This window comes from Piliocolobus tephrosceles, chromosome X (genome assembly GCF_002776525.5).
Source record: "Piliocolobus tephrosceles isolate RC106 chromosome X, ASM277652v3, whole genome shotgun sequence".
Taxonomy (NCBI): domain Eukaryota; kingdom Metazoa; phylum Chordata; class Mammalia; order Primates; family Cercopithecidae; genus Piliocolobus; species Piliocolobus tephrosceles.
In genome coordinates this window covers 21,278,608-21,422,786 of record NC_045455.1, presented here as the reverse complement: position 1 = coordinate 21,422,786, position 144,179 = coordinate 21,278,608, and the positions used below count along the sequence as shown (strand labels likewise).

General features: G+C 39.5%; 2 protein-coding genes, 1 non-coding gene and 1 pseudogene across 5 annotated transcripts; 2 read left to right on the top strand and 2 right to left on the bottom strand.

Annotated features, from left to right (window-relative positions):
- Nucleotides 1-41,044: 41,044 nt before the first annotated feature.
- GPR180 (G protein-coupled receptor 180) lies at nt 41,045-75,766 on the bottom strand. The gene is made up of 9 exons (XM_023218054.1): nt 75,300-75,766; nt 71,172-71,330; nt 64,480-64,680; nt 57,286-57,466; nt 57,099-57,148; nt 55,395-55,552; nt 52,164-52,355; nt 49,665-49,742; nt 41,045-48,676 (listed from the first exon to the last, which is right to left on the bottom strand). The coding sequence occupies exons 1-9, from the start codon at nt 75,442-75,444 to the stop codon at nt 48,518-48,520; spliced, it is 1,323 nt and encodes a 440-aa protein (XP_023073822.1). The 5' UTR covers nt 75,445-75,766; the 3' UTR covers nt 41,045-48,517.
- LOC113219614 lies at nt 64,861-65,294 on the bottom strand (annotated as a pseudogene).
- A 5,291-nt stretch (nt 75,767-81,057) lies between the features above and the next one.
- On the top strand, nt 81,058-103,268 carry LOC111546587 (dTDP-D-glucose 4,6-dehydratase). 3 transcript variants are annotated; one of them, XM_023218058.1, is made up of 12 exons: nt 81,058-81,282; nt 83,385-83,451; nt 84,985-85,053; nt 86,346-86,436; nt 93,529-93,671; nt 95,538-95,636; nt 97,062-97,121; nt 98,518-98,561; nt 99,143-99,308; nt 99,877-99,935; nt 100,900-100,997; nt 102,440-103,268. In XM_023218058.1, exons 1-12 carry the CDS (start codon nt 81,197-81,199, stop codon nt 102,508-102,510), a joined length of 1,053 nt encoding a protein of 350 aa, XP_023073826.1. In that variant the 5' UTR covers nt 81,058-81,196; the 3' UTR covers nt 102,511-103,268. The 3 variants fall into 3 exon arrangements, with proteins under 3 accessions (XP_023073826.1, XP_023073824.1, XP_023073825.1); XM_023218056.1 differs by lacking the exon at nt 102,440-103,268 and having other exon boundaries at nt 100,900-101,561; XM_023218057.1 differs by lacking the exon at nt 102,440-103,268 and having other exon boundaries at nt 81,171-81,286; nt 100,900-101,561.
- A 24,716-nt stretch (nt 103,269-127,984) lies between these two features.
- On the top strand, nt 127,985-128,057 carry TRNAF-GAA. Its single transcript has one exon. It is a non-coding gene; the product is annotated as a tRNA-Phe (tRNA).
- Nucleotides 128,058-144,179: the final 16,122 nt, after the last annotated feature.

Below are 144,179 nucleotides of genomic sequence, written 5' to 3'. Positions count from 1 at the left end.
GTTTTTGGCAGCTAAATCTGTACACCCAAGGGTGCTTTCTGTTTTATTAATTAATTTATTATTTAAGTCCAAAGCTGTTTTATTTTCACTGCGTCACATTTTGATCTATAACATTTCACTTTTTGAAGGGAAGTGCCAGTTAGCATTTAGTCTAGTGGGATTCCAAGTGGCCGTGAGCCACTGGTTATGCGGCAGACACTAAAGACGTGTGGGCCTCTTCTTGCTGATTCCTTTTGCTAGAAGAATGCAATTTCCTGATAAATGAAATCTGGAAACTCTCTTCTTTTTAATTTGCATGAGGGAATTAGGCAGAGGGCCTATGAGGATTAGGAGGACTCTTGTACCATTCATCTGGAGTCGCACAGCAGTCACAGAGCGCTGTGGAGACAGCGCCATCTCCACCATATTCAACATGGAAATGACTCTGTAATCGAACTCCATTAGACACTAAGGCTGAGCTTCCCTCAAGGAAGAAATTTAAATATTTGGGAATATTATCTGGGAAACGTGGCTTTGAAAAACACTCACCTGAAATATTCGGGTGATTCATTAAAAAGTCATTCTCCAGAAATTTAAAATATTCAAAGAATGACCTGGATTCCTCCTTCCTGTTGATATGTAAGGACATATTCTAAAATACACACATTGTATTCTAATTGCTCAGCCACTGAATTTCAATTCTTTCTCTGGAAAGAGGTCAGATTGACTTAGAGAAAAGAGAGGTCTAGGTCTCGTGCCTGGCCATTCTCCGAAGCCTTGGTCTTGCATCTCTACCCACCTGCTGGACATTTGAACATGGATGTCTAGTAGTCATCCCAAAGCCCAGCTAGCTCTCAGCTCCAATCTCCCCCTTTCCCCACAACTGGCCTTCACCTGATTCCCCTCACTGTCTGTCGCACCAACTCTGTCTGCTGCCTTCTTTTCTTTTGTCCTGCATAGCCATGAGTCCCCAAGGCTTGCTGGGCATTCCCTTGCACTATCTCTCACACCCCACCCTTCCTTTCTATTCCCTTTGCCTCCAGACCCCTGCCGCTTCAAGCCTGGATGATTATAATAGCATCCTAACTAATCGCTTGCTTGTTTCTCCCCCTCCAATTCACGGCTGCCACAGTAATCTCCCTAAAACACCATTTAATCATGCCAAACCCTTAATTAAAAATCTTCATTATCTCTTCATTACCACCAGGATAAAGTCCAAGCGCCTTAGTTTCCTTCCACTATCTGGCCTCAATCCACATTTCCAGCTTACTGCCCACTATTTCCCCACAGTTTTCGCAGACTCCATGAAAACCAGTCTAACCACACCATTCACCCACGTGGAATGGTTTCTCCAGGTCTGCTGAGATTTGTGTTTATTCCTTGAGGCCCATGTGAACTCCTTCCGCCTTTTGCGAGGCTTATTCCCTGGGCAACTGTATCCTCCTTAGAGCTCCCAGAATACTCAGTGTTCTTTACCACAGTCTGTCATTATTTAGTTTTTGAAGTACTTGTGTTTTCTGCCTACTAAACTGTGTAAGATCAGATACATCTTTATATCTCCCTGTCATTATAATCACCACTACCACACCCTGACAACCATCCCAATAAATTACAATTATGATGTGATCTGGTTATATGATGTTTGGGGTTTGATAGCCAAAGAAAATAACTGTTGTAATGTGTCCATTGTGATTCTTTTTATTTGGGACAACTGATACGGGCAATTGGAATGCTATATTATAAAGGGAATTTATTTGGTGAGTGCACGCTCAGAATTCAGCCAATCCCAAAGAAATATAATTAAAGAAGGAGAAGTGCTGGGGAAAATCATTTGTAGGGGAAGATTGCACTACTCTACACTCCTAAGGACTATGGAATACAATGGAGAAAACCCTTGAGCACAGCTGTAGAATAGTAGAGAGGTTAAAGGGAAAGTGGGCACAATTGTGTTACTAAGTTATCATTTCCACTTAAATGTTCAGAAATGTGTAGCTCTGCCCTCTTTGCATTTATGCTAGACCCACATTGGAGTAAGGCATACAACACCAGGATGGAGAAGAAACATTATACAGCTGTCATGACTCTCTTTTGCCTTTTGGTTCTGATTAGACATAGGTACCTCAAATTGAAGAGGATTTAGTGGCTTAAGAACAAAACCAAACCAGCTAGTGTCTTCCCTTATCTGTGCTAGCCAAGAGTGCATTTCACTTCAAGGGCTTTGGCCCTTATAGTGCAATTCAACTCATGTATCCCTGCATCTCTAAGATCCTGCAGGATTTAAGTGCTCTCCTGGTCCCCATGGCGTCCTGAGATCAGGCACCCATAATCTCATGTGCTCTGACCATGGGAGTAAGAATCTTCCTTAGGGTCATTTGCATACAGAATGCCTCCTTTCTTCACTTTCCTCCCTCTTACTGGGGAAGAATCATCAGGAAAAAGACTTCATAAGAAAGCAACATCCAGTGGCTAGAGGTGCTGGATTTTTTTTTTCCTTTTCCTTTTTTTTTTTTTTTTTTTGATCTTAAAACACATTTTCCCCCACTGGGAAACAGGAATCTGGGCCACGTGTGCATTGGCATTGTCTCTGGAAGTCAGAGGTACAAACAACCGTATCTACAGTTGCCATGCCCCTGGGCACCAACTTCTCATGTTATCCATGTCCCTACTGCACAGCTGTCATCTGAGGAGTCCCCAAGAACTAGCTGATGCTCTCCCACCTGCTTGTATCGTCTTTCCCAAAGGGTCCTCTGCAACAGGTTTTTCTTTGTTTCTCCCAGTAAAACATTACAACAGTATTTCAGTCAATGAGATCTGAGGACACACTACGTGTGCAAGACACCCAAAAGACATCATTTTTAAAAACTCAGATTCGTTTGGAGCCACTGAACTCACATTCGCATGACTTGAGGTTGTCTTTAGGTTAAGGTGACATATAGACACATATGAATTACAAAGTATTAATATATTACAGTATGTTACTGAAGGAAGTAATCTGAGTTCAAAGTTGCCCTAAAAGTGGTAAAGTTGAAGAAAATATTGATACAGATGAAAGAAAATGGAGAAACATGATACATAAAAACACATAGAGTTGAGTTGGAGTAATTTCTTCAGTAAGGATGGGAGTTTAACTAAGAGAATTCTGAATAGAAGTTCCTTTTCCCATCAGGCTTGAAACACAAATTTAGTCTAATGCATCGTTGCATCCATGTCAAGCAGCTTAGTGCCAGGCACAGAGTAGGTGTGCAATAAATGTCTCACCTACAATTGGTGCATGAAAAATTAAGTGTCACAAGATCAAATATATCAAATAAAAATTTTAGTGTATTTCTAACCTTCCTCTATTTTGGTTTAAAATGTTTAATCTTCTTGACTCTTTGACAGGGCTAAGTGGCCAAATGAAAAGGCCCACCTGTGTTATTATTTAATGCACACCCGTAATGGTCTACTTGGCACATGAGGGTTGTGAGAATCAGATGAGAGGCCATGTTATTGCCTAAGAAAGATAATACAACAAAGCATGTTTAAAAGCTTTTTGCTATTGGATGAATGCTAAGGTCTTCAGAGAAAGGATAAAGGCATCTTCTAAATCACTCATGTGCTGTAGGCAACGTCTTTATTTAAAAAGTTCAATTTTTCCAAGGTTTTTCCCCCGGGTCAAAATAACAGTTGCCCTTTCTGGCCTGGATACCTTGCACAACGTATCTTCCAGGCTAAAGAGGTAACTGTGATAATTTCCCTCCCCTTGGAAGGGCATATATAGCACAGACCAGAGATATGAGTTGGACAACCATTCTTTAGAGAGGAGAAAATATGGAGGCCTTGCTCTTTGTGTGATGCTGGAGGTCTCCACAGCAGCTGCGTGCTAATTGGTGAACTGTGCACCTGCAGATGACCGGGCAACCCTCTTTATGACCTCTAGGCACAGGAGCGCCACCTAGTGAAGAAATCCCACTTCAAAACTTTCCAAACAAAACCACCCCAACTTGATTCATTTCACTTTTCCTTGAAAAAAAATTCTTTTAAGTTCACACAGACTGATTTGTTTTTCTAAGACCACCAGAGTGGGCACAAAAGAACCAGCGAGTAGGCAAGGCTAAAAGCAAAACTGCAAATTTATTCTTTGGTCATCTAGCTTCAGGGACTGGAGCTGGGGAGGGGGGGGAGTTTCTAATACAGTCCCGACAAGAGTGGGGGCTGAGAAAGCCCACCCCCGGCGCATCTGCTGGGAGCGACTTTTCTAGGAGTGGAAGGGCAATAGGCGGGGCACGGGCATGTCGGGGGAGGGGGGCCGCTCCGCAGGTGCCACCAGGTAAATCTTGGTCTCCTCGGATTGACATCACCTGGTGCATGCCTGATTAATCTGCACCTTCCCGGGCGTCAGCTGCATTCTCGCACACATGGGAAGAGTTGGTGGTGAAGAAGAACCCTGAAGTGCACCATCCTGCCTCCGTTCTTCCAAACACAGACGTACTTATAATTTTAAATATTTTAATGAAGAACCCTAACTTCAGAGTAAAAATACTAGAGCTAGTCAAATACATTGTGAAACAGGAAATTCACTTTGTATTACTAACAATTTCTTTCAAATTTCTTTTTATCCGTGTGCATTTTCAAAAATGCTGATAGGACAGTTTTCAAATATAAAGAAAGCCTTCAAAACTCTGGAAGAAAATAAAAGAAGCATGGAAGAGGGGTTGGGAATAGACTGGAGAGAAACAGAAACAAGACTTCATTATATATCATATATTGCTTATCTTTGAACTGTGTGAATGCACTGATAATAAAAAAAAATTAAGTTAAAAAAGAGAAGACAGCATGTATTCATGTTGCAAGCAGTCATTCCATTTCAGCAAAAACAATATCACCAGTCACATTAAATTTATCTGATAGTTTGCAAAGAAAACGCATCCTCCCCATGGGATTCAAGAATTATCTCCAATTACTTATCTGCTAAATGTAGATGGGTACATATAGAAAGTTGATCTCTCTCTCATGTCTCTCTCTACTTTGTCTCTCTCTTTCTCTCTCTCTCTCCCACACACACACACACACACACACACACACACACACATACACACTTCCTCTGAGTTTCTTACATCTGACATAGGCAGACATCTCAGCTATTGATTTTTTTAAAAAAAACACTTAAGTCAATGGTACTCAACTTCCTTGGACAAGCTCTGTCAAGTGTTTTACCTAATTTTACTCTTGGACATACTAACTAAAAAAAAAAAAAAAAAAAGTGGATGTTAAAAGTTACAAAGCGAAGTTCAAAGGACATGTCTTTCAGGTTGCCCACAATTGCTGAAGGTTGGCTCCTATTTATCTTCTGCTACTTAGAACTTGTGCAAAATGTGGTTTATTTTCATGACAAAGACACAAACTCAGAAACTGTCAGGCCAGGCCTTGTTGGCGTTCCTGAGATGCCAGGCCAGCCGTCAGTGTGTGTGGGAGGGCCAGACCACTGTCATGCCTTCCAGCACACCTCACAAGGTATGAGAATTTGCTTTGAGGTTATTTTATAAAAAGCCAAACTGTCTACTTAAAAATGTGAAAATGAACATGTTGTCTTGAAGATGTTTTTGCCTCTATTTGTGGTTAAATTTTTTTTGTCCAGAGATCATTTCATGATTAGCTAAAAGACGCTAAAGACTCCAAAATTGTTTTTATAAAATGGGAAGAAAGCAATATACAAGAAATTAGACAACTTTTGCTAAGTAAGTAGATGCAATTTTTTCAAGTTTGTATTGGACTTTTGAATCAGATTGCCAGTGAATGAAAGCCGTACTGTCACCGTGTTTTACTGTGATTTGCTTTTTGTATGAGTATTTGGAAAAACATTGCCTTTGCGCCACATTTAAAGCATAATAATGGAAAATAAAAGAACAGGTTTGGAATTTTGCATATAAACAGCAGATTGTGGCCTGAACATAATCTAATCTTAATAGTATATGTTGCTGTACCTACTGCCAAGTATAAGTACCATCAACTGTTATATATATATAAATAAAAACTATAGAGAATAGTAAACAAATAACTTCAGCAATTATTATATGACATGTATCAACAATTTTTCTTTACTAATATTCCCTTAAAGTATTAGATTAAATAGAGGCTGATAGCTAAAAACAAGAGAATTGAAGTAAAAGTGTTTTGAGATTTTTTAGATACATACATTTCTATCTTTTGCTGTATAAGCTTGTGGTTTTAGTTAAATGCTATAAAATAGAGTAGAATCAATGACAAGGCCATTATTCTGTAAAAATGGACTAGATTTGACAGTGTTATGTATCTGACAGTTGGTTTTGACATTATTAAAAAAGGGGGAAGTATGTACTATTACAACTGTTTATTAATATCTGGATTATAACACTAGTCACATAGTTGCAAAGCTAAAAAGAGGTGAAACTGAACCATTCTCTAGTAAACTGATGCCAATATCTCATCTAAACTGTTGTTCAATCATCCTCTTTATTTCATATCTGACTGTTCTGAAATTGTTCTCAGAGCAACGACTGTGATCCAACATTTAGTAATGGATCACTTAAGTAGAACATGTCACTCCCCCACAAATCAGTCAGAATTTGATACTGGATTCTTAACTAGAAACTACTCATTGCTAGAGCTATAAGCAATATGAAAAAAATCTTCTGTTTTTGTATATATATGATTCTCAAGTTATTATTTTCTCTAAAAATATTAGCCAGTTTGGTTGCTTAGTTCTTTACAGCTGAGAAAGAGTGTAGCATTCTTTCGGGGATTTTTGAGACACTGTTGTCCAGGCTGGAGTGCAGTCGTACCACCTCAGTACAACCTGCAGCCTCAACTTCCTGGGTTCAAGCAATCCTCCCACTTCAGCATCCCAAGTAGTTGGAACTACAGGTGTGCAATACCATGTCCAGCTAATTTTTAATTTTTTGTAGAGACGAGATCTCCTATGTTGTCTTGGCTGGTGCTGAACTGCTGAGCTCAAGCGATTTCCCCTCCTCGGCCTCCCAAAGTGCTAGGATTACAAGCATGAGCCACGGCGCCCGGCCTAGCATTCTTTATAAAATATTACAACTATTTTTTAAACAATTACTGCATGTTATAAGACATTTTATCATGTACTAGGTGGGTTTATATGGGATAAATTTTGTGTAGCTCATTCTTCAATTAATAAATAGAAATGCTGGTTGTTTCAGTTTGAGCATTTTTAACAACTGAATTGGAGCTAATTCATAAACTTTCCATTCAGAATTCTACCTAGAACTAAACAGCAGATATATTAGCAAAATTAGACAAAACTACGATTAATATATAATTCTTATAAACACATGATTGATTACATACTGCATGACCTAAAGCACTACAACACTACTCTTAACATATTCTGTGAAAATTTCACTAACTTCCTAAGGAATTCCGTTTTTCTTTGTAAATCTGTTTAAATCACTAGCTAGCCCAGGAAGTACATTAGCTGGAAAGTTAAACATGAAATATTTCTCAATAAGACTTTCCTTTCTTCATTCATTCAGTCATCCACAAATCCTCTGTCTTCACATGACCTTCTCCCTGTCTTCCCTCTATGCATGTTTTCTCCTTTTTATAAAAACGACACAGTCATATTGGGCGAGGGACCACCCTAACAACCTCATCTTAACTTGATCCCCTGCAAACACCCGATTTCCAAATAGGTCACATTAACAGGTACTAGGGGTCAGGACTTCAACATCTTTTTGGGGAAGATAGTTTGTATTATTCCATTTTCATGCTGCTGATAAGGACATACCCAAGACTGGGTAATTTATAAAGAAAAAGAGGTTTGATGAACTCACAGTTCCACACGGCTGGGGAGGCCTCAGAATCACGGCGGAAGGCAAAAGGCATGTCTTATACAGTGGCAGGCAAGACAGAATGAGAGCCCAGCCAAAGGGGAAACTCCTTATGAAACCATCAGATCTCGTGAGACTTATTCACTACCACGAGAGGAATATGGGGGAAATAACCCCCATGATTCAATTAGGTCCCTCCCACAACACGTGGGAATTATGGGAACTACAATTCAAGATGAGATTTAGCTGGGGACACAGCCAAATCATATCACAAATCAACCCATACTGGGCAATTGAACAATAATGGAAAACCTCTGGGTTAAAACAAAACAAAAAAAAAGAGTCAAATCATGCTCAGCTGGTACTATTCACTTAACCTCAGTTTTGATTACTAAGGAGTCTATGTTTGAGTCCAAAAGCATCTTAATCTATGCAGTCACAGGAAGACAAGTTTTATACTAGATGGTATGACACAAGATGCTGTTTCAGCAGACAGTCACGGGGCAGCCAATTACAACTCACTCTCCTGACCCACTAACCAAAAATCAATGATCAAAAGCGTGAAAGGACCCATTTCAAAAGCTAGTGGTAGCCTGATTTTGACAAATCAACATTCCCTAGAAAGATAGATTGCTTAGTTATGCAGTGAAAAGGGACAAAAGATTAGGTAGGAAGCAGGAGCTCTGGCTTCCTGGTTTCCCCAGATAACTGATGGCTTTGGCTTTGGGTAGATATTTAACTTTTCTTTTTTTCTTTTTCTTTTCTTTTTTAATTGAGACAGGGTCTTGCTGTGTTGCCCAGGTTGGAGTGCAGTGGTGCAACCCTGGCTCACTGCAGTCTTGGCCTCCTGGTTCAAGCAATCTTCCCGCCTTAGTCTCCCTAGTAGGTGGGGACTATAGGCATCTGCCACTACACCCAGCTAATTTTTCTTTTATTTTTAGAGACAAGGTCTCCCTATGTTGCCCAGGCTGGTCTCAAACTCTTGGGCTCAAGTAATTGTCCTACCTCAGACTCCCAATGTGTTGGGATTACAGGCATGAGCCACTGCATCCTTTTCTGTCTCAGTCTCCTCATGAGAGAAGTAGACAATGACCCCTAAGTTCCTTCTCAGACCTATGTACCAGTCGCCCCTGAATACTGAAAGCCCTGATGTGATGTGTTCATGCACACCCGAGAGAGGGGAAGAAGTAGCTCTGTCTCATACTCCAGAGTAAGATCTTCAGGCCCTCATCCATGCCTGCACCCTGTATGTTCTGACTTAACAGGTGCTTGTCAATAAATGTGATATTAACTCCTACACAGTGGTCATGTGCAGGATTTGTGGATATATCAATGCACTAATTACAGGAAATGGAAAAACTTAGAGAAACTCTTACTAGGCAGCACATCTCTGTGCTCCCCTTTCCCTGTATAACTTCCTCTTCACTCACTCAGAGACATGGGGGAGTCACTGTGAATGGTGTTACAAAAAAAATAGGGAGCAAGGCCTTTGCCTTTGAGTAATTTGTTGGTCCCTGTAGAAGGTTTACCAAACAAAGGCATAAATGAACTAAAAGGAACATGAACACTGAGAAGTAGCCATATAAGTATACAGGAAGAACCTTTCTAAGTGGAGCGGCAAGGCCTGGGACACTAGCCACATTCAGAATGTGGACACTAGCCACACTCAGAAATGCCTAACGGCAGGGTTGAGAGACTGTCTTTTGTCTTTTCAGAGCAAGGATCTTACAAAGTGCTTCATAACACAAACATTTGTGTGTGTGTGTGTGAATATGAACACACCAATGGCAGTCAGTAGTGGAACTACTTCTTTAACATGTTTTCACAAGAATTTCAGCTCACAGAGTGTGCAAAGTGTCTTGAGAGTCTCAGAAACGTACCCGAAATATGGCTCCTTTTTATTCTTCAATATGTCCTCGAAAGATAGAAGATCCAACTGGACCCATGTACATCTGTGGATGAAGATTTGGCAAGACCCTCTTTGTTTCATCTTGGCTGGGTCAGTGCTAGGATTTTTGTAAACCTGTCTAGAAAACTGTCTTTTCACCTCCATTTGGCTACACATTATGGCAGAGGAAGGGTAAATCAGATTTCTTGATGGTGATTGCTCTAGAAGGGTGGGGATGAAGGTGGGCTTGGTTTGGTAGACTTCTTTGTGTTTCCAAGAGGTCATGTAAGATTGTGTTTCCAAGAGGTCATGTAAGACTTGCTTTCCTTCTGGCAATGACTATTGGAAGACAGACTCCTTTCCTCTGAGAAGCAGTAACTGCTGTTTCCCTATCCAGTACCACATTTGAAGGGGCTTCTCTTTGGGCAACAGTCATGAAGCTTCCAGCATTCCCTAAAGGGAAGTAACTCTTTTGTGGCTGGATGTTTGAAATGGCTCCCTGGGTACTCACATGAGCAGACATTTTTCTCTGAGAACAAGTTGCTATTTTCTGCTGAGTGAGGAAGTTGGAATGAGCTACCTCGTGTCACTACTTGAATCAGTAAGGCTGAGATTGACAAATGATTTGCCCCCGTCACTAGGATAGCACGTTGATGCTGTTGGTGAGAATTTTCTGGCATGGGACATGCTGCACAAATCAGCGTTGAGCGTATGTGTACTTGTGCCTGTTTTATAATTTGGCTCTTTTGGGACATATCATTATATCAATAGAAAGGCTCATAGTGTGGGGAAACAATCTGCTAAGGGATTTGTTGCAACTTCTTCCTCGTTGGACATCTTTATCAAGTGCTGAGCAAAGCTGTGTCAGGTGTATTTTGGTGTTTTCAAGGGGGCTTTAGGCTTAATATCCAAAGAAACAGGCCACACCAATAGACACAGGAATCCTTTATGAATCTCTGCATATATAAATCCTGAGTACCCTATTCAAAACAAGCTGGTGATGTGTTTTTTATTTTGTCAGTTGCCATAAACTAATTCCAGCTGCAAGTGTGTGCAACTTATCCCCGTTTCTTCCTCTGTCACTCAGCTTACCACAGCAATGACAGCCACTGATTACAGATGCACTTCAGGGATGGTTTATGCATAGAGGTAGCAGCATACTAAATGTTGCTTTAGGGAGGAGGAACTCATGATCATTAATGGCAAGGATAACAACAGTGGGTGTAAGGCAAAGTTGGAGTTTATCGTATTTCCTAGTGAAAGAGGAAATAGTGCTTTATCACCAGCTCATCTGTCCTGTCAAAGACAAAGGGAATCCTTTGGACAGGAAAGTTCAATGGGTTGTCATCTTGGCCGCATCTCACCCCATGCATGGTTCCGTTTATCTTTTCTCCTCACATTGTCTGTAACTTAAAGACTCTCATCCACAATAGAGACTTCAAATGGGTAGGGAGGAGAATTAAGAGCTTATCAGATATCTGATGATAGGCAACTTGGGTTTAGGCTTAGACGTTATAGGATCTCCATTTAGAAACATCAAAATATTCATTTTGTGCCAGTTTGAAATGTGACTTTCAAAGATGACCCTAATCTTAGGGGAGTAGATAGTCTGTCTGACAGATGTGAATTTCACTAGACAGCCTGGTTTTGCTTCCCTGTGAGGAATTAAAGTAGATATGCTAAAAGGTTGTACCTCTTTCAAAGCCGATTCTCCGCGTAAGAAAGTGTTAAACCGCAGTTGGCGATGGAAATGGCTGATAAGGCGTCTAGTCGGTGCCACTGCCTCCGTGGGTGGCTGCTCTTTTGACTTATCTGAATTCGAAGTGAGCGGCTGTTTGTAACAAAGTCTTATGGACCAAAATGTACATGGTCAGAAAGGTTTATAATATAACGAACACCCTTATCATCACAGAATCTTTACGACAGCTTGGATGACTTTTTAATTGTGGCTTAATATAGTTAATTATGGTAACCCTTCCCCATTTTCCAGGATGATGAATTAATATTACAGATCATTAACGTTACTAAATTGGCATAATGATATAGTAGATTTAACGTCCCAGTTACGTTAAGACCTGCTTTATAATTTGGCTCTTTTGTTATTTGCCTTAAACAAGAGAAGCATGCAATGTGCTTGCCTCTTACAGTAGGCTGCATGTAACCACTTGTACTATTTTCCTTAATAAATTATTGATATAGAAAATCCCAAATGGAAGACTTCTTCATCTTCAGACTCCATATGAAGCCAACATTTTCTTTCTAATATCCACTTCATCAGTAATAAAAGTTAGAAAGCTCTGGCTCTTCAGCCAGGTTTCATAATTAGACAAGACCGTATTTTACATCTGCAAAATACTCATGCTTAGTGGGAAAAAAATGAGAAATGCGATATGTTCCATTCTGTTGCAATGGTTATACCATTTTAATCTCTTAAGTTCAATACATATCCTCTAGCAGGCTATACTTCTAGGATTTCATTTTTAGATCCTTAAGGCTGCATATATCTGTCAAACCGACATAATGAATTTAAAGTGCTAATGCCTAGAAGACCAGAAAAACATTGAAATATATCCTTGGTTGATTAAATTACCACCTCCAGCTACTTTACATCCTCATGTCCAAATAGATTTTCTTTTTACCTACCAAGTGCCGGATCTGGAAGATGTGGAAGATGTAATTTTATGGTAAAAACATGCACATGTCTTTAGACAAGAGCATTTTATTTAAGCATCTGTTTAAAGTCTGTACAGTACTTCTGTGATAGGACTTTCCATTTGATTATGGTCCTTTCAATTATGCTCAACCTGCAGGTTAACCTTAGGATCTAACATGCACCTTACAAGTGTATACTTAGAATGAGATTTATGTTAAAAATCTGGGTACTAATATTCAAATGTTCATGATAACAATATTGAAAATATGTCAGCTTGTTTTGTAAAAATAAAAAAGCAATGATGAATCCTAATCTTTATATTAAAAGTTATTTGTTCAGGAACTGCTTAGATTGACAGACTGGCAACTCAAGGCAGCAAAAATGACTGAGAGGCATTCCTTGCTCCCAAATGGGGTTGCCTGGTCATCTAACTAGTCTGTCACAAAAGGGAGATCTGGTGGAAAGTCTTATCCCTGCCTGTAAAAGTAGCAGTCAAAATAATGCTAAAATAAAAATGCTATGGACCCGAGTGGGGAGAAAATACTGGTTTTCCATTCAACTTTTACTTCTGGAACTTAGGGTAGAATCAAAGCTGAAAGATAATCATGTCTTTCTATATGCCTGTATTCACAGACCTACACTGCCTTAAATAACTCAGCACAGCTATGCACACTGTCACGTAGTCTAATTCATACACACGTACAAACACACACATGTATACTCAAGCAAACCATTACAAAACTCATATATACACATTGTAGTATCAGTAATCACTCTCTCACCATATTTAACAGGAAAAGTAACAGCAAACTCAGCAGCAGTTTTGGGGGCTCATTTTCTATTGGAAGATGACTCATTATAAGTATCAACTACATGACACCCTGTCCTGACCATGAGCCACTGGAAGGACCAATTCTGACCCATTGGTATGTTCACTGTCCATACCAGTCCGAACTTGACTAAGGGTGGAAGAGAATGGTTCTGCCATTTTAAGGTTAAGTTTCTAGAACCTTGTAGTGCCAACATACAATGCAAAGACAGTGAGTATCAGTGGTTAGATATCAGGGTACTGTGATGTCTGGGGTGAAACTAAAGACCACAATGAACGTGAAATAAAATGACAAGTATCAGAGGAAATGGGGGAAGGTACCGAAAGCAAGAGAGCAGATTTGTAGTGCTTTCAAATGAAACGTTATAATCCCTTTGACAATCCTGTTGACTATGAGCTATAGCACTAGGAGTACAACACAGAAAAAAAGATACATTGTGGGATAAACAGCTTCTTATAAGGTAAAACTGAATGGCCAAAATAGATTAATAAGGAGACACAATGGAGAGAAAAAAAGAAATGAGTCAGTGGCAATATAAGAAAAAGGTAAAAGTGAACAGAGGACAGAAAGGCAGGAAAGAAAAAAAATGTAAATGAGTGAGACAAAAAAGCCAAAAGACGAAAAAGAAAAAGAGAACAAGAGGGGGAAAGAAGTAATATTTTCGTTGATAAAAATGCACAAAAGGGAAGATGAACTTTGTTCTTTTTCTCTTTCTACTCTCCTCTCTTTTTCTGCTTTTCGCCTCGCAGCACGCCAGCCTAAGCTGAGAGCTGTAATGTCATTAAATTGCAAATGCTTTTTCATTTCCGACACACACTGTTTACTTATCTGGCAAAAACATATGTTGGAAGGAATCCGTTAAATTCTGCCCATTGCCTTGGGTAAAAGTGCAATGGAAACGGCCTCACCGAGCGTCCTCTTTCTTCTTCTTTAGCACTCCCCTTATCTACAAGACGGCTTCGCAGAAAACTGGCTAGTTCAATGAAAAATGAAGATACAGCGGGAGATTAGGGAAGAACACTGAGCACAAAATTCCTGGAGAGAGGGTCACTCCATTGCAAATGATTTCACTCCTCTAGATCTGCATAAATTACTATTTTTAAGGCATCTCCAAAGTCTGTATATTTTTCTCACTCTGTCAAACATTTAATTTCACGCCCCGTGTTCTGAATATGCTAAAATGCATATCTCTGATGCACCTTTAAGCCAGAAAAACGAATGCAAAATTGAAGATAAAATGATGTGATTTGCACTACAAGCCTATTACTTGAGGTATTTACATATAGTTTACCTCTGCAGTTCTGAGGATGATTTATTAAAAAAAATCTGGATTAAGCTCATATAAATATGTATAAATCTTTGTTTAGAAAATAGATTTTGCAGCTGTTGTGTCAAAAAAGTTCTTTAAGATTCTGTGAAGAATTTTCCTTTTAGCACGCTTTAAGAGGGGAAAAAAGGGGGACAGAATTTGACATTCTGCTTGGCGGGGAGAAAAAAGCCTATTCCACCATTCGGCAGTTATAAAGATTCCTTTTATTGCCCTTCTTTGCCCAAAGCAGCTGGTTCCTCCTTGCTCTTTTATTATACTCATTTCATTTTCTTCCCCCCCACTCCCTGCTTTTTGCTTGGGACCAAATAATAGTGTCCTGGATTACAAAGCTCAAATTAAATATCAGTGTTTAATGACTGAAACAATCGGGAGTTTCTGAGATGTGCCCCCAGTTCCTCCTCTCCGTTTTCCAAACAGACTGCTTTCTGCTGCTTCCCACACACAGCCTCTGCACTGACACCAAGCCTTGGGACTGCTGAAGGAGCCGACTTCTAGCTACTGATTTGAAAATGATTATTAACGTAGGGCAAGCAAGATACCTGATCCGCTGGAGAAGCAATTCTAAAAACACTGGAGTTCTGTTTAAACAATCTCCACATATGCATTTCAACCCGTCTCATTTTTTTTTTTTAATCTACACTTTTTCCCCCTTTGTCTGAAAAAAAAAAAAAAAAAAAAAAAAAAAAAGCTTCATTTAGTCCGGCCTCTCACATCCTCCCTGATCCCCATCCCTCTGTAATTATTATGGGGGAATTACTCTTTGCTATTTTCTTGTTAGGCTTTGGGTTTAGGAGAATTTAGATAACAAAGTTGGCTAATTCAGGACTGAACACACGTTGGACTCTGCAAATATACCGCCCGCTACATGATAAGGGCAGGGCCCAGCTTCTGGGCTGCACCTGCCGTGATGCTGTGGGAACAGCTGCTTCTGGAAGCAGGTAGTGGGAACAGCTATTACTTCAAAGCCCACATTAATCCTTTCGCAATTAAAACAAGAAAGGGATGTTTACAGGCATTTGATCGCTTTAGGTGGAGATATGAGTTTGCTTACAAAGATTGAATTCCAGTTCTGGTGTGCTGTGCCTACTTAAAGTTGACTAATGACGATTTAAAATAATGAAACTGCAGTCATTTCCAAAAGTTAAGTCATTCTTTTTGCACAAAACGGCTTAACGATCCCCCCTAGTGGTCTGATTCTTGTGACTATGATTTGTGAATACTCTCCTTTCCAAAACTGCCCTCTTGGTTTGTTTATAAGTTCATAGCAAAGAAATTGCAGATCAAACCAAAGTCAGATCATTTAGAATTGAACTAAGCTTCCACTAAATTCCTCCTTTTTGCTCCTAGACAGTGGTTATTGCTCTTAGAGCAATCAGACTAAAGCTTCCCACAGAGCCAGCTTTATATCTTGAGGGTTTTCTTAAAACTAATGAATAAACTCAGGTTTCCCACGTTCACACTTTCATCGCTGGCAGCAGTGAAGAGCGGGCTGTAACGCACTCTATCATTTCAATATTGCTGGTGGTAGATTGGAGTTTCTGAAGGGAAAATGAGTAAATCATAGAAATGGTCTATGTCTTGTTAAGGTTTGGCCCAAACTGGATTATTTCAATCCTTTAGGATAGAATTATCTTTAAATGATTGAAAAACCCTATATGTTTTTCAAGTGTAACCTCCATGAAAATACCTGGTCGTCGTTGCTGCGCCAGTGTTTAATCCTTTTTCTTTGCTCTGCATACAAAGGGCGGGCCACCCACTTCCTTCAGTGTTTACAGCTGAGATGAACTCGCTTCTGCTTCCTTCAAGGCCCCTGTGGACACCCAAGGGAGGCTGTAACTGAGCTGAAGTCACCTGAATATTTTAAGCTAAGAATATGGAGACAGGGAGAGATTTCCAAACCCAAAGGCTAATTTCCTTTCCTCTGACCATGTTCCAGTCACATTCCTCTTCTGGAGTATGTATATTTGGCATCTAGCACTTCCATTCATCATGGAAGAGGCTATACAGTTTTCCCCCTTAACAGCTCACATGGAAACAGTATCAAGATTTCTTACATTACTGGAATATTAGAGAAGAATATTAGATATGTACTAAATGTGCCTCTACAAAAAATAGTGCAAAATAATCCTAAAACCCTAAATCCTGACCCGCAAGAAGCTTAGGATGTTAGGGAAAAGTAACATCAAAATGAATCCACTGCCAACCTCTGCACTTCAGCCTTGAAAACTTGCAGACCTTTCAGTCCTGTTTTCTTCCACATATTTAGACTATTTCCTTCAAAATCACTTGGACATGACTTCATTTCCTTCCTTTCAGTTTCTGCAGTCTCCATCCTGGTCCACAAAATCATCATTTTTTGCTACAAATATCTCTAGGAGCCCTAGTACCTACTTTTATTTATGTATTAATTAATCTTAAATCCAGGGCAAGAAATTTTTCCCTAACCATGCAACTTTTCCTCTTGAAATCTGCTCTAGTTCCCAATTACATAATCATGAAACTTTATCTCCTTAGCTTTTAGGACCCATAAAATGACCAGCCTTTTCAATCAATCTGTTAGTAATGTAATTGTCATTTCCTCTATCTGCTAGCTTTCCTTTCCCACCCTAGTTAAACTTGTTTGTACTTCCTTGAACCACCACTTAGGATTTTGTACATACTCAGACCTCTCCTGCATAGGCAGATCAACCCTGAAGCTAACAAATCTTAAGCTTCAGGGCCTTGCTTGCTCTGGCTAAGACCTTATGCCTAACTTTGTATTGTTTTCTTAAAGAGGACCCTCATATAAATTGTATAAGCTTCACTTCCCACAAAATCAAGATCTACTCCAGCCTTTCTCCTTTATTATTTCACTTAGCTGTGGACATCTACCCAGTTCAGAATGTTCTTGGGATATACACACATGCCTGTTCATTCTCTCTCTCTCTCTCTCTCAGAACTATGTATTGCACTTGTGTGTGTGTTATCAGTTTTAGAAGCCTGAGGGTTTTCCTCCCTCCAATTGTGCTATCTTTCCCATTAGATGATATCATAAGCCATTCTAAAATAGGGACTATTTCTTATTTATATTCTGTAAGAGTACTGAGTATAAGAATATAAGAGCATTGGTTTAATATTTTAACATATTGAACAAACATCTTTACCAACTGCTTCTTGAGGAAGCTTGAAAATTGTTTACTTATAAGTGTCTATATTAAAAATTATTAGAGGCTAAACCTATAATTTCACAATAGCAAGATCATTCAAATAGAAATCAAAACAAACATTCATAGAACATGTTCATTGCTGTATCTTTAACCCTAGCATGGGCGGGTAATAAATACTTTTTGAGGCCACATGCAGTGATTCATGCCTGTTATTCCAGCATTTTGGGAGGCCAAGGTGGGAAGATTGCTTGAGCCCAGGAGTTTGAGACATGCCTGGCCAACAAGGTGAAATCCCATCTCCACTAAAAAAAATACAAAAATTAGCAGGGCATGGTGGCAGATGCCTATAATCCCAGCTACCTGGGAGGCTGAGGCAGGAGAATCGCTTGAACCTGGGAGGCAGAGGTTACAGCGAGCCCAGATCACGCCACTGCACTCCAGCCTGGGCTGGAGTGAGACTTCTTGAAAGACAACAAACCAACCAACCAAACAAACTTTTTGAATAAATTATACATAAATCAGGACTTGGAGTGAGAACAGAGAGACTTTTTCATTGGTTTATGTAACTGAAAGCCGGGGGCTTTCACTGGCTCCTGGCACAGCTGAATCCAGAAATCAGTCTCTTCGCCCATTTGGTGCTTCTTTCTTCTGCATTGAATTCACTCTTAGGCAGGTCTGTTTTATGCAGTTGCATGATGAGCTTCAGCACCTCTAAGCATACATCCTATTGGTTCAGAAGCCACAGAATAAAAAATCAAAATGAAACTTTCCCAAAATTTCCAACAAAAGTTGCAAAATTGAGTCTCATTGGGCAGACCTTAGGCACAACCTAAGTCATGTGTCCCTGCTGACCTGTGCTTAGAATAGACATGCACCTTTGGGGATGGGGAGGGGAGTGAACCCCATCGAGACTATGGATTGAGAGAGTGGTTAGAGGTGATTCTCTAAAGGGAAATTGAGGTGCTGTTACCAAAAGAAGAGAACAGATGCTGGGTAGGCAAAAATGACCATACCTGCCTCCTGGCCCTCATGTAGTTTTTGATCTAGTTGGAGAGGAAAAGACAAACACCTGAAAAACTAAATAACAATATAAATAGGTAGGTAATAGCTATGTAAGTACTATTGCACAGCAAACAAATGATGTACTTACGTGTGAGTAGGAATGAGATCATCCTGAAGAAGTCCTTAAAAACGAATTCTAAAAGGCACCTATATAAAGTATCTTTGTCATTCTAGGCCACTTCCATTTCTTTACAGAAAAATATGACAAATACTTACAAAGCAACAAAAAATCTATAAATTGAAGGTTGGGGTAAAATTTGGTAGAACCACTGTAGAAAATAGTTGGGGATTATCTTGTAAGGTTGAATATATGTGTCCTCTGTGACCCAGTGGTCCCACCCTTCAGTGTATGTCTTAGAGAATTGCTTTCATAAGTGTACAAGAATATCCAACATCTTTACCATCAGCACCGAACATAGTCACAAGCCAGAGACTGCGCCAGACATGCACAGCTGTGTCTTCAGCTACTGTGTTCCATGCATTGGCAACAGGATATATAGCATCCTTCACACTAAACTCCTTTTGAAAATCTTCCACACCCACTTCTTTTCACTGCTCCTGGCTTGCTATTCAATAAAGTGTTTTTATATTTACTCCTCATTCACCTAAGCATACCCTGGTTTCATGGCTGAATTAATGAAGTCACATATGGGGGAAAGTACATGGCATAGACATTATTTCTGAGAATTTCAGTTGGAGAATGAGATTATTTGTCAAGGAACAACAAAATCTTGCAGTCATCACCCAGTCCACCCTCCCTGCAGTGAGCACAAGCTACTGGTAAAAAATGTTTGTGAAATGAACAAACAAACAAACAAAAAATGTCCCTGGTGACTCATATCTTTCTGTAATCATACTAGTGGACTGGTAAGAAATTCACTCCTTGAAAACAGCAAGGATGCAAGGATTTTACTATCACAGCAAGTTTACATTTATGCTGTGATATGCATGCCTGCTGCATTAACACATCCCAGCACATTTGTTCTGTCCTTGGCCTTCTTAATCCTGTAAGGGCTGTCTCATCAACTGTAGTCAGTCTCTTTCTGGGGCAATAAAATTGAAACAGTGATGTTTCATCAGCATTATAGACTTGTTCAGCATCAGGTTTTCATCAGTGATGACCCTGGCAAACCCAACAATGAATTTCTTATTTTTATTTATTATTATTTATTATTTTTTATTTATTTCTCACTCTGTCATCCAGGCTGGAGTACATTGGCATGAATACAGCTCGCTGCAGCCTCAGCCCTCTGGGCTCAAGTGATCCTCCCAACACAGCCTTCCAGTTAGCTAGAAGATGGGTGCATGCCACCATGCCCAGCTGATTTTTTAAAATTAATTTTTATAGAGACAGGTTCTTGCCATGTTGCCTAGGCTGGTCTCGAACTCCTAGGCTCAAGCAATCTTCCCACCTTGGCCTCCCAAAGTTCTGGAATTACAGGCCCCCCAACGTTCTGGAATCTGGAGCCACAATACCCAGCCCATGCATCAATGAATATATTTGCTACTTCATCAGCAGCAGATGATTTATCACCAGAAATATTTAAACATTTAATGCTATGTCTTTTCTTAAGTACTTGCAACCAGCCTGTTGAATATTCACAAATCCCTTCAATTTTCCGTTCATCATGATAGATGTTTGCTTGTTTCATGATCAGCATACCAATAAGTGGCATGTGTCTACCATCATGCAGACAGATCCACACTTTCAATACACCATCAAGATCTTCATTTTTAGTTTTATGCAGCATTTCTTGATTTTTCAATTTCTGTTCATCACTTTCAACATAGAACTTTCAACAGTTCATCCTTCTGTATCTTCAGGTCCTATATGGTAGTCACTCCAATATCATACTCTCCTGTAAGATGCTTCTCACTTACACAGCTGTCTAGTTTCTCCAACATCTTGACAGTCTGTGCTACAGATAAATATAAATGCATTTTCTTATCACTGTTACCCAGAGGGACATCTGCAGGCCTTTTTTTTTTTTTTTTTTTTTTTTTTTAGCACTTTCAACAATATCTTCACACTGTAGAGCAGAGAATAAGTTAAAAAACAGGCCGGGCATGGTGGCTCACACCTGTAATCCCAGCACTTTGGGAGGCCAAGGAGGGCAGATCACCTGAGGTAAGGAGTTCAAGACCAGCCTGATTAACATGGAGAATCCCATCTCTACTAAAAATAAAAAATCAGCTGGGCATCGTAGTACATGCCACTAATCTCAGCTACTCAGGAGGCTGAGGCAGGAGAGTCACTTGAACCTAGGAGGCAGAGGTTGCAGTGAGCTGAGATTGCACCACTGCACTCCAGCCTGGGCAACAAGAATGAAACTCTGCCTTGAAAAAAATAAAATAAAATAAAATAAAATAAAACAAAACAAAACAAAACAAAAACAGAGTAAGTGGTGCCCATAGGTCTTGGCCCTTCGTGGGGCATCATGGGGAACCTGCCAGTGGAGCATCCACCTGCACATATACCATTTTATTACCCTTTGTGGATGTGTTTGCATGGGGGAATTTCAGTGTGTGTTAAAAATGTACATCGCAGCTGAAAGAGGGTGGGAGGGTCTTTTTCCCTTAGGGACACTGAAGAAATTCTATGTGTGGCCTTTGTTTTGACTGCAACCTGTCACATGAGGTCCAGTGTGGAATTTTTTTACTTGTGGTGTCACATTGGCACACAAAAAGTTTTGGATTTTGGAGCATTTGGGATTTTGGGTTTTTGGATTAGGGATGCTCAACTTGTAGTATATTCACACAATAAAATACTATACAGTGGTGAAAAATGAAAGAACTACAGAGACACACAACAAAATGTATCTTGAAAATCTGACTGAAGAAGTCACATCCAGTATAACACCATTTTTACAAAGCTCAAAACCATGAAAAATGAAACAATATGTTGTGTAGGGGTATTATTGTCTCTATATAAAGTATTATACAATAAAAGGTTTCAAGTGCCTTCAGTCATAGCTTCAGGAGTCAAAAAAAGTAAAAAGAAAAAAGAAAAAAATCCATAAACTCTTATATTTGTGCTTCCTGAAAAATCTGTTTATGGATTATTTTCTTTGAAAGGAAAAAATCCTCTCAGTTTCTGTTAGCCATTTAATATATTTTTTTATAAAATGATTGCAGAGAATTTTTAATCTATAATAGTAGACAAAGTAGAACAGCAAAGCCCCAAGTATTTATCAACTAGCTCTAGCAGATATTAACCCTTGGTAGTTCTTCCCCATCTACACCTCTATCAACTATCCCTACTCTGTGTATTAAGTTGAAGCAAATATCCATGCATCATCATTTCATAATGGCATTCATCCATACATATTTCATTATGTAGCTCCAAAAGTGACACTCTTAAGAAACCCACAATATCATTCTTACACTTTTTAAAAGCCACAATTCCTGGCTGGGCGCGGTCGCTCACGCCTGTTATCCCAGCACTTTCTCAGGCTGAGGAGAGCGGATCACCTGAGGTTGGGAGTTCGAGATCAGCCTGGCCAACATGGTAAAACCCATTCTCTACTAAAAATACAAAAGTTAGCCAGGTGTGACGGCACTCGCCTGTAGTCCCAGCTACTCATGAGGCCGAAGCAGGAGAATCACTTGAATCTGGGAGGTGGAGGTTTCAGTGAGCCAAGATCGAACTGCTGTACTTCAGCCTGGGCGATAGAGTAAGAGTCTGTCTAAAAACAAACAAACAAAAAAAGCCACAATTCCTTAACATCAGAAAATACCTAGAATTCAAATTTCCAATTATCTCTTTTATGTCAAAAAGTTGTTTTGGTAGGGTTTTTTGTTTTTTGTTTTTTTTGTTTGTTTTTGTTTTTGAGACAGGGTCTCACTCTGTCGCCCAGGCTGGAGTGCAGTAGCACAGTCTTGGCTCATTGGGCTACCTCCGCCTCCCGGGTTCAAGCGATTCTCCTGCCTCAGCCTCTGGAGTACCTGGGACTACAAGCATGCCCCACCACGTCTGGCTAATTTCTGTATTTTTAGCAGAGACAGGATTTCACCACGTTGGCCAGGCTGGTCTCAAACTCCTGACCTCAAGTGAGGTCAAAGTGCTGGGATTACAGGCGTGAGCCACCGCATCCAGGTGTTTTGGTAGTTTTTTAAAAGCAAGATTCAAATAAGGGACACTTTTTCTTTTCTTTCTCCTTTTTTTTTTTTTTTTTTTTTGGTCTAGTTTATATGTCTGTTGAGTCTTTATTGTTTTATTTTGTTTTTCTGTAGTCATCTTCCATTTCTTTTTTCTTTGCAATTTTTTAAAATTGAACAATCTACGTTGTTTTGTCCTGTAGAGTTTCTCTTCTTCTGCATTTTGTTGATCGCATCTTGTGATAAGTCTATCCTGTTCCTTTGTCTTCTGTTTTTCTAGGAAATTGAACATTGGATCTGGAGACTTGATCAAGTTCAGGCTGTATTCTTTGACAAGTCCACTTTGTTGGGTGGTTGTATCCTTGTATCAAAAAGCACGTGATCTTTGGTTATTTTTGTGATGTTAGCAGGCATTGATGCTCAATGCACAGATCCATTCATTATTTGGAGTTGCAAAACAGGAATAGTTTCTTGTCCCATCCCTTCTTTATTTATTAGCAGAAATACTTGTATAAAGAGTAAGGTCTGCTCATTAACTAGTACAGTTTATACAGGGAAGACATGGTGGTAAACGTTTGATTTTTTTTCACTTTATCAATCTTCAAAATTATGATTTGGTTTCCTTCAGTGATGATCATTTTTTGGTATTATTATGAACTAATGTATGTAATCATGTTTGATGCATTTCAATTCATTGCAGTTACAATTCTTGTCCTTCATTCCTTCTTTTTCTGTATTATTGTTTATCCAGTGGAAGCAGTTACTATTTTTACTGATGCTGAAGCTCTCGCATCTTTGGTTATTGGGAGCCTTTTCAAACTGACCCCTAAGTCCATTAGACAAGATCCCAGTAATCTTTGATTATGTCCTTTCTTTCTGGTTTGACAAGATTTTCTGGCATCATCTTAAAATTTCCTGCCCCAAACCTGTGATACACACAGTTGGCATCTTGGGTGCTAGAGGTGCTCACTGTTACTAGGCTCACCATTGTTTCTTGGTTTTTGCAGTGGACGGCACTAGGAAAGTATACATATTAAAAATACACTACATGTAGAGTTCATAGCAATACTTCTATTTTAAATTCAGAGCTACAGGGTTTTACTCAGTCTTGGCTGTCTTTTATTGGTAAGTTTATTTTTCCTTGTTAAGAATGGTCATTCTCGCCGGGCATGGTGGCTCACACCTGTAATCCCAGCACTTTGGGAGGCCAAGACGGGCTGATCACAAGGTTGGCAGATCGAGACCACCCTGGCTAACATAGTGAAACCCTGTCTCTACTAAAAATACAAAAATTAGCCGGGCGTGGTGGCGGGTGCCTGTAGTCACGGCTACTCAGGAGGCTGAGGCAGGAGAATTGTGTGAACCCGGGAGGCGGAGCTTGCAGTGAGCTGAGATCGCGCCACCGCACTCCAGTCTCAAAAAAAAAAAAGAATGGTGGTTCTCAAAACATTTAATATTTAGTTTAAAAACTTGCTTTAGTAGTTGATCATTTTTACTAATTAATAAATTTAATTGGCAATGTTTCATTTTTTCTCACAGTTCTAATTAAACTCACTCAAAGAAAAGTATCATAAATATAGGATTATTTTCCTAAAGAAAATTTTAAATTATAATATTTTATATCTAACTAGTTCAAAACATTTTATGTCTTTTCTAGTAGTGTTAGTAATCTGTAATGTTGGTTAAGTTAGTATTTTCCAGTTTGGGGTCTGAAAGTCCAAAAAATGATTTTTGACTTTTGAATAGTCAAATAGTCATCCAGCTTGCTTTGTTTAAACACCCCATGTTTTGTTCATGTAAAACATGTGATACTAAATCAGAAAAGTTATCTAGTCTTGCATTTTAAAAAGTGTCTTGTAAGAGAGCTTAGTGATGGCTTACAATGGCATCATCATGTGAAAAGATAGGCCCAAACATTCAGTTGCTTCCCGTAAGACAAAGATATTATCAACCCTAACTAGCAGGCTAGTGGGGAGTTAGGATTAAATACCAATCTAGGATTAAATGCTTGAAGGGTGCTTCCCAAGTAGGCTCTTCTCACTTCTCTCTTCATAAGAAATATAGAAATTGAACAACTCGTCCAAAGTCACACCATTACTTAATAGAACTGGAGAGATCCTCGACTATAAAAGGCCAGTGTCCATGAGTGTTCTCTCCACCAAGACAAACTGTTGTGACTTTAAAGTATGTGAACTATACTCTTGCCTAGATCTCTACATACTTATCCTTTATCTTATTTGTGTACATATGTATATACATATCTACATGTGTGTATGTGCATAAACATATATATACATATATACATATGCACACACATATATAAAAAACATGGGGGATGAGTATGTAGAAGGCTAAGCATGTATATTACTCACAGGTATAACCAATACATAAACATGGCTGACACAGCTTTTTCAGATGAGTTCTATATATTTACTATAGGTTTTAACAACTTGTCTTTGAAGTACATGCTTAATTTGGATCATAAATCCAAGGACTGAGTTTACTTTCCAGTCTTGACCTTGTTTAATTCTCAGCTTGTGCTCAAGAAATATTAAATTGTGGCCATACCATACCGTGCCACCCTGAATGCATCCATGATCAGACAACATTGTCTGGGAATACCAGGTGCTGTAGATTAAAAAAAAAAAAAAAAAAAAATGTGGCCATGGCCGGGTGTGGTGGCTCATGCCTGTAATCCCAGCACTTTGGGAGGCCGAGACAGGTGGATCACTTGAGGTCAGGAGTTCGAGACCAGCCTGGCCAACATAGTGAAACCCTATCTCTACTAAAAATACAAAAATTAGCCGGGCATGGTGGCACATGCCTGTAATCCCAGCTACTCAGAAGGCTGAGGCAGAAGAATCGCTTGAACCCGGGAGGCGGAGGTTGCAGTGAGCCGAGATTGTGCCACTGCACTCCAGCCTGGGCAACAGAGTGAGACCCTGTCTCAAAAAAAAAAATAAATAAAATAAATAAATAAAATAAAATAAAAAGTAGCCAAAATGCTACAAGAAACAAAGTGAACATTTCAAAATCAAAAGTCATATCAAGGGAAAAATTCAATAGGTCATTTATGGAAAAGTAAGCCAATAGTCATTCTGATCTCAGCTTTTCCAAGCAAAATAGATTGTAAGAAAAAGAACAATGTTCCAAGTAGGACATTGTTAAACATCCTACAGCAAATGTTCTGATTTCTATAATCTGTACTTACATAGCTGTCTAATAGAGCAAAATCTGGCCCTTGTACTATATATTCCTGAGGCAAGGTGGGCAACTCAATTCTAGCATTTCAGCCATTAACTTTAAATTTCTTACAACTCTAATATCTACTGGATGTACTTGTTGGCAAACCTGTTAGCTTTTCAAATATATTACACATCATACCTAGTAACTATGAGGACTCATTTGTCACAATCTGGCTAAAGAAACTGGTGCTAAATTTTGTGTTTCTGGGTAGAAGAAAGGAAAGTGAGCTAAAGTGTACACTTCCAACACCATTCCACAAATGTGGAAGCCAACGGGTGAATACTAAAGAAAATGAAATGAGACATATCTGAAAAGTAGCTGCTGTACTTATGAGCTAATCGCACCTCAAAGCATAACATTGTTTTTAAAAAAAATAACAGAAGCAATAAAATCCTATTATGGATTAATCTTGTGCCAAATTTTGTTTTTTAATCAAATCTATTTTGAGCTAAAGAAAATACAAAAATGCAAATGAGGGCCCTGATCCTCCAGATCTTGTGAACATGTAAGGGCTGATACACTTCAAAGATTTTTTTTTTTTTAAACTCATAAATTTAAATCATTATACCACACAGCAAAACATACTTATTTGTAAACCTTTTAATTTTGTATTCCAGGTAAAGTTTCAGCCTAATAGAGGTCTTTAGGAGAGAGAGTTTTAAAAATCCTAAAATTAGATGTTTGCTCAATACATACTGATTTAATTTCTCAACAATGTCCTATGCTCCTAGAATGTGAGTGAGAATTCAGTTGTTTCACAAGGCAAGCAAAGCTAAATGACAACAGCAAAACCACGTTTGAAAAGAGTCGGTGCCATCAAATATGCAGCCCCATCCTCTTCAGATACACACACCACTTGAACACAAAGGGTGAGCAAGTTCATGGACTGGTTGTTTGTGCAATATTCCCCTGTGTGCTTTCTCCATCTGGGATGAAATATTCATTAGTAGACCTAAACAAACTCTTCAGAACATTTTTATCTCAAAGTGAGAAAATGCTATTCAAACAGGCTGCTAATGAAGCCATCCACCATCTTGTTTGATGTTGTTCTTGTAGTTAAAGAGTGTCTCAAAGGCTTCAGGCAGTGCCGCCTCTCATTTGGCAACTGTTTTAACCTTTATAGGGCAATTGTGTAGCTTGAACACAGGCTTTTCCTATAAAATGCCAACCCATGTGCTGTAAATGTAAATATGGCAATATTCACCAGCATCAACTGTGTAGTATCAGGCATCACATAAACTATATTTTACTGCATGAGATTACACTCTGTAGAAGTACACAATAACATATCATTATAAAGACACTTTTTCTTCAAATTCAAAGCATAAGAAAGAATGTGTTTTAGTTTCTGTCCTGAAGCCAGAGAATCCGTTAGTATTGGGGAATAAATGTATACTGTTGGTAAAATATGTAAAAGAAGCATTTTGTATATATAGCTTTCACAAGAATATCTCATACTACCTATAGGCAAATATATAATGTGAAATAATTTTATATTATTTCAAGATGTGTGTGTATATGTGTGTCATAGACATGAAACTATAAGTCAAGTAAAAACATATAAGATGAAATGTTTACATTAAGATTGTAATGATGCAAAGACGTTTTAAGATGCTCTTGTCATCCATGCAATTACTACTTTTGTTCCATTGGGTGACTACGGTGATCAGGAAGATTTTGTAGGATTTGAGCTGACACAAAATGTATGCCAGAGCCCATAGGTACTATGTAGAAAGTCACCAAATACCCAAATACAGTATTCTGTGCCACATGACACAGATAGTTCAAACAATATTCATTTGAAGACAAAACTTAATATTTAACCCCAATGAAATTGCCCTTCTTCATGTACTTTCTGTTTTAATTCATGACACACTCTGTGGTAGGCAGAATTCTAAGAACCCCCCAGGGACCCACACTTTTGAGTATAAGCAGGACCATGGATGTGATGAAAGAGCCCTCCAGTGATACCCCACGTGGCAAAAGTGAAGGGATCCTGCAGATGTCATTCAAGTCAAGTCCCTCCCCGGCTGGCCTTGAGTTAATCAAAAGAATGCTAAGCCTGGGTGGGCCTGATGTAATCAGGTGAGCCCTTTAAAGAGGGCCTAGAAATAAATTAAACTCTACAAGTCAGAGAGATCCTCCTGCCACCCCTGAAGAAGTGAACTGCTATGCTGAGAGAGGACCTGTGAGAGGGCCACGTGGTAAGGAACTGGGAGCAGCCTCTGGATACTAAGAGTGGCTGTGGCTGACAGCCAGTAAGAGAACAGGGACTGGATTCTGCTATCAACCACACAGGCTTGGAAGAACATTATGGACTGCAGAAAAGAACACAGCCACTCAGACATCTTTGTTGAAGCTTTGTAAGACCCAGGGCAGAGGACGCAGCTCACCTGAGCCCAGGAGTTCGAGAGCAGCCTACACAACATAGTGAGACCTCATCTCCACAAAAAATTTTTTTAAATGAGGTGGGAAGCTCGTATGAGCCCGGGAGGTTGAAGCTGTAGTGAGTTGTGATTGTGCCACACCACTTTTACCTGGGTAACAGAGCGAGATCCTGCCTCAAAAATAAATAAGTAAATAAGAAATAAATAGGCCAGGCAGGGTGGCTTATGCCTGTAATCTCAGCACTTTCAGAGGCCGAGGCAGGCGGATGGCTTGAGCCCAGGAGTTCAAGACCAGCCTGGCCAACATGGTGAAACCCTGTCTTTACCAAAAACACAAAAATTAGCCAGGTATGGTGGCAGGCACCTAAAGTCCCAGCTACTCCAGAGGCTGAAGCACAAGAATCACTTGAACCCAGGAGGCAGAGGCTGCAGTGAGCCAAGACTGCAGCACTGCACTCCAGCCTGGGTGACAGAGCGAAACCCTATCTCAAAAATAAACACATAAATACATGAATAAAATTTGTATTCCTTAGTCTGTTATTCAAAAGGCTTTTTGATTGGTCACCTTGCTAGCCTCTTCTGGTACTCTCCAACTTGTACCTTGCCCTCTGGACTTACCAAACAACATGTATTTCCCCAAATAAGCTCATTCAAACCTTTGCTTTGCATGGGTCATTTAGTTTGCTTAGAATGTCCTTCTTTCCTTGGGCCTTCTGGTAAACTTCCTGGCTCATTCCTCAAGATTCCAATATCTTCACCTTGCCTTTCATCACCATGAAGCCCTCCCTGTCCACCATCAAAACCCTGCAGTTGCTTTCTCCAGTCTTTCCATTCAACTGTGTGCAGAACTCCTCTGGTACTTGCTCACTGTAATGCCTGTATCTGATTCCGTGCCTATCTGTTACCTGTAAGAGCTTCCTGAGGACAGAGCCTCCATCCCCTTTCTCATTCCTTTGTATCTTCACCTCTACTCTAACACACCCCTTGGGACATAGCAGGCAGTGAGTAAAACTTCACAAATGAAAGAAGATACAGTAGGAACTCAATAACATCATCACATGCTGTTTATGAAACTTCCACAAATGCTTGGCATTGTACAATGTGCTATGTAAAGTTTAAAAGGTACAATGAACTGAGATCATAAACTAATATTGCTGATAAAGATAAACCATGAAAACACTACAAGTAGGAAGGAAATTAAAACTAAAATTGACAGCAGAAATACTATTACATTTGTGCTATGAATAAATTAACTGCAAACTAAAAAAGTTAATTTGGGCATGAAATAGAAACCCAGAATTGAATAAGAAGTGAATTTCACTATAGAGGGGAAAGGCTACTATCATGGAATCCTGCGCTTTCTCTCCTTTGCTGTCCTATAAAACTCACCTAGCGCCTCCCACGCGCCAGATGGAGTGCCCGATAAAACAGGTCCACTCCAGCCTAGCGGAACTTTTAGTGAAGATGCATTTCTGTTATGGTACCTTCCCCTTTGATGAAAGAGGCTACTTGCCTTTACAAATATTTAAGAAACGATTTAGCATTGTTTATAAAAATGGAAAATCCACATGTTTAGGGATTCGTTAAATAAGTTATGTTCACACAGTGGAATAGTGTTCAGGAATTTTAACTGGTGCTAAAAATTAATATATCCTGAACATGATGAAATAATATTATAGAATTATCCATTTAATATGTACATGATATTTATATTATACTTAACCGTAAGGGGGAAAATCTGCAAGAATATACACAAATGTATTAACAGTGGTGTCTAGCTAGTAGGGATAGGTTTTTCTGTTTTTTGCTTATAATATTCTTTGCTTGATTATACTTTCTAATCTTCCCCTATTAAATTCCTCTAATTTTCCTATGTATTTAGTTTTACAATGGAGTATGAGAAAAAAGGAATTTTCAATTAAAACGAAAAAATACTTCTTTTTTCTTTTGAGACAGGGTCTCTGTCACCCAGAGTGGAGTACAATGGTATGATCATGGCTCATTGCAGCCTCGACCTCCTGGGCTCAGGTGATCCTCCCGCCTCAGTCTCCCAAACAGCTGGGACTAAATTTTTTAAATTTTTGTATACTTCATACTCGCCCAGGTAATTTTCATAGTTTTTGGTGAGATGGGATCTCACTATGTTGCTCAGGCTGGTCTCAGAAACTCCTGGGCTTAAGCAATCCTCCCACCTCAGCCTCTCAAAGTGCTGCAGGTAGTCATTAGGAAGTCATTTTTCCCATCAGCAAACTTATTTAGGCTAGTGGTCATCTTTCAACAAATATCTATTGAGTACCTATTATGTGTTAGTCTTCCTGCTAAGTTTTGAGAATAGACTAGTGATACAGTTCTTGCCCTCAAGGAGTTCAAAGTGTGGAGAAGAGGAAGAAGATGGAAAATTGAAGGGCAGTATGGCAAGGCGAGAACCACAGGAGCATAAGGGAAGGGTATCTAACCCACCTGGGAGCCAGGGGAGCCAGAGAGGCTTCCCAGAGGAGCTTGTACCTAAGTTGAGCCCTGAAGATCAAAAGCCAGGGGATTCTTATAAATCGTTTTCTTAAAAATTAACAAACAGCTTCCTTCTTTCAATAGCTGATGAGAGCCAAAATGGATGAGGATGTGTATTGACTTAGCGTTTTCCTTTCATGGAGTCCGTTAACTAATACTCTCAGATGTCCTGTGGTCCCCAACTCAGGGCTGAGAGAGGCTCTCAGTGGCCAGTTGTCCTTTCCTTTGCTTCCAGGCAGCACCACCAGCATTGGACGATGGCGACTGACTTTTGGCAGTGGGGAGCGTGCCCAATCGCTAAGTTCTTTCTAAAAGTCTAACCCAAATTGCTTTTACCGTAGTTTTGAATTATTGCATATAATTCTGTTATCTGTGAAATATAACAGAGCTATGTCCTCCACATCGTACACTTCCCCTTCATTTACTTAAAAAAAAAAAAAAAAAGAATCAAAGTCCTGCTCTGTTGCTCAGGCTGGAGTGCAGTGGGGTGATATCATAGCTCACAGCAGCTCTAACTCCTGGGCTCAAGTGATCCTCTCACCTCAGCCTCCTGAGTAGCTGGAACCCAGGCGCTTACCACCATGCCCAGATATATATATGATGTTGCTTACATGGATGTATACATCTATCAAAATTCACCAAATACACCAAAATGTATACTTAAGATACATGCATTTTACTCTATGTAAATTTTACCCAAAAATACTTCTTTTTTTTTTTTTTTTTTTTTTTTTTTGAGGTGGAGTCTTGCTCTGTCGCCGGGACTGGAGTGCAGTGGCCGGATCTCAGCTCACTGCAAGCTCCGCCTCCCGGGTTTACGCCATTCTCCTGCCTCAGCCTCCCGAGTAGCTGAGACTACAGGCACCCGCCACCTCGCCCAGCTAGTTTTTTTTGTATTTTTAGTAGAGACGGGGTTTCACCATGTTAGCCAGGATGGTCTCGATCTCCTGACCTCGTGATCCGCCCGTCTCGGCCTCCCAAAGTGCTGGGATTACAGGCTTGAGCCACCGCGCCCGGCCTCCAAAAATACTTCTTAAAGATAGCATTGTAATCACAGCTATGAAGGGGGCTGACAAATGAAGTTGTTCCACATAAGATGGGGGCTTAACTAACTACGCACAAGGCATAGAAGCAAAATTCACATTGGACTTAAAATCCAATGACTAAGCTATAGACTAGTGATACAGTATATCACTAGTGTATACTAGTACAGACTATACTAGTGTCCTTGTGTGTGTGTGTGTGTACATATATATATATTTGTAGAGAGGGTGTCTCACTATGTTGCCAGTCTGGTCTCGAACTCCTGGGCTCAAGCGATCCTCCCACCCCAGCCTTCCAAAGTGCTGGGATTATAGGTATGAGCCACCTAGCCCAGCCTCATTCAAATTTTTATTTTTAATAAGTCCCCTCAGCCTTTTCTTTAACCCTTGTAACTATCTGTCATTTTACATTTCCTCATAGGATCTACTTGACATTGTTTTAGCTAATTGTCTTCTACTCTCTTCAATAGTCCTCTCAAAATATTAAAATCCAATTTAATCTAACATTCCACTGAGTTTAGCCTAGCTAGACTAAGTAAAACAAAATAATAAATTTCCAGTTCTCCATGTAATGCTTCCATTTAACATATTCAGGTCTTATAGAGTAAAATCTACTCTATAACTTAGTCATTGGATTTTAAGTCCAATGTGAATTTTGCTTCTATGCCTTGTGCCTAGTTAGTTAAGCCCCCATCTTATGTGGAACAACTTTATTTGTTAGCTCCCTTCATAGCTGTGATTACAATGGCATCTTTAAAAAAATTTTTTAGGTAAAATTTACATAGAGTAAAATGCATGGATCTTAAGTGTACATTTTGGTGAATTTTGCTAAGTGTATACATCCATGTAACCAATATCCAATCAAAATAAGAATATTTCTAGCACCCCAGAAAGTTCTCTTGTGTCCCCTTCTAATCAGCTCTTACTCTTCTTATTTCTATCACCATAGATCAGTTTTGCCTGTTCTGGTCTTCGTTCTACTTCTATGTGACCACATATTCTTCAGCAAATGTTTATCCCTGGAGGCTTTAGATTCCTGGCCAGTAAAATGGGGGGATTATTTTAATAGAATCTCTAAGACTGCTTTTCAGATCTAAGATTTTTTTTCTTTTTTTTTTAAAGACAGAGTCTCACTCTGCCATCCAGGCTGGACTGCAGTGGTGTGATCTCAGCTCACTGCAACCTCCGCTGCCTGGGTTCAAGTGATTCTTCTGCCTCACCCTCCGGAGTAGCTGGGACTACAGGCGCACGCCACCACACCTGGCTAATTTTTGTATTTTTAGTAGAGACAGGGTTCCACCATATAGGCCAGGCTGGTCTTAAACTCCTGACCTCGTAATCTGCCCGCCTCGGCCGCCCAAAGTGCTGGGATTACAGGCAAGAGCCACTGCGCCCGGCCCAGATCTAAGATTTTAAGAATTGCCACTCTGCTCTGATCAAAATAGTCAAATGTTTAGGATAAAATGTTTCACATCCCCTTGCTGCACTCTAGCACTTAGGGAAGATGCTAGGGCTGTCAAAGTACTCTTCCATGTACATTTTTTAAAAAATCACTAGAAAAGAAAAAATAAAAGTAGGCCAGGCACGGTGGCTCACACCTGTAATCCCAGTACTTTGGGAGGCTGAAGCGGGTAGATCACCTGAGGTCAGGAGTTCGGGGCCAGCCTGACCAACATGGTGAAACGCTGTCTCTATTAAAAATACAAAATTAGCCAGGTGTAGTGGTGCACGCATATAATACCAGCTACTTGGGAGGCTGAGGCAGGAGAATCACTTGAACCTGGGAGGCGGAGGTTGCAGTGAGCTGAGATTTCACCATTGCACTCCAGCCTGGGCAACAAGAGTGAAACTCCATTTCTAAATAAATAAATAACTAGATATTCTTTGATTTTTAAATATTAAAGTTCTTGTACAATTTTTCTCATTACAAAGAGTAAAACATGATCTTTGTAGAGTACTTGGAAAACGAAGAAAAGGATAAATAAGAAAATCTAAATTCTACCACCCTGAGATAATCATCAAGATTTGGTTGTATTTTTTCAGTTCTTATATAATAGTATATAAAGTAGTGCAAAGTTAGAATTGCAGAATATTGGCATATAGGAAGTTTTCCTTTTTTAAACAACATTTACTTTATCATGACAATTTGTACATCAGTATTCTTTAAAAATGTCTTTGCAGGATGGATTGGAACAATTTAGGAAAAGAAAATGTTGGATCCCTACCTGACCCTTTACACAGTAGTTCTTGGGTCTGGTTGTACATCTCAAGTCACCTGCAGAAATTCAGAAATAATACAGTGACCACACCCACACTCAGAGATTCTTGATGAATTAGTCTGGGATGGAATCTAGGTAAGAATATTTTTTTCCTCATATGATTCTAATGCATAGCCTGGATGAGAACTATTGTTTTATATAAAAATAAATTCCAAGTAGATTAAAGACTGATTGTAACAATTGAAGCCACGGCATTAGCGTATACAGAGGCCAGTGAAGATGGAATCTCAGGTACTGAAGAAAACCAAACACGGGAACCCCAGAGGAAAATCCTCACACACTTGATTACATGAAAACTTTACATTTCTGTATGCCAAAGCAATTATATAAAACAACTGAAAAGCAAATCACAAAGCAGGAAAAATATTTTCCATATGCATTGCAGGCACAGTTCTTAGAAAGTGTAAAGAAAAAGATGAAGAGCTAACAGAAAAGGCCAAGCATAGGCAAATAACCCAGAAAAAAGTCATTATATATATGGAGATAAAAAGCATTTCCTTTTCAAATAAAAAATCATCTGCACTTCAGAATCTATTCCTCCCTTTCTGACTCCTCCACGACCACTCTCTCTGCCCTACCACTTAAAACCCAGGGGCTGTACAGCAGTGTTTACATTCCTGCCCAGAATCTCCTTAAAAAAAATCAAACTCAAAGCAGATATATTAAAACTAAAACATGAATATATAAAGAGGAAAGTCACACTGGACACATAAAGATCTCATAAAACCAGATGCAAAGGAATGTAGCATCATGTTATTACTGCCTGAGTCCAGCTCTGCACAGGTTCAACTTGCAATAAAAGGAAGTCTTTTCAATCTGCTCTAGTGACTTTACCCTTATTAGAATGCATACTCATTATTTTCTGATTACTCCTCTACATAAAACATATCATTTTGTACCTCGGTTTCCCACACCCCTAGTATGGTATTTATATTTTATCTCTAAAGATTGTAATAAATCACTTCAAACACAATAACCCATTTAAGAATGGATTTCAGAGGCAAAAAGGTGCACCTTTAGTGATGTGATTGCAATCATCAGACGATCCAATTCTCCTCAAGCATGTATTATACAGTGTGTACACAAATGATGCAGCAGTGTAGAAGAGGCTATTACAGGCTGAGTGAGTCAACTCAACTCAGTGTGTACTTCCTAGTTTCAGGATGTATCCATAGGAACCCTTTGAAATGTTTTGTTTTATTAATTTGGCTCCTTTCTAGTTTTCACTAGAGCCAACGCTTTCAAGATAATGCAGTTTAGACATGTCACAGCTGTTGAAATTCAGCATAAGCTTGAGCTGACAGTGGTGTATCATCAAGAATCAGAAAAACCAAAACAACATTATGATAAAGAGAAGAAGTATGAAAAATACGGAGGAGACAAAGGCAAGAAATATTGCCTTACCGACTTAAAGCAGAGCCCTTGAGGGAAACATCTGGTTTGGAGCAAACGGTGATTCCTTTTTTTTTTTTTGAGCCGGAGTCTCGCTCAGTCGCCCAGGCTGGAGTGCAGTGGCACAATCTTGGCTCACTGCAAGCTCCGCCTCCCGGGTTCACACCATTCTCCTGCCTCAGCCTCCTGAGTAGCTGGGACTACAGGTGCCCGCCACCACGCCTGGCTAATTTTTTCTATTTTTTAGTAGAGACAGGGTTTCACCGTGTTAGCCAGGATGGTCTCGATCTCCTGACCTTGTGATCCGCCCGCTTCTGCCTCCCAAGGTGCTGGGATTACACGCGTGAGCCACCGCGCCCGGTCTCCATGATTCTTTTAGCACACTGAAGAGTTCTCACTGTATAGAGTAAGGAGTGGCCAGATCTGAGAGAGGGGCTCCTGGAAGTTGAAGGACAGACAGGGAAATGTTGCTCTCTGGAAGGGAATTCATATTTTAAAAGGTGAAAGACCTATGACCTTGAAATCTAGGCAGAAGCCATCATCTGCAATTTTTGCTATGTGTTTAAAACCCAACCTTCCTCTGCCAGGATGTTTTCCATCTTGAATTCTCAGGTTAACTCTATGAACCACTCTACATTCTTTGAAGAACAATCAAAGATATAATTCACAGGGATTTAAAAGGATTGTTAGTTTGGAAATATTAAAATTTAACAACTATCAGGTATTACTTATTTCCACAAAAGCTGCTGTCTTTACAAAATGAAATAAAACATAGTCTACTAATTTGATGAGGAACATAAGTTAGAGCAATCTGTGGTGTATCCAGAAAGAAACCACTTTGCACTGAAACAATCCGTCTCTTACTTGCCCAGGCCCCCTGGCCACAAAAAAAAAAAAAAAGCCTTTACAAACTTTGACTTCTGAGTAAGTCTTAAAAACTAATCTTCTGAAAGATCTATAAGGCTCACAGGCTAGGCAAGAGATTTAAAAGTTTATTTTGTGTGGGAGTAAGTTGGAATGCAGTCATGTGTGAATTAGATAGAATCTTGAACATATCCCAAACACACCTACTTTCTGTTCTAACCACATATGTATGATTGTTTAAAACAAACATTTCATCTCATGGACATTTAAATATTATCTCCACGAATAGACAGATTAAGAAGAACATCAGGCTCACTGCAAATTTTACACACAACCTTCAGGTCTATAAACAATGAGCATTGCACTGAGTGGGAACAAGCACCATACATAATCTTTACAACAATCCCATGAGCTCCTAATATTATAACTCATCTCTCAGATTTGGCCACTTCTCACTCTATCTTGTAGGACATATTTCTGTACTAAAAGAGTCACTGTTTGCTCTGAACCAGATTACAAATGAGAAAATTGTTGAAAAATGGCAGAGCCAGGATTTGAATTCAGATCTGTCTTGCCACAAAGGCCACGCTCTTTTCCAGTATATCATAATACCATCTAATCGTGGAAGGTTTCAACATAATTTATACCTAACCAGCCATATTCTAAAGCACCTAGTGGCAATAAACCTGAAATATAAGTGATGTATAAAGCAAAAATGGAAACAGTACAACTGGTCAGGCGTGGTGGCTTATGCCTGTAATCCCAGCACTTTGGGAGGCTGAGGCGGGTGAATCACTTGAGGCCGGGAGTTTGAGACCAGCCTGGCCAACATGGTGAAACCCCATCTCTACTAAAATTACAAAAATTAGCAGGGCATGGTGGTGGGAGCCTATAATCCCACCTACTCGGGAGGCTGAAGCAGGAGAATTGCTTGAACCCAGGAGGCGGAGGTTGCAGTGAGCTGAGATTGTACCACTGCACTCCAGCCTGGGCAACAGAGCAAGACTCTTGTCTCAAAAACAAACAACAAAAAAATACAGCTGATTTTAAATAGACTTTTCAGAGCAAACAGATATGACTTGAGAGTGAATCTGAATGTTCTCATTCTTCATACTGCTAGAGTTTAAACCCTATTAAGTACCCAGACTTTTTTTTTTTTTAAACAGTCTTGCTCTGTCGCCCAGGCAGGAGTGCAGTGGCACGATCTCAGCTCACTGCAACCTCTGCCTCCTGGGTTCGAGTGATTTTCCTGCCTCAGCCTCCCAAGTAGCTAGAATTACAGATTACAGCCACCATTCCCGGCTAATTTTTGAAATTTTAGTAGAGACGGGTTTTCACCATGTTGGCCAGGTTGGTTTTGAACTCCTGACATCAAGTGATCCACCCACCTCGGCCTCCCAAAGTTCTGGGATTACAGGTGTGAGCCAGCGCATCCGGGCTTTTTAAAAAAAATCTCATCAATTTGGGATAAAACTTCCCAAAATGTATTGAATGATGGTTCTACATCAGGAAATCTATTACTACAGTTCACCATATTAATAGAACAAAAGAGAATAATTATGTCATCGTATTCTTGGATGATGAAAAGGCATTAAACATCCAACATTCATTTTTTATTTAAAAAACATGATACTGTAAAACTGACTTATTTGATGTACAATTCTTTGAATTTTAACACACACCTAGACTAAGAGAACCACTACACAGTCAAGACAAAGAGCAGTTTCATCATCTCCCTCCCTCCCTCACCTCCATCATTTTGAAGTCAAATTTGGTGTTACCCCTTTGTACTCATACCCTGCCCTCACCTGTAACTCCTGGCAACCACTGATCTTTTCCCCATTACTGTAGCTTTGTCTGTGTAAGAATGCCATCTAAGTTGAATCATACATGTAACTTTTTAAGACTAGCTTCTTTCATCCAACATAAGGCCTTTGATTCTCATACAAGTTGTGTGAATCAATAGTTTCCTTTCATTACTAACAGTATTCCTTTGTAGGGATACATCATACTTTATCAATTAAGGACATCTGGGTCATTAACAGTTTTTTTATAATTATGAATAGAGCTACTAAAACACTATGCACAGGTTTTTGTATGAGCCATTCATTTCTCTAGGGTTAATAACAAGGAGTGGAATTGCAGGGTCATATGGTAATTTAACTTTATAAGAAACTGCAAAACTGTTTTTCAGAATGGCTCTCCAATTTTGCATTCCCACAAGCAATGCAGCAGAGTTCTAGTTGCTACACATCCTTGCCAGGACTTGGTAATTTCAGTATTTTTGTTTTAGCTATTTTAATAGATGTGTAGTAGTATCTCTCCATCCTTTTAATTTGCATTTCCCTAATGAGTAATTATATTGAATATCTTCTCATGTTAATTTGCCAACTGTATATTCTGTTTGGTGAAATGTCTGTTCAAGATTTTGGCTCATTTTTTAATTGGGTTGTCTTCTCACTGTAGAGTTTTAAGAGTTCTTTACACATTCTTTACATGGAATCCTTTATTAAACTTTATCGTATTCACAAATATTCTCCCAAACTATTGCCTGTCTATTCATTCTCTTGACAGTGTCTTTTGCAGAATAAGTTTTTCATTTTGAAGTCAAATTTGCCATTTTTTATCTTCTGTGGATTATGTTTAAGGTGTCTAATTCTTTGCATAACCTCATCACAAAGACTTTCTCCTGTGTTCTAAAAGTTTTATAGTTTTATGTTTTACTTTTAGATTTATGATTCATTTTATGTTAATATTTGTATGAGGTGTGATATGGTTTGGCTGTGTCCCCACCCAAATCTCATCTTGAATTGTAGCTCCCATAATTCCCACATGTTGTGGGAGGGACCAGTGGGAGCTAACTGAATCATGGGGGTGGTTTCCCTTATACTGTCCTCCTGGTATTGAATAGGTCTCACAAGAGCTGATGGTTTTATAAGGGGAATCCCATTTCACTTGGCTCTCATTCTCTTGTCTGCTGACATGTAAGACATGCCTTTTGCGTTCCGCCATGATCGTGAAGCCTCCCCAGCTACATGGAATTGTAGGTCCATTAAATCTCTTTTTCACTGGCTGGACGCGGTGGCTCATGCCTGTAATCCCAGCACTTTGGGAGGCCGAGGTGGGCAGATCACGAGGTCAAGAGATCGAGACCAGTCTGGCCAACATGGTGAAACTCCATCTCTACTAAAAATACAAAAATTAGTTGGGCGTGGTGGCACATGCCTGTAGTCCCAGCTACTTGGGAGACTGAGGCAGGAGAATCACTTGAACCCAGGAGGCGGAGGTTGCAGTGAGCTGAGATCATGGCATTGCACTCCAGCCTGGACGACAGAGCAAGAATCCATCTCAAAACACAACACCCTCTTTTTCGTTATAAATTACCCAGTCTCGGGTATGTCTTTAAAACGGACTAATACAAGGTGAGAGAATTAGGTTGAGGCTCATTTATTTTGCATATGGATGTTCCATAGTTTCAACATCATTTGTTGCAAAAGCATCAAATGCATTCCTTTCTTCACAAACTTGCCTTTGCACCTTACGCTCCCACCTCTTCTATTTTTCTGGAATAGATTGCGTAGAATCAGTGTTATTTCTTTTAATGTTTGGTGGAATTTACCCATGAAACCATCTGTGACTAGAGATTTCTATTTCAAAAGTTACTTAAATAAGAGTTTAATTTAAGTTATAGGACTATTTGGGATATTTATTTCTTGAGTGGGTTTTGGTAGTTTGTGATGTTGGGAGAGGCAATCCATCATTCTTTTGCATCCCTGCATGTTCCTAATGGGTAGACCAAGAATAAAAGGCTCTAACTACTCTTTATCTAGGCCATGTCTCAAGGTTGTATATATAGTGAGCAGGATGAGGAAATGTTTCCACCTTGACAAAGAGCCAGTTATAAAGGTGATAAACTGTCTAGGTTCAGTGTCCCTTTGGTGCAACACAAATCCATTGAATGTGGAATATTCATGTAGTCCTGCCTGTATTGCCTCCATAAACTTCAGATTATATGATAACCAGTGTAAACCAACATGAAGCTCATGGTGCTTGCTGTAACAGTTTTAACTAGTTAGCTTGTAAGTATGGTAAAATCTCAGACCTTTTATAGTTCTTGCCATATAGTCTTCAGAGAATTGGTTATTTCATCTAAATTGCCATATTTATGCTAGTAGAGAATTTTTTTTGTAGTATTTTCTTACTGTTCTGTTAATGTCTGCAGTCTGGTATCTCCTTTTATTCCTGATATTAGTAATTTGTGTCTTTTTTCTTTTGTCAGTCTTGCTAGAGGCTTGTAAATTTTACTAATATTTTCAAAGAATGAGCTTTTGGTTTTGTTAATTTTTCTCTATGGCTTTTCTGTAATCAAATTCATTGATACCTGCTCTTTATTATTTCCTTGTTTCTGCTTGCTTTGGAGTTTTCATTTTTAAGTTGAAGGGGCAACAATTAGAGGTAAAAAAATGGAATAGAAAAGATAAAAATGATGATTGTTTGCAGATAATATGGTTGTTTACCTAGAAAACACAACAGAACCAACCAGAAATTTATTATAACTGTTAGAAGAATTCAGTTAGGTGACTGGGAACAAAATTAGAATACAGAAATCAACAGTTTTCATGCATAAAACAAAAGCCATATGCAACATATAATGAAAGAAAACACTAACATATTCATGAGTATCAAGAAATGTACAAGAGCTATATAAAGAAGTCTTTAAAAGGTGATTGAGAAACACATACTTCTGATTACTTAATAAATAAGTATATATACTATGTATTATACATGTATCAAATTATAAGTATTAAAAAATCAAAAAGGCATTTCATACTAGTTTCTTGGATCACTATGGGAAAACCCAGTTTCAGACAGTTGATATTGATAATACGCTTGGCTGAGGAGTCAATGGCATGCTACCACCTGTGGGTTCAACACTCAACATGTTAAGAAAGTCAAATTTCCCTAAATTGCTATGGAAATTTAATTCATTCCACTAAGAATACTAAACCGGACGTTTTTCTTTTAAAAATCAGAAAAATTGACTTCAAAGTTTATATAAAAAATGAGCAAGACTAATTGGAAAATTATAAAAAACAAAAACATTTAACAGAAAATTATCCCTACCAGAGAGTACAGCAATTTTAAGACTATAATACTTGAAACAGTGTGGTACCAGATCAACAGTTCATCACATAGCCTTAAAAGTCCAGAAATCAATTAGCAACAAATCAGTAAATAAAAGATGGATTATATAACATATGATATCGCAGTAAGTGAGCAACTATCTGAAAAAAATTAAGTTGGATCTCTAGTTCATATTTTAACAGCAAAATAAATTCCAGGTGGATGAAAAAACTTAAACATAAAAAATAAATCCATAAAACCACTAGATGAAAATACAAGGCATTTAAACATAATCTCAAAGAGCTAAGGCTTTTCTACCTGTGAAACAGGTAGAACACAGAAGAAAAAAAGTAAAAGACTGATAATTCCACCTGCATTAAGAAAATCTACAAGAAAAAGATACCATTAAAAAAGGAAAAAGAAAAATGACAAATTGAGAAACACAGTTTAAACTCATATCACAAATGACCAATTTCTGTTATAAAGAGTTTTAATAAATCAGTAAGAAAAAGACAACCAAACCAATAGAAAAGTGGGAAAAATATGTTAACAGATCATAGAACTGGAAAGAAAATGGTTTTAAAACATATAAATTAATAACAGAAATGCAAATTAAAACTATAATGAATAAAAGTTATTCATCAGATTGGTATCTAGTACAATCCATGGAAAACAAAAACATTTAACAGAAAATTACATTGTATTCTCTGGTTAAGGGATAATTTTCTGTTAAGTGTTTTTGTTTTGCATGGATAATCAGGATATTTGCAATGGCTTGTGACACGAACTGCCTAAAGTTAAGCCAAACTTCACAGGTTAAGGGCCCAGTCCTCCATATGACTGCCCTCACTTCAGAAACTAGCAACTTTGGGCATTCTCAGGGCCATCATTACTTCTGACCAACTGGCTGAAAGTTCAGGGGTTCCCACAATACCTTCAGGTTAGATAATTAAATAGAACAACTCACAGAACTCAGCAAAGTGCTATGCATACAATTATAGTTTATTATAGCAAAAGGATACAGATCAGAACAGCCAAAAGAAGACATATATAGAGCAAGGAGTAGGAGAATCCCAAATACAGTTTCTGTATTCTCGGGGACCTGTCACCCTCCCAGAACACACCAGAGTATTGCCGACTGGGAAAGTTCACTTGAGTGTCACTGACCAGAGCTTCTCTCGGGGTTTCATTACAGGCATGATTGATTGACTCAATCTCTATACAAAGCTGAACTCAATCTCTAACCCCTCTCTCCACCTCAGATGTTGGGCTAATATCATACAACTCTAAACTCCAATCCTCTAATCCGATGGTTGGTCTTCTGGTGTGGCCAGCCCCTATCTGAGTCATCTTGTTAGAATAACTATCAGAGAGCTTACTATGAATAACATAGATACTTCTATCACCTAGAAAATCCCAAGGATCTAGACCTAGAACCTGGAGTGGAGGCGGCATTTTGGGAGCAGGGGAGGAAGCCTTGGCAAATACTTGATTACAGTCTTAATTTCAGCCTTGTCTCTATTAGCAAAAGACTGGAAACCAGCAATGTGCAGTAACAGAACTGGTTCTCTGCAAAAATCAAAGTACATCCATATAATGGAGTTCTATGCAATCGGTGAAAAAAATGGGACAACTGTAGGTAGGACTACAGAATAAATTGCTGAATGTGCAAAATTCTGAATGGTATGCTGTAATTTGTGTTTCATATATGTTTATATGTGCATGGGGCCATTTCTAGAAAGATAACTGGTAACAGAGATTGGATCCAGGGAAGGGAAATGAATGAGAGAACTTCTTTTTCCCACCTTTTTCAACTTTCTGATTTTTGTACAATGTGTATATTACCTGTTTAACAAGAAGAAAACATTACAAGATTTTCGCATACTTCTTCGAGGCTACTGAACATAATTTATAACTTAATATCTTCTTGATTACGATCAGTCACTGTCATGAATATATTGAACAACAAATCTCTTAAGAGTCTACTGAGATACACAACACAGGGCTTGATTTCACTTACACTAAATGACCCCAGGCTGCTGCAATTTGAGTGTTATTGTCATTTCTAGTTTTCCTATCTTTTCCCAGCTGCTTCTGACTACTGTCAACATTCCCTCCTCTAGAAATTTCTCTTTTCAATTCGTGCTTCTAGTTGTGGTAGGCCAAGAAACCAGACACATGGTCCTATTACAGGACTACATAAAATAAAGAGAAACTGCCTCTGTGAGAACTTGAGAAATACTCTCATAATTGATGTTTTATAACAACTACTTGACTAGTCAAGATTTTTACACACTACCAAGTTCCATACAATTGAATAAAGAATAGGCAAGGCATTATTGAAGTCACTATAGGTGCTTCTATTATATAATTAATACTACACTGGTAAGCACAGATTTGGAACTTTTCAGCATTGCCTTCATTCATTCACTCAAAAATATTTTTGAGCATCTAGTATGTACCAGGGAGTGTCCTAGTATTAGGCGCATAGCAATGAACAATAGAGACAAACTCACTTAAAATTTATATTCTAATTTGAGAGATGACAAAGATAAACCAGCTAAGTACAAGAAACAAAAAAAGGTATAATATGATAGAACTAGGATGGGGGAATAGCATTAGATAGGATTGCATGTTTATCAGGGTCTGATCAGAAAAGAACCACTAGGATCTAATACACATACCTATCTTAATATTCAAAATAAGGGACTTATTATAAGGATTATAGGAGGCGGTTTCTTTTGTGTCTGGCAGTTGAAAAGGGAAGACAAGGGAAATGGGGTAAGCAAGGAACTTGCTAGGATTGAGTGGAACTTATGAGGATGGACGGGAAGCCATACAGGTCTCTCACTGCCTCCAATCCTCCAGTGTGAATGATGGAGTTGTCCAGCAGAAGCTGGCACCCTTCGTCAGAGTAAAGGGCACACCTGGCCCAGGAACCAGAGAAACTGAAGGAGGCGTTCCAGCAGGAACTGGAGTTCCTGTGGGCCTGGCTGTTGTCCCACAGGCCAAGATGAGCCAACAGATAAGCAATAATGTGGATAACCTGCAACACTGCCTTGTGCCTTGTCTGGTCCTTCCACTTATAAAAAGAATCCAGATCTGGCTGCTACTTTATTTCTGCCTTCTGTATCTTGTATCAAACATTTCTCATGGCCTACATTGTCCTGAAATTATGCATGGAAGAGAATTCTGCGGAACCTATCTCCAGGTTGACTAAACTGTACCATATAAATCCACCACAGATGATGTGAGTTCTCTAAAAGACATCTGAGCTGAGAACCTGAAGGATGAGGATTCAGCCATCCAACCATGCCAAGATTTGGAAGAGAATGTCCCCGGCAGAGAAGATGGCTAGTGCCAAGTATCTGAGGCTGTGATATAAGCTAGATCTTTTTTTGATGAAGGACAATGAGGTTGGGATATGCGTGTAAGAGTGGTACAAATTAAGAGATAACCAGATCATATGGGCCTTGCAGAACATAGTAATGAGCGAGGACTTCTTTTCCTATGTGCAATGAGAGGCACGTGGGGGGTTTTTGTCAGGGAAGTAGTAGTTTGATCTGATTTATACGATTTTTAAACTTTTTGAAATAATTTCAAACTTACAAAAAAGTTATAAGATTAGCACAAAGAATTTCTATATGCTCATCATCCAGATTATTTCCATTTTTAAGAGATTGTTTTGGCTACATTGTGGAGAATGGCCCTAGTGGGCAGGACCACTTCTTTCCTACCCCTCCAGGCTTCATGGCACTCCTATAGCACAACACATATGATGCCTCTGGAGCGGTGCAGAAGGCTGCCCAAGTGTGGAGGTCGTAGTATTACTTAGAGAGCTATTGCAAGAGATCAAGCTACGGTGCTTCTACCACACTACTTTCAGATCACAGAGGAAAACCAATCTCATTATTTTAGTCTCAATTCACAAATACACATTGGAATAAAAACCGGTATTACCTCTTCAGATCTGGCTACTTCTAACAATCATATCAATTCTCAAAACAAACAAAAAACAACTTCAATGATTTGATACCACAGAAGCTATTTAAGAAAATGTTTCACAGATAATTCCAGATTTCCAAATTCCAAAGAACGTGCAGTCTCCTAGAAGAAACATGCTGAAGGAGCCCATGTTCATGTTGATAGATAGGTTCTAGTCTCATTATTTTAGAGATGATCTCAGATTTGTGTATCTCCTATGCTCATCAGATGTGACTGACTTTACTGGAGATCATAAATAATTACCCTAAAGCAAGCTCTTCTGCCTAGATTAACTCTCCTGCTAGTAATACTGTCTAGCTAAAAGCCAGGTTCAAATACTGAAGTGTGCTGAGGTCTTAACAGATATTCAAGCTCATGTTCTGATTTTAGCACAATTCTAGTTTTAACATTCAAATCAACAGTGAAAATTATGGATAGCAATTCATTCTCACTAAAACACAGCTAATACGTGTTCCTTAAATCATGAAGGTAAAATGGAAAAACTAAATAGTTTGGTGACCTTTGAGAAATCATTTATTCTCCCTTATACTCAGTTAAATGGGAGTTTGGTTATTACAATAGAGATTAGTAATAATTAAGGTAAAATGCTTGGTAAAATGCATCACAGTAGGCACCCATCTTATTATACACACATCAATAAAAATAAACATCTATTTTTTAAGGGAAGAAAAGAAATGCTTCTTAATAAAGCTCTGCATGAACCATTTATCTTCTTTCAAAAAACATAAAAAAGCATTATCTGACAAAGAAAAGTAGAAAAGATTTTTATCTTTAATTAGAGGTTGCAGTATACACTTAAATTCTGTAATCTGCAGTGATGAATCTCTGTGTAAACATTCAGAAAGAGGGGACACTGTGTCATGACTTATGAACTATAAATTCTGTCCCTGATTACTAGTCAAGAACAGTTTTACGCATTTATTAACAACTACTTTCCTCCGCTTAACAACGGCTCTTGAATAACAAAATAAATTATCAGCAATTCCAACCACAAAATTTAAGAATTAAAGTTTAAAAACCTGGTTAGTTTCATAAATGCAAGCAGACTAATAAATTTCATATATGTTAATTGCAGTTACTTATGTTGAGTGAAATAACACAAAGATTTTTCCCTTCCCCTTTTGGCAAGTTCACAAAATTTATGAAAAGGCTTCACCTTTTTCTTTTTTGCTTAATTTCTTTTTTGCATCTCAGCTGAACACAACAGACAATAGCTGGGGTTATTAGGGAGACATGATAAAAGAAAAGGTTATGACCACTCAGACGATCATGTATACCTAACACATAACTCAGACTTTCTAGTCTTAACCTGTAGCTCTAATTTACTAAATGATTTACAAAGAATTAAAAGAGATATGATTTAATGAGCAGGTTGAATTTTGTAACTTTGTCACTTTGGGTCACAAACACATATTCTGTCCTGAAAATGAGGCAGAATACTAGTCATTTCCAATGAGACTAGGTACAAGGGAAAAAACAAAAACAAAGCCATAGATATTTTTCAGTTGCACTATATTAACTATTTAATTGAAAAATTTAACTACCAGATCAGTGCACTGTTTCTTGCTTAAACATACAGTAAGTAGATAAAAAGTATTTTTAAAATAAGCCAGAAGTAAAAAGGAAAAGGCCTGAACAGCTTGACAAACAGCAACAGAATAATTTCCAATCAGTGACTATTAATGGGAATACTCATTTTATACAGCGATTATCGACAACCATTTAGCAATTCTTTAATCAGGCACTTGATATTTTTTTAGCTAGCATACTCAATACTGGGGCATCACACACACACACACACACACACACGGCTTTATTACAAAGGATTCAAGATGGCAACTACTTACAATCCAGTGCCAACACGGATTATAACAAATCCAGTGAGTGTTTTGTTTTTCAATTATTCATAGAAAATTTAATCCTGATTAAGTATCCTTGGGCAGGAATTCATGGGTAGTTGATGACTGAAACCAACATTTATATGAAATGCTTCTGTTAATTTAATCTGTGTATACGGCTTAATTATGATTGGGGATGCAATGTAAGAGAAATCAATTCCATTGGGATCAAAATTTCAGTACCGTATCACATAGCAACTTTTCCCTTCTTCCTTCTTTCTTTTTAACCACATAAACCTGCTTGTCCCTTCACCTAAGTGCTCAGATTTTAAAATCCTTTGTCTTTACAACCCGTGTAATGTATTTAAGTTTTATTTTTTCATAAACTGTTTGTCAAAAACCTTTGCTAATCAAGCTAAAACCTGAACTAGAGCCAAAAATAGCAGAAAAAAATTGGAGAATAACTCCACCCACAAATAAACAAAAGCTTAGATATTTAACTGTGAACATATTTTATATTCATTTCCTGAAGTAATTTCAATTCCTTTAAACTCAAATATGAAATGCATTTCCTTAAAGCATAAAAAGCAGCAGTTTTTAAAATCAATGTATTACACTGATTTCATAACTGGACTAGTTTAGATATTTATAAGCAAGTAATCATTTAACTGATTACTTTTTATAAGACTATTAAACCTGAGTTAGCTATTAAGATGAGGCATTATAAGTGGTGAATATTTTACCAAAATAGCATATAGTTATTTTTCACATTTATTTCCATATAGAAATTGCTTCAATCATTTTATAACAACACTTTCTTCAAAGTTTGTTGTTTAAGTATATTTCAAAACATTTCATTTATTACCTTTTTTTCAGTCTTGGTACTGCTTAAATGCAGTTATATAAATAACGTGCTCTGCTTTCGCTGTTCAAGTTTTCATACTAAATGTATGAAAAAAAAGTAACTGTATTTGGATCCTTATTGCACTCTTTTAAACCAGTTCACTTTTCCTCTCAACAAAAATCAAGTATCAGAAATGAGGGCGACTTTTGTGTCCAGATGATATGGTCAGTGGTAGTGTTACTGAAGAAAGTGAAGAAACTTCCCAATATAGACTGTGAGATAGAAAGAGTCTGTAGAGAATAACCATGGAAACAGACTGGCAAAGGATAACACCTATTGTAATAACCTGAAAAGAAAAAGAAAGGAATGCTTTTACTGCATGCAGAAACAGAGAAATAATATTCAATTTCTCATGAATCTATATATGCTTTCTATATAAATACAATATTCTATCTTTCATCTTTACCATAGGTACATTTTATCAAAAAAAATTTCTGACTAATGCTCTAATTCTTTAAGGATAAAAAATCCCTTTAACAGTTATTTTGTAGATGAAAAAGTAAGGCACAAAAGAATAACTTGCTAAACCATTCTCTCCCAAGGGTATGCACTACAGACAAGAGTTTCAGTAAATAAGAAAAATCAGGTTCCTAGCTAATTTAGTAATAGAAATAAAGCATGCTCCTACCTGAACTTTAAAGAGTACTCTAAAAGCCCTTTCAAAAATTCTCAAGTTGCTTCTTTATTTTTGTAGACTACTGTCCTATCTATTCACCCTTTGTAAATACCTCAGGCTCAATAAACATTTGTGCATTCAGGCACATACTGCATTGCTTGTAAAGGGCTCCTGGCAGACCTCTATTTTGAAATGATGGAGCCATTCACCTAAGAAGGTAGGTATCAACACAATCAAAATGCATCATACTTCAGCATGGCACTCTGGTTTGTAGTCTGTTAAAGCAACTAGACTGATTTTTACAAATCTTGATTTTTACTATTATGTAACAAGAAATTTTAATCATTTTTTAAAAGATGTATTATAAATTATCTAATTTATAAAACAAAATTTCTATTTTAAAATTCTCTATTGTCATTTCTAAAATAAGCTAAAATAGAATCAAGAAAAGCTATTTCCACCATTTTGCTTATAAATATTTTAAAAATATTTTAAACTTTAAATTTATCTACTTACTGGTTTACTATTTTGTTTCAAAGTTTTAAATAACCCAGAAAATGTCTTAAAAAATAAACAGGCCCCTCCTATTTAAATATTCTCCCAATTAAGACAATATTTTCATTAAAAAAAAACTACTTTCATCATGTATATTTCTTACCTTGTCTCTTTGGTAGTCGCTAAAAATGACAGAAATGCATGCAAGAACCGGATGGCATAAAAACCACAAGATACAGCCCTGAAACAAATGAAAAAGTGAAATAAGTACAGCTGTGTATTTTTTTTTCCAGAATGTACCATATAAAAAATGTTACTAGCATATTTAGGTCCTGATTAACCTCAACAGGCCTTTAGAGTAGAGCTTGCAATAAAATGTAGAAATAAATTTACTGTTGCTGTGACATTCATATTTTGTTTCTAACCAAATGAGTATTTTTGGAGTACTTATAATCTTATGTTTATAAATCTGTTGCATACACATTTTGATATACTACAAATTATTAATATAACAAATTATTAAGTGACAAAATCAAGGCACAAATGTGTAATATTCCTGTAAAAAGAAAAAAGAATGTACATTCATATTTGCATGCTGATACACAAAGAAATTCTGTAAAAATACACAAAAAACATTAATAGTTGTTACCTGTTTGAGGGGTAGAACAGAGGAGGGGGAGCTGGGCAGGTAAGAATGGGTAACTGTTTATACTTTTCAAATATTTTTCTATTTTTCCTTGAACCATGGCAATGTATTCTCTTTTCCAAAATTAAATTTGAAATAAAAAAATAAGTTAATAAATAGTAGGTGTTGAAATGTTTGGTACATTGAAGATATAGGGAGAAAAAAACAAGATATAGAAAAACGTTTCGTATGTGACTATTTGTATAAAAATGAAGGGAAATATATATAGGCATATATACTTAAAACTCTCTAGAAGGATAAATTAAGAACTAATAGCAGCAATTGTGTGAGGAGGTGAGAATAACTTTTTGCTACTCCTTACTTTTGGATGTTTGACCCTATTCAGAAAGTTCAATTAAAACATAAAATACTTTAAAATTTGCACTGCTTTAAGCATAAAGCAAAATAAGAGGCCGGGTATGGTGGCTCATGCCTGTAATCCCAGCACTTTGGGAGGCCAAGGAAGAAGGTTCACAACGTCAGGAGATCGAGACCATCCTGGCTAACACAGTGAAACCCCGTCTCTACTAAAAATACAAAAACTTAGCCGGGCGTGGCGGCATGCACCTATAGTCCCAGCTACTTGGGAGGCTGAGGCAGGAGAACGGCATGAACCCGGGAGGCAGAGCTTGCAGTGAGACGAGATGGCACCACTGCACTCCAGCCTGGATGATAGAGCGAGACTCCGTCTCAAAAACAACAGCAACAATGACAAAAAGCAAAATAAAAAAACTTAATGCCTAAACACCTCAAATATATATTGACTTATCAAACAATAAGCACTACTGTCCCTGTGAAAAACTGAAAAGCAGGATGACATCTTCTTGTCTTGTGCTCAGAAGCCTGAAGTTGGTTCCTAGGGCTGCAGCAGCAGCTTTGCAATGCTCAACACTAGCAATAAAGCAGGAATCTGGCTCTCCTTCCATAGCTGCCTTAGAATAACGGTCAATAACTCTGGACAAGGTGGGCTGACTGAACAGAATCAGTCTGATCAGAATGCTGGTTTGAGGTGCTAAAATGAAGGGGTACGGATTCTCTCAATCTGACAGAAAAATGAAACCTTCTAGGGAGGGAGGGTTCTATAATGTTACTGCTCTAACCCTTCTCCTGTATAGAAAAAAACCGAATTTGCTTTTAGATCTCACTAGCAGAAGAAGGACAAGAAAGGAGGAATAAAGTGACAGGATCTCATGTGGATGGAGTGAGGTTGGCTGAAATATGAACTCAGCCTCCTGGCTCCAGCTGCTTATGCTGAAGGATAGCTCCTAACAGTCTGTTATAAAACACTGTATAACTCTGAAAATAGCAGTTTATAGTCAATTAATAACTGTTGAGAAATCCAAAGCATATTTGATTTTAAAAATTTAAAATTATGATATTACAGAAAAAAATGCAAAATCCCTATTGATGAAAATATGAACCAGGCAAAACTGACCTGCAAAGAGTATAGGGAAAGTACTGTCTCACAGGTCTTGTAAAATGGGGATAATACCTACATCACATAAGTTGCTAAGGTTAAATGAGTTGAACCACATAGAGAACTTATGGTAGTGCTGTCACATAACAGATTTTTTTTTTTTTACAAAAAAAAAAAACAAAAAACAAGGTCTCGCCCTGTCACCCAGGCTGGAGTGCAGTGGCCCAATCTTGGCTCACTGAAGCCTTCAACCCACAGGCTCAAGCAATTCTCCCATCTCAGCCTCTCGAGTAGCTGAGACAACAGGTGCTCACCACAAAGCCTGGCTAATATTAATTTTCTGTAGAGATGGGATCTGTGTTGCCCAGGCTGGTTTCCAACTTGGGGGCTCAAGCGATCCGCCTGTCTCGGCCTCCCAAAGCACTGGGATTACAGGAGTGAGCCACCATGCTCGGCCCAGAAGTTTAATAAAAGTTAGCATGTAGTTGTTTATTAACTTCCCAAAGAAACCAGAATGAAGTGGATAATCAGAATAAACCATTTTCTTTCCAAACCCATACTTTGGCAAATGTGATGTAGAACTCCCTTTTGAGTGTACTTCTCTCCACTGTGATGATCTGATAGAGTCCACAGCCTAATGACAACGCTAGGCAAATTCTTAGAATGATTAGCAGGATCCCTGCTAAGTTGTGGTGTGAATGGTAGCTATGATGACTGGTATCTTCAAACTGTTCCCAAAGTAGCAAAACACTCTGCAAAAGAAAAACAATATTACGTTTAGGAAAAAAAAGATTATACCTAATGAAATATTTTTTTCAACTCTTTAATAAACATCCCTTTAAATGTTATATAAACATTCCTATCAGACCATAGAGGTTGTTAATGAATAAAGTACACTCTTTTCATCACTCTAATACCCTAAGCTAGAAAAAACGAATTTTTATGAAGTGAGACCACAGTTAAGAGATTTTAAAAAAATTCTATTGCTGCTGGGAGCGGTGGCTCACGCCTGTAATCCCAGCACTTTGGTCAGGAATTTGAGACCAGCCTGGACATTATGAAATCCCATCTCTACTAAAAATACAAAAAATTAGCTGGGCGTGGTGGCGGGCGCCTGTAATCCCAGCTACTCAGGAGGCTGAGGCAGGAGAATCACTTGAACCCAGGAGGTGGAGGTTGCAGTGAGCTGAGATTGTGCCATTGCACTCCAGCCTGGGCAATAAGAGTGAAACTCCATCTCGAAAAAATAGGAAAAAAAAAAAATTCTATTGCTGTCATGATTCAAATAAGATCATCTCTAAGGATGAAAACGAACTGAAAAGGTTAAAAGAACAAACTTTCTTCTACATCCATTTCCTTTTTACTTCAACAACATCTTTGAATGTAAACCGTTCTGCATTCAAACTGGCTATCTCAGGGTAACTTTCAAACATTTCAGTGTTTTTTGTGCAACTCAAAAATTAAAAAGTCAGAATTGTTGATTTCAGACTTTATTCATTTTCACGGTAACATCCCTTAGTAAAGGACAGCATATTTTTATTATTCACTATAAATCTTCAGGGCACTGTTATTCATCACTGTTTACTTACCCTTTCTCCCGTGTTGCTAACAGTAAAAAGCTCAGCTAGTTCCTCATTAAGCTATTCTGTTTATTACTATTCAAAATAAATTATTGTCCATGTTGCCTCCATCTTTACTAAACATCAATCACTTAACTTACTCTAATATTTTAACCATTGCAACACATGTCTGCAGCTCTCTGCACTTCTTTCCTTTGTCAATTCAGCCAGCCCTCACTCAGAATTGAGTCTTTGGTGACTTACAAGAACTTTTAGAATACATCAAAACTCAATATCAAATCCAATTATTAGGTTTTATGGGGTTTATCAGCAACCTCTTGCTTTCCTCCTTCTCACATCCTCTACACTAATTTTACTCCTGCTACCATTCTTGTTAGGTAAACTCCTTTGTCACTATAATATGTGAAATTCCTTCTTGGGCTCAATATTTGCTCTGTTACTGAAAGTGTTATTCTTCCAAACCGCCAAATTATACCCATCTGATTTCTCTCTTTTTTTTTTTTTTTAGACAAAGTCTCACTCTGTTGCCCAGGCTGGAGTGCAGTGGCACGATCTCAGCTCACTGAAACCTCCACCTCCCAAGTTCAAGTGATTCTCCTGCCTCAGCCTCCTGAGTAGCTGGGATCACAGGCATACACCAGCTAGTTTTTGTATTTTTAGTAGAGATGGGGTTTCACCATGTTGGCCAGGCTGGTCTCAAATTCCTGACCTCAGGTGATCTGCCCACCTTGGCCTCCCAAAGTGTTGGGATTACAGGCATGAGCCACCGCGCCCAGTCTCCCATCTGATTTCTTAACCTACATTTCTAAACTTCACTTTTGCAACACAGAAGTGCTACCACAGAGCTACCACAGCCCATGGTTCATATTTTTACATATTCAAACTTCCCTGTTTTCATATACATATGCTAATATGTGATCTGTATAAAATATGTACGTATTTGTATAGTCTCTGACTGCCTGTCTGATCTGCCTTGTCTGGGTTGTTGCTGAAGATCAGAGCTATGTTTAATGTATTCTTCATAAATTCTCATATAAACTCTAGTGTAATATCATCTTAGTTCTCAACTCATATTTGTCTATGACAGTAAATTAAAATTACAATGAAATAATAAAAATGTAATTTTTAAAAAGAAATAAAAAGTGAGAATTTAACCTGACATTGACACTACTCTCCATAAGTCCTGGCTCAAAAACATTAAGTTGGTAGAATCTTAACTTTATTTTAATCAATTCTTCTAATTCAATTCTTTCTCATCATCCCCTTTCCTGGCACTATCTCCTTTCTAAATATCACTACCTGTGATATGGTCTCTTTCCCAAATCATGCATGTAAATTCAATACTCCTATTCCACTCAAAACCTACTATATTAAATAAATACTACTAGGGATAGAAAGATGAGTAAAGCACTGGCCCCATCCTTCATTAAAACATTTTTCAATTTATTTAATGCATTAAACTTACATTATAATGTCCTTTACAGAGCCTAAGTATATAGTTCATTTTCATCTACAGCTAATGCTCATCAAAAACTTAGTACAAATTTTATTTTTATACCTGTCTTCTTAATTTTTACAAATCCATTGAACACAGGCATATGGATATCTTAGAATGTCAATACTATTAATACAGACGTAAAGAAAAAAAAAGGCATGCAGGACCTTTATTTTAAGACCGGTTTTGTTTTTACATTTGCTTTCAAAAACAAGATCCCATTCTTTTTTAGTCTATATTTTGCCTTTTAATTAATCTTAGTTAATCACCTGAATTCTTTTATGTACAAAGTAGCCAATCCTAGAGATTCTTGACAATGGATAAATCTCAAATTCACTGAATCACTCATTCAATGTTAAGTACTTACCATGTGCTAGAGAAATATGAAAGAAAGCTATTATTAAGTAGGAAATAAGACTCTAACCTAGTATTAAACATATGGTGCTTAAATAAGCTGATAGGAAGCTCAAATTCAGGTAAATTATAATTAAATTCTGCAGTCTACATATAGTAGCATCCAGATAATTAAGATTATTTGATCTAACGCTCTTCAAATTCATACTTTAAATGACACAAATTGTAGAAGCTCAGACATTTCAAGAAAAAAAAAAATGACACAAATTCCTCATGGGTCCCAGGTTTCAATTCTGAAATGAGGTATGCTCCAGTTTGCATTTCTGAGGATTACTAAGCAGAAACAGAGTATCAGCACTCACCTGTGTCATGACAATGAATACTGCAATGCCAGTGGATGCAGGCGTAGAATCCCACTGGAGAGGTCTGCTTTGAGACTTCTTCATTCTGACTATCGTCCAACCCATGCATAGACTCAAAAGCAAGTATAACATCTGAATTTGGGAAGCGATGTCAAAAACTAATGGGACATGAAAACCAATGTCAACCAAGTTTTCACAATATAAAAAAATTTAGAGCTTCTTGCGTTATGATGAGAACATCTTTTTTTTTTTTTTTAACCACAAAAAGACAGCCATTTTCAAAGAGAAGCTAAGGAAATTCATTAAGAGATATTCGCATGTAATAATTCTAAAGATTTAAAAATTGTCATAAATTTTGTATATATTTATAAAAATAGTTAAAACAGCAGCAATACTATTTAAAAATACATATATATGCCCATCCCATATGTCCAGTAAGTCCAACCTTAACTCTCTTCATATCCCATTTTTCTTAGCTTTTCTAACTACATAATCTTGTTCTCTATAACTCACTGCTTGTTAAATTCTAAATATGATTTCTGCAATGTGGAGAATGTACCTTCATTTCCGAGTTATTTTTTTTTTTGATGGCTGAACTATAAAGAAAAGAGTATTTTCTAAAACTATTAACAAGAAACAATACAATGAAATGCATAGCTCCCATAGCATCCAAACATTGGCTTTACTTTCAGAATCCTGAAGACAAATGAGAAGCTCCATACATTAGTGTGATGTGCCACCAGGTGGCCATCACCTACACTGCAGGGGAAGCCTGCTACTTCAAATAGAAAAACCACCTGTATCTACGTCAACACTACAAGAAAACAACAAAAATCTATAAATGCTTCAAGTTCCATATATATTTATTTTATGAGGTAGTATTTAATGATATTTTAAGAAAGCTTATTACTTTTCTTCATAGTGCATTTTGATGTGAGTTTTAGGCTTTGGGTCAGAAATAGAAAAGTCAGTGTAACAGGGAATGGAATTAAAATAGGAAGAAAACCTTCAGCTTTGAGGTAAGAAAATTTAGGTCTGAGTCTAGTCTCTACCACTCAACAGCTGACTGACATTTGGAAATATGTTTCACATCACTAAGCCCAGATCCTTTATCTGCAAAATAAGGATATGCAGACCTGCTCTTCTATTGAGCATAAGATGAGAGAATGTATATAAATATGCCTAAAAACAATGAAGAGGCAGAGTGTGGTGACTCATGCCTGTAATTCCAGGACTTTGGGAGGGCCAAGGCAGACGGATCCCTTAAGCCCAAGAGTATAAGGCCAGCCTGGGCAACACAGTGAGACCCCATCTACAGAAAAAGAAATTTAAAAATTAGCCAGGCATGATGGTATGTGCCTGTACTCCCAGCTACTGGGGAGGCTGAGGCAGGAGGATCACCTGAGCCTAGGAGTTTGAGGCTGCAGTGAGCCGTGACTGCACCACTGCACTCCAGCCTGGGCTACAGAGTAAGAACTCTGCCTCAAACAAACCAAAAAAACAATGAGGATCTGTACACATTACCTATTATTAAGAAGAAACTAAGTAGGACATATGGGAACTTAAACGGTAATCCTGTTCTCAGTCAAGCTGATTTCTAAACAATTTTTGACAGAAAATTTATACTATGACAAGAAATAGTTTTTTAAGTAAAGCAGATAGCAAGTCTAAAAGCTTTTTAAAAATGCTCAGAAAGATACTCACATTCTGCCAAACTTCCCATAAATGGTACCCCTATTCCATCTTTGGAGTAACTGAGGAATTGAAGAAGATTAGTGTAAATGACAAATGTGAAAAAAACTGTTCATAATCAAAGCAAGCATAATTTTGGTGGACTAATTAGGATTAATTAGATGTAATGATGAACACAGTTTTAGTGGTTTTGAGTTACCTGGAGAAATGAATGTAATTAGCTAAAGCTGAACCAGCTTGTAACAGCAAGGCAGTTGTCAGAACCTTTAAAATCATGTGCATGGGTCCTCCTTTCTTAATAGCCTGCCACAATGATTGAGCATAAATGCAAGCAATCACAAAGTACACTAGGACTAGGAGGAAAAAGAACTCATGTAACCCTGTGAAGAGAAGAAAGGGAGTTTGCTTCAGTAAAACAAAGCCAGTTATCGTATTGGGTTGCTTTCAAATCTCCCTGTCAGTATATGTCTAGAACTTGTTTTTTAACTGGAGTCATAGCATTCACCTTTGTAAGAGAAAAAAAAAACTATTAAAACTTGAACGTTTTTGTGCCTTGGGGCAAAATTTTAACTACAAGAAAGCAGATTAAACCAAACTAGTTAAGGTCAATCTGTAAGAAAGCATAATGGTCAGGGAAACCCAAAGACTCATCATAAAATCACAGTTTTGTTTGAAAACAGTAAATGAAAATAGGGATTTTAGCATTCAGTTAAATATACGTTTTACCCCCAAAGTGAATTTCTTTTGTAAAAAGTTTAGAAATAGATTAGCTCAGTCAATAATAGTTTAAAATACCCTGACAATGTATCTCAAAGTGTGTTCTCTTGCCCAGCAGCAACACCAGGGAACTTGTTATAAATGCAAATTCTTGAGTTCCATCCAGTTTTTGATCTACTGAATCAGAAACTCTTGACTAGAGCCCAGCAATCTGTGCTTTAGTAAGCCCTAAGCATGATTCTGATATAGCTAACACATGAGAACCACAGCTCGGGAATGTCCCAATACCTTGAATTTCCATTTGGACAAACCTTCAAAATATCTGTCATGTCCAGAGATCTCTTCTGAGATGAACTGTCTGCAGCTCTTGCCAAAAAAAAAAAAAAAAAAACCTGTGGAGATCATGCAACTCCATGCCAGGGTTGGCTGAAAATTGTAACAGCTAACCAAATAGCTACCAATGCAAGAGGCCAACAACATAACAATTTTCAGTTAGGCTAATCATCTTCTCTTAGTAGATCAAACTATAAAGCAGAAAGAAAAGAGGCCACAGAAATTGAAGTTGAAAGGAGCTGATGTTGGAACAGGCCAGAGGAATCAAACCGAGCCATGATAAAAACCAAAGTTTTGAGGGAGTAGAAATTACAAGTGAGGAAAGAGAGATTGCTGGCAAAGAACAAAGAATGTGCAGACTTTATAAAAAATGAAACCAGTCATTACAGCAGCCTCTAGTGCCTACTAGCAGCGTTTTAGTACAGTTTTCATGTAACCTTATTATAAATGTCACTTTTTCTGTGTTAACTTGAAATTTTTTGACTGAGTCTCCATTTTTCAGAAATTTCAGAAAATTTTTATAATAAAGCACCAGGCTAGCTTTCAGTTTAACGGCTAACATTTACTTGGTTACGTGTCAAGACAGTCCCTAATACTAAAACTTTTACATTCTATCTAACACCAGACTGCTCTAACCGTGGTGTGAATAGAGCTGTCTTAATTAAGTCTATGGATGAACTTTCATTCAAATGGTGAACTAGTTTCCCATTTGGGTAAACTCCAATTAACAGTCAGAGAAGAAAATATTTCTAATATGTGGAAAATAATTTTGTAAAAGCAATCAGAAGACACAAATCATAAGAATCAATAAGTAGCTCATCATGCTTTTGGCCTGGTTAGCGGGGAAAAAGCAGCAAAAAGTATTTCTGCCACTGGGTGTCTCTCCTGCTCTATGAATATAAATGTGGACGGTTAACTTTTCTAGTGCAGGTGAAAAAGCATGTTTAGACTTCAGGAAGGGAAGATCAAGTAAAATAGCATATTTTCTTTTTAAACTCCTTACACAGAAAAGCACTCCAGCCTTAGAAATAATGGCAACATAATCCTGGGGTTATTATAGTACTGGAACAAGACAGAAAATACAAATGCTAAATATATTATAACAACTGTGGACAGTAAAGTTCCTTATGCTATCCTGTGTTTTGAATCTTAGTTTTTATCTTTCCTTCTTCGTATTAAAGAAATAAACATGGCATTCAATTTAAAGTTTTATTTATTTATAATATTTTACAGAATATCTTTAAAGTTTCTGACTTATAGGATGAAGTTTCCGACTCCACTAAGTTACAACCCTACCATGAAAAGAAAATCCTCAGACTATTTACTGAGGAATCGGAATAATGTAGAAGGAAGGGACTCTGGAAAATAAGATATACATTACAGTAAAAAATGTTTTAGGATTATTCACAGTTAATAATCTTCCAGCAAAAGCTAACATTATAATGAACACAAAAATTATTTCATTGACATAACATATTAAATAAATTGAACTGGGTCATGCCCACACTTTATTCACTGAATTTTAGATGATTCTTACCTTGAACCTTTCCATAAAATACTTCAAAGATAAAATGCTAGCTCTGCACTCAATGTTCTTTTAAACAAATCATCTCTTTAAAAAAGTCTGTTTTTTTGGTCAGGCGCAATGGCTCAGACCTGTAATCCCAGCACTTTGGGAGGCTGAGGTGGGTGGATCACAAGATCAGAAGACTGAGGCCATCTTGGCTAACGCGGTGAAACCCCGTCTCTACTAAAAAAAAAAAAAAAAAAAAATACAAAAAATCAGCCAGGCATGGTGGCACATACCTGTAATCCCAGCTAGGAGAATCGCTTGAACCTGGGAGGCAGAGGTTGCAAGTGAGCCGAGATGGCGCCAATGTACTAGGGGGGACAATGTCCAGCCTAGGGGACAGAGTGAGACTCCCTCTTAAAAAAAAAAAAGTCTGTTTTTTTCTCTCTTCAGCTACCAATTTTTTGTTTTGCTACAAGCAAAAATTGTTTGTTCACTTTGAAATTAAACTCAATTTGTGTTCACGTTGCTTGTTCAGTTTGAAATTAAAACCTAATTTTAAAACAGGTGGGTACTAATTGTTAAATCTTATTATACTTAAGAGTTAATATACACTAAAAGAGTATACACTAAAGAAGAAAAATACTCTTAATGAGCATACAACAGGTGGTGAACACTTGTAAGGGAATGTGTAAGGTTTAAGGCAAGCTTAAAGGAAGCAGCATGGGCAAAATAAAGTAGCAAGAAAACTTAGAGGACAGCTTCAATAAATTCAGCCCCAGCTAAATGATGGTAAATCAGAAAGGAGGAGAGCCTAGGGGGAAAGGGTCCTTGGGTTCTGGGGCAGCACCTGGAACAGACATTCCTGCCTACCCATGATCCTTGTCTCAGAGCCCCAGTGGTCTCCCACACTTAAGTGTGTCAAGATATATCCTGATTAGTCTAAATCAATCAGAAATTCCCATTTGTCTACTTTTATTTTCTTTCTTTCATGTCAACTTACATTTCTCTTATGATGCTATGACCCAGTTCTGAAAAAGGAAATGTGATAGGAAGCTTCTGGGAAAAATTTCCTTCCTCCTAAAAAGCGATACTGAATATTGCAATCATCTAGACATGATGCTCAGAACTGCCACAGCTAACTTTGAACTTGAGGCAGCTAGCTTAAGAACACTGAATAGTCTGAGGACAGCAGGGTAGACAGATGCTAAATAAACCACCCTGGAGAAGCCTCAAAACTTCTTGTTGCATAAGATAATTCATTTCATTACTGTCTACACCACCTGCATTAGGGTTTTCTGTTACTTTAAGCCAAAAACATTCCAACATGTTACCAGTAACACATTACTGAAGCTAAATAGAAGATCCAACCCACTGTCTTTTGGGACATGGAGGAAAAAAGGGATAACGCTAAAGAATGAACACAGCTGCTAGAATTTTAAAAACAGTGAGATGGCAGATGTGGCAGAGCCTGTAGTATTATTCCAGTGAAAACCAGTCTACATGCCTTTAGGTAATAAGGCTCTCAGGATTCTGGGTACTTCTTGGTCTCTAATTAGATACAAACATAGTTAACAACGATTCTAATATTTTAAAGAAGCAGTTTTATTTTATTTTACCTTAAAGTATTATAATCCTATTTAGTACTTTGTCAAGTGGCATCACACTTGCCTTACTTTCTTTGTTTAATCTAGACCAACTCTGCAAAATAGAGGATTAACCAAAGTCTGGTAGATAGAAAATACATAATTGGTTTGAAAGAGAACAAATTACAAAATTTAACCAGAATAACATGTAACATTAATTGCAACTATTAGCACCAGGTTATTCTAATTCAAACCTCTGAGACATGTGGTAATAATCAATTTTCTGTAAAAAGCATAGCAAATCAATTTTTCCTACTTGGAGCAGATAATTAGACAAACTAGCAGAAGTTTCTAAAATGAACTGAAGATTTTCCCTGTAAACAAATTCCATACCTGAGGCTACAAAGTAGGAAGAATCCCTCTTAAGGCTCTATTTTAAAACACACGACTAAAACAATGTGAAATACGGACTTTTAGATCAGTGGTTCTGTACATAAGAATCAACTTTACAGCTTTAACTGGCTTCCACTCCAAACCAAATCTATCTGAGTCTCTGGGTGTGAATATCTGAATTTTTGTTTTAAACCTCATAACCTTAAACTAGATGCATACAGTGATGGGTTAAAAACCACTCACTGATACTTCAATGTAGAGTTATTCACAAAAGTTTTTAGGTATTTTAATCAATAAAATGATGTGATGTTTAGAGGAAGCCACAAAACAAGGCTGGATGCTTTTGGATACTTCTAGCACTTTTTAATGAATAATTTCCGCAGGTTAGCCTTGCATAGAATGTCATGCTTAATGAAAATACATACAATTATAGTGAGGTTTTGCCCCTTGTTTAAATATTGTTGCTGACATACTCAATGTAACTTACCCATTGTAGTATAAGACAGCTTTTAGACACAAGAGTAAGCATAAAATCAAAATCAGTCACATAATCAGGAAAAGGTAGGTCAGAAGGAGTCAGAACTAAGAACTGAATCACAATGGTTAGTATGGATCATAAAGAAAAGGTTGCCACAACTCAAGATGTTGAGGAAAACACTGGAAGATATAGGCAAGGTTCAGGACAAGGCAAGGTATGACTGGCATTCAGTGGTCCAAGCATGGCACAGGGCACAAATGTGATCACTTTATAGCCTGGGATAAAAGTTTACATGCCCAAATCGGTGATAAAGAAAAAGACCAAAAATGGAGGCCTGGATAAGGAGGCAAGTAAAAGCATATTCAGATCCAGAAAAGTCTCATGGATCCACTCAATACATAAAACCACCTTTTGAGCCAAAGGGCTACAGCCTGGAAGGCAGGAGAGGAAGTGCTAATTCATCTGGACTCCACTAGAGGCAGCAGGGTTTACACATGCAGCAACTGCAGCAGAACATTACTTCCTAGTGAGCCTTGACCAGTCCTAAAAACAAGTGTCATGTGAAATAACGAAGTCTTACAGTTAAAAAGGACCGGAAGGCTGCGTGCAGTAGCTCATGCCCGTAATCCCAGCACTTTGGGAGGCCAAGGCAAGCCTGCCTTGGCCTGAGGTCAGGAGTTCTGGTCAACATGGCGAAACCTCGTCTCTACTAAAAATACAAAAATTAGACAGGTGTAGTGGTGGGCGCCTGTAGTCCCAGCTACTCAGGAGGCTGAGGCAGGAGAATCGCTTGAACCCGAGAGGCAGAGGTTGCAGTGGGCCGAGACTGCACCATTGCGCTCCAGCCTGGGTGACAGAGCAAGGCTCCATTTCAAAAAATTAAATTAAAAAAAGAAAGAAAAGGACCTGAAGAGCAATTCAGTCCAACCATCCATTCAATGCTCTTAGTAGACCTGGGTTCCATCAATGCCTTTCCAAAATACAGAAAAATGTTGGCATCTTTTACAAAGATTAAGGAAATGGAAGGACTAAATTAACTTCCAATAATGATCTATACTAGTCAAAGGTATCATTAATGAAATTTAACCTTTACATTCATTTGCATTCAGAAACAACTTGAGAAGTTTACACTATATCATTTCTTTCACAGAAAGAACTTTAAAATTAACCACTTTAAAACATTTAGGGCCAGGTGCAGCGGTTCACACCCGCAATCCCAACACCTTGGGAGGCCAAGGTGGGAGGATCACTTGAACCCAGTAGTTTGAGACAATCTGGGCAACATGGTGAGACCCCATCTCTAAAAAATAAAAATAAAAATAAATTAGCACACCATTCTGTCACTAGATACACATTTTTCCTAAACAAAGGATATTTTTAAAAAGTTTATCCCTTAAAACATTATTTGTGATCCACTGTCACAAATCTCAAGCTGCTTTTTTAGCTGTGACGAATTTTCACTTTGAACTAAACAATCGGTTTAAGCTAATGTGGCCTCACTCCTGCCTCACCTCCACCCACCCCACTCTATGGTCAACAGGATACAATGGAATTAAATTTTTCTCTTAAGCAGATTGACTTTTTCAAACAGCCAACGAACTCATGAAGAGGTAAACCATTAACGCTTTTGACAGATGGCGTACAAATCCTTACTCCTACATGTTAATTTACAAATCAGTTATACTTCATAGTATGTTTATCATGATCGTAAGAAGTCATTCACTTCTGCTGGGGCTAGGAATCTTACCTCGGTAGGCCAGGACACAGTTACCTAACATTTTGATGAAATATTTTATATGAGTAAATCTGATTCTGGGAAGTATTATAGACTCTGATCATCCCTAAATTGTTGTAAGCTTCAATGAAGGCAATCCCTAAATCTGTTCAAACAACCTAGTAAAGAGTTAACCATACAAAGTAGTTCAGTTTCTAATCTCATTTAATCATTAACAACTGAAATTGTTCAATTTATTACCATTTTTCTGTTTATAAAAATAATGCAAAGTTATCATAAAAACAAAAATATTTAGAATTATAGAGGAAACTAAAAACTGCACAAATCATTTCCTGTCAGGAGCCCAAACAAGCAAACAAACAAAACTACACAACTCTACCAACTCAGAGTATCAAAATAATCTGTTAATAGTTTTGTACTTCTGTTTTATTCTCTGCAGGTTTTAATATACTCAAATAATACTCTGCTTTTAAAAATTAGTATTATGGTTATCAAAATGCTATAAGAAGATTCATTTAACCATTTCTCTACTTTTGGACATACAGGTTGCTTTCATTTTTTTATTTTAAAAATACAACATGAATATATTTGTGCATAAATCTTTTCCAGAATTTAGGATATATTCAAATACATATTCTTACCAGATTCTCCAGCACTAAAATGATCAAATGGATTCCCTTCAGCATCTGGGTTTAGTAACACCATTTCAAATGGGATATCTTCCACCTGAGAATTCTCCTTGTCATCTTGGCACGTATACTTGTCTGCATAAAACACATGCCACGTTTGTGGAGATGGAATCTGGGACACTGTCAGATTATGTTCGGTCTGGTTCATGGTCACTTTAAAAAGAAAGAAAACAACACCTTTCGTAACAAAACTCTCAAACGTGTTCCATTATTTTATCATATAATCAATTTGAGGTTAGGACACTCTTTTGTTTAATTTTTATTGCCTCAGAAATCCAAGACCTTGTGAAGTATTTGGAATAAGTCTTGTAAACCAGATATTTACAGAATAAATCAGAATTTATCTGCAAAGGAGATAAAAATGATGTTTTTAACCAAGGAATCACTATAAAAGTATGACTTAAACACCACGAGTAGAATGGCTTCACTGAAACTCGGAATTTTTTTTTTTTCTGGTTCTCACATTCGTATTGGGAGCCATGGGAGGGGCCTCCTCTGTGAGTGGAGGTGCTCAGTTTCTTCAGCCACTCCAAGCTGGGGCTCTGGGGATCCTGGGGATGGCTGGGCACATCGGGCATGTTCCCATCATTGTGGATGGGCATTGGGTAGTCGTAGGGCGTGACCTCGTTGATCATGATGAAGTACTTGGTGTAGGGGCTGAGTGGGGGCAGAATTACAGCTAGGCTCCTGATGATGAAGGACACGACCAGCACCGGCTCCTTGGCCCAGGCATTCTTGAGGAAGGCGCTGAGTCTCGCCACCATCTTGGTCTCCACAGCTGAAATTTTGAATTTTAATTTTCGATATTTTCACAGTTTCCAGGTGGGTTAATGACATTCAAAAAAATTATTGTGGTAAAATATACACAATGCTAAATGTATCATTTTAACCATTTTTAAGTGTACAGTCTATGGCATTAAGCACATCCACAACGCTGTGCAACAATCACAGTGACATTTTTGAAGATTACTCGAGTTAAATTTAAAATGGAGCACTCAACTTACGAAATCATTGTATCTAAAAACTCTGTATTTTGAAAAGATTTTCCAAAATCTTTTTCTGATTGGTTGTTCTTTAAAAGGGTACAAAAAGCAGAAAAAACAGAAATTACAGAAATGTAGAAGTTATTATACTGGATCAGGTCCCTATGAAGTAGTATGATATAGTCAGGGGTGGGGGTGTGTGGCATCATTCAGATGTATGTTTCAATCCTGGCTTCAATACTTACCTGTTGTGTGACCTTGGGTAAGTTACATAAGCAATGACGCTCATTTTCTTCATCTGTAAAATGAAGATACTACGTACAGCAAAGAGCTGATGTAAGCACTAACTTACATGAGTCACCTAGCATGGTATGTCACAGAGCGGTTGCTAAATGTCAATTCTGCTTTTCCTTTCTTTAAAACAAGGTGGTTATATTAGTAAGTGGTTCTCAATCCAGGGTAATCTCCTTTCATCCAGGGCCTTTGAAAATATGAGGGGATCGATTTTTGTCACAATAGCTGGTTAGATACTTGGAGGGGGGCTGTGTTGAACCTCATGCGAAGAATTTTTCCCCTAAAATGCCAATGGCACTCCCCTCTGAGAAACACAAAATGATGTCTAAGATTCTTTCTGGATCTAAAACTATTAGGTTGGTGCCAAAGTAATTGCAGTTTCTGAATATGACCTGACCTAAGAGGCACTGACTAACACTAACATGAAGCTGCCTAGGAGAGGAGTGTCTCAAGTTCGTTACTAAATGAGTGTAACGAAAAGAGTAGAGTTAGAAGAGTGAGTCTTGGCCTTGTGACTCAGCAAATAAATTTACAACCTCTCTAAATTTGTTTCTTCAATAGTAAAATAAAGATACCTTCCCTGTTAGCTCAGAGTTCTTGTGAGGGGCAAAGGAAAAGCATATGGAATGTTATGTAAAGAGCATGATTCTACACAAAGTATTTTTAAAACAGTATTATGATGGGCCCAATTCCCAACTCTAGTTTGCCCCCAAAACATGTCAATGTTTAAGGACAAATTAGTCTTAATCTCTTTCTTAATTGTAGATTTTTTTAAATAAATAAAAGACATTTCTTGAGGTAACCCGAAATTTGTGTATGGAATAGATTTCAGAGGACATTATAAAATTACTAATTTTCTTAGGTGTATGACAGTTAAACAGATGAATTTCTTTACTCTTAGAAGCTGTATGCTTAGGTATGGAGGGGCAAACTGTGATACCTACTGCTTATTTTCACAAGGTTCAATTAAAACAAAAGTCACATACATATAGACATAAAGCAAATTTAATAAAATATTAACAATTATTGAGTCTAAGCAGAGGATATACAGATGCTGGTTGTATTATAATTTCATCTTTTCTGTATGTTGGGAAATTTTCCTGGTGGAAAGTTGGAAAAATGTTATTTATAGGTTGTCTTTATGAATGAAATACAGATGTAGTCAGGATTTGAATTTTGAGGACTTGGACTGTACAACTGGGAATTTCATTCATTGGTAGTTAAATTGAACAAGAGGATTTGATTAACACCATTATGACATTGCTTTTTTGGCTACTGTAAGTTAGCTGACATTTAAACGACCTTTTTTAAAAACAAACAAACGAAAACCATAGAGCTTCCGGAAAAATGTAGCAAAGACTCTAGTTTCTGTTAAATATTGGAAGACTTTTAGTAAGAATTTAATAAATGCTCAATAAATGATTCAGAAATAAGACTTTTAAATGTGCAATTTGCAATTATATAATCTGGACCTCATTATATAAGGGCTCTGCTGTGTTGCTGTTTTTATCCTTTGCACTTTTTCTCTTAGATAAAATATTTAAAAACCACACTTTTACCAATATACTTTTGATGTTTCATTTTAAATTATGTGGGTTTACTTCAAGCAGAAATAAAAGTGTGCTTCATAAAGTGACACTGGCCTTTAGTTTTTGTCTTGCTGTCTTTTCAGCAAGCCTGGGAAACAAGCCTCTTGACAAAACCGTGTGTTCATTGTTTCCGAGACAAAAGACTACAGCACAGCATGCATATTCTATGCTGGTGTAATTAGTACCTCAAATATTAACAAAACTTGAACTGCTGAGAATGGTGCTGAATAGCTAAATTGTCCAATCATATTATAAAAGGAAATGAATACTGTTAACCAAAACACACAATAAAATACTAACACCTTTAAATGATTTACAAAATATACCAAACTACAAAAGGAATCATATGCATAACATGTAAAAAGACAACACTGAAATGTTTTCTAAACAATATTATATTCAGCTCCTATAATTTGAAAGAAAATGCCTCCGAATCTCCTTGTTTAGATAGAAATATATAAACTCATCATTTTCAGTGCTTTTAAATGTCTTGTTTTATCGCTTTAAAAATCTACAAAGTAGTTTTTAGTATTTTTTAAATCAGATTTTTATGACAGAACAAAGAGATGATTGAAAAATAATTTCTCAAACATTAATTTGGGAGAGTCAAGCAACATTCAACGTTGAGATTTTTCAAATCTGCTAGTCCTTTCATGGCACACAGCAGTGGCAGGGTTTTACGTAGGAGCTGGGCAGAGTTACTGAGTTCATTACCAAATAGGTGAAAGGCTGTTAACTCTTAAGTCTCATTAATAGCTATGAAAAGCACTTGCTATAAGGAATTATTCTTAAATATGTGTTACTATTACATCATGAATTTAAGGATATGCTTTTTGTTTAAATGTATCTAAGCTCCTAAATAACATACCATAAATATGACAACTAATATATAAAAGAGACTTCAGATTTGGATTTTGTTATTGGAAAAAAAACTGGTGAAGTATATATACGTAGAAATCAGTATTAAATTTATTTTAGGCCCCAAAATTTGACAAAACAACCTTCACTCCTCTAAAATTCCTGTTTCCTGATATCTTCCATTCCATAATTCCAAAGAATACCTCTGCACTCAACAGAACAGGGAAAAGAAAGAGAAAACAGAAAAAGAACAGCAGAAGGTTTTGTTAAGTTGTAGTCCTATACATAAGTAACTCCATCCTTAACAGTTACAATGAGGATGGCAGCATTTTGGAACTATCATGAACCTTAGGGAAACCTAGTCCAACTTGCTTATTGTACAGATAAGTAAAATGAGGTTCAAAGATAATGAGTTCTTGTTCTAAATCACTAGCAGTGATTCTTAGTTTTGTGGTCTTCCCATTGCACCACACTGTCTCCCTGCATACAGAAGTTCTGGGAATACAGGAATATGACTCATACAGAAATGATGTTTTTAAGTGTATAAAGTATATAGTATAATACTGCCTATGTGATACAAGAGAACAAATCAATATTTCTATAGCTGAAAGCTTTAAACTGCCTAATAAGTTTTTGTTGGAGACAGAAAAAGTCTTTGAGATGCCAAACGCAAAAAGCAAAAAACCTACCTAACAAAAAGCCCTTAAGCACTAAGGTCTACGACTATTCATTCTACAAATACTTAGTAAAAACTTAAGTAAGCACCAGGGTATGATAAATTCTCATTCTCATAGTGCCATATAATTGGTATTCATAGTACTTATCAAAATAGCAATTTTACATTTATTCACATTGATCTGATTCATTCTGGTAACCTCCACCAGCCTTAACAACATTTTGGTCACTAATCTATCACCAGTACCTAGCATAGTACATGAAACAGTGGAAGCACTCAGTGAATGAACACACCAAAAGAGCCCTACTGCTCTCATTGACTGATTTTATAACAAATAAATATAATGGAAAGTGGTAACTATAGTAAGTGCTAGGTAGGAAAGCAAGAGGCTATAAAAACTTAGGTGTTAACTTAATTGAGGGAGGAGCCAGCGGGGAGGCTGAAGAGGAAAAAGCTTATGCAAAGGCTCAGGGTAGCACTGAAATAAAATGCAGTGAGTGGGGCAATGCCCTGAGATAAAATGGAGAGGTAAGCAGCAGCCAGTCTACAAAGGCTTTGCTGGTAGGTTAAGGAGGCCTGGTCAGGTTAAGGGAAACGGCTTTGCTGGTCAGGTTAAGGGAAACCATTTATTTTCAGGGTGTTTTGAGGAAGTGACTGTAAAATAACCATATCTGCTATTTAGAAAGATCTAGTTACAGAAGGGGGACCAGCATGGCTATAGAATAGCCAGGTAGGAGACTGCTGAAATAGCAAAGGCAAGATGAATTCAAGATATATTTAAAAGTAAAACCTCAAGACTTAACTGATGATGGATGGGGAGGAAGAAAGGTCAAAGAGGGGAGTATTAGAAGACACCTTGGTTTCTCAATCTGCATATATTTCCCAGGTAAGTTTTGAATTCAGGGTCAAAGTAAATAATTGTATGTAATTGTCTCTTTTATAGCTGAATCCAATCATTCATCTCCAGATACTATCTTCTCACAATGTCATCTCACAAATCTACATTAAAGATCCCCACAATGGGTGGCAAGGATTGGGGACCTCTGCTTTGTTCACTCTTCTAACTAGTTGCCTTATGAGGGAATCAGACAGCTGATAAGATAAAGACAGGACGTTTAGAAATGAATCGTCCGCTAGACTAGGCTAAGAGGAGACTACCATGTTCATATATGGACGAGTCCCTGAATAATAATGGGAAAGAGGGAAGAATAATTCCCGTTTTTCCTCATGGATGCTTCAAATTTCTAATGTCTCCTACACCTAATTAACTTGCAAGGTGCAAAATAGAAACAATGGCACATGTTCTTCATTTCCATATTAAAAAAACTTTCACTCACTCTGGATGGCTAGCACCCTAATGCACAGGACAATGCTGATGAGAATGAATGGGATCACGGATTTAAGTCACTAGATTAGGATTTAAAAAGTACAGCCTCTCTAGAGGCAAACCCAGAAGTATACAAATGATGTGGTGCTGGTACATCTCAAAGAGACTTCTTTTTTTTTTTTTTTTGAGACAAAGTCTCACTCTGTCACCCAGGCTGGAGTGCAGTGGTGCGATCTCGGCTCACTGCGACCTCTGCCTCCCAGGTTTAAGCAATTCTCATGCCTCAGCCTGCCAAGTAGCTGGGATTACAGGCATGTGCCATCACACCTGTCTAATTTTGTTTTGTATTTTCAGTAGAGACGGGGTTTCACCATGTTGGCCAGGCTGGTCTCAAGCTCCCAACCTCAGGTGACCCGCCCACCTTGGCCTCCCCAAGTGCTGAGATTACAGGTGTGAGCCACCGTGCCTAGCTGTCAAAGTGACATATTTTATCACCATGTAACTAAGTCTATGTTCAAATGACATGTCGGGAAACAGCATCACTCGAGCTAAATTATCCAATTAACTAAGATAATACATGTTTGGCATTTAGCTCAATGCTGGCAGATAATGAGCATTCAACAAATGTTATCATTCATTCCATGCTGCCACTGGGTCAAAATATATTTTCCATATTGGCATAAATTATGCAAACTGTAAAGAGTCTGAATGAAAGAAAGGACTCCTATATAAATTATCTGGATTTTCATTTTTCAAAAATGATAAAGAAGGGAAAGGCATTGTTAAAACTCAGCTTAAAACATACTAGACAAAGTGTCATCACCGTGGGATGTAACATATGTACATATGGTACTGTATTTCAACATTAGGAGGAAAAAAACTGTATCTAATGATCAAAGAAAAAAGGATATACTCACTTGTCAACTGAGCTTTGGATAATTTTTCACTACAGCTATAACCATGACTGCTTTGCTGTAGCTTTAGCCACTCCTGGGCTTGGAACAGGTAGAGTTTAGCTTCTTTTCCAACAGCTACTGCTATGTTGTTGATTCTGACACACAGAAGAGCATGGTCACCTTGACATTAAAACAAAAATTATCAACTAGTTTGGTCTTATATGAAACTGAGACATGAGAACAACTCAACACTTCTACTTACCAAAATGGAAATTTAAAAAGCACAATTCTTCTTAAATCTCACTTAACTAGGTAAATCACATCAGAATGAACACCACATTTAGAAGCAAGAGATTATTCAAATGAACGTGTGGTATTTCCTTGAAATTCAGCTGATAACTGATAATATTTCACTCAATAAACAGCAAATATCTAGGGTATTTGGACAATTCACTGTATTACAATTTTTGCCTCACTTTACAACCACTTGTTTTACATTTTATTCATAATCTATAGAAATGTCCCACCAGGACTGTAAACTAGTTCAACCATTGTGGAAGACAGTGGGCAATTCCTCAAGGATCTAGAACTAGAAATACCATTTGACCCAGCCATCCCATTACTGAGTATATACCCAAAGGATTATAAATCATGCTGCTATAAAGACACAAGCTTATTGTGTCTTTATTATTGCAGCACTGTTCACAATAGCAACGACTTGGAACCAACCCATATGTCTATCAGTGATAGACTGGATTAAGAAAATGTGGCACATATACACCATAGAATACTATGCAGCCATAAGAAAAGGATGAGTTCATGTCCTTTGTAGGGACATAGATGAAGCTGGAAACCATCATTCTGAGCAAACTATCGCAAGGACAGAAAACCAAACACCACATGTTCTCACTCATAGGTGGGAACTGAACAACGAGAACACTTGGACACAGGGTGGGGAATACCACACACCGGGGCCTGTCGTGGGGTGAGGGGAGAGGGGAGGCATAGCATTAGGAGATATACCCAATGTAAATGACAAGTTAATGGGTGCAGCACACCAAAATGGCACATGTATACATATGTAGCAAATCTGCACATTGTGCACATGTACCCTAGAACTTAAAGTATAATAATAAACGAAGAAAAAAATAAAAATTTTAAAAAGTCCCACCAAAGTTTCTGTTTTTCAATATGACATAGGTGTCAATGTTTAATTATACTCTTAATATAAAAAATAAACATAGCTAATAGCAGGAAAGTTTAAATGTATGTGTTCTGGAGTAGACACATTATATCTAAAACAAAATTTGGTATCTATGACTTTTACAAAAGAACTTTCAAGGGCTGGGCACAGTGGCCACACCCATAATCCCGGCACTTTAGGAGGCCAAGGTGGGAAGATCACCAGTCCTAGAGTTTGAGACCAGCCTGGAAAACAAAGTGAGATCCTGTTGCTATTAAAAAAAAAAAAAAAATTATCTGGGCTTGGTGGCTGAGCCTGTAGTCTCAGCTACTCGGAAGGCTGAGATGGAAGGATCGTTTTAGCCTGGGAATCTGAGGCTGCAGTAAGCTTTGATTACACCACTGTGCTCCAGTCTGGGTGACAGAACAACACTCTTTTTTGAGCCAGTGTTACTCTGTCACTCAGGCTGGAGTGCAGTGGTGCAATCTCCGCTCACTGCAATCTCTACCTCCCAGGTTCAAGCAATTCTCCTGCCTCAGCTTCCTGAGTAGGAGTAGCTGGGATTACAGGCATGTGCCACCACACCCGGCATCACCACATCCAGCTAATTTTTGTATTTTTAGTAGAGACAGGGTTTCACCATGTTGGCCAGGTTGGTCTTTTTTTTTTTTTTTTTTTTTTTAATTTTTTCAGACAAAGTCTCGCTCTATTGCCCAGGATGGAGTGCAATCACACGATCTCAGCTCACTGCAACCTCCATCTCCCCGGTTCAAGCGATTCTCCTACCTCAGCCTCCCAAGTAGCTGGGATTACAGACACCTGCCATCATGCCCGACTAATTTTTCTATTTTTGTAGAGAAGGGGTTTCACCATGATGACCAGGCTGGTCTTTAACTCCTGACCTCAGGTGATCCGCCCGCCTCAGACTCCCAAAGTGCTGGGATTACAGGCATGAGCCACCATGCCTGGCTGCCAGGTTGGTATTGAACTCCTGATCTCAAGTGATCTGCCCACCTCTGCCTCCCAAAGTGCTGGGATTACAGGCATGAGCTACCCACCGAGTCTGGCTTCTTTTTTTAAAAAAAGAACTTTCAGAATAATATATGTTGTAAGATGAATAACAGAATGAAACTGGTTGCACACATCAATTACATTTAAGGCCCAGAACAGAAATGGCAATAAGTTAGTGCCTCTAGGGAAAGGGATTCTGGGTGAAAAGAGCTAAGACAGGAGACCATTTTTCATTTTAAGATCTTCTGTTCTCCTGGAAATTTTTTTTTCTATGCTTTTGTTACTCTAATTACCACTTTTATCAAACATTTTAAATATATTTAAATATACAGTATATATGTCAAATAATGTGCAAATCTCTTACATAAATTGATTACATATTTTGAACAGTTTTAAAAGTGACTCTGAGGCCCAATTAACACTGTAAATTGCATTCTGAGTTACAGTTCATTATTTCAGTATAGTTTTTGCATTATTATTTTACTGAATTGGGATTCATGAAAATTGGTAATAACTATATATGATTTTATACATATGAAAGAGAATGAATGTACTTGAAACACCTTATCCCCAATCTGTCTTGTGAAATCCGAATTTAGTACATTTTTCTCCTCCACGTTTACCAGATGATCATCATGAACTATGAGGTCGTCCAAGTCTCTCTGCTGGTCCTAAGTAATAACCCATGTCTTCCATACATCCCAGATTTTCCAACACTGTCTACATTGTGCCATTTAAGACAGTGGCTGTCAATACTCAAAGTATGGTTACAGTCCGTTGATTGAGAAACTCCAAATGTGACCAAAAAATAATAAAATTGTTTCTAGTGTTTCTTCTTCATTCACCCAAAATATATTCCACATTGGATTATGAAAAACCGGGTTGCTGAAACTCCTTTTCTTAGGTATCTTAAAAACTTCAAAAAAAAAAAAAAAAAAAATCAGGATCCCTTCCCTTTATTCCGTCAATTCTGTAATTTCCCAATACTTTAAATTCCTTTTCTCACCAAAGTAATTCCTAGTTTCTATTATCTTCTCTTAAGAACATTTTCTAGGTCAATATTCTGATGTTCAACGTTGCATCTTTTAATGCTTAAGACTGTACAAATCAAAGTTCCTAATGTCGTCCAGGCAAATAATTATTTGAAATACAGCACTAGTCAAATTGACAGTACCAAGAAAAACACTTAAATTGTGAGGGTGCAAATGAGACCAAAATTAGAATGAATTGCAAATTCATTTATTGAAGGAATAATTACTGACATCTGAGGAAGATCAAAAGGTAATAATCAAATGCAGCTCTGATTTCAGAAGAGCCACACAGAACACAAAGTAGGGAGCTTCCAGGGCGCTACTTACATGCGTTTTCATCAGCTTAGTTCTAGGCCTTACTGCCCACAGTAAATCTACTGCACTAGTAGCCAATTAACCAAACTGTTAAATATGACAACTACATTATTAAGTGTTTTACTTGGTTTCCAAAACCACTCTGCTGCAAGCAGGTCTCAGCAAATTGGTCTTAAAAAAAAAAAAGGAAATTTAAGTTCCTAGGCTTAAATTCTCCCATATGTCAGTGTATAGTGTGCGGCCGAGACAGGAAGGAGCAAACGTGCTTCTCTGGGGGAAGGATCTGGAAGAGATGCGGCCGACCAGTCATTTGCACATTCGCTTGCAACGGGAGGGTTGGGGAAATGGAAACCGGCTTTCAGGTGCGGAACACGATCACTAGTGGCGAGAGGCCGCTGCCTTGGGCTGGGAAGCCGCACCAGCGGGGTTGGCAAGGAATGCATCCCACTATTACCGGCAGCTGCGGTGACGCAGGAGGTCCAGGTGAGGCTAGGGAAGTCGCCGGCCTCGCCCAACGTGGCGGGGAGGGGCCGGGGAGGAGCGGCCCGCGGACCCCGCCGGCGGGATGGGCCAGTGCGCCTTCATCCCTCTCCCCGCCCCCAGACCTACCATGGAACTCGAAGTGGCCGATGCGCTGGCCCTGGGCGTCCTGGGCCGCGGTGCTGCTGAAGCTGCCCCGCAGGGTCTTACCGTGGCTGCCCTGCGGCCACCAGCAGCACGTGAGGGCCACCGCCAGCAGCCGCAGCCCCCCCATCCCCGTCTCCCGCTCCGCACCGACGCCTCGGCACCCAACTACCGGCGGCTGCCCGCCCCACGTCGGCAGCTGGGGGAGGCGGGGTCGGCGCCGGAGACCTGCGGCTCTAGAGCCTGAGAACCAATGAGGCGGGCTCCTCTGCCACGGGCCAAAGACATTCACCAATCAGAGGCCGAAGTGGGCGGGACGCGCAGATCCGAGTGTCCCATCACTCCCCGGCTTTTGACTAGTTCCCGCCTTTTTCTTTAATGAGAAATCGGGAGGATGTTGCTTCAGGTTACGGAAAACTCATCTCCCTCATCGCCTAGCACGTCTTGCTACTGAGCATGCGCGGGCGCGCTGGCACGAGTCAGCGTGGCCTTCGAGGGGCATGTGAGGGTCGGAAGAAACTTAAGATAACACAGGACAGGACTGCCTCTGGTCGAGAGAGGAAAATTCTCCCGCAAAGAAAAAATCGTGTTCTTACGCAGATTTTCTTCCTCGGCGCCTGTATAACCGACAGGACGTGTCCGACTTAATGCCTCAAAGACACTTAGGTCCGCAAGACCACAGTTCAACGCATGATTTCTCTTGGCATCTCCAGTCGATTTTTCCCTCCTAGGTTCTCTGGCTTCCCGACTTTAATTATTTCCCCCCCGCCCCCCCGTCCGCCCCCGTTCCCCCCCGTCCCCCCTTACCCTCACCCCAGCCCACCCCACCCAACCCCCGCAGACCAGACCGCTGGGAATTGTAGCCGCCCCCAGCCCCCATTCAGTCAATTCAATTACAAGTGTGGAGTAGCCCGTCTTCTGGTGAGGGTGGGAAGCAGCCACCACAGTCCTACTCGGTTAATCACTTTCTTGGCCTATGGCAAAGACCGTCTTTACAGTCTTCGTTCTAATTGGCTACAGTCCATCTCTATCCTACAGGCACAGAAAGCTGTAGGAAACAATTTGCTGCAAAAGATTCTCATGACTCTCCAGCCTCTCAAATGTCCATTTTTTTTCTCATCTCCATCCTTACCGCCGTCGGTTTCCTGAACACTCCCAAGTTCTCCCTTCTAGGCCTATATCACTCCCTGATCCTTCTGGCTGGAATACTTCTGCTTATTCCAATACTGGACCTCCTCACCTTCCTTTTCCTCCTTTACTCCTCCTTCCCAAGGCACTTTAAGAAGCCTTTCTCAAACCCCTAAGTCTGTAGTAGATGCCCCTGGCACCAGAATCCCTTACTTCCCTACCAGAGCGCTCAGGCACTGTACTGTAAGTATCCATTCATGTGTCTGAAATCTCCGCCTCTACTGTCAGCTCCAGCTGATCAGCGATTATACTTTTTTTTTTTTTTTTTGAGACAGAGTTTCGCTCTTGTTGCTCAGACTGGAGTGCAATGGCTTGATCTTGGCTCACCGCAACCTCTGACTCCCAGGTTCAAGCAATTCTCCCGCCTTAGCCTCCCGAGTAGCTGGGATTGCAGTCATGCGCCACCACACCCGGCTAATTTTGTATTTTTAGTAGAGATGAGATTTCTCCCTATTCATCAGACTGGTCTCGAACTCCCAAACTCAGGTGATCTGCCCGCCTTGGCCTCCCAAAGTGCTGGGATTACAGGCGTGAGCCACCGTACCCTACCTGTCTTAATGAAAGTGAGGCAGGAGAACAGGGCCTGGGGGCAGGGAACCTAAGGCCTTTTCAAACCTAGAACTAAATTTAAAGAAAAAATCTAACTTTCCACCCTAAGTAACAAAAGGACCATAGGCTATATGCCCTTTGCAAATCCCCACCTTTTCTGGAGGCAGATAAGAAATTGGCTGTCCCTACCCAATCAGACTGATTGCCAGCTGAGTCTTCGTTTGCATAGAAGTACAACTTTGTAACTCTGTAACATTGCTTTTTGCAACCAATCAGATGTTTGCACAGGAGTGTGACCTTTGTAACTCCAGTCCTTGACTTGTTGCTTTTCCCAAGGAATCAGACCTATTGGGGGCCACCACTTCATTTACATGAGGTGAGCTCCAAGTGGCCAGTGGGAAACCTCTAGAGGGTATTTGGATCCAAGATGATTATGTATTCAGGTCCTTCTGCGCTGCTCGGGAGGCTCCCATACTGTGGAGTGTACTTTCATTTTCTTTTTTTGAGACAGAGTCTCATTCTGTCGCCCAGGCTGGAGTGCAGTGGCACAATCTCGGCTCACTGCAACCTCCGCCTCCCAGGTTCAAGTGATTCTCCTGCCTCAGCCTCCAGCTGGGATTACAGGTGCTCACCACCACACCCGGCTAATTTTGGATTTTTAGTAGAGACCGGGTTTCACTGTGTCTACCAGGCTGATCTCCAACTCCTGACCTCAAGAGATCCTCCCGTCTCGGCCTCCCAAAGCGCTGGGATTACAGGTGTGAGCCACGGCGCCCGGCCATGTACTTTCATTTTCAATAAATTTCTGCTTTCGTTCTTTTTTTGCGTCATTCTTTCCTTGCTTTGCTGTGCCTTTTGTCCAGTTCTTTGGTCAAAATGCCAAGAACCTGGACAACTTGCAGTCAAGACCCTCCACAGGTAACAAAAGCAGGAACTCAAAATTATTTCATGAATAAATGTATATAAATGATTTTCATTTAACAAAAAGCTTCTATAACATATAAGCAAGTTCTCATAACAGACTTCACCATTTAGAAAAAAAAAATATTGAGGGACCACCTCCTACCATATAACCAGCATTTTCAGTATTTCTGGCTGAATATGCTGGAAGTATTAATATTTTGGGATTAAAAAAAACTGCAAGGGTTCTTTATTATAAAAGTAATCCATGTGTCTCAGAAAAAAATTCACAGTCAAAAGTATATAAAGTGGGCTGGGTGCGGTGGCTCACACCTGTAATCCCAACACTTTGGGAAGTGAGGTGGGTGGATCACTTGAGGTCAGGAGTTCAAGACCAGCCTGGCCAACATGGTGAAAACTCATCTCTACTAAAAATACAAAAATTAGCCAGGTGTGGTAGCATGCACCTGTAATCCCAGCTACTTGGAGGCTGAGATGGGAGAATCGCTTGAACCTGGGAGGCAGAGGGTGCAGTGAGCCAAGATCGTGGCACTGCACTCCAGGCCGGGCAACAGAGCGAGACTCTGTCTCAAGAAAACAAAAGTATATAAAGTAAAAATTAAACTCCCCATTTCCTCCTTTCCCTGCCCATATCTCATCCCCAAAGTTAACTTATTTTAAGAGTTTAGGGTGAATCCTTTCAAGTAAGTCACAAATACCACAAAAATATGTGGTATTTGTAAACCAAGGAAAGGAATAAAATTGGTCCTGAAGAAAAATCATAACATAGGCCTTGAATGCTATTAGGCCTCTCCTATCTTTTCTTTCTTCTCAATCAACTTGGTTTTTCTCACTGTGAAGATAGGCTTTTTGGCTCCTCAGTTACTTTGAAAGAACATGGCCACCAAAAAGTTCCAGCTTTGTAGCACCTCAGAGTTCAAGTAGAGTAACCAGACTATACTAGCACCTTAGTCGAATTCTAAATCCCAAGAAGAGGCTTCAGCTGGCCTAGAGTCAGCCAGATTCCATTCTGTGGCCTGCCTGGGTCAACTTGGGGAGATCATAAAGGATGGTAGGGGGAGGAGTCTGGTCAGAAAAAAACTGTATGTATTGACTGCAGTATATTTTGGTCTTCATTCCATGTTGGTGCCGTCTTTTTAAAGACTATAAAACAGTCTATTGCGTTTTAAAAGTTAGAAGACATTATACACATTTAGATTATTTCCAGTGTTTCATTATTGCAAGCAATACAGCAATGAACAATTATCTACATTATACATCATGGAATTCGGGGGGGGTCATAGAATATGAACATTTGAAATTTTCATATATATTACCACTTTGCCCTATAAAAAGGTTGTGACGTGATACTTCCACATATATGTCTGTACTGGACGTTTCCATTCGTTTTCAGCTTTGCTAAACGTTATGTTGGGAAAAAAAAGATATTTATTTATCTATTTGACAATATTTAATGGTCATTTATTCTGTACCAAGTCTCTAAGGACATGCGATTACAGCAGAAAACAAAACAAATCCCCTGACGCCATGGAACACTAAACAGAGGGCAGTTACATCAATGTAAATGTTGAGTGCTAGGAAGAAAAATAAAGAAGGGTAAGATGATTCGGCAGGTTTGGGCAGAGCTCGCTATTTTAATTGTGGTGGTCATTCAAGCTGAAAACGGAAGTAAGGGTAAAAACTAGGCAGACACCTGGGGAAAGGCCATCCAGGTCCTGGGGAAGTAGCATGCCTGGCACATTCAATGAAGAGCAAGCAGGGTGGGGAGGCTGGGGCAGAGTGAGGAAAGGGGAGAATAGGATAATATATCAGGGTAGGACCTAGGGAATATCGTTATCATGATTGCAAGCCTTCTGCACTGTCTGTAATAATAATATTATTATTTTTTGAGACGGAGTTTTGCTCTTGTTGCCTAGGCTGGAGTGTAATGGTGAAGTCTTGGCTCACTGCAACCCCTGCCTTCCAGGTTCAAGCGATTCTCCTGCCTCAGCCTCCCGACCCGCCATCAAGCCCGGCTAATTTTTATATTTTTAGTAGAGACAGGGTTTCACCATGTTGGCCAAGCTGGTCTCGAACTCCTTACCTCAGGTGATCCGCCCACCTCGGCCTCCCAAAGTGCTGGGATTACAGGTGTAAGCCACCGCGCCCGGCCTGTAATAATATTAACAACAGCAAAAGATCATTTTGCAGGCCAGGCACGGTGGCTCACGCCTGTAATCCCAGGACCTTGGGAGGCTGAGGAGGGAGATTGTCTGGATCCCAGGAGCTCGAGACCAGCCTGGGCAACTGGGCGAAACCCATCTCTACCAAAAATTAGGCGGGCGTGGTGGCGCACGACTGTATTCCTAGCTACTCCGGAGGCTGAGGTGGGAGAATTGCTTGAGCCCCATTGGTCGACGCTGCAGTGAGCCGTGATCGCGCCACTGCACTCCAGCCTGGGTAACATAGGGAGACCCTGTCCCCGCCCGGCTAAAAAAAAATCATTTTGAAATTGCAACCTCCGCCGGGCGCGGTGGCTCAAGCCTGTAATCCCAGCACTTGGGAGGCCGAGACGGGCGGATCACGAGGTCAGGAGATCGAGACCATCCTGGCTAACACGGTGAAACCCCGTCTCTACTAAAAAATACAAAAAACTAGCCGGGCGAGGTGGCAGGCGCCTGTAGTCCCAGCTACTCAGGAGGCTGAGGCAGGAGAATGGCGTAAACCCGGGAGGCGGAGCTTGCAGTGAGCTGAGATCCGGCCACTGCACTCCAGCCTGGGCGACAGAGCGAGACTCCGTCTCAAAAAAAAAAAAAAAAAAAAAGAAATTGCAACCTCCCATCTCCATCTGCAACAACTCCCCTTTCTCAGCTCACCTGATACGTAACCTCTAGATATGGCTGTAGTACAAGAATGAAAGGAGGTACTCATTCATAAATCTGATCCATAGTGGTGGCATTTCCGGGAAAAATGTTCCATACCCCCACCATACCAGCGACCCTATTTGCACCTGGCTGACCAGGCAATGGGGAAAAGGAGCCCCGCCTGCGCGGTGGTGAGCGCGGCCCCGCCCAGCCCGCTAGTGGGAGGGGAGAAATTGGCCACAGAGCAGTCTCCGGAAGCTGCCGCTGGCCACCCTGTTAACGTTTCCCGCGAGTGAGGCGCGTCGCAAAAGGTCGCGGCGGAACTTCCCTGCGCTTTTCAGACCACACGCTTTACGGTACTAGGCATTGCTGAGCTGGGAGATGTCGGCAGCGGGTTGGGAGGAACCGTGGGGTCCTCCCGGCGGCTTTGCGAAGCGGGTCCTGGTGACCGGCGGTGCTGGTTTCATGTAGGTAATGGCCAAGCAGTGGCTCCCCAGAAACCCCTACCTTTTCCCGCAGCTCTGCTTGCCCTAGGCAATTTGGGTCCAGCTTTGAGGGGTCCTTATTCTGATGGGAGGGTCCTAATGCACGACCTAGACCAGCTTTTCTCTCCCTGGCCTTCAAAGAAGTGGTTCCTTTGAAACTGTGACTTCTTTAAAACGCCTCTTCCAAACCTGTGTTACTCTCGCCCTTCTGTGGCCCTAGGTGCTCACCACGTCACTCCTTAAATGCGTACAAGTTACCCTAAGTTGCTTACCGACTGCTTCCCACCCCCAGCCTAGAGCACCCCCACCCCTCGATGGGCCCTGTACACATAGGCACCCCCAAAACGATCTGAGGTTTATAATAGGACATCCAAACATTTACAAATCCACTGTTGACACCCTTTTCTTCCTCAGACCCACATTTGATCAGCAAGCCCTCTACTTCCAAAGTATATCCTTACGGCTACCTCTTCCCACCACTTTCCCCTTTCCACCCTAGCCCATGTTTGCCGTCATCTTTTGCCTAGACTGCTGCTGTAGCCTCCTGGTTGGCCATAACTGTGTCCACGCATGTTCCTTTAAAGCCTGTTGCTCACATACAAGTCAGTGCTTCTTAATCAGGTCATGTTAGGAGCAGGATTACTTCAGTGGTTCCTGCCACACTTAGAATAAAGCCCGAACTCTACCATATCTAGAAAACTCAAGTGCCCAAGCCCTGCTTTTGCAACGTGATCTGCTTTTCTGTACCTGCCATGCTTCCCCTCTTACAGTTCTTGGAACACACCAAGACACACACTTCTATCTTGAGGCCTTTGCACTTGCTTCCCCTTTCGTTAGGCTGTTTGCATCACTCAATTCCGGGTTTTATCCAGATATCACCTCCTCAGAGAGTTCTTACCTGACCACCGTATCTAAAATAGCCTCTTTCCCAACTAGCACACTTACCTCTACCTGCAATTATATTGCGGATTTGTGTCTGCTTGTTTATTTTTTGTATCCCTACTCTAAAATGCAAACATGATAAGGACAGAGACTACTGTTCACTCAGCACCTGGAAGAATGCCTGGCCCATTCTATATAAGTCTTTAGTAATTGTGGAATGGATGAATGCAAGAGTTATAAACAGGAAACTCTCCCATCCTCCCCTCAAGGGCTGTGTCTAGTGGAAGAAAAGGGAATGTGAGGATTCCTGTTTATGGCCATTTGCACATTAAATCACCCCTTCTAATCTGACAAGTCACTTGGGGGACAACATCAGGCTGGCAGGTTTCACTTAATGAGAAAGAGGACAATGGGCATGAAAGGGTAATACTTGTGTGAGAGTGCAGGTCCAGGGAGGGGGCGATGTAGAAATGCCGACTACAAACTCCAAGTTCATAATTTGCTCAAGGGCTGCCCTTTCCTGGGAGCCCAACATTTTAAGTATATATGGTAAATCTGATAGATCATTTCACTGAGATATGCCTCAGATTCCCCTTTAGAGTCCTCTGAAGCTCAGGACCCACAGTGGATATCCAACTCAGGATGGTTTCAGCTGTTATTAGCCTGGGAACCCTGGGTTCAGTCTAGAACCCTCCTGAGGATTCTAGTTTAACATTACCAAAATCTTATACCAAGAAATAGCAATTGCAGAAGTTACTATTAAATATAGACAACTGACTATGCTCATAGTAATTTAATTTTTACATACTTATATCTGCAGTTCCTGAAAAGGCATGCTATAGGCATGTACAGTTGTGCTGACTGGCTCCCGTTTATCGTTCCACTGTACTCCACACTTGTGCATATATGGATGGCATCATTTGGTTAAACTGACTTTTTCCCCTATACCCAGAACCAGTGCATTCTCTCTTCTACATAGTCTAAATGGAATGTAAAACTTTTGTTTATAGATACTGTTGAGAAGTTTGGTAAAAAGTTTGCGTGTGTGTATATTTAGTGTAGTTATATTGTTTTCTGTTATCTTAGAAAAAATTAAAGTTATCTTTGAGTATTTTCCTAATACTCAACATCTTAGGAAAATATTCAAGTGTTTAGTGAAGTTAAGATTTTTCACTAACAAGGTATACTTTTTTTTTGAATAGTGCATCACATATGATTGTCTCTTTAGTGGAAGATTATCCAAACTATATGATCATAAATCTAGACAAGGTGAGTTTTATAAAAATGAGCTTCATGCACTGAAATTACATTTCAATTTATGTTTTTTAAAAGTACTAGAATCCTGTCATGCTGATATTTTAATTTTTTATTTAGTCATTTTAGCAATTTTGAGGCTCTGTATTGTAATGTGCTTATGCTGTATTTAATCTTATATGTCAGTTTTTGAAACTTGCATTTCTTATGGTGGTCCACAAAGTAAAGTTTTTGTTTTGTTTTTTCAGTTGCTACTTTGCAAATGGACTTTTTGGATTTTCATTAAAAAAAAAAACTGTAAGAAAAATTTGTAAGACAGTTTGGTGATTATAAGCCTTAATTAGATTTTTTGTCTATTTTTTAATTGACATATCTTAGCTGTACTTGCTATGGGGCATATGGTGATGTTTTGATACACGTATACAATGTGTAATGATCAAATCAGGGTAATTGGGACATCCATCATAAGAATAAACCTTAACTCTTATGAAGCTTTGCTTGACTTGCTATTATGGACAGGAATTTTTTTCTATATCACCAATATACCAACAGTTTGAGGAATAGGTATAATTAATTCTAATATGTATAACACAGGTGTAATTATTTTCAATCACTAATTCCTTTTCTGTAAGAAATGGTAAAAACTTTTCTAGCCACCAATGGCTACAGGCAAATTTTGACAGGAACTTTTTTGTGTGTGTTTGTTTGAGATGGAGTCTTGCTCTGTCGCCAGGCTGGGTTGCAGTGATGCAATCTCAGCTCACTGCAACCTCCACCTCCCGGGTTCAAGCGATTCTCCTGCCTCATCCTCCTGAGTAGCTGGGATTACAGGCGCACCACCAAGCCCAGCTAAATTTTGCGTTTTTAGTAGAGATGAGGTTTCACCATGTTGGCCAGGATGGTCTCGATCTCTTGACCTTGTGATCCGCCTGCCTCAGTCTCCCAAAGTGCTGGGATTACAGGCATAAGCCACCACCCCCAGCCAGGAACATTTTTTAAAGTAGAGATTTATGAAAAGGTTTTTGTTTTGTTTTGTTTTTTGGTACTTTGAAAGGGTAACAAAATTACTTGTTTTTTACTTTTAAGATATCAGAAACTTAAAATGTGTAAAAACAGGCCAGTGCGGTGGCTCACGCCTGTAATCCCAGCACTTTGGGAGGCTGGGGCAGGCGGATCACGAGGTCAGGAGATCGAGACCAACCTGGCTAACACGGTGAAACCCTGCTTTTACTACAAAATACAAAAAATTAGCTGGGCCGTGGTGGCTGGTGCCGGTAGTCACAGCTACTCCAGAGGCTGAGGCAGGAGAATGGCGTGAACCTGGGAGGTGGAGTTTGCGGTGAGCAGAGATCGCGCCACTGCACTCCAGCCTGGGTGACTCAGTCTCAAAAAAAAAAAAGAGTGTAAAACCAGGGAGCAAACACACTTTAAGAGGACATGTTCTTGTATTATAACCATTAACATCTATAGTCTAAAATAAATTGGTATTTGATTGGAAAAGCTAATGTCACTTTTTGTATTGCCCCTTCTATGCTCTCTTCTTTCAAGTTGGATTACTGTGCAAGCTTGAAGAATCTTGAAACCATTTCTAACAAACAGAACTACAAATTTATACAGGTATGAACATTTTCATGTAATTGTACTGTGACTCTTTAGTCATGCAGGGATTATAGTATCTTTGTACTTTATAAACCTGTGTAATATGAGCTTGAAAGGAACACTAATTAAAGGTCTTTTAAAAGATCAGATAGTTAATTTCCAAAAGTACCATGTGCTCTAGAGGATACTACTTTTGATTGACAACACATACAAAGCTACATGTGATTTTTGGTACCTTAGCAGATCTACCAGTAGCTGACTGAATTTACATGGTTTGTATTTTAGTTCCTCCCTAGTCTTTCCCTATGAAGGTTGATTGACTCTGGAAGTCTCATTTTTAGACAAATCCAAAGTATAAACCACAGGACCAGTTCATTAATTTGCAAAGGGAAATGTTATTGTCAAATGAAACTATTTAACTTATGATATATTGTTTTTTAAAGTTATGCTATAAACTCTCTTTTTAACTACAAAACTTAAAGAATATACTAACAACCATTTCATAATTCTGTATGAAAGTGTTTTCTTCAGCTATTGACGAATTGTCAAGAATACATATTTTTAGAAGAATTAAATGTACATATAAACGTTAGAAGTACCATAATTTTACTTAATTGTGATAAAATGTGTTTTCAAAATATCATTCCAGTTGTTACACTATATTTTTTTGAGACAGAGTCTTGCTCTCTCGCCCAGGCTGGAGTGCAGTGGCATGATCTCAGCTCACTGCGACCCCTGCCTCCTCGGTTCAAGCAATTCTCCTGCTTCAAACTCCCTACTAGCTGGGATTACAGGCACCCGCTACCATGCCTAGATAATTTTCATATTTTTAGTAGAGACGGAGTTTCACCATGTTGGCCAGGCTGGTCTCAAACTCTGGACCTCAAGTGATCCGCCCGTCTCAACTTCCCAAAGTGCTGGGATTACAGGCGTGAGCCACCGCACCCTGCCTAAGATATATTTTAATAATGGTTATCTCAAAGGGTTTTTAAAAAATGCTAAAAAAAGTTTTCTCTTAATATAGTGTCCTTGGGTTGGCAAAAATGTTGTGGACAACACTAGCATGGTACTTAGTAGTTGTTGGTGCTCATTAAAATATTATTTGGAAAAATAATTTGAATTGAATATCTAATATCCTAAGATGCTGGAGAAATACATCGTTGGTATACTTGTTTGAGCACTTAGTTGAATTTTCAAAACATTCTCTATTAAACAGGGAGGTGGGAGGTAGGGGGATGTTATAGTACAAATGGTTATGAATGAGAGTGCTCAATGAAAACTAACCCTTTCATGTTTGCTTTTTCATATAGGGTGACATATGTGATTCTCACTTTGTGAAACTGCTTTTTGAAACAGAGAAAATAGATATAGTACTACATTTTGCTGCGCAAACACATGTAGGTAAGCATTGTTTTATGTTACAGTTATGATTGGCAGTTCTGTCCCGGCCCCCGCACCCCTGCTCCCACCCACGTACTTAATAATACTTATATTTGAAAGAGGATATATCATACTGTACTAGAAAAACAGCCACTGTGTCATCAATAAACTCAGCACTTTTTAGATACTTTTATTAGCATTGCAAGGCTATGTTAGTGAAATACAACCTTGAATGCTGTCTGAAAACTTGAGTTGAACCAATTCAGGATAGTAAAGGGGAGCAATGGGGAGATGGGCCGTCAACTGTATTTTTTACGTTGTTTTTCTTAAATTTTGTTGTGGGTATGCAGATGAACATTATTTATATCATTTTGTGAATTTTAGATATTTTCTAATAATTTGACAGTTTTATTATGAAATATATTTGAAAGCGTTTAGAAATACAGTCAAATAATGATAATGTGAGCACCCATGTACCTATCACCTGAACAAAAGGCAGAATGTTGCTGAATCCTCTTCAGTAGTAAGTACTACTGCTACCTATTACCAGATTTAAAGTTATAATTTCCTTTGCTTTTCTCTACACTTTTGCTGTTGTGTATATATATACATATATATATTTATATATAAATATATATATATATATATAATGATGTAGAGTTTTTTTTGTTTTTTCAGAATCAGTGTAGATTCATCCATGGAGTCGGATATAGATATAGTTTGTTTTCAGTGTCATTCCAGTCTAAAAAATATATATGTATACACCGTAGTTTACTTAATATACTTTATTCTTAATGGCCATTTGGGTTCTTTACACTTTGGAGCAACTTTGAACACTACTACCTTGAACATGTATCATGATACATAAATATACATTACATTTGGCTATATAACTGAGATCATAAGATCTGCATACTTCATGTTGAGATAATGTCAAACCATGTTCCAAAGTAATTATACCAACTTCCACTCCTCCAGAAATGTGTGACTTACTGTTGCTCCAAATCTCATCAAAGCTTAGTTTTGTCAGTCTTTCCATTTTTGCCAATTTCAGTGCTGTGTAGTGGTGTCTCATGTTTCTAATTTGTATTTTCCCTGATTACTAATAAGATTAAGTACTTTTCATATGGTTTTTGGTAATTTGGATTTCTCCTTTGTGAAATGCTGTTGCAATCTTTTGTCCATTTTAAAATGGGATTGTTTACCTTTTTCTCATTGAAAGAGAAGTTTCAATAAGAAAAAATGGCAAGTAGAGTTTTTATATATTCAGGACACTAGTTCTTTGTCATTCTGTATGTTACAGATGCCTTCTGCTCTGTATGGCCTATCTTCTCACTTTTTTGATAGTGTGTTTTGATGAACAGATGTTTTTTATGTCAGTGTAGTGAATGTGTGTTTTTTCCTTTATGCTTACTGCTTTTTCAGTTCTTAAATTCTCTCCTACCCTGAGGTCATGAAGATATATTTTTCTATATTATCTTTTCAAAGATTTTTAATTTTGTCTTTTACAATTAGATTTGTAATCCATCTGAAATTAATTCTTATATAACACCAATTTCATGTTTTTCCATGTGAATACCAATTATTCCTGTACCATTTATTGAAAAGTTTACCAGTTTCTACCCTCTGTCATATCAAGTTTATTTTTGTATCTCTGTCTCTCTTCATTTGTTTGTCTCTGCCTGTCTGATACGCACTATATTGACGAATACAATGATTTCATGTCTGTTAAAGCAAATCCTTCTACTTGGTTAATGATAAAAGCAGTTGTGCACTTCTACCAGCAATTTATGAGATATTTGCCAACACTTGCTGTGTCAGTTTTGTGGTTTTAGTTTCCCTGATGAAGTTAAAAACCTTTTCATTTGTTTATTGGACTATTCTCCCTCTCTTTCTTATTAGGATATCCTCTTTGGAAACATTTCTATTTAAGTTTCGTGACCATTTCATATTAAGTTGTCAGTTTTTTCCTTACAGATTTTATATATTTTGGATTCAAGCCTTTTGCAGCTACATTCTGTGTTGTTTTTTTTTTTTTTTTTTTTTGAGACTGAGTCTCGCTCATTGCCCAGGCTGGAGTGCAATGGCACCATCTCGGCTTACTGCAACCTCTGCCTCCCGGATTCAAGTGATTCTCTTGCCTCAGCCACCTGAGTAGCTGGAATTACAGGCATGCACCACCACGCCTGGCTAATTTTGTATTTTTGGTAGAAATGGGGTTTCACCACATTGGCCAGGCTGGTCTCGAACTCCCAACCTCAGATGATCTACCCTACTCAGGTGATCCACCCACCTCAGCCTCCCAAAGTGCTGGGATTACAGGCGTGAGCCACCACGCCCGGCCTTTTCCCATTTTTAATGGTGTCTTATTATTAGTGAAAGTTCTTAATTTTAATGTGGGTTAAATTATCTGTACCTTTTTCTTTAGGGTTAGTGCTCTTTCTGTCTGGATTAAGAACTTGTTTCCTACTTCCAGGGTCATGGACATGTTGTCTTATAATTCTTTTCTTAAAAGTTACTGTTTTTCCTTTTACATTTAGATTTCTTCCCCATATCCATATCAATTTGACTCAAAATCATTTATTGAAAAGACTTGACTCTTCCTCATTGTCTCTTTTGTCATGGGTCAGATGTTTTTATATGTATGCTTCTATTTCTCGGCTCTGTTCAATTCCATTGGTCTTTGTCTATGCTTACACTATTATCACACTATCTTAATTACTGTAGCTTTATAATAATTCTTTATACCAGCAAAGCAAACCTCCCACGCTGTTGTTCCAAAAAACAACATTTGACATTTGACATTGCTGTTCCAAAAAAACAATCTTTGACATTGTTGATCTTTTCTTATGCATGGTTTGTTTTCTATATAATGAATTTCTGGTCTCACCTTTATTATTTCATTATTTGTGCTTTGTTTAGGCATACTTTCTATTCTTTTTTCTAATCTTGATGATATATTTAGCTTATTAATTTTCACCTTTTCTCTAATGTATACATTTTAGACTATGAATTTACTTCTAAATACTGCTTTATCTGAATCCCACAGATTTTCATATGTATTTTTTCCTTATCTTTTATTCTTAAGAGTTTGATTTCTTGCTGGCTGTGGTGGCTAACACTTGTAATCCTAGCACTTTGAGAGGCCAAGGCAGGCGAATCACTTGAGCCCAGGAGTTCCAGACCCCAGCCTGGGCAACATGGTGAGACCCTGTCTCTATAAAAAATAATAATAAAAAATAAAACCCGGCATGATGGTGTGTGCCTGTAGTCCCAGCTACTTGGGAGGCTGAGGTGAGATCACTTGAACCCAAGAGGTGAGGTTGCAGTGAGCTGAGATTGCACCCCTGCATTCCATCCAGCCTGGGCAATAGAATGAGACCTTGTCTCAAAAAAGAAAAAAAGAATTTGATTTCTTCTTTAATCCATGGGTTACTTAGACATGTATGTCTTAATTTCCAAACATGTATGGGTTTTCTTTTTCTTATTGAATTCTAGCTTAATTGTATATGATTAGGTAACATACTCTATGATTGCAGTCCTTTATGCTACAACTTGCTTTTTGGCTCAGTATATGGTCACTTTCTGTAACTTGTGTATGTATTGAAAAGAATGTTAATTTGCAAACATTGGGTTCATTGTTCTTTACACATCCATTAGGTTAAGTTGGTTAATGATATTCTTTAAATCTCTTGTGTATTTCTGGTGAATTGAACCTTTTATCCTTATGAAGTGATCTCTTTCCTCTGGTGATGTGTACTGCTTTAAAATCTATTTTGTTTGACATTAATATAGCTGTGTTACTTCCTTTTTGGTTAGTATTTTCATGACACTTTTTCCATCTTTCTCTAGCTTTATGGGTTAGCTGCATGTCTTGTAAACAACATGATTTGATTTTTTTTAAAACCCATTCTGACCATCCTTGATATTTGCCCTCAGTGTTTAGTTTGTTGCTATATTTGGATTTATTCCTACCATCTTGCTGTATGCTTTCTTTTCTCACCTGTTCTGTTTCCTTGGTTGCTGCTTACGTTTTTTTTTACAAAAAAGAATTCTTCCTTTGTAAAAAATTGTTTATTTTAAAAAAATTCTTGCTTGCTTTTTTTAAGGACTTGACTGAGGAATTTTTCTTATTCTCTTTTTCTCCCTCTACTAGTTTGGAAATTATATGTTCTGTTGGTACTCTTGGAGTGGTTACCCTACAAATTACAGATGTGTAATTAGCTTATCAAAGTGTAAAGTTCATCAAAACCTTTGTCCTCTTCCCATTTAATTTCCAACTCCATTTTTAGCTATTTTTAACTGTTTTTATCTGTTTTTTTTGTTTTGTTTTGTTTTGTTTTTTTAGGCAGTCTTATTTTGTCACCCAGGCTGGAGCACAGTGTTGTGATCTCAGCTCACTGCAACCTCTGCCTCGCAGGTTCAAGCAGTTCTCCTGCCTCAGCCTCCCAGGTAGCTGGGATTACAGGCATGGGCCACCACGCCCGGCTTATTTTTTGTATTTTTAATAGAGATGGGGTTTTGCCATATTGGCCAGACTGGTCTCAAACTCCTGACCTCAGGTGATCCGCCCACCTGGGCCTCCCAAAGTGCTAGGATTACAGGCATTAGCCACCATGTCCAGCCTGGAATTTTAAATTGATCTTATTTTATTTTGTTTTTTTATTCCCACTAGATGTCATTATTACTATTTTATATAGTCAGTAGTCATTATATTAGGAGTTTACAAAATGATATTCTAATTATGTCATTCTTCATTTATACCTGGAATATCTACATAAAAACAAGTTTTCCAGCCAGGTGCAGTGGCTCACGCCTGTAATCCCAACACTTTGGGAGGCTGAGATGGGTGGATTACCTGAGGTCTGGAGTTCAAGACCAGCCTAGCCAACATGGTGAAACCCCGTCTCTAAAATACAAAAACATTAGCTGGGCGTGGTAGCGGGCACCTGCTACCCCAGCTACTCGGGAGGCTGAGGCACAAGAATCACTTGAACGTGGGAGGCAGAGTTTGCAGTGAACTGAGATTGTGCCACTACACTCCAGCCTGTGCTTTGTTTAGGCTTACTTTCTATTCTTTTTTCTAATCTTGGTGATATATTTAGCTTATTAATTTTCACCTTTTCTCTAATGTATACATTTTAGACTATGAATTTACTTCTAAATACTGCTTTATCTGAATCCCACAGATTTTCATATGTATTTTTTCCTTATCTTTTATTCTTAAGAGTTTGATTTCTTGCTGGCTGCGAAGAGAGAGAGAGAGAAAAAAAGTTTTCCTTATAAATTATGTGTTTACCTTGATATTTAATTGTTATAGAAAAGCCAGGTTAAATACCTGATTATTTTTATTTATTTAGTAGATTTTACTATAATGAGTTGGTTTCCAAGTATCCTCCTTTTTCTTTTTTCTTTTTTTTAGTATCGTTATGAATTTGTAGATTTTAACACATTTGATTTTTTTTTTGTTTTAATCACTTGCAGTTATTTTTCTTATTTATGTTCAAAATGACTTACCATTAGCCATTGAGAGGCTCTTCTAGTTGCTTCCTGAGTCCTTTTTGACATGACCTTAGCAGTCTTTGACAGCCATCTAACTTTCTGGTTTGATAGGATGTTTCAGTTTTATCTTCAATGTTTTTCCCCCCAAGATCTGGAATCAGCTCTTTGTCTCAGGAGCCATTGTTCCTTTTGGTGGGAAATGGTGTTTAGAGGCCACAGTCTGGGCCCTGGGAGTGCTTATTAACTGATTGGACATTGTTTCAAGGCTTTTTCAGTTAACAAAACTAGGGAATATTATTTGCCTATTTACTTAAGATTAAATGTGACATGGGTTTATACAGAAATGTCCAATTCAGATTCAGAGTTTTTGTTTAAGTTCATCAGTCTTTCATTTATATCCTCTTTTCCTTACCTTGAACACCTTGGTTCTCAACAGCACCACCCTAATTACTCATTTACTTTATTCCAGAACACACAATGAGTCCACATTTCTTCTTTTAAGGACAGCAGGTAGATTGGATTAGGACCCATCCTAAAGACCTGATTTTCACTTAATCACCTCCTTAAGAGCCCTATCTCCAAATATAGTCACATTCTGAGGTTCTGGGGGAAGGGGTTGGGCCTTAAGATGAATTATGGGGAGAACACAGTTTAGCCTATAACTCTGGATTAGAGGGAAATGCCTATGTAATTTGACTGGATATTTCCAAGTTTCCTTCCTTAGGGATTGTAAACATTTTACATCATCATTGTCAGTGTACAAAGTGTCTTTTGCCTAACAGCCTCAACAACTAGGTGAATTTGTCAAATTTTTGAATTTTTGCCAGTCTGATAAGAAGTGGTATCTCTGAGTTTTTAATTTGTGTTTCTTTTTTTATTGTACGTGAGGTTGATCATCATAATCTTAAGGACCCATTTGTATTTCTTCATCTAAACTGTTTATGTCTCCTACCTGTTTTACTGTAGGATTGTTCTTATTTATTTAAAGTTCTTCATAAGTTGATGATACTTAACCCTTTATCTCTGTAATTTCACATGGTTTTTCCCAATTTGCCATTTTTGTCTTTTTAATTTGTTTTTAGTTTTTTAACCATGCAAAATTTTTATATGATCAAATTTATCCATCTCTTCCATTATTGCTTCTGGATTGTGATTCATCATTAAGGAAGTTCCTTCCATTTCCTGGTTATAGAGGTTCAGTTCTTTTAAGGTGAATTTATTTTTAAATAACTCATTCAACATTTATTGCTTTCAGCAGTAACAGATTGATCTTAAAAAGCCTAGCCCTGTAATTCATAATTTTTTAAATTTAAGAACACTTTAAATATCAGTGTATTATTTTTAAATTTTCTTCCTTATAGAATAAAAACCTTTCCTGCAAATTTAACACTGATAGTTTTCTGGGTTCTAAGAATTTGCATGTACTATGTAATTTAGGTTTAAAGAAATCATAAATATCACTGCCTGTGTATGTTATTACTATAACTGTTGCAGCTGTGGTAAATGACGAGCCGTGAATAGTACCCTCCTTAAACCTGAGTCCATCATTTGACATTTGTTTTATCCGTTGGGTAGACTTGTTTTAGCTTTTCACTCTTTTTTTTTTTTTAGATCTTTCATTCGTACGTGCCTTTGAGTTTACCTATGTTAATGTTTATGGCACTCACGTTTTGGTAAGTGCTGCTCATGAAGCCAGAGTGGAGAAGTTTATTTACGTCAGCACAGATGAAGTATATGGTGGCAGTCTTGATAAGGTGAGCTTAGAAAATGTATATTTTATCTACTTAACCATGTACCATGATACAGTTTTATTAAACCTACACTGGGCTTTTTTCATCCTCAAATTATATACACTTGTAGCACTCTTCAAAGTGTTTTAGGATTCTGTAGAGGGACAGAACTGATAGACAGATATATAAAGGGATATTTATTAAGTATTAACTCACACGATCACAAGGTCTCACAACAGGCCATCTGCAAGCTGAGGAGCAAGGAGAGCCAGTCTGAGTCCCACAATTGAAGAACTTGGAGTCAAATGTTCGAGGGCAGGAAGCATCCAGCATGGGAGAAAGATGTAGGCTGGGAGGCTAGGCCAGTGTAGTCTATTCATGTTTTTCTATCTGCTTTCTATTCTAGCCACACTGGCAGCTGCTTAGATGGTGCCCACTCAGATTGAGGGTGGCTCTGCCTTTCCCAGCCCACTAACTCAAATGTTAATCTCCCTTGACAACACCCTCACAGACACACCTAGGATCAATACTTTGTATCCTTCAATCCAATCAAGTTGACGGTGTTAACCATCACAGAATGTTATTGCATTGTCTCCTCTGTTCGGATCAAGTGATACCGCCCCAAATGGGGAACAACAGCTTAGTCTTGGTAGAGACTTATTTATTTATTTTTTCGTGCCCCAGAAATCTCTTTAGGTAGATTTATTTGTAATTTTGCAAGAGAATTGCAGATCTCACCTTTTTGTCCCACTCTTACACATATGATGAATGTCATTCCATGGACCAAAGCATAAGTTACACTGCAGCATACTACCTGTTCATCTTTCCCTTTCAGTCATATTGGAATGTCAAGGAGACTATAAAATTCTTATAAAAACTAAAACCTTTTTTTTTTTTTTCTTTTCGAGATGGGAGTTGTGCTCTTGTTGCCCAGACTGGAGTGCAATGGTGCAATCTTGGCTCACCGCAACCTCCACCTCCCGGGTTCAAGTGATTCTCCTGCCTCAGCCTCCCAAGTAGCTGGGATTACAGGCATGCGCCACCATGCTCGGCTAATTTTGTATTTTTAGTAGAAATGGGGTTTCTCCATGTTGGTCAGGCTGGTCTCAAACTCCCGACTTCAGGTGCTCTGCCTGCCTCAGCCTCCCAAAGTGTTGGGATTATAGATGTGAGCCACTGTGTCCACCCTTAGAATCTATTTTTTTAAATAAATCATGCATAAATATTGTACTTTTTATGCAAATGAAACTCCATTGTCCAATCTATAATTTTTATAGTTGGTGTCTGCAGTGACCTCATTTTATTATTTATGAATTTACTTATTTTACCAAGACACATACACAGTGAAAAATCAAATAGTCTGAAAAGACTGACAGTGAGAAAAAGTAGACCTTGACCACTTCTCAGTTCTTAATTCTGCTTCCAAGAAGTAACTGTTTTTCAATTCTCTGCAGTTGTTATCAGGTAAAATTCTTTGTTCATGCACCCTGCCACCCTACATCAGATCTGACACAGTAACCAGAGTGATTTTTAAAATGTAAGTCAGACCTGGCATTACTCTGCTCAAAAATCAGTCATTGTTTTATGTTGGCCTTCCTCTAGCTCTCTGACCTCCTCTCCCATGGTCTCTCCCCTCGTATCAGCCTTCCTGCAATTCCTTTGGACACCCTTCTGTCTCAGGGCCCTTAACTTGCCGTTCTCTCTCTCTGCTGTATAGGATTGTTGTGCACATTAAAGAAGTTACTACATGTCCTTGGGAAAACACCAGGCACATAGGATTTAAGAAGTGGCTTTTAAAATTTGGCGATTGACATTTCAAGTTTTAACATATGCTCTGATTTTTATACTTAAAATATGCATAATTTTTTAAATATGTATTTTTAAAATTAGGAATTCGATGAATCTTCACCCAAACAACCTACAAATCCTTACGCATCATCTAAAGCAGCTGCTGAATGTTTTGTACAGTCTTACTGGGAACGATATAAGGTAAGACCTGATTGCAGAAACTCTTTTTTTTTTTTTTTTGAGACGGAGTCTTGCTCTGTCGCCCTAGCTGGAGTGCAGTGGCCTGATCTCAGCTCACTGCAAGCTCCGCCTCCCAGGTTTACGCCATTCTCCTGCCTCAGCCTCCGGAGTAGCTGGGACTACAGGCGCCCGCCACCATGCCCGGCTAGTTTTTTGTATTTTTAGTAGAGACGGGGTTTCAGCGTGTTAGCCAGGATGGTCTTGATCTCCTGACCTCGTGATCCGCCCGTCTCGGCCTCCCAAAGTGCTGGGATTACAGGCTTGAGCCACCGCGCCCGGCCAGAAACTCTTGAAACATTTTCCTTTGGACTTAAGTGTTAAAACTCCAAGTGGGCTTTTTTTTTTTTCCTAAAGATTTTTAAGTTTTCTCTTTATTCTTCGGGGATGGTCTCTATCTGGCACTCAGGCTGGTCTCAAACTCCTGACCTCAAGTGATCTGTCCACCTCGACCTCCCAGAGTGCTAGGATTACAGGCATGAGCCACGCCCAGCCCAAGTCAGCTTTTAGCAGCATGCTTAGAGTAGAAGGCATAGATTGAGAAAATTTACATATTACGGAATTTTAAAAACTAATTTCCTCTATTGTGCGGACAAAATAGGACCGACCTCTTCTTATTCAGTTCATCATTAAAGGAATAACTTGAATATACATTGTTTTTCTATTTCGGTAATAGGTAGAGTGTTACAGCTAGAGTCAGAATGAGGTTGGAGTCCTGTGAGTGGAGGAAGACAGAGGGAGGACAGATCCCCTTTCTGCCGTGTGCTTCTCTCTGCATGATTTGGCTTTCGTGGCTCCTCATGAATGGGAAGTAGACTTGCCCCTGGTGGCTCTGACAGTGTCAGTATGGGAGCCTTACCCCATATGAATTCTCACCTTGAATCTCCTACATTTGGCTTCCCACTGCTCTTGGTGAGTTTTTAGGGTGTGGGTCAGAGAGGCAAGCCTTGGAATTCCTAAAGATTCTCTCACCATTTGGGTTCTGGTGGCATCGGTCCTTTTCACTTTCATAGTAGCTCTTTTTATTTGTAGGGATTGGTACAATGAAGACAGCCAATTTAGAGTCCTTGAGGTGGTCTTTAAAATAATCAGCTGGAAAGTTCTTCAGTGTTTTGCTATCAATCAGACTTATAAACCTGTGCCATCTGTGCTCATCTTCTTGTACTAATAAAAGAATGTTCCTCTTCATTTTTTTGGAACCTCTGCCTTTAACTGAATCCTGTTCTCTCCTTTCTAGAAACCTTACGTTAGAAAAAAATCTCTTCCCTTTGACCTTAAGGTGTGTAGAATTATTTAGGCAACGGTGCCCATATTTTGAAATTCTGCTCGTCTTTAAAATAGTCATCATTAGACCTTTTCAAAAGCCTTAATGTTGAATATTCTTTTAAGTTTCCAGTTGTTATCACAAGAAGCAGTAATGTTTATGGACCACATCAATATCCAGAAAAGGTAAACTTTACTTCTTAATTCATGGTGTTGTTCAGTGATTGTAACTTCTCATTATTTGAAATAACCTCTTTTCAGTTATTTGCCAAAATAATATGTTGTAAATTTTACGTAATTTTATATGCTGTATAACACCTCTTGCAGATTCCTTCAGACTTAGAGATTGAAGATGAGTTTTAAGTCTCAAGCTGGCTGACACTCACCAGCTGGCTTCACCACTTGGCAGAAGGATTTTGAAGGATCCAATGAGAATGATATATGTGAAAATACCTTGTACTTTTAAAGACTTTAAAGCATTGTAGTATACTTCTACCACTAGTGACATGCTGTATTTGACTCCCTGTTTGCAGTCAGACCAGTATGTCAGGGTATACAGAAAGTCAAAAGCTAGCTAGCTAGTGATGCAAGAAGCTTGTATACATTAACTGTCTTAGTGTCAGCTGGCTGACTGTGCCTCAACTTATGTTTATGGTGTAGGCATGAATATCTTCCAGAAAGTACTACAAGTAATGAATAAAAACATTTAGTTTAGAGGCTGAAAATGCCTGTGCGGTTGGTTCTGTATCATCAAGTCTGATTTCACATAACTTTGGCCACTCGGCCTAAATTTGGAGACTGAGTTTTTCCTCTGTCACCCAGACTGGAGTGCAGTGGCATGATCTCGGTTCACTGCAAGCTCCGCCTCCCGGGTTCATGCCAGTCTCCTACCTCAGCCTCCCAAGTAGCTGGGACTACAGGCGCCCGCCACCATGCCCAGCTAAGTTTTTGTATTTTTAGTAGAGATGGGGTTTCACTGTGGTAGCCAGGATAGTCTCAATCTCCTGACCTCGTGATCCGCATGCCTCGGCCCCCCAAAGTGCTGGGATTACAGGCGTGAGCCACCGCGCCCGGCTGAGTTTTCTTGCTTCCCAACTGGTTGCATTGATCTGTTTGTCCAAAGGAAAGAGCCATGTCATGACCTGTAGGTATTAATATTTACTTTGCTTAATTTAAGTTTTCTTTGAATCTAAGAGCACTGGAATTTACTTTCTATAAATTCCTCAAGCACTTAATGCATAGGTGCTATATGTAATCCAATAAGTAAGATACAAATGTCTGCCTTTATGAAGTCAGCACAAAGGTGAGCCTTATGATGAGACCAACTGTCTGATAAAGACTTTTTCTGCATTTTTCCACTATTTAGATCATTTTATCTTCAAGTAACCTGTCTTCATGAAATAGCAAACTAAGAGTTCTTTTACTTATCAAATATTATAGTAGGTTTTAAAATGAACTGATAAAAAGAATTAGAAGCAATCCATATGCATATTTCTTAATAATCTTTTAATCTTGGTATGAGTTCAGATTCTTACTAATGAGTAAATTTCCAGTCTGAAATGATATTTAAATATTCTTTTAGGTTATTCCAAAATTTATATCTTTGCTACAGCACAACAGGAAATGGTATGTTATTATTACCTTTTTACCCATATGCTTTTCTGGTATGTTAGAGTATTTGGTGACACTTTCTTGAATATCATAAAGTCTTAAAGGCCACAAAATTTAATGTCCCACCAAATTTAAGAATCATTTCTCCAGTGTAATAGTTTTTAAAATAATCTGTATCTTATTTTTGTAATTTACTTGAGATAATTTCAAATCTTAATGACCTATCATAGAACTTTGAATTATAGCATTAACATTTGAAATCTATTTTTATATAATTTTACTTTCTCAAAGAACTTATTTAATTCATAGAACTGTAGATATTTCTTTAAAATGAACTTATGGTATAAAATTAAATACACATTTCACAGGGGTCACTAATATGTTTCCCACTTTCCTACTAAGTACCCTCAGAAGGTTTGGAAATTGTTTAAGAAATATGAACAAAATTTAGAAAAGCTATGAGAATTTGTATTTTCAGTAAAAGATTCTGGGATCCCCATGGGAGGTGGCTTCTCTGGAGTTGTAGTACCCAGTCAGTGCTTTAGGAAACTTTACCTTTTTACACTTCATGATTTCACTTCATTTAATCTCTTTAGTTGCATTCATGGGTCAGGGCTTCAAACAAGAAACTTCCTTTATGCTACTGATGTTGTAGAAGCGTTTCTCACTGTCCTCAAAAAAGGGAAACCAGGTGAAATTTATAACATCGGAACCAATTTTGAAATGTCGGTTGTCCAGCTTGCCAAAGAACTAATACAACTGGTATGTATCTATTTTAAAAGGGTGGTATTTTCAAAATTGTTAGTGGCAGTAACCATTAATTTAGTCAAAATCAGAAGCATACAGTTTACTTAATTTAAAAGTAAGCAAGTAGAAAATGAAATGGATTATGTGTACCATATGTGTCTTAATTTAAGTTTTATCACCTATTTAGTAACAGCTTTTCAGGAAAAAATAATTCATTAAATGTACAGTCCCTAATTGTAAGACACAACTCATTTTTAGAAATAGAAAATTGTGTCTTAAAATAAATAACAGTGACATATAAAATAATTATATCAGTAGTTAGCAATATCCATATATATTAGGGGACATCAATTATAAATTCGTTTAATAGAGGGACTGAATAATAACCAAAATCCAATGTGTATATCTGAGCTTCAGATAGAATTTAGTATAAAGTATAGAAAGTGTTACTAAAATGATGTTCATTTTAGCTGTCTTCCCTGCTATGAAGCAGTTGTTTTCTTCTTAATCAGCCATTAAATACCATTGTTATTCTCTGATCTCATTTTATAATTTGACTCAAAAGCCTTCTCCATTTTGACAGATCAAAGAAACCAATTCAGAGTCCGAAATGGAAAATTGGGTTGATTATGTTAATGATAGGTGAGTAACAAGTTAAAACATTGGGGAAAGGTTGTGAAATCTTAGGTACCTTTAAAATTATAAAATATGTGGACTTGACCAATAACTAGTTTATCTCTTTTGAATTTTCTGGTAAAATATTTTTTTCATAATCATAAGTACCATACAGATTAACTATAGCATTATTACTTACTAGCTATGTGACGTAAAAAATTATTGACCCTTTCCAAGTCTGAGGTTTCAAACCTCCAATGTGAAATAGGGATAATAACATCTCTCTCTTTTTTTTTTTTTTTTTGAGACAGAGTCTCACTCTGTCACCAGGCTGTACTGCAGTGGTGCAATCTTGGCTCACTGCAACCTCCACCTTCCCAGGTTCACACCGTTCTCCTGCCTCAGCCTCCCGAGTAGCTGAGACTACAGACTCATGACACCATGCCCAGCTAATTTTTGTATTTTTAGTAGAGACGGGGTTGCACCATATTGGCCAGGATTGTCTCGATCTCAACCTCGTGGTCCTCCCACCTTGGCCTGCCAGAGTGCTGGGGTTATAGGCGTGAGCCACTACGCCCAGCTGATAATAACCTCTTTCTTATGAAAGTATTTTAACATTTATTTATAATGTATATTAAATACCTGACCCACAGCCTGGCATATGAGTCCTAACAAGGTTTTGTGTATTTGTTTATTCATTCATTGAACATTTGTTGAGTTTTTTTTATGTGTCAGGTATTTCACTTATATTTAGATCGTGGCTGAAAGAAGAAGATAAGACACAGAGAAGGTTAGGCACCTGGCATTATGGAGGACTTTTTTTTTTTTTTTTTAATATATACTTGATCTTACAAACTTTCTGCAGAAAACCTATTGAGAATTTTTTGTCAAGAGAAAAATTGGGTTATGGTGCATAAACACATATCTCCTAGTATCTACATTTGTAAATATATATCTACAATATCATTTTAAATTTGTTTTGTTTTCCAAGACCTACCAATGACATGAGATATCCAATGAAGTCAGAAAAAATACATGGCTTGGGATGGAGACCTAAAGTGCCTTGGAAAGAAGGAATAAAGAAAACAAGTAAGTTATCAATTAATCATTTTGGGGTCAACTCAGGAAAATGTAAAGGAAAAATAACATTTCCAGAACATTATACAAACCAGTGGAATATTATGTTGAATCATTTGTACTTTTCAGATTGCCACATTTCATATATTCTGGTAATAGTCCTATGTTTCCTAAGCATCTTGAATTTTATAAACCAACTTCTGATCAATCTTGCCATATCTTGTTAGCATTAATCAAACACCTATATTGTTGATTCTGAGGTACATATTTTTTCACTTTCTTCACACTCCTAAAAGGTATGTCTTTTTGTAATCACTAGTGTCTTGTATTTATTATTGTAGCTTTTTTCTTTTTTACGTGTATGTAAAATTATGATCCGTCAGTGGCATCTTAGAGTTGGTGAAATAGAGCTGCAGTCTTTTTTGTATCTTGAGGCTTTTTATATTGAAACCAACAAAGGTAATACATTTAGTATGTGCAGAAAAATCTATTAAAATAAGTGCTTATAAAGTCTGTGTATATATATTAAAGGTCTATTTAGAAATGTATTCATGAGAAAAGATCTACCCAGATGTAAAAAAAAAGTTTTGATTCAGAGCTTGAAATACAAAATACTTAAGTCAAATATGAAAAATCAAAAAATAATTTAAAACTATCAGATTTCTTTAAACTAAAAAAGCTTTTACTGATAGTATAGCAATATAAAATAATTTAACTTATTACTGGAAGAAAGGTGCTGGGCACAGTGGCTCACATCCGTAATCCCAGCACTTTGGAGACCAAAGTGGGAGGATCACTTGAGGCCAGGAGTTCAAGACCAGCCTGGGAAATATAGTGTGACCCTGTCTCTACAAAAAGTAAAAGAAAATCAGCAGGACATGGTGGCACATGCCTATAGTCCTGGCAATTTAGGAGGGTGAGGTAGGTGGATCTCTTGAGCCCAGGAGTTTGGGCCTATAGTGAGCTACGATCACACCACTACACCCTAGCCTGGGTGATGAGACCCCATTCTCTTAAAAAAAAAAAATGCAAGAAAGTTCACATCAACTCATTGTGACTCTGATGCAGTGTTATCATATTTATATGACCAAACACTGTATTATACTTTTTTATATAAAATAATCTTAAAATCAGAGCAGATGACTTATTTCCCACACCCCAAATTCCTTAATATCAGAATGTCTTAAATATTTATACCAACAAGTTCAGTATTGAATGACTTTTGAAGTTAAAAAGAAAAAAAATCATTGATTTTTAATTATAAATTTTTTAGGTGATTTAAATGTCTTCTGATTAACTTCATTGTTAAGTTCAAAATCAAATTGTTTACATCATTAGGCAGCCCTTGTCTGCTGCTTAGCTGATGGGCAAGACTTAACTAGCAGGAACTCAGTAAATGTTGGTTAACTGATGTTTAGTTTTTTCTTTTTTTGTCTTTTGTTTTTTCCTGTTAGTTGAATGGTACAGAGAGAATTTTCACAACTGGAAGAATGCGGAAAAGGCATTAGAACCCTTTCCGGTATAATCACCATTTATATAGTCAAGACAGTTGTCAAAGAAGAAAATTATCCTGCCTCCACAAGTGGTATGAAATTAAGTGACCAAATGAAGTGTTCTCTTTTCATTTGAAATTAGATTCATGACTTTTTGTATAATATTCAAATGCAGAATGCCTCAATCTTTGGGAGAGTTTCAGTACTGGCATAGAATTTAAATGTCAAAATTCTTTCTGAAACCCTTTCTCCTGGAAACTAGGAAATAATAGGTGTAGAAGACTCTCCCTACAGGTAGTCAGGAAGAAGTCTCCTGGTTCCGACAACCATGAGGGGTAATGGTGCTAGGCAGATGGCAACCTTCACTGGTTTTGAACTCAGTCAGCTTCCCAGCCTTTCCCAGTGTCTAAGAAAGTCTGTGAAATGTTCGTTTTTATGCAATATAGGATGAGTCTTATATCCTAATTCACCTTTTCTTTTTTTAAGATCTGATATGCTATCATTGCCTTAGTAATGGAACAAAATAAAAGCATATCTAGCACTTTTAAACTTTTGATAATTTTGTAAAATTGATTACGTTGAATGCTTTTTAAGAGAAGGATGTAAAGTTTTTATATTTTCACAATTAACCTATGTAAAACCTTGTATCAGAAATTTATCATGTATTTACTGTTTAAAATGATTTTATTTATAAAATTGTCAATATCTTAATGTATTTAATGTAGAATATTGCTTTTTAAAATAATGTTTTTATTTTGCTGTAGAAAAATTAAAAAAAAAATTTGATTATGTATTTTTAATCCTTCTTTGCCCTAAAGACTTTAAGATGACTTGAAAAAGTGACTGATGGGCTATTGGGTTGAGAAAGGGAAAATAAGCTGGGTGACCCTCTCTATTAAGAGTGCAGATTTTGGTATGGAGGTGTCATAATTCCTCATTAGAAAGTCTTACACTTTAAAAATGCCCTTAAATACCAGCTTCCCACTGTGCTTAGGGATCCCCAAGTCCATCCCTCTTCTCTTCAGTTTCTCCAATTTCACCTTTCAGGAGAGAAAGAGAGGGAAGACAAGTGTGTCAGTTGAGTTTTGCAGGAAGCAAATGCTGATAGAAAGTAATGACTATAATGGTAAAAGAGGAAGGAAGCAAAATTGGGCAGGCTGTGCAGGCAGAAAGGCAAACCCATGTGGAGAAAATGTCTATTGTGAGAATCAGCTATTGGCCCTTTCACAGTGGAAAGGGCCCAGTGGAACTCATGTCCCACCAGGTAGCTGGTAGGTTTCCTTGAAGAATAGTGCCACATTGGGGGCTCAGTATTTGTCTCTATTGCCAGCAGGTTAGATATTCACAGGTGGCAATAGCTGCATTGGCCATGGTAAGTGAGAATTCATGCTGTGGGTCCCAAGAGTACAGTGAGGCCTGTTCCATTCTGGTGCCCATCATGGTAGTTCTGGGGTGGCTGATGATGAAAGCTGGCTAAAGTTAACTGACCAAGTCATTTTATCTACTGGGTGGTTCAGTGCCTCTTGCTATGGTGGTTGCTTTCTAGTGAGTGTTAACATGGAATACACAGGTCTTCACACTCGCCGCCCTCTCCCACAGATAGGCCTATCCATGTTTCTCCAGCCTTTACTTCCTTGTTTCCTGCTCCTCTAGACTTTTTCCTTCTAAGTCCCAAAGTAGCTAGCCAGGCTACTGCTCATGACTGAATGTATATTCTCACCACAGGTCACTACCATACATAGTGCATGAACAGGTATACTACTCAAAGCTTTTTTCTTGGAAAGGTTTTCTTTATCCACATTCTTTTTAAGGCCACCCCTGCATGGCTTTCAGGCAACCACCCTCCATTTTTGGCTCACACCCACATAACAGGCCAATCCATCTGTAAACTAAGATCAGCTTTTCTTCTTTTTTCAGTTGGTTGTATGGGACCCTCTGTATGGCCACAGGTATAAAGAACTAAGGTGGTGACATGGGAGTCTGGCCTACCTGCTCTTACGACTTACTTGTGCTCTCCCATTCTGCTCATGCTTGATCCCAGATGTGCCGTTTCCATCTTCCAGTGGACTGCTGCTGGCTCCACCTGACTCTGAGTGGGTGGGCACATTACTCTGCTAGAACTGCCGTAACAGAATATCAGAGACTGGGTAGCTTCCACAACGGAAATTAATTTTCTCACAGATCTGGAAGCTAGAAGACCAAGGTCAGGATCAAGGTGTTAGCAGGGTTGGTTTCTTCTGAGGCCTCTCTTGGCTTGCAGATGGCCATCATCTGTCCTCACATGATCTTTACTCTGTAACTAAATTTTTTCTTCTTATAAGGACACCAGTCATATTGGATTAGGGTGTGTTTTAAAGATCTCATTTTAACATACCTCTTTAAATACTGTGTTTCCACGTATAGTCACTTTCTGAGGTACCAGGGGTAAGTACTTCAACATAAGAATTTGGGGGAGACACATTTCAGCCCTTAACAGTGGGTTCAAGTGCACTTAGCACATATGGGCAGTTCTAGATGCATGGTCATTTGGTGTCCTGTGGTCAAGCATTCTGGGTCTGCCATGGCACAGTAATTTATTTTACAAAGGAATGATTCTCCACCGAGCCTGAAATGGTGTTTCCCAGGTGTAACCATGGGACCTGCATAGTTATTCTCCACTGGGGCTCACCATAAAACCCACACTACATCTGTCTCTACCACTGACACCACCAGCACCATAGGATTTACCACATCATATAGCCCAAGTGGCAGGAATGCTTGCACCCCAGCTTGGACCTGCTGCAAGACCTCTTTCCCGCCCCAGACCCCTCAAAGCTGGCAGCCTTTTCTGTCATTCAGTACGTAAGTTGGAGCAGTATCCCTAAGTGTGGAATGTCTTCCCTCCAGAACCCAAAGCCAGGCTCTGTGTTTCCTTCTTTGAGAAAGGGGATATAAGATAAAGCGGTTTGACTTCAACTTGGAGGGCATGTCCTGGCACACCTTGATTGTTTGACTCCTAAAAATGTTACTGAAATCACAAGTCCTTGAATCTTCATCAGGTTTTATCTCCTACCTTCTGGGGTGAATGTGAATTACCAAAGCCATCAGGGTGCCAGCCACCTTTGCTCATTCTGCCTGATCAGCATGACGCCATCAATGTGATAGATCAGTGTGACATTCTACAGGATGTTCAGGAGACCTGAATCTCTTAGGAGAGCAGAACTTACTTACATAGCCCTAAGGTGATACTGCAAATGCTCCCGGTTTCTGATCGTTCATGGTTGAGATGGAAAAGAACACATTCAGCAAATCAGTGGCTGGATACTATTATTCCAGAGGCCTTCTAATCCACTTCAGCCAAGAAGATGTCACTGGAGCACAGCAGCTGGTATGTAAGTTTGCCATCAGAACCTGGTATATAAGTTTGGATATTTGTCCCCGCCCAAATCTCATGTTGAATTGTAATTCCTAGTGCTGCAGATGGGTCCTGGTGGGAGGTGTTTGGGTCATGGAGGAGAACCCCTCATGCTTGACATTTTCTTCGAGATAGGAAGTCCTTGTGAAATCTGGTTGTTTAAAAGTGTGTGACACCTACTCCCACCCCCCATCCCCCGCCACTGCCTCTCTCTCTTGCTCCTGCTTTTACTGTGTAATGTGCCTGCTCCCTATTTGCCTTCTGCCATGGGTAAAAGCTCCCTGAGGCCTCCCCAGAAGCCAAGGGATGTCAGCACCATGATTGTACAGCCTGCAGAACTGTGAGCCAATTAAACCTCTTTTCTTGTAAATTACCCAATCACAGGTATTTCTTTACAGCAGAGCGGCTCCTTAATTGAGCTGGCCTTGATTGCAGTAATTCACATTGGTGAATTAAATGGAGCTTTGGTGGGGGCCTCTCTGTATCCTTGAGATCTTCCAGGGTGGCATCATCTTCACCTCCTCCAAGATGTGATTTTGTGTTTTAAATTGAGAAGGGGGGTCGGTGGGGGAGTCTCACTGTGTTGCCCAGGCTGGTCTCAAACTCCGGGACCCAAGTGGTCCTCCTGCCTCAGCCTTGATTCTAAAGTGTTGGGTCATGGGGGTGAATCCCTCATGGCTTCTTGACACTGTCTTCGTGATAGCTCTCATGTGATCACTGCTCCCAGCTGTGATTTTGGTTTTGATTTACCATCTCAGCCAGGGCAGTGGCCCAGCTGAGGCAGGTTTGTTAAGATTGCTTCAGCCAAGGTTAGGGCGCTGGTTGGGAAAATCTAGGACTCTGAAACAAGGATGAGATTGTCCGAGTGGATTCCTTTAAAGACATCTGCAGCTTTTAAACTATTAAATCCTGAGTTTGGTTTTGGGCTTCTCCTGTTCTCCCACCTCATGATAAGGCCCTCACACTTAGTTGTCACTTATTTCTTGTTCTCAGCTTTTCATTACCCATCTGGAGGGCATCAGTACAACTTATTAAAGACCAACAATTCCACTGCCCTTGTAAGACTTGTTCCCCTGAGCTTTTCAAGTGCCTGGATTATTACACTAAGCAGGGAAGGGTGGTCCCCTTCCCAGGAACATTCCCCCGAGTCACCACTATGAAAGTTTTAGCAGCTACGTCGCTGCTTTATGCTAGGGACTATTTATGTCCCTGCCTCACCCAGGATGATATTCTTATGACCAGCCAGGCAGAAAGTGATCCAGTCTAAACCCATCTTAGCAACTGTTTTGGTAGACCACTCTTAGAAGTGACTGTGTCGTTTGGGTCCTCTGGGAAGTAGGGCTGAGGCCAAATTAGAGGTGCTAGCAGTTTATTAATAGGATGGGGAGTTAATGCTTGTGAAAAATACAAAAGAAGAAGAAACCTTCAGGCTGCAGCATAGATCAGACAGCTGTGTTTTAAAGGATATCAGACAGCTGTGAAAAGGAAGGGGTGAGGAAGAGGGTTGGCAGAGTGAGCCTCAGAATCTTATCCAGCTCAGTAGGGATCTGCAGAGCAAAATCTCCTGATAAAAAGTCCCACCTGGGCAGAAATGGCTGGGTTCCCTGTTGTGCTCAGCCATTGGCCAGGGGTTACTTAGAAACAGCCAGGTGGATCCTGAAGGCATTGCAAGTGGAAGCTGCTGGCTAACTGCACTCTTGCCAGCTGAATGGCAAGCTTTTTCTTAAAGGGAAATCCAGATGGTAGACCTTGATAATTGCCATTTGTAGGGGAGGACGGGGTCTTGGAGTTTAATTGCTCTCTATACTGACTTTCAGCCAAACCACTTGGTTTTGTTTGTTTATTTGTGAGACAGAGAGTCTCACTTATCACCCAGGCTGGAGTGCAGTGGTGCAATCTTGGCTCATCGCAACCTCCGCCTCCCGGGTTCTCTTGCCTCAGCCTCCCAAGTAGCTGGGACTACAGGCATGTGCCACCATGCCCAGCTAATTTTTTGTATTTTTAGTAGAGATGGAGGTTTCACTGTGTTAGCCAGGATGCTCTTGATCTCTTGACCTTGTGATCCGCCCACCTCCCAAAGTGCTGAGATTACAGGCATGAGCCATCACGCATGGCCATACCACTTGCTTTTTATCCAATGCCTTACCTTCCCCTACCTCCCTTACCTCCACCTTTCATTGCCCCAGTTGCTGCCAGGTTCTGTGAGGTCAGCTCACCCAATCTGGAGGTTCCTAGAAGGCTCACTGGAGATGACATTTGAACTGTGACTTATTGAATGGGAGTTAGTGAGGAAACTGAGGATGATTCCAGGCAGAGGAATCATCAGAGTGAAAGCACGAAGTTTTAAATAGTGCTGTGTGCTCAGGGAACAACAGGCCATCAGTTTTACTCTAGCATAGTCATTCTGAAAATGTGTCTTCATTTCATTAAGGAAATCAAAACTATAATGAGATATCACCTGACACCCATCGGGATGGCTATTATTTTTTAAAAACACAGTGTCAGTGAAGATGTAGAGAAATTGGGACCCTGGTGCATTGCTGGTGGGAAAGTGAAATGATGCAGCCTCTGGAAAACAATATGGTGGTTCCTCAAAAAGTTAAACATAGAATTGTAATATGATCCAGCAATTCCATTTCTAGGGATATATCCAAAAGAAGTGAAGGCAGAGACTAAGATGCCTGCACAGCAATGCTCATGGCAGTAGTATTCACAATAGCCAGAAGGTGGAAACAACACAAATGTCCATCAGCAGATAAATGGATAAAACAAAATGGCTTGTACAATGGAATATTATTCGGCCTGAAAAAGGAGTGGAATTCTGACACATGCTGCAATGTGGATAACCCTTGAAGGCACAAAAGGACAAAAGTGGTATGGTTCCACTTAAATGAGGTTCCTGGAGTAGGCAAATTGATACACTATCAGAGGTTTACCAGTGGCTTGAGGGAGAAGGGAAGGAACAGATATTTTATAATGTGTACAGAGTTTCTGTTTGGATGATGAAAAAAGTCCTGAAACCAGATAATGGTGATGGCTGTGCAACATTGAGTCTACCTAATGCCCCTGAACTCTACACTTAAAAGTGGTTGAACATGACTTTTACATTATGTATATTTTGCCATAATAATAATTTTTTAAAATGTGGCCCTGGACAGCCAGGATTCACATCACCTGGCAACTTGTTAGAAATACAAATTCCCAGACTTACACAATCAGAAACCCTGAGAGTGGGGCCCAGTAATTCAGAAGCCCCCTAATGTTTGAAAGCCACTCTTCCATAACGTGAGATGGGGAGGTGAGGCTGGAGAGGAATGTGGTAGCCAGTTCATGGAGGGCCTTGTCTGCCATGGTAAGATGCTTGGACTTTATCCTACCAGCCAAGAGCTAATTCTGGATTTTAAGGAAGAAATTGACATGGTTAGATTTGTAGGATTTATCTTTTTCCTAGTTTCAAAAATAATGTGCTTATTACAGAAAACTTGGAAAACTAATCAATAAAAGAAAATCACCCATAATCTAACACTGGAAGATAATTCCTGTTAATATTTTGATGTATGTCATTTAATTTTTTGTGCATATATACATACATTTTAAAAACCAAGTAGAGGATCATAATGGACATACTGTTGTGGAGCCTGTTTTTTTTTCATGCAGCAGTATATCATGAACGTTTTTACATATTATGAGATCTTTTGCCATTTTTATTGACTGCAGAATTATGTTTTGGATAGCTTTTTCTGGCAATAGCATGGAAGATGAATTTAAGGAAGACAGGAATGAGTTCCTGCAGGGATTGAAGTTATGAAGCTGTTGCCGTAAATCAGGCTGGCGATGATAAGGCCTAAAGCACAGCACCGTAAACAGGGCAAGTCTGGGACAGACGTGAGAATGTTTTAGATTTAAAAACTTACTGATTGATGATACATTGGAGGTGCTGTTTTTTTGACGTGAGTGGTGTTTTGAGGTTTTCAGTGTTGAACTGGAAAGAGTGGAGAATGGTGGATTACAGTTAGGAGACATCGAGCTTGGGGACATACATGTTGAGCTCCAAGGGCCTGTGGAACATGTTAAGTGGAGATACCTGGTGAACAGTCAAGTATGAAAATCTGAAGCTCAGATTGGTGGTCAGGGCTCAAGATCTAGAGACACATGTTTGGGAGTTAAGTGACTATTAACATCTGAAAGCGGATTAAATCCCCCCAAGGAAAGTATACAGAATGACAGGGTTGATGGTAGGTGGAGTGATTTACACACAAGCCATAAGAAACACTGATATGTCAGTTGCAGGCAAGCAGCCCAAGGAAATTAGGAAGGAATGGTTAAAAAACAAAATTACAGGCCGGGTGCGGTGGCTCAACGCCTGTAATTCCGGCACTTTGGAAGGCTGAGGCGGGCGGATCACCTGAGGTAGGGAGTTCGAGACCAGCCTGACCAACATGGAGAAACCCCGTCTCTACTAAAAAAAAATGTATACAAAAATTAGCTGGGTATAGCGGTGCATGCCTGTAATCCCAGCTACTTGGGAGACTGAGGCAGGAGAATTGCTTGAACCCAGGAGGCAGAGGTTGCAGTGACCAAGATCACGCCATTGGACTCCAGCCTGGGCAATGAGAGTGAAACTCCGACTCAAAAAAAAAAAAAAAACAATTACTCCCACTGCTTCACTTGACTAGCCTTAAAAATCAATCCATCAATCAATCAAATTTGAAATAAAAAAGAAGGAATGGGTGGGGCATGATGGCTCACCCCTGTAATTCCAGCACTTTGGGAGGCCAAGGTGGGCAGATCATGAGGTCAGCAGTTTGAAACCAGCCGGGCCAACATGGCGAAACCCTGTCTCTGCTAAAAATACAAAAAGTAGCTGGGCGTAGTGGTGAGCACCTGTAATCCCAGCTACTCAGGAGGCTGAGGCAGGAGAATTGTGTGAACCCGGGAGGCAGAGGTTGCAATGAGCCAAGATTGCGCCATTGCACTCCAGCCTGGGCGACAAGGCAAGGCTCTGTCTTAAAAAGAAAAAAAAAAGGGAATAGTCAGAGAGTGGAAGAAAGGAAGAAATAACGCCACCAAACAGATGGCCAGCTGAAGTTCAGTGAGGCAAAGACCAAGAAGTATCCGCTGGTTTTTGGCAATATGCAGGCAAATTGTCTAGTGTGGGGAGAGGCAGATAGCCTCCGGATTATGAAGATTGAGTAGTAATTAAGAATCAAGGGATGGAAAAATGGAATTTAGCCTTTCAAGGAGCTGAGAAGAGTCAAGATAGGGCCAGCCCTAAGGAAGGCACAGGCTTAAGGAAAGGTCTTCAGAAGCTGCTTTATTTTGTTTTTAGCACAGAATGGACTTCTGTATGATTATAAGCCATTTGTAGTCAGCATTTCACCATTTGTAGTCAGACACCTTTTGACTACATAAAGCTCACTTTCTTGCTCAAATCTCACACTTTAAGAGATGAGCAATAGATGAAGAAAGAGAAATGATATTCAGGAGTGCATAATTAATGGAGTACAGTGTCCATGGAGATGGACTCCCTAGGGAAAGACTCGCTTTGGGATAGGGTTGATCTCATCTTTCTGGATCAGTAATGACAGGAGTTGAGATGAGATTGGATACAGTGACTTTTGGGGAGGGAGGTGAGGGAATTCACCATGGCCTCAATTTTCTTCCTGAAATTAGGGGAGGCAACAGGAGAGAAGTGAGTTTTGTAGTATCTCAGAGGAAAATGAGAACAGCAGCTCTACCACAGCCCAGTGAAGGTGCAGCCACATTTGAAGGTCATGAATTTATACTCTTACAACTGCTGAAAAAATGCTGCACTGACCATCTCAATATACACGTGTGTGTACACAAGAAGAGTGTATTTCTGAAGGATTAATGCCTAGATTTGATATATCTGGGTCCGAAAAGCACATGCACTTAAAATTTGAAAGATATAGATGAAATTCCTGCCCTCTAGCGAGCCATGGGTATTAATAGATCTTTAATTTTTGCCCGTACGAAAGATGCAAAAATTGTTTTATTGCACTTCTAGAATCTTTAGCTAGCTTGAGCCTCTCTTTGACCTCATCTGCAGATGTTGAAGTTCTGCCCTCTATATTATCATCACACTGTACTCATACAATTTGTTTATAGGTGTGTGTGTTCCACTAAACGTGGAGTTCCTGGGGGTGTAATCACCTCCCTGGACACTCAGCATCTCTATTCATTTGCAGGTTTTTTAAAGAGCAGAGTCTTTGCCACTGTCTGTCTCTCTCTCAATTTCTCTCTGCCTCTCTTTCCTTCTTTCTCCTCACATGCACATTTCCCCCTCCCTCCTCATCCCTTGCATTTTCACCATTTGTAGTCAAACACCATTTGACTACATAAAGCTTACTTCCTTGCTCAAATCTCACACTTTAAGAAAGAGGTGAACCAGTTTTGCAAGTCTTATACCTGATTTCACTTATATTTTGTTATTGTTTAGGAAGGTTGATCTTTAATTCTTACTTTGGTGCTTTATAGAAACTTCTATCCTTGAATAATTGTTCTAGGATCCTTCTTTCGCTTTAATAGTATTTTTAATACTGATGTGTTTTATAGCTAAACTTACTATGTTTTAATTGGCATACTCTTAAAAATAGTGTTACTCAGCGATGAAAAATGTTATATTTTACCAGTGTAACCTTTCTATCCCAAATTTAGGAAGCGGAAGCCCCTTTGTATTAGCTCTACTTAAGTCAATTTTGAAGAGCAAAAGAAGCAATTCTAGTTCTTCATCTTTTTCCCTTGGCTCCAAACGACAGGCATATCTCATTTTATTGTGCTTCACGTTATTGTGCTTCGCAGATAATTATGTTTTGTATAAATTCAAGATTTGTGGCAACTCTGAGTCGAGCAAGTCTATCAGTGCCATTTTTCCAACTGCATGTGCTTCTTATCTCTGTCACACTTTGGCAATTCTTACAACATTTCAAACTTTTTCATTATTTTTATATATATTATGGTGGTCTGTGATCAGTGATCTTTGATGTTACTAGTATAATTGTTTGGGGACACCACATATCATGCCCATATAAGATAGCCAACGTAATTGGTAAATGTTATGTGTTAGTCTGCTCCACTGATGGGCCTTTCTGCCATCTCTCTCCCTCTCTTTGGGCCTTCCTATCCCCTGAGACAATACTGAACTTAGTCCAGTTAATAACCCTACAATGAGCTGGGCACAGTGGCTCACACCTGTAATCCCAGCACTTGGGAGGCCAAGGCAGATGGATCACCTGAGGTCAGAAGTTTGAGACCAGCCTGGTCAACATGGTGAAATCCCATCTCTACTCAAAATACAAAAATTAGCTGGGCGTCATGGTGGGCGCCTATAATCCTAGCTATTTGGGAGGCTGAGGCAGGAGAATCGCTTGAACCCGGGAGACGGAGGTTGCAGTGAGCTGAGATCATGCCACTGCATTCCAGCCTGGGTGACAAGAATAAAAACTCCATCTCAAGAAAAAAAAATTAGCTTGGTGCAATGGCGCTCATGTAATTCCAGCTACTTGGGAGGCTGAGGCATGAGAGTTGCTTGAACCTTGGCTGGGCGCGGTGGCTCAAGCCTGTAATCCCAGCACTTTGGGAGGCCGAGACGGGCGGATCACGAGGTCAGGAGATCGAGACCATCCTGGCTAACACTGTGAAACCCCGTCTCTACTAAAAAAAATACAAAAAACTAGCCGGGCGAGGTGGCGGGCGCCTGTGGTCCCAGCTACTCGGGAGGCTGAGGCAGGAGAATGGCGTGAACCCGGGAGGCGGAGCTTGCAGTGAGCTGAGATCCGGCCACTGCACTCCAGCCTGGGCGACAGAGTGAGACTCCGTCTCAAAAAAAAAAAAAAGAGACTTGCTTGAACCCAAGAGGCAGAGGTTGCAGTGAGCCGAGACCGTGCCAGCGCTCCAGCCTGGGTGACAGAGCAAGACTCTTTCTCTAAAAGACAAACAAAAAACTGTACAATGACCTCTAAGTGTTCAAGTAAAGAGTTATACATCTCTCACGTTAAATCAAAAGCTAGAAATGATCGAGCTTAGTGTGGAAGTCATTTTTAAAGTCGAGAAAGACCAAAAGCTAAGCCTCTTGTACCAGTTAGCCAGTCGTGAATGCAAAGGGAAAGTTCTTGAAGGAAATTAACAGAGATGCTCTAGTGAACACATGAATGATAGGAAAGCAAAACAGCCTTATTGCTAATGTGAAGAAAATTTGAGTTTTCTGGAGAGAAGATCAAACCATCCACATTTCTTTTTTTTTTTTTTTTTTTCCTTTGTAGATGGAGTTTCATTCTGTCACCCAGGCTGGAGTGCAGTGGCATGATTTTGGCCCACTGCAACCTCTGCCTCCCGGGTTCAAGCAATTCTCCTGCCTCAGCCTCCCAAGTAGCTGGGATTGCAGGCATCTGCCACCACACCCGGCTAATTTTTGTATTTTTGGTAGAGACAGGGTTTCACCAAGAGAGACCAAGAGTTAGGCTGGTCTCTGACTCTTGACTTCAAGTGATCCATCTGCCTCAGCCTCCCAATGTGCTGGAATTACAGGCATGAGCGACCGCGCCTGCCCCACAACATTTAAGTCAAAGCCTGATCCAGAGCCAGGCCCAACTCTTCAATCCTGTGAAAGCTGAGAGAGGTGAGAAAGCTGCAGAAGAAAAGTTGGAAGCTAGTAGAGATTGGTTCATGAGACTCAAGGAAAGAAGCTGTTTCTGTAACATAAGTGCTTGGTGAGCAGCAAGGGCTGGTGAAGAAGTTGCGGCACATTATCCAGAAGATCTGGCTAAGGTCACTGATGAGAGTGGCTACACTAAACAACAGATTTTCAATGTAGACAATACAGCCTTCTATTAGAAGATGCCATGTGGGCCGGGTGCAGTGGCTCACGCCTGTAATCCCAACACTTTGGGAGGCCAGGGTGGGTGATTCGGCTGTCAGGAGTTCAAGACCAGCCTGGCCAACAGAGTGAAACCCTGTCTCTACTAAAAATACAAAAAATTAGCTGGGTTTGGTGGCAGGCACCTGTGATCCCAGCTACTTGGGAGGCTGAGGCAGGAGAATTGCCTGAACCCGGAGGCAGAGGTTGCAGTAAGCCGAGATCACACCATTGCACTCCAACCTGGGCAATAAGAGCGAAACTGTCTTAAAAAAAAAAAAAAAAAAAAAAAAAAGGGAGATATCTAGGACTTTCAGTGTTAGAGAAGTCAATGCCTGACTTCAGAGTTTCAGAGGACTCTCTTAATGGGGTCTAATGCAGCTGGTGACTGTAAGTTGAAGCCAATACTCATTGACCATTCTGAAAATCCTAAGGCCCTTAAGAATTATGCTAAATCTACTCTGACTATGCTGTAGAAATTATACAACAAAGCCTAGATGACTGAAAGATTTCTTTCAAAATATTATTGCTCATTGACAAGACACCTAGTTACCCAAGAAGTCTGATACAGATGCACAAGGATATTAATGTTTTCATGCCTGCCAACAGAACTTCCATTCTGTACCTCATGGGTCAAGGAGTAATTTTGACTTTCAAGTCTTATTATTTAAGAAATAAATTTCGTAAGGCTATAGCTGCCATAGACAGTGATTCCTCTGAGGGATCTGGGCAAAGTGAATTGAAAACCTGAAAAAAGTTCACCATTCTAAATGTCATTAAGAACATTCATGATTCATGGGAGAAGGTCAAAATGTATTAACAGGAGGTCGAAAGAAGTGGATCCCAGCCCTCATGAATGACTTTGAGGGATTCAGGACTTCAGTGGAGGAAGTAAGTAACTGCAGATGTGGTGGAAATAGCAAGAGAACTAGATTTAGAAGTGGAGCCTGAGGATTTGACTGAATTGCTTCAATCTCATGATCAAACTTCAGTGGATGAGTAGTTACTTTTTATGGACGAGTAAAAAAAAAAAAAAAAGTGGTTTCTTGAGATGGAAACTACTGCTGGTGAAAATGTTGTGAGCGTTGCTGAAATGACAACAAAGGGTTTAGAATATTACGTGAACTTAGTTGATAAAACAGCAGCAGGGTTTGAGAGTATTGACTCTAATTTTGAAAGAAGTTCTACTATGGGTAAATGCAATCAAACAGCATGGCCTGCTGTGGAGAAATTTTTCACAAAAGAGAGTCAATGCAGCAAACTTCATTGTTGTCTTATTTTAAGCCACCTCAGTCTTCAGCAACCACTGATAAATCAGCAGCCATCGACATCAAGGCCAGACCTTCCAGTATGACTCACTAAAGGCTCAGATGGTTGTTAGCATTTTTTAGCAATAAAATATTTTCATTAAGATACGTACATTCAGTTTTTAGGCATAATGCTATTGCACACTTAATAGACTACAGTATCATGTAAACATAGCTTATATGTACTGGGAAACTAAAATATTTCTGTGACTCCCTTTATTGCAATATTCACCTTATGGCAGTGGTCTGGAACCAAACCCACAATATCTCCAAGGTATGCCTGTTCTGGAAAGCTCTCCAATTGCATGTCTAGTAACAGCTCTATACTTTGCCTAGTCCCTCATCTGTTGACTTGGAATGAAAACATTGCTTTCTTAATGAAGATTGTTGTGAGAATTAACTGTAGGGATAGGAGAGGAGGGAAAGCATGTTTTTAGGTTATAAGGCTGAATGGAAACTACAGAGATGAGAAATTGTACCTAAAATAAGCCAAATAGGCTCTTGAAAAAATTTCTATTTCCAGAAAATTTTAAAAATGTAATGGCTCCGGAGCTCTGCCTTTCACATTTTTTTAATTGAATAAACTTAAGTGAAAATATAAAACAATGTTTCTTTGCCCAGAAGAAAAATTTCTAAAGGAAAGTGGTCATTTTAGCTATTTGGATAGTAGATGTCAAATGAAAGCTCCGTGTGTTAACATTTAGAAAATGCACATTTCTCTTAAATTGATTGGCTGCTCTGCAGGGTTTTCTTTTGCTCTTGTAATATTCTAAATAAGTATGCTACCTCTGACTTATTCTGCAGGTATTTCAGCAATCATAAAAAGGGAATAGTGTACTACATAGCTTAAATTAAATCGGTTTAAATTTCTCAGGAGTTGAAATTGTGGTTGCTTAAGTTAATGGACTAATCAAACCATAGTTTTAGATGATGTTACTACAGTATTCTAATTACTGCAATCTGATTTTCCTTAGTAATTGTGAAGGTCACAACTCAAAGCCTGATTCAAAAAGGAAATTAAAAGTTAAAAATAAAAGACAAGGAAGACATTTTTATCCTCACATACATTATGGTAGATTATTAAGCTGACCTTGTAAAGTTAAGGATTTTGCTGTAAATCACATTGGAGTTGACTACAAGACATGGAAACTGTATATTTGAAATCCTTGAAACAGCATAATTTCATTTATGTGATTTTTAAATAAAGATGATTCATTATTAAACAAAAAATTATGTCTACAAATGTTTTGATCTGTATGCTTTTTTTAAAGGCTTTCATATGTGTAAAAGCAGAAGCAAGAAAAAAAAAATCATTTGCCAGACCACATATCCTGACTTGAGAATTAAAAATATGGTCTTGGTATGTGCAAGACAAGCCTTAGCAATAAAGATATAAAGAGGCTACTTAGGCTGTTTGTGGATTTGGGGAAGGGTCCGTTCATTTTCACAAAATGTATCTCTAATCACCTTTCCATGCCTAAACTCCTATTACTAAGAAGGAAAGTTCTTTGGTCTTTAATGGAAAATAGGATTGAAATCCAAAAATTTCTAGAATCTGTAAGACAAGACTGATTTTTTAAAATTTTTATTATTAAAAATTTAAAACATACAGAAAAATTGAAAGATATCTTTCTCTACCTGAATTTAATAATTGTTAACATTTGTCATATTGATGTTTTCGTGTGTATGTATGTGGAAATGTGTGTGTGTTTGAAAATAAGTTGTAGATGTCATGACACTTCACTTCTAAATACTTTAGCACAAATATTCTGAAACCAATAGCATACTCCTACCTAATGACCATATTATTTTTATACTTGAGAATGAAGTCATATATTTTATTCTCTAATACCTAATATACATATTCTAATTTCTCCATGTTCCCCCAAAATTATCTTATCTACAGCTTTTTTTGGTTTTCTTTTTTTTCGTAGCAGGATTCAATAAAGTTTTACATATTACTTTTGGTAATGTATTTTCAGTCTGTTAAACATAGAGCTGCCTCTGTATCTTTTTGATGTGGTCTTTTTTTTCTTCATGGCACTGACATTTTTGAATACACCAGCAGGTGAGATGTCTTAGAGAATGCCTCATATTCTAGATGTATCTGGTTATTTCTTCATGGTGTCATCTAACTCGTTTCTCCATTTTCTCAATTTCATGTAAACTGAAAGTTATGTCTACCTGGAGGCTTAAGTAGTTTCAGATCGAACATTTTTAGCAAGAAATATTCATAGGTAATGCTATGCATATTACATTACAGTGTATCAAAAGACCCACCCAAAGAAGGGTGGAAAGACCTCTGTTTACACTGAAATATAGACGATTCCTAGCATGTCCCTTTCTGGGCCCCAGATTTTTAATTGAAAGTAATTAGGCCTCAAGAGTCTCAAAACAAGTGTTAACAGCAGAGGATGTCCAGGTTCTTGACGTCTTGACCAAAGGATTGGACAAAACGCACCAAGTAAGAAAAGAATGAAGAAGCAAACGTAGAGATTTATTGAAAACAAAAGTTCACTCCACAGGGTGGGAGCCAACGATTACAGAATTTTCTGGGATTTAAATACCGTTTAGAGGTTTCCCATTGGTTACTTAGTGTGCGCCCTATGTAAATAAAGTAGTGGTCTGTGATCAGTCTGATTAGTTGCAAGAAGGGACCAATCAGAGGCTGAAGCAAAGTTACAAAGTTACACCCTATGCAAACTTATGATTGGTTGTAGAAAGTGACCAATCAGAGGCTAAAGTGAAGTTATAACGTTATACTCCTATGCAAATGAAGACTTGGCCTGCGACCAACCCTATTGGTTGCGGGAGAGGACCATCAAAAGTACTTTCAGTTTTTCATCTGCCACGCAGAAAAGAGGGGGTTGCAGAGGAAGTAGTCCCTGGTCCTTTTGTTACTTGGAAGTGGAAAATTGGGGTTTTCCTTTTGATTTATTTCTAAGAAGTCAGCGTGAATTGACCTATGTTCCCTGCCTTCAGAGCCTATTCTCCTATCTCACAAGATTGGCATAGAAATTCTTCATGGGCTCAGGGAATGTGCCAGTTTAGTGTAAGCAGCAAGATTCAGCGCTGAGTAAATCTGGAAAGACCATTTGCCTTGAAATTTAATATCCCTAAAGTATATGTTACCATAAATTAAAGCAAACTTCTGTTCTGATAAGGTTGGTCTTAAAAGGGAGAAACAAGCATAAACAAATATAACAACTCTGACCTGGGACCTGAGACCTAAGTTCTAGTCCTACCTCTGTCACCAGATAACTGGGTCACACTGGGAGTCATTAACCTCTCTGGTATTTCATTGATTCACACATGGGGTACAGGCATTGTCCCTTACATTTTGTAAATATTACACAAGCACCAATATGATTGAATTATCCTTGTATATTTCTTATTAGGACAAAGAACAGGACTTGAATTTTATTTCTTGCATTTTTTGAGGGGGCAAGTAGGGAAGCATCAATCATTCCCAAACTGAAGCATTTCTCCTTATCCAACTATCTAGGTAATTATTGTCATGAGGGTAAAATGTAGTGTCTGAATAGGGTTCTTTGGCCTGTGGTTTGATAGATTCCTTCCTGCCTGTCGAGAAAGAATCAGGCATCAATGGGAAACACATGTCGAACGAGAGGGTTGGGTTGCAGCTTTATTCCCTTCTGAATTGTACGTAAGCTTGTGTGACTGGGAAAATCGGAGTCAACTTTTCCAACTGCAAATGAGGAGAATAGGCTAGAGAGCTGAGTGGTAGAATCTTGGACTAGGGTCCTGCTTTCTATCTCACTAATTGGAAGAGTCCTGGACATGTGCCCTGACCACTCCAACCACAGAAGGACTGAGGACAGTGGGTTCAGTGAGGCTTCCCTTAGAGTCCTGCCTGAGGCCTGACCACAGAAAGCAGCAAAACTCCGCTATCCCCTCCTGTCACCCTCTCCTGCCCATACACTAAAGTCCTTTAGAAAAATCCTGGCCTGTGTGTGCAATGAAGATAGAGAGGAAGGCTGGAGAAGAGCTGCCTTGACTCCAAGACTTTTATACTAAACACTACATTTCTGAGTAAAAGTGAGGGGTGTGGGTTGGGCACAGTGGCTCATGCCTGTAATCCCAGCACTTTGGGAGGCCGAGGTGAGTGGATCACCTGAGGTCAGGAGTTTGAGACCAGCCTGGCCAACATAGTGAAACCCCATCTCTACTCGAAATACAAAAATTAGCAGGGCGTGGTGGTGGGTGCCTGTAATCCCAGCTATCCGGGAGGCTGAGACAGGAGAATCGCTTGAACCCAGGAGGTGGAGGTTGCAGTGAGCTGAGATCGTGCCATTGCACTCCAGCCTGGGCCACAAGAGGGAAATTCCATCTCAAAAAAGAAAAAAAAAAAAGTGAGGGGTGTGAGGAATAGGCCAGTGAGAGGAGGTGGAGTTAAGGGATACAAATAAATAAATAATAAATAAACACAACTAGAGAAGTGGATGAAAGTGACGGGAAGTGTTGGAAAGATTTCCCCTTTGCCTTTAGGGTTCAGTGGGCAGTGGTAGGGGTTGTGAGTTAACTGAAAATAGACAGATTAATGGGAGAAAAATTTTAACTCACACGCATGTGGGAACATTGAAATGAAAAGGCTGGCTGCACAGCTACGGATAAGGGTTTATATACTTGCTTAAGAGGGGGAAAAAGGAAGAGACAGGACTTCTGTGGGAGATATATGAGCTTTTGGGAGAGACAAATGGCTTTAGGGAAACAATGGAAGGTAGGACAGTCTGTGATAATGTTTGTTTATGCAGTTTCGTATCCCAATGCTAATAGTCTCCTTCCTTGCTGGAAATTCCCCCAGAGACAGAGAGGACTATGGCAGCATCTGTTGTATCTCAAATGTCTTCAGTTTAATCTTTACACCATTTTGGTGAGTTACAAGTCCCTACAAAAGTCAAGAATGTGAAGCCCCCGGGAGGTTGAAAGGAAAACAGGACGAAAGTGCACAGGCTTCTCTGAGTCATGGCCTCATTTTCTGAGCCCCTGGTCATTGAACATCAGCTGTGTACCTCAGTGGGTTAAAGGAAGAGACTGGCTGATTTAGGCTCTCTGATTTTTTTTTTTTTTTAATTATTAAGGGATTTAGGAAACTCGTGTGTTAAATTTATTTCATTTGATTTCTCTAGGTGAATAATCAGGCCTTATCCTTCATGGTTGAATAAGGATAGGGTGGGAAGATGAGGAGATGGGGACAGAAACGTAGTTGGGAGTCTGGCCCACTTCATCAAAAGGCAGAGACAAGCAATTAAGCTAAGAAGTATTTAAAGAGCATCCAAGCCTCTGAAACTCAAGTTCTAGAATCCAAGTTTTCTGGCCTGTAGGGTATTGTGCAAAATCCACATGATTAGCTAGGCGTTTGCTTGATGGATGTGGGAGGATTGGATTAGAACATATGAAAAGCTTGGTAGGTTGTTCTGAGTATAATTTACTTAATTGTTTCTGGCCTGGTAAGTATACCCAGAGGCTTGATATTGATGTATGTGATTCAACAAAAACAAAAAACAATAAGGTCTTTATGGACTTGTGGTTTAATGGCTTTAAATAAATTAACTTCTTTTGGATCAGTTCAGCACACTGGTGATCTTTGCAATCTGTTAATTTTTTAAAATACTTCTCCCCTAAGTTACAACTTTAATATATAACTTCGGAGGAATCGCTTTGTATCCATCAAACAACTTCCTTCAAAAAGCATACCATGCCCATAAAAAAGCATCTGCAGGAAAAAACTGGTCCCTAACCCTAGATTCAAGTTTGGGTTTTTGATTCTCATGCCAATTTTTCATTGAAACAGAGTCTTTATGAAAAATATTAAGAGCATTTGGTGCAAGGTAAAGAATATGCTCTCTGGGTCAGCAGTCAGCGCTATATCAGTTTGTGTAACTGCTGTGGACTAAAAAATATATCCCCCCAAAATTAATACGTTGACAACCTAACCCCAATGTGACTGTATTTGGATATAGTGTTTTCGGGAGGTAATGAAGGCTAAAGAGGTTGTAAGCGTGGGTTTCTAATCTGATAGGACTGATGGCTTTGTGAGATGTGGAAGGCTTCTCTCTCCACACACATACACACACAGAGGAAAGGTTATGTGGGCACACAGAGACGGTGGCCTCGGCAAGCCAGGAAGAGAGCCCTCACCAGGAACCCAGTCCTCCAAAGCCTTGATCTTGGACTCCCCAGCTTCCAAAATGTGAAAATAAATTTCTGCTGCTTAAGCCACCCAATCTATGGTATTTTATTATGGCAGCCCACGAAGACCGATACAGTAATCTCAAGCAAGTTACTTATTAGTGTCTCTGAAGCATTAGTGTAAAATTTGTGGTCAGGCAAAATAAATGCTAAATTCTCTTCCAGCTCTTAGCTATAGTATGATTCTAATTGAAATCGTCTTGGCTCAAGAAGACCACCAAACGTTTCTTATGTATTTATTTTATTTTAAAAACAAATCCGAGGGTTTTTTTTTTTTTCTTTTTTTTTAAGACAGGGTCTCACCGTGTCACCCAGGTTGGAGTGCATGGTGTGATCACATGATCACAGCTCACTGTAGCCTCACCCTCCCAGGCTCAAGCGATTCTCCTTCCTCACCCATTAAAGTCAAGTAGCTAGGACCACAGGTGTGTACCACCACACCCGGTTAATTTTTTAAATTTTGTTTTGTTTTGTTTTACGACAGAGTCTCTCTCTGTTGCCCAGGCTGGAATGCAGTGGCATGATCTCAGCTCACTGTAACCTCTGCTTCCTGAAATCAAGCGATTCTCTTGCCTCAGCCTCCTAAGTAGCTGGGATTACAGGCCAGGCGCCACCATGCCTGCCTAATTTTTGTATTTTTAGTAGAGATGGAGTTTCACCATGTTGGCCATGCTGGTCTTGAACTCCTGACCTCAAGTGATCCACCTGCCTTGGCCTCCCAAAGTGCTGGGATTACAGACCTGAGCCACCTCGCCCGGCCCAATTTTTTTTTTTTTTTTTTTTAGAAACAGAGTTGTTGCCCAGGCTGGCCTCAAACTCCTTGGCTCAAACGATCCTCCAGCCTCAGTCTCCCAAAATGTTAGGATTATAGGTGTGAGTCACTGTGCTTGGTCTGAGTTTCAAATTTTTAGAAAAGTTGTAAAATGATACAGAAGAGTTCCATATACCTTTTACTCAGATACACCAAATTTTAATATTTGTTTCTATTTTTTATATTCTCTTCATATATACACATGCATGTGTCTATATGTTTACATATGTAATCATATGTATGCATACTATTATTTATTTTCAGAATGTATTTGAGAGTGGATTGTCTCTCATCCCTTAATAGTTCAGTATGTGCTTCCTGAAACAAGGATATTTCTTACCTAACTATGGTTGCCAACTTCAGGAAATTTAGCATTGATAAAACACTCTCATCTAATCTGCAGCTCATGCTCCAATTTCATTAGTTGTCCCAATAACACCCTTTAAAGCATTTCCTCCCCACAATAGGAACCAGTCTGGGATTACACATTGCATTGAGTTGTTGTGTTTCTTTCACCTCCTTGCATATGGAACAGTTCCTCAGCTTTTCTTTGCTTTCGTGACTTTAACAGTTTTGAATAATAAAGGCCATTTATTCACTAGGATGATCTTTACTTGGGGTTTGTATAATGCTGCTCCATGATGAAACTTAGGTTCTGCTTCCCTGCCTGGAACACTGTGTGTGTTGTGTCTTTTACAGGGCATCACGATAGAAGGCACGTGTTAACCTAATGTCCTACATTGGTGATGCTAATTTTGATGACCGGATCATGGCATTGTCCGTTTTCTCCACCATGCAGTTTAAGCAATCTGTGGAGAAATACTTTGAGGCCATGCAATGATCCTGCTCCTCGTTTAACTGTCCCCCCTTAGATTTATCATCCATTGATGATTCTTGACTGAATCAATCTTTACTATGATGTTTGAAAAATGGTGATGTCCAGTGCTACCACTACCTCCAAATTTGTCAGTCTGCACAATTCATTCAGCTGTGAGTCCTCAATTCCTCCCCTGCATCCACCACACACAATTATTGTACTAAAGGACTTTTATTTTATTCAAAGGATAAATAATTCATTAATATTCTTATTTATTTTGATGCTCAGATTGTCCCAGTGTTGGCCAGTAGGAGCCCCTTCAAACTGGTTCCTAGGTCCTTTTGACATACCCTCGTCATTTAAAAAATACTTTTGAGAAATATTGATTAAAATCAGAAGCCCCCAAAAATATGTGTGTGTGTGTGTGTATGCATGTGCACTGTGGAATCCCAAGGAGCAAACTGAAGGAGAGATTAATTAACAGCCATTTAAAATTTTATCAGAAGTGGGGCACAGTTGTGCGTGTCTGTAATCCCAGCTACCTGGGAAGATCGCTTGAGCCCAGGAGTTCAAGACTAGCCTGGGCAATAAATGGAGCAAGACTCCCGCCTCAAAACAAACAACAACAACAAAAAAAACCCCACAAAAATTTATTAGCTGTTTTAACTATATGCAACATACTCTCTTCAGTTTTATTATTCTCAGATCTGCTAGTTAGTTCTCATAATTAGTTGGTTTTTTTTAATCATAGGTAATTAGACTGGAGTTGGCCAAAATCCGCGAGCTCATTTGGAAAACACGACTGTGGCTTACACAGTTTCTTTTCAACACAGAGTCTTCTTCAACATCTTTATCCTCATTTTGAATGCCAACTTCTTTATCACCTGTCTCTTCTTACTATGATGTGCGTGCACAGATTTTCACTTCAGTTTATTTAGCCTGTGGCGCTTGGTCTCCTTGGATGTTCTGACAGTTCTTCTTGCCACTGCAATCTTGCTGAGTAAAGCAAGGTTTTCCCCAAACTCATAATTTTTATTCATTTTCTCTGTTCCCAGACAGCTCTTACTGTCTCGGTAATTTTTTCCAATGCCCTCAGGCCAAAAGAAATGCCGAACAATTTCTTTTATTAAGTACTCAGGTCCAAACAACTTAATAAGGATTTATGTCCAACAACTTCGTAGCTACTTCAAAAATATTGTACATATAATTGAAAGAAAAGTTACATTTTCATGTCATTCCTTTTTTTTTTTTTTTTTTTTAAGGGCAGCCTCCCAAGCCAGAGTAGGCTCAGAGAGACTCCCTAATTTCATTCTTGCCACAGTTAACTAGTTAACTTACTGGTGGGATGTGTGTATCCTGGACAGTGTACAATTTCTTAAGTTTGGAAACAGATTGGACATCTCAACCCTAATTTCATATTCCCTGTTGATTCATGGGTACCTTTTATCATGCTGAAAGAGATGACATCATTGATAGAAATGTAATCTCTTGCCGAAACAATGAACTACTGGGTAGTTTGCATAGTGTTCCACAGATGCCAAGCATCCTTATGTTACTTTCAAAATGTAAAATATTCTTCAGTGCCCTGTGGATTCACTGCAGCCACCCAGGGCTCTTCACTGCAGTTTTGGAACCATGGCACTAAGTCCCAGAAACTTTCAGTCTCCTTTGTAAAACAGCAACAATAAATATTGGGTTGATGTTGAAGATCTTTTCACTAACAGGAAAACCTGGGGAGAAACCTGGAGAGCATCAAGCTGAGGCTTTCACAAAGTTTATCAAGTAGGTGATCACATTGTTTATTTATCTTCCAGTCATTCCAAAACACTTTTAACTGTTTTTGTTGTTGTTGTTTTGTTTTGAGACAGAAAGTCTCACTCTGTCGCCCAGGCTGGAGTGCAATGGCGTAATCTCAGCTCACTGCAACCTCCACCTCCCAGGTTCAATTGATTCTCCTGCCTCAGCCTCCCAAATAGCTGGGATTACAGGTGCGCACCACCATGCCCGGCTAATTTTTGTATTTTTAGTAGACACGGGGTTTTACTGTGTTAGCCAGGCTGGTCTTGAATTCCTAACCTCAAGTGATCCAACCGCCTAGGCCTCCCAAAGTGCTGAGATTACAGGCACGAGCCACTGCGCCCAACCTTACTTTTAACTGTTTAACAGTGAAAAGGCTACTACCACGGAGAGTTCCAGGACAACATATATAAACAAAGACTGTCCTGGACACCCAGCTTATCCATGACATCTCTCACAACACTTCCTTTCTAAAATCAACTTTTACTAAACAAATGATCACTATGACAATGTAGTGTCTATTATCTCACAATTTGCCAAGGGATCTCATCACATTGAATCACAAAACAGTGTTTCTTGGTTGCACTCTTCCTTCTCCTCTGTCTCTTACGCTGTTCCTCCATTTTCCATTAGATCCTGCTTGGACCTTTGCTACCCATCCCCAGCCCAGACTAAATCCCATCAAAACTTATCTGCCACTTTCCTAGTTACCCAGGATTTTATTTCCTAGGTGACAATGCATGAAGCGGCTGGTTTGCAGGTGTGACTAGAAGACAAGAAAGCTAGACATTAACACCATGTCCCAGCCCGTAGATGTGTTATGCCATCACTCTCTAACATATATTTTGAGACTTCCTAGATTTGATTTTAACCCAAAGACACAACTTTTGTAAAATTTAAGAAGCTGAACTATCTCATGATTCAATCTAGTAAGGAGTATCCAGCCGGCAGCTCAAGAGTCGTTGAAAATAATTCGTCTGGCCTGCAGTGTTTTGAGGAGAATGGGAAAGGTAGCTACATTCAGAACACACAAGAAAGCCTGTTAAAGGCCTCTTTTCCCATCTCTTTTCAGATGTACAATCCTCACAGGGCGGCTGCCCAAAATTTCTACCTCTTCCACTCCAAGATCCCCAAACCCTTCTCTGAACTCGGTCCAGCCCCAAGTTCTCTTTGGTCTCTCTCTCATCCTTAGCTGCTGAGTTCTGTTAAATCGGAAGCTCTTCGGTTTTTTTGAATTTAAAAGGCAGCTATGCTAACCACCATACCATCAACGCCTCGGCGCTTTTTTGGATTTGGCACAATAAAGGAACCCAGAAAGAAACTCTCTTTCTTATAAGGGAGGAGGCTTGGTGGAGAAAATAGAGATTGCAAACATTTCTAATTTTGTATTTTTTCTCTTTCGCATTTGAAGCCAGCCAGCCAGCCAGCCAGCCAGCCAGCCATCCATCCATCCATCCATCCATTCATCCATCCATCCATCTATCCTATCTATCCATCCATCCAAATTGGCTGTGAAGCTTCCACTTAAATGCAAAGCTCTAAAGAGCAGGGTAAGATCCCTGCCTTGAGAGATTACAATTTAATTGGAGACAAAAATTAAAAATGGAAAAAGTAAGATATTTGGGAAGTAAAGAATGTCTGTCCCTGGCACGTAGTGGGATCTTCAGAAACATTTGTTGACTCGTGTGGGAACTAGCATTGACTGAATAATCATTGTTAGTGAGCTCACTAAGCATTTATTTGCCAGTCAGGCTCCATGCAAACAGGTGATGATAAAGGTGGACATTTCCCCGGCTGCAAACTACTCTCCAGAGGCCAGTCTAACGATTCCTGCCCCGTACATCCAATCGTATTGGGCCTACAGGGCTCCTCACCTGGGGCCTGGAACTTTTCGGAGAGCAAGGAGACAAACGTGCACAGTCATAGGCAGGGGCGGATCGACGGGAAGGGGCTGCCAGGCCTGGGCAAGAGCGCGCCGAGGCGACTCCGCTGCTCCGGATCTCGCGGGGACCAGCCCCAGGAGGACTGAACCAGCATCCCGAGGAGCCGCCATGGGGACCCGGCCTCAGCTCCTGGGCTGTGCCGGCTGCGCGCGCCGAGAGCGATCTAAGAAAAAGGCGGGTGTGCAGTGCGCCTAGTGGCAGCGTGGAAGCAGTGAGGAGGAAGAATTCCGACGACACCGTTTAACAGGACAAGGAAGAAATGCTGTAAATGATCACCAAGGAAAGACAAGCATGACAATTGGACGCAAAGCTCTCAGTGATAGCTTACTCCGGAGACAATCCCAAGCGTGCCGAAATAGCTCAGTTGGGAGAGCGTTAGACTGAAGATCTAAAGGTCCCTGGTTCGATCCCGGGTTTCGGCAGCTACTTTTAAATCCTGACTTCAAGAACTCAAATTTTGTAAGACTCAGTCCACGATACCCTGGCCCATTCCTTCAAGCCCAGGCAAAAACTGAGACTTGAAGGGTGAACGAGGAATGAAACAGTCGTTCACAACCACCCCATGGAGCAGGATCCCTCCGCACAACTGCTTCCGGGCCGTTTCCTGGTAGGCGCCCGGAGAGGCTGCCGCGCCTGCGCGCCGCGGAGCTTGGGGCCGGGACCCAGAGCCACCCTGGGCGCCCAGAGACGCGAACGATCCAGGCCGCGGTGGCGAGACGGGCCGCGCGCCCCCTGGGGGGCTGGTGTGACAACCGAGGCTCCAATGGGAGGAGGTCTGGTCTGTCCACGGGGCCAGCAAAACACCTTCATCCCAAGTTCATCGCATTCCTTCTAAGTATCCGACTTTGAAGAAAAAGCAAAACTGCTTCGTGGTCAGATGGCCCCCACTTGGCGTTGCCGGTGAACGGAACCCAGTGCTGGTTATTTCTGGTTAGAGGCGCATGGAGGCCCGCCCTGGGTCTGGCCCTGGGGTGGTGCCACCAGGTTACTTGCCCAGCGGTGAAGGATGGCAGCTTTACAGCTCCCCGACGCATCAGACTAAAGAACGTTAGCAAGGGTCTGAACCGGTGGTTCTCAAAGTGCGGTCCCCAGGTACGCAGCATCAGCACCGCCTGAGAACTACTTAGAAATGCACGTTCTCGGCCCTGGATAGGCAGCTCTGGCGGTGGGGCCCGGCAGCGGGTGTTTAAACAAGCCACGACTCTAGACGTTCCTTTCTATTTCTAAAAGAGCCCTTGCTTTCCCAAGACTGTTGCTTGAACCAGCTTTTTCCTTTTGCTGTCTTTTTCACACTTGAAATACAACTTTGACACGTGCACGAAATTACTATTTCTCAGATTTTTTGTTTTCACGTGTGAGTGGGCGTGGGTATGCAGGGGCATCAACTTCCCGGCTACCTGTGGGAGCCCACCTCAAGGCCAAACTGGTGTCCTACAGTCAAGAAAATGGAGGTCCAGAAGTCTGATGTTATCTTGTATGACTGGTGGGAACTGAGCCAAGACCCAAGGGGAGAAGTTGCAGGGATGTAGATCTAAATTTTAAAAATAAGAAATATATATTTGTGTCGTTGGAAAATAGAATAGTCAGTTTAGTGAGGTGACGGGTTGCTGGACAGCAGATGAAGGACAATTGTGAGATTTATGCATTAGGGTCTTGCTTATTTTCTGGTTCTGCTGTTTTGAGGGGGAAGGGAAACTCGTATTTATGAACTACTGTGTGTTCTCCCTTATTCATTCATTCTCTAATTGGACGTTAATTCCTAACCTCCCACTACGAGCCAGCATATTTGCTCTTCATAACAACTTTATGAAGTACATATTATTATCCCCATTTTACACATAACAGCCTTTGCAGGATTGCAAGAATTAAACATAAGCTATGTCTGTTAGGCAGCTAACATTGCTACCTCCTAAATGTTACCATAAGTGAAAAGTTGTTGAGATACATAAGAAAGGTGTGAATAAACATACAGGTACTTGTATGAGGGAAATAAAAGTTTTTATCTGGTTCACCAGAAAAGGCTCTATGGAGCAGTGGGTCCTCACCCAGAGAAGATATATATATATATATACACACACACACATATAAAATAGATATAATATAAAAATATAGTATATATTGTATATATGCTATATATAGTGTATATTATATATACTATATGTTTTTTATATAGAGAGAGTAGTAGTTGTTGTTGTTTTGTTTTATTTATTTATTTTTGAGATGGAGTCTCACTCTGACGCCCAGGCTGGAGTGCAGTGGTGTTCCGGGTTCAAGGGAGTCTCCTGCCTCATCCTCCCGAGTTGCTGGAATTACAGGCACCCACCACCACGCCCAGCTAATTTCTGTATTTTTAGTAGAGATGGGTTTTTGCTATGTTGGTCAGGCTGGTCTTGAACTTCTGACCTCAAGTAATCCATCTGCCTTGGCCTCCCAAAGGGCTGGGATTACAGGCATGAGCCAGAGTGCCCGGTCAAGATTTCTTAGGTAGGGAAAGATTTAACAGGAGTGCCACCAGCTATCACATTTCTAAAGAGTAGGGAAAGGTTGCAGGTTCTGGGGTGACAGTGACTTTCATTTCAGACAACCTGAGGTCTGAGCACTCTGCCCAAGATAGTGTTAGCGATGGTGAATCTGTGCAGGTCTGCAGAAACCTCAATTCTTGCCTCCTCAGAAGAAAAAATTCGACTGAGGGGCATAAGGTAGAGTGAGAGATGAATGCAAGTTTTACAGCGGGAGTGAAAGTTTTTAAAAAGTTTAGAGCAGGGTCAGGCACGGTGGCTCATGCCTGTAATCCCAGCACTTTGGGAGTCCGAGGCAGGCGGATCACTTGAGGTCAGGAGTTTGAGACCAGCCTGGCCAACATGGTGAAACCCCGTCTCTACTAAAAATACAAAAATGAGCTGGGCGTGGTGGTGCAAGCCTATAATACCAGCTACTTGGGAGGCTGAGGCAGGAGAATCCATTGAACCCGGGAGGCGGAAGTTGCAGTGAGCTGAGATTATGCCACTGCACTCCAGCCTGGACGACTCGAGTGAGACTCCATCTTTTTAAAAAAAAAAAAAAAGAAAGTTTAAAAGCAGGAATGAAAGGAAGTAAAGTACACTTGGAAGAGGGCTAAGTGGGCCACTCGAGAGATCAAGAGCCCTGTTTGACCTTTGATGTAGGGTTTTATACATTGGCATTTCCAGGGTCTTGCATCTCTTCTTCCCTAATTCTTCCCTTGGGGTGGGCTGTTGCATGCACAGTGGCCTGCTAGTGCATGGGAGGGGGGCATGCAGAGTGTGTTTACTGGTGTTGTACCCATGCTGACTTGAGGCATTCTTCCTTTACCAGCTGAATGTTCCTAGAAGGTCATGTACCAGTTAAAAGCCACCATTTTGCCTCTTAGTGCGCATGCCTCAGCCTACTCGCCCAACTCCTGAGATCTTACCAGGAAACTGATGACCCGTTTCAGGTTTTTTCTGTTTGGAGCCTGCCTTTCCCTAGTGCTGGCTGCGACCAATTACTATTTTAGAGAAACAGTGTAACAACCACCTGCCCACCACCTGTTGGTCTCCTTACATTCCTTGGTTGGGAGAGGGGCTCTCCTGTCCTGCTCGTGCCTGACTAGCCCCCTACTGAAACAGTAAGACCAGCTACTGGCTATTGGTGTGGGTGGGGGAAGGATGGAGGCGCACACCTGGTTAGTACCAAAGATAAACCAGACACTATGTAACGTGGTAACGACAGATGGTAATCATAATGTACTATTGCAATAGGGAAGAGGGTCCAGCGTGAACTGAACTCAACTTTGATTTGTACAGAGGTGACTGCGCATTTTGAAGGGACAATGAGGGATAAGGGAGAGAAACCAGTGGGACTTCAGCAGAGTCAGGAAGGTGAAAACTGACAAAGGATTGATGCATGTAAATGCTGATTAGGCAGCTGTGTCTGCTAGCTGGCAATGATCAAAGTTCGGATTCTGTCCTTCCAGAGACTGGGAGACACTGGCTCCATCCTTCCTGAGGCTTACATTATAAAGGAATGGTTTTTAGGTCCTTGATTCCCTTGGTAGGAGATACACAGCCATCTCAAAGGGACAGAGGAAGGAGTCACAATTGTAAGTCCTTTTTAGTAAGTGCTCTGAGAAAGTGCCAGGAGCCTTTCATCAGATGGTGCATAGAATTTTTTTGGCAGTCTTGGGCTTTCTCAAGCAGGCACTCTGAGGGGGTTGAGGCCTGGTCTAGAAAGGGGCTCAGAGAACCCTGGCTAGCATTTGTCAAGGAGAGAATCCCTGTCATTAGAAGCGTGAGGAGGGGAGGGTGAAGTGGGGGAGTTAGGCAGGCCTCTATTTTTTGGTTGAGAAGGCTTTTCAGGACTTGTGGCAGGGAGGAGCGATCAGGAAGCAGGTGGGCTGCATTAAAAAAAAATACACACACCAGTTATATATATGAAATAAAGGAAGCCCACCACGTGAGAAAGCAAAGGCTGTTTATTCAGAGCTTGTTATAGCAAGGGAGTCAGCCGCCATCACTGGCATTTGGGAGAGACTCAAAGGCAGGCAGGGGAGTGGAAGAGCTTTACAGCAGACACAAGGGCTGGCTTCAGGTGTACCCCGATTGGAGGGTGTTGGTCTGGGAAGCTGGAGTTGGCTGAGAACCTGCAGCCGTGTGAGTATTTAAGGAGCCTTTTGTGGTTGGTCCTAAGTTGGAAGTGAGGATAAAAATGAGGAAAGCTGTCAGTTATTGATCAATTCCTGGCCGTTTGGGATTAATTATTATGAAAGTTATTGTTTAGCTTCCCAGATTGTTATTTCCCAGACTTCTTGAAAGTCTGGCGTTAGCAGAGGGGCTTGCTGGACTGTTTATTGTAGATAAGGGGTTGGTTTCCTGGGCAGGTTATGGTCACAGTTCTGTTTTTATGTATGGTCTGACCATGGCCTATTTGGATATTCAATTTTATAATATATATTTTACCTGAAGAGCAAAAATTTAAAAATGTTATCTGATCATTTTTATTATCTTCTGAAGTGTGATGTGCTCTAATAGATGTCAAACACTGTCACTTCCCAGGAGTGAAGGCTGAGAAAGATTGAACATCAGGTGTCTCCTGGGAACCCAACTGATGCCATGATCACACTTTATAACTTAGGAGGCTATAAAGGGTGAAGGGTGGGAGAATAGGGTCACCCCTTACTTTAGAAAAGAAATGCTTTCAGTGGGAAAGAACACCATCATCATTAAACATTTATAAGCGTTAATGCTCAGCCCGGCTATTTTGTCAGCAGAAAGCTTGTGAATGTCTCCTCTTGCTTCAGGCAATTTATCGGGGTGGGAGCAGAAAGGCATCTTTTCTCAAATTTCCTTGGAAAGCTTTTTAGAAAGAAACCTGGGACATATGCCTTGTCTGGGGAGTTTCTAAGATGACACACAAACGTATTGCTGAGCAAATGTTTATTTCTTAATTGTTTTAGATACTATATTCATTTTAGGTTGGAACTGTGATATAGTGAAGCTGCTATAATTTTTATATATAATAAAACCAGATGAGTATTTAATAATTCATTAAGGCCTTTTGTGTAATCAATGTGTACATACATTAATGCTCATTTCATTAGTCTTGGATCATACTTATCCTCTTTTAAATGGATGGTGGTTTATAGTTTACTTTTGTTATACTATTTGTCATATCTCAGATTTATTTGATGTTGAGTCCTTGGCCAGAAATAAAACTTCTGTGTGGATTTGTTACAGGTTCCAGGAATATACAGTTCCTGTACAATCATCCTTCATATGTAGTGTCACAAGGGATTACATTGTTTAGCTTCCTTTTCTAATGGATTATCTTGGAGGATCGTCTGCAGTCCCTGCTTAGGCGAGGGCCCGCAGACAGCCCTGCAAATGAAGCTGGACAGTCTGAGCAAGGGAAAAGCTCTTCATCTCAGACACCAAATGCACACTTTAGCTCTGTAAATTCCAGTGTTCCTATAATGAGTTGTCTTAAAGCAGGGAGCGCAAATATTTTGCTATTCAGTACCTAAATATTTCCTATAGTGCATCTTGAGCAAACTCTCTTTCCCCACATATTTCACTGACTCCCTAGTCCAAAGAATCAAAAATAATGAATAATGACAGTCACCATTTATGGAGTTTCTCTGTGTGCCGGGTATTCTGATAAGCACTTTTCATATACAATCCCATTAAACTCGTCAATAATCCTTTGAGATAGGAGGCATAATTGAATACAAATAAATAGAAAAAAATACATGCTACTAGGAATGCTGTTGTGAAAAACAGCATAATTCTGAGATGTACTAAAATGAAACATGAGCTCTAAGTATAAAGTATTAGTTCTTCTTTCATACATTGCATTAATGAGATCCATATAGAGCCCTTTTTTTTTTTTTATTTTGAGACAGAGTCTTGCTCTGTTGACCAGGCCAGAGTGCAGTGGTGTGATCTCGGCTCACTGCAACCTACGCCTCCCGGGTTAAACCGATTCTCCTGCCTCAGTCCCCTGAGTAACCGCAATCACAGGTACCCACCACCACGCCTGGCTAATTTTTGTATTTTTAGTAGTGATGGGGTTTCACCATGTTGGTCAGGCTGGTCTCAAACTCCTGACCTCAGGTGATCCACCTGCCTTGGCCTCCCAAAGTGCTGGGGATTACAGGCGTGAGCCACCGCACCTGGCCATTTTGTTCAGTGTGTGTGTTTGTTTTTTTTTTGAGACGGAGTCTCGCTCTGTCACCCAGGCTGGGGTGCAGTGGCCGGATCTCAGCTCACTGCAAGCTCCTCCTCCCGGGTTCCCGCCATTCTCCTGCCTCAACCTCCCGAGTAGCTGGGACTACAGGCGCCCGCCACCTCGCCCGGCTAGTTTTTTGTATTTTTAGTAGAGACGGGGTTTCAGCGTGTTCGCCACAATGGTCTCAATCTCCTGACCTCGTGATCTACCTGTCTCGGCCTCCCAAAGTGCTGGGATTACAGGCTTCAGACACCGCGCCCGGCCAGTTTTGATTAACTCAAAAGGAAAGGGTTAAGAAAGAATAACAACATGATTAGCAGAGAGATTCATTTTAAAAAACAACAATAAATGGATATGAACTAGATTTGCCGAGAGAAAAGAAGCTAAGGGTAATTTGATTATTTTTTTTTTTTGAATTTTTTTATTATACTTTAAGTTCTAGGGTACATGTGCACAACATGCAGGTTTGTTACATATGTATGCATGTGCCATGTTGGTGTGCTGCACCCATTAACTCGTCATTTACATTAGGTATATCTCCCAATGCTATCCCTGACCCCCCCTCCACTCCCCACAATAGGACCGGGTATGTGATGTTCCCCTCCCTGTGACCAAGTGATCTCATTGTTCAATTCTCACCTATGAGAACATGTGGTATTTGGTTTTCTGTTCTTGCAATAGTTTGCTGAGAATGATGGTTACTATTTTCAAATTACTATTTTTTCAGTAGTATATAATTTCTAGGAAGATACCACAAGAAGGAATGCACTTAGATAAAGGCAGGAGATATTTCTGTTAGAGAAGGACAGGAACCATTCGGTCAGGGTGATTAGATCGTTTGACCTAGTTGTGTTACAGGAAAGTATCCCTCCAAGATTGGGTGAGCTAGACAACTGCTGTCCAGTAGCCATATCTGTGTTCAAACAGGACTGCTAGCCAACTTTTGGCATGTTTGAAAAATCTTCTGAGTTGTTTCTTCTTTGTGCTTGCTGCTGCTGATGGTTCGAGAAGGAATAGGGTGGATTGGCATGAGGTGTATACAGGGGTAGAGACAAAAAGGGTGGTGGCCTCACTGGATGAATTCTATTACCTCGTTATCTCTTAACACTAAGTATGACTAGAAGCAAAACCAGCATCTGTCCCTGTGGCTGTGATGAGTTCGTGTGCACATCATAATCATGTGCCCTAGTCAGGCAAAAACAGAAAGCACTTGGCATCCTGAGATAAACCAAAAGAAACCCCCAACAGGATCACCCTGTCCGGTTAGAGGCCCCATAATAAATGAAGCTGTGAGACTTTCCTGAAAGTTATTTATTCTATGTCAAAGAATTTTTTCCGTGACCAGTTCAAAGCTAATGTATGAAAACGTCCTTTGTAAATAAGCTACTGTGACAAAATTGCTGTTTTCCCACCATGAACAGAGAAATTGTGAACTTGGCAACATTGGTACTCTTGTATGTGAACGTGGGTGTGTTTTGGTTTTTTGGGTTTATTTCAGGGTTTCCTGTTTATTTTTGTTTGGTGTTGAAGCTAGACTTTTGAAAGCCTGGACACCCTTGTTTAACTTTCATGCAAGTAAATAACTTTTTGTTTTCCTAAATGCTTTTCACAGAGCTGGTTCCAGAACAAAACGTCTGCTTAAAGATAGACTCAGTGTTAGAAAAGTGAAAATCAGAGACCTTTGATTGAGCCTCAGGCAAATGGAATGGTGGGGAATTGAACCCATGAAGCAGGAGGCAGTATGTGATGATAATTAAGAAAAGAAAATTGCCATTCCATCCTCAGTGGCCTTGTGTGAAGGGAATAGGCATTTAAAGATGGAACGGGCCAGGTGCGGTGGCCCTGTAATCCCTTACACCTGTAATCCCAGCACTTTGGGAGGCCAAGGCGGGCAGATCACTTGAGGTCAGGACTTTGAGACCAGCTTGGCCAACATGGTGAAACCCTGACTCAACTAAAAAAATACAAAAGTTAGCTGGGTGTGGTGGCGCGCACATGTAGTCTCAGCTACTTAGGAGGCTGAAGCAGGAGAATTGCTTGAATCCGGGAGGTGGAGGCTACAATGAGCTGATATTGTACCACTGCACTCCAGCCTGGGCAACACAGTGAGACCCTGTCTCAAAAAAAGAGATGGAATGCCCGAGAATTCTCAGTCGGTGTGGAGACATGCTAATGTTTGAAGTGCTTGTATGGTAACACAGACATTTAAATGATGTGTCCTGGTAAAAGGGAAGCATACATGCTGCCAGTCTGTTTCATGTCAGTTTCATGATTACCTGGAGGGAAATTTGATAGGCAAGTAGACTCCATAAAATTACCTAGGAAACGGGTATTGAGGTACTATATACATTTACCTGTATGAAGGCAAATGATGGGACTGATGTTTTCCTAAAATCCCTGGTCCTGCCTCTGGAGTCGCTTCCATGACCCCTGTGCGTAGCCAGCGCAGAGCCCCTTCCCTCCACGTTTGTGTGGTTCTCTTTGAATTAAAAACATTTTTTTATGGATACATAATAGCCATACGTATTTATGGGGTACATGTGATGTTTTGACACAAACGTACAAAGTGTAATGATCAAATCAGGGTAGTTGGGGTATCCATCACCTCAAACATGTATCATTTCTTTGTGTTGGGAACATTCCAAATCCACTCCTCTAAATGCTTCAAAATATATTAGGTTGGTGCAGAAGTAATCACGGTTTTAAAATTGCAAAAACCACAATTACTTTTGCACCAACCTATACAATAAATTATTGTTAACTATAGTCACCTTATAATGCTACCAACCACTAGATCTTTTTTTTTTTCTTTTTTTTGAGACAGTTTCACTCCTGTCACCCAGGCTGGAGGGCAGTGGCATGATCTTGGCTCACTGCAACCTCTGCCTCTCGGGTTCAAGTGATTCTCCTGCCTCAGTCTCCCGAGTAGCTGGGATTACAGGTGCCCACTGCCACGTCCAGCTAATTTTTGTATTTTTAGTAGAGGTGTGGTTTCAGCATGTTGGTCAGCTGGTCTCGAACTCCTGACCTCAGGTGATCCACCTGCCACGGCCTCCCAAAGTGCTAGAATTACAGGCTTCAGCCACTGCATCTGGCCTGAACACTAGATCTTATTCCTACTATCTAACTGTATTTTTGTGCCCATTAGACAACACCTCTTTATCTCTACCTCCCTGCTACTCTTCTGAGCCTTAGGAAACCATCAATCTACTCTCTATCTCCATGGAATCAATTTTTTAGCTCCCACATACGAGTACAAACATGGGTTCTTTGTCTTTCTGTGCCTGTGATATTTCACTTAACATAATGTCCTGCAGTTCCACTCACGTTGTTGCAAATGACAGGATCTCATCCTTTTTTATGGCTGAATAGTGTGTAAGTACCACATTTGCTTTATCTATTCATCTGTTGATGGACTCTTACATTGAGTCTGTATTTTAGCTATTGTGGATAATGCTGCAATAAGCATGGGAGTGCAGACATCTATTAGATGTACTGATTTCCATTCTTTTGGATATTTATCTAGCAGTGGGATTGCAGGACCATATGATATCCCTTTTTTGTTTTGTTTTGTGTTTTGAGGACCCTTCATAGCGTCCTCCACAATGGTTGTACTAATTTACATTCCCACCAACAGTGTACGAGGGTTCTCCTTTCTCCACACCCTCACCAGCATCTGTCTTTTTGATAAAAGACATTTTAACTGGGGTAAGATCATATCTCATTGGGTTTTGATTTGCATTTCTTGGATGATTATTGATGTTGAGCTTTTTTTCATGTACCTGTTGGCCATGCATTTGTCTTTTTTTGAGAAATGTCTATTCACATCTTTTGCCCATATTAAAATCAGATTATGTGCTTTTTTGCTGTTGAGTTCTTTGAGTTCCTTACATGTTTTAGCTCTCTTTGAAATTTGATCCTCCCACAGTCTTTCTCATCTTGACAAAGCATCTGTAATTATTGATTCTACTTTTCAGGTGGTGTCTTAAATGGCCCAAGGAATACGTCTTTCTAACAGGTGGACAATGTGAACAAAGGTTTATTCTCTTTCTGCAACCCTTAGTGCCCAGAGCAGAGCATCTATTCCACAATTTGTCCCTTCTTTCTTCCTTCTCATCCTATCTTCTTTTTCAATCTCTTTCTTCCACCTCAGAGAATGTATTCTCACATTTTAAAGCTGGAAATTTGAAACAATGTTTTATATTAAATAATGTTTTTTTTTTTAGAATTGATAATTGAGGTACATGGTGGAAAATTCAATCAGAAAAGGAAGTATACAATGAAAAACAGTCTTTCCTTTAGCTCTAAGTTCCCCTCTGCAGAGGCAAACTTTGTTACTGGCTTTTAGTGTATTTGTTCATAAGTTATTGTTGTATGTCTATGCACACATTTTTATATATATATGTGATATACATCACATATATGTATATATAATGTGATATATATCACATATATTTATATATCACATTATATATGTATATATAGCACATATATACATATATATCACATTTAAAACAAACAGTGTCATTATTATGCACACCATTGTAAAGCTTTTACCTAAAGATGCACATTACTTCTCCTTTTAATGCTGCCAACACCATACTTTTCCTTTCTTCTTCTTTTTTTTTTTTTCTCACCGATTCTAAACCTGAACTGAGCTTTTAAACCATATTTTGTATTCAGAGGCAGCCTCACCCAATAGCAATCATGTTTATGTTCCCTAATTGATTCAAATTCTAAAGATAATGTTGGAAAGTAATTTAATATTAAATCCATAAATTATATCTCTATTTGAATGGTCTGATCTCTTATCCCAGGAACAATTATTTTATAATAATTATTTTACGAACAATAATTCTGTTATTTGTAAAATAAATAAAACCAGAAAAATTTGGTTTTATTTCTTTTACAAAAGGAAGAGCTGATTTGTTGTGCACGTTTAGCTTTGAGTATGCAGGAATGAAATCCAGGTGTACAGTAACACAGAAGAAACATTCCTCTTTTAAGCATTTTCTAATAATAGGTTGGTAAATTGCTCATAGAAAAATGCACTCAGATGCCTGTTTATTTCATATCTTATTCCCTTAGCGTCACCTTAAGGTGACGCTTCATCTTTCAAGTTCTCTCAGGTTTTGAGTCTTCATGAAAAATTTTCCATGGTTTAAACTAATATCCAGCTCTTTCCACTCTGACCATCCTGAGAGCTTGCAGTCTGCTATGCTCTGGGCATGTGATCCTGTCCCAGCTTTCATTCTCTGTGTTGAATGTGTGTGTTCTTCCTCATGGCAAAATTCTACTGCCCCTCAAGAGGTGGGTTTGATTTCAGGAAGAAGAATTTTCATATTCTAGTAAAAAAGCGGGGGGCTAAGAATTCTGTAAAAGGTCATAAAAATCTATTGGAGTTCTTTGGAAATGCAGGTGTTACTGTGTCGCCTGGTGGTTGGGACTGAAAGAGGTTGTGTGACCTGGAATAGCTGGAGGGGTGTGAGCTGATAACCCCTAGAGGCTAGAGTAGTGCTGGGCTCTCAAAACAAAAGGAAAAGGGCAAGGGCAACAGGGAGAGCCAAACCTCCTGGGCAGAAGCAGACAAATCCTGAGAGTGAGGGAGGAGAAGCAGCTGAGTAGCTCAGACAGTTGATCTAACATGTTAGGATGGGGAAGCTTCTGAAAATGATCTTCATCCCAGGCAAAGAGAGAAACTGCAACAAGAGAGCCTGAATGCAACTTCATTCTTTTTCAGTCTGAGTGCTCAATCGTATTCGTGATGGGCACTGGACAGCCCATAACCTGAACGAACCTAAAAATCCAAGTTCAGGGCTCATCACAATGGTCTATGGTTTATACCCTTGAACTCTTATATTGTAGCAAAGACGGATAATGCACCAAATCCATTTGCTTTTTTCACTACAACAGATGAAGAGGGGGAAATGTGGTATAGCAGGAGGCAGGGGAGAAGGCTAATACCAAGGTATTGGGGCTACGTGTATACATATGGCTTGGCGGGGAGGGGTGGTGGGAAGCACAGCCGCTGGAGGCAGGCTGCCTGGGCCAGGGCTCCAGGCTCACCCGCTGCCTGTGTAATATCCAGAAGTTCCATAACTCTCCTTGGTTTCAGTCTCCCTGTCTGTAAAATGGAGAAAAATAAAAATCCTTATTTTATCGGGCTGGTGTGAGAATTAAATGAGATAATCCATGAAGAGTGCTTGGCGTGTAGTCAGGCAGGTCCTGCAGGCTCAGTAAGCACTCTCTACAAGCTCCTCCCTTCTTTCAGGAGTCACTTTCAGCATCATCTCATCTTGGCTGCCCAAGAAAACTTAGCTGTTGCTTCCATCCTGTACTCCCTATACCTTATCTACACAATAATCTGGATATCATTTTATGGTTGTATATTTTATTGGTCTGATTTTCTGACTGGCTGCTATTATCTCCTTAAGGTCAGGATTCACATGACTAGCAGAAAACTCAGTAGGTGCTCAATGCATTTTTGTTGAATGAATAATAGTACATCTCCTCTTTTTTCATCCTGCCAGTGGTGGCCCACCACTGCATCATAATGGCTGTACTTGTTTTTATTATATTTCCTAACATGAGAATCAACTCTTCTGAGAGCCTACACTGAGGTTCTTATTCCTTTTCCACATCTTTATCACCTAGCCCTGTGCCAGAAACATTTTAGAGTCTCAAGAATTGCTTGTTAACATCTATTGATTTAACAACAACTATTGCAGGACTAAAAAGGTTGTATGGTTAATTTAAGATTATGGATGATTTTCAGTGTTTTTTATTTCTCTGCATTTTTTTCTCAATTGCATAATTTGTAGAAAACAATAAAAAAGGCTCTACATCTTCAACATGGCAGCACAGGAGAGCAGAAAGCTATAACTCTTTGTTAGTGCTTCAAAAAGATCATGGGATTGTCTTAGTCTAACAGAGACAGAGACAAGTTGAGGCAGTTTAGGAACAGCCATCTGCCAGGACGCTAACTTGGGTTAATTTAGGTTGTAATCTCATGAACCAGGGTTATAGTCACACATTAAGTGGCTGACATTCAAAAAATACCTTAGCAACAACAGCATTCTCCCCATCTTTCAAGTTACTAGATGTTCTGACTGCTATTTTTAAATGGAAGGTTTAAGGAAATTTCTAGAGAAATGGGATTTGGAAAACCTTCCAGAAGTAACTGAGAGATTGAACTAAAGATTATGTGTTCAGAGAAATATAAAGAAACTAACAGTCTAGTACAAATAGAGACATGTCCTAATAATGAAAACATTTTACTTGATCTGCCAATTACCAATTCAGTTATTCTTACACAGTTACCAGGTATGTTAGCTTGTTTTTGCATTGCTATAAAGGAACACCTGACACTAGGAAATTCATAAATAAAAGAGATTTATTTGGCTCATGGTTCTGCAGGCTGTATAAACATGGCACCCACACCTGTTCAGCTTCTGGTGAAGTGTCAGGAAGCTTTTTTTTTTTTTTTTTTGAGATGGAGTCTCGCTCTGTTGCCCAGGTTGGAGTGCAGTGGTGCAATCTTGGCTCACTGCAACCTCTGCCTCCCGGATTCAAGCAATTCTCCTGCCTCAGTCTCCCGAGTAGCTGGGATTACAAGCTCCCACAACTACACCTCTGCTAATTTTTGTATTTTTAGTAGAGAAGGCGTTTCACGATGTTGGCCAGGCTGGTCTTGAACTCCTGACCTCAGGTGATCCAACCATCTTGGCCTCCCAAAGTTCTGGGATTACAAGTGTGAGTCACCACACCCAGCCACGAAGCTTTTATTCATGGCAGAGGGTGACGCAGAGGCAGATGTGTCACATAGTGGGAGAGGGAGCGAGAGAGGAGGATGTATCAGACCCTTTTTAACAACCAGCTCCCACGTGAACTCATAGAATGAGGATTAACTCATGACCATGGGGAGGGCACCAACCCATTCATAAGGGATCCACCCCATGACACAAACACCTCCCAGCAGGCCCCACCTCCAACACTGGGAACCACATTTAAACATGATATTTGGAGGGAACAAACATTCAAACCACATCACTAGATTACACTGGGTTGGTCTTTAGCAGGGATGTTTGGGAGGTCCCCTTTGAAGAGCAGCTTCTTGGAGGCATCACAGGCCCTGGCTGCTCCCAGAATATTACTCTGTCCAATGTCAATGTTAAATCATCACATGGCATCCTTGTGACCAGGGTCCATGATTGGTACATGGCATCCTTGAGGGTCAGACCTATCAACCTTGAGTCCTAGACTGTATCGACCATTGGCTCCTGGTTGCAGCCACATTTCTGAACACATCCTTTTGTCTCCTGGGCCTTAAATAAGGGGCTAAATTTTTCTAAATCTGGAAAGATTTTGTGTCATTTACTGGCTTCTGAGCTAGCTCTTGAGATCATTTGGAAGCACAAGCAATCTTTTCTGTGGTGTTAGGGGTTAGGCTATTTCCTGCGAACATCTCTTTAAGATGCCTGATGAGGAGCTAGACTGACTTTAGTTAACCATACAGCCTCTATGAGTGGCAGGAGGCATTCTTCCTGGAAGAGGACAACCTAGGAGGGGCCACACCATTTACAAGCACCAATATATTAATAGTGTTTGTTTGCAATTCACTGTGCCCTACCAACCTGAGGGTATAGAGGAAATCACAGTACTGGCCATAGCTCAGAATTTTCTGGCTTTTGCTCCAACTATTTATTGAGGACCTCTGCAACTAGAAAGATTCCCATTTGCACCTGCCCAGGAATGTTGCATGTATTTTCACAAATACATCTCAGATTGCTAGCATCACAATTGGACTTCTGGTCTACCAGCTTCCCTCATTTCTTGCTTGGCCTTATGGGTTCTGCCTATGAGGTAGTTCCAGGCACTACCTACATTAATGCCTACAGGGGTGCTGAGTGTTGTGCTCTGCATATCTGCGTAGGAGAGATGCTGGTAGCTCTTGAGCATCCTTATCTGACAGATTTGAATGAAAACTATCCTTCAGTTTCTGGCAGAGCCTCATTCCATTGGGCTGAGTGGAGTGACAGACACTATTTCCATGTTATTTCTCCATATTATTGCCCTGATACTTATAGCAATAATGCTTCTTCCTTATTTAGCCAAAGGCCTAATGTTCCTTTGCAATTCAACTCATGCAGCTGACTAGTCTTGAACCTCTTCCATCATTTAGTCAAACATGCCATATACCCTGAAACTCTGTGGTACATACAACTGAGGACATGTGGACATATAAAATAGTCTGCATGAAAACAGGTATATAGTATATGTTCTAAATTATATATATTAACAAGCTGAAAACAAATTTCTTAAGTAAGGCCAGATGTTTGAACATTCCAGGCAGCCTAATCAAGTGGGCTGCAGTACCTTCAAAGTGATGTTTGCAGAATATTTACTCAACATTTATTTGGGCCAGGTGCAGTGGCACTTGCCTGTAATCCCAGCTATTTGGGAGACTGAAGTGGGAGGATCACTTGAACCTAACAGCTTGAGACCAGCCTGGGTCACATAGCAAGACCTTGTCTCTAAAACAAACCAACTACATTTATTTGGATGGCACTGGGGAAAGATAGATGTTACAGCTAATAGCAACTCTCACGTGTGATGTTGGTGAAATTATCTTTTGCCTTCAAATTTTCCTCCTGCATTCAAACAGCAGTGTTTAAGTTAGCTAGACCCACCCTCCCTAGCAGGTACTTTAGCAACTTTCAGATGTTGCTTCAGATTGTTCTTTGAAGAGCTCGCTCCCTGCCCAGAGCAGCTGATGGCAGTAGAGCAGAAACTTGATTAGCCTGTGCTTTCCATTTTTTCTT

Bases quoted from the DNA above. Each gene is read 5' to 3' on its own strand.
- GPR180 (XM_023218054.1), bottom strand. From the start codon at position 75,444: ATGGGGGGGCTGCGGCTGCTGGCGGTGGCCCTCACGTGCTGCTGGTGG. The intron at 57,467-64,479 runs GTAAGAATATGT...TTCTCTTCACAG, and splicing joins TTTTAGTGCTGGAGAATCTG to GGTTACATGAGTTCTTTTTC. The intron at 55,553-57,098 runs GTGAGTATCTTT...ATGTCCCATTAG, and splicing joins TATGGGAAGTTTGGCAGAAT to TTTTTGACATCGCTTCCCAA.
- LOC111546587 (XM_023218056.1), top strand. From the start codon at position 81,197: ATGTCGGCAGCGGGTTGGGAGGAACCGTGGGGTCCTCCCGGCGGCTTT. The intron at 93,672-95,537 runs GTGAGCTTAGAA...TTTTAAAATTAG, and splicing joins ATGGTGGCAGTCTTGATAAG to GAATTCGATGAATCTTCACC. The intron at 95,637-97,061 runs GTAAGACCTGAT...TATTCTTTTAAG, and splicing joins CTTACTGGGAACGATATAAG to TTTCCAGTTGTTATCACAAG.